The 144,179-nt window shown below is 40.5% G+C and overlaps 7 protein-coding genes across 9 annotated transcripts in view; 5 read left to right on the plus strand and 2 right to left on the minus strand.

The window, feature by feature from the left end:
• ogfod2 (2-oxoglutarate and iron-dependent oxygenase domain containing 2) overlaps window positions 1-4,111 on the minus strand; it is an 8,987-nt gene extending 4,876 nt beyond the window's left edge. The window contains exons 1-7 of the mRNA XM_072388563.1: window positions 3,913-4,111; window positions 3,732-3,788; window positions 3,136-3,246; window positions 2,944-3,043; window positions 2,013-2,137; window positions 1,314-1,571; window positions 906-1,139 (exon numbers count right to left, since the gene is read on the minus strand). Coding sequence (XP_072244664.1) covers window positions 906-1,139; window positions 1,314-1,571; window positions 2,013-2,137; window positions 2,944-3,043; window positions 3,136-3,246; window positions 3,732-3,788; window positions 3,913-4,047 — 1,020 coding nt within the window. The 5' untranslated portion in view covers window positions 4,048-4,111. The remainder of the gene's footprint in view (window positions 1-905; window positions 1,140-1,313; window positions 1,572-2,012; window positions 2,138-2,943; window positions 3,044-3,135; window positions 3,247-3,731; window positions 3,789-3,912) is intronic.
• A 3,674-nt stretch (window positions 4,112-7,785) lies between these two features.
• On the plus strand, window positions 7,786-11,695 carry LOC140309223 (gypsy retrotransposon integrase-like protein 1). The gene is made up of 8 exons (XM_072387048.1): window positions 7,786-8,120; window positions 8,965-9,158; window positions 9,243-9,354; window positions 9,454-9,592; window positions 9,676-9,730; window positions 9,808-10,065; window positions 10,141-10,257; window positions 10,772-11,695. The coding sequence occupies exons 1-8, from the start codon at window positions 7,952-7,954 to the stop codon at window positions 11,006-11,008; spliced, it is 1,281 nt and encodes a 426-aa protein (XP_072243149.1). The 5' UTR covers window positions 7,786-7,951; the 3' UTR covers window positions 11,009-11,695.
• Window positions 11,696-12,257: 562 nt separating this feature from the next.
• On the plus strand, window positions 12,258-22,242 carry abcb9 (ATP-binding cassette, sub-family B (MDR/TAP), member 9). The gene is made up of 11 exons (XM_072388564.1): window positions 12,258-13,506; window positions 14,807-14,921; window positions 15,295-15,425; window positions 15,509-15,714; window positions 16,025-16,222; window positions 16,315-16,443; window positions 16,537-16,725; window positions 17,021-17,194; window positions 18,057-18,216; window positions 18,314-18,450; window positions 20,220-22,242. The coding sequence occupies exons 1-11, from the start codon at window positions 12,867-12,869 to the stop codon at window positions 20,535-20,537; spliced, it is 2,397 nt and encodes a 798-aa protein (XP_072244665.1). The 5' UTR covers window positions 12,258-12,866; the 3' UTR covers window positions 20,538-22,242.
• Window positions 22,243-24,008: 1,766 nt separating this feature from the next.
• Window positions 24,009-38,875, plus strand: vps37ba (VPS37B subunit of ESCRT-I a). The gene is made up of 4 exons (XM_072388565.1): window positions 24,009-24,193; window positions 28,598-28,769; window positions 33,686-33,768; window positions 35,931-38,875. Exons 1-4 carry the CDS (start codon window positions 24,089-24,091, stop codon window positions 36,423-36,425), a joined length of 855 nt encoding a protein of 284 aa, XP_072244666.1. The 5' UTR covers window positions 24,009-24,088; the 3' UTR covers window positions 36,426-38,875.
• A 1,345-nt stretch (window positions 38,876-40,220) lies between these two features.
• ppp3cca (protein phosphatase 3, catalytic subunit, gamma isozyme, a) lies at window positions 40,221-70,852 on the plus strand. Of its 3 annotated transcripts, none has more exons than XM_072388567.1 (14): window positions 40,221-41,030; window positions 44,691-44,888; window positions 46,644-46,768; window positions 54,977-55,088; window positions 56,260-56,405; window positions 56,586-56,725; window positions 59,938-60,015; window positions 60,097-60,191; window positions 60,299-60,424; window positions 60,606-60,683; window positions 62,074-62,158; window positions 62,696-62,793; window positions 66,015-66,041; window positions 68,368-70,852. In XM_072388567.1, exons 1-14 carry the CDS (start codon window positions 40,967-40,969, stop codon window positions 68,517-68,519), a joined length of 1,524 nt encoding a protein of 507 aa, XP_072244668.1. In that variant the 5' UTR covers window positions 40,221-40,966; the 3' UTR covers window positions 68,520-70,852. The 3 variants fall into 3 exon arrangements, with proteins under 3 accessions (XP_072244668.1, XP_072244667.1, XP_072244669.1); XM_072388566.1 differs by having other exon boundaries at window positions 40,222-41,030; window positions 68,359-70,852; XM_072388568.1 differs by lacking the exon at window positions 66,015-66,041 and having other exon boundaries at window positions 40,223-41,030; window positions 68,359-70,852.
• Window positions 70,853-77,615: 6,763 nt separating this feature from the next.
• adam28 (ADAM metallopeptidase domain 28) lies at window positions 77,616-103,144 on the minus strand. The gene is made up of 22 exons (XM_072388569.1): window positions 103,020-103,144; window positions 92,062-92,150; window positions 91,906-91,982; window positions 91,384-91,462; window positions 91,080-91,156; window positions 89,844-90,027; window positions 89,673-89,735; window positions 89,243-89,314; window positions 88,900-89,069; window positions 87,337-87,418; window positions 86,567-86,700; window positions 85,381-85,558; window positions 82,858-82,947; window positions 81,068-81,263; window positions 80,851-80,956; window positions 80,575-80,731; window positions 80,378-80,458; window positions 80,103-80,196; window positions 79,920-80,025; window positions 79,746-79,839; window positions 79,570-79,665; window positions 77,616-78,158 (listed from the first exon to the last, which is right to left on the minus strand). Exons 1-22 carry the CDS (start codon window positions 103,093-103,095, stop codon window positions 78,126-78,128), a joined length of 2,334 nt encoding a protein of 777 aa, XP_072244670.1. The 5' UTR covers window positions 103,096-103,144; the 3' UTR covers window positions 77,616-78,125.
• Window positions 103,145-124,280: 21,136 nt separating this feature from the next.
• tcima (transcriptional and immune response regulator a) lies at window positions 124,281-125,301 on the plus strand. Its single transcript, XM_072388570.1, has one exon. The coding sequence runs from the start codon at window positions 124,425-124,427 to the stop codon at window positions 124,725-124,727; it is 303 nt and encodes a 100-aa protein (XP_072244671.1). The 5' UTR covers window positions 124,281-124,424; the 3' UTR covers window positions 124,728-125,301.
• The last annotated feature ends 18,878 nt before the right edge of the window (window positions 125,302-144,179 follow it).

The raw sequence follows: 144,179 nt of genomic DNA on the forward strand, positions 1-144,179 counted from the left end.
CGACACTACATGCAAACTGTAAGACAATAGCCAGAATTACACATACAGAGGATACTCATGAAATTGAATTAAACTTTCAATATTCCAAACAGCAACTAAGAGTTTTGTTTTTTCTCTCAGATGTAAACCACCTTAGAAAATAGAGATCATCCTAAACTCTACCTCTGATCCAGAATGTGGATTAAAAAACATTTTGTAAAAACAGTCAACAAAAATAAAAATTGCATCTTGTACTACAAAGCAGGATTAGGTGCAACTTTAGAGCCGTTTTATGTACCTGGTGAGCATCATCATGTTTCGTATTCTAGCGCCTGGATGACAGAAAATTAACTTTTACATTTACAATAAGCCCATTGCTTTTTATGTTTATTATTTATTTGGTGCTAAGAGCATTAAAAATGTTCTCGCTTGGCTAAAGAATACGCTTACAGCACATTTATTTATTCAAAAAACCCAACAACTATATCTGATATCTTTTTAATTTGCAGCAGCAGGTGCTGCTTTTCAGGATGCTAGAAAGGTGATTGTGATTGGTCATTTGATGCCAACTCTACTGGTTTTACATGTACACACACATGCCCAGAGTTGAAAGGCCTGGGTTAATTTACTGCCATGATAACCACTATCACAGCATCATTTCAACTGGATAAATAGATGATACCCTGGATATGTTGAACCTGCTTTGTAGTTCAGACCTCTAATGATTGAGATGATGGTGTGAATTCTGACTTTACTGATTGGATTAGACATCATCATAAAAAAAAACCAACATGCTTAATCATTCCAATTTGGAATAAAGTCAAAATGTACCATTAGAATTCATTTAATTTCATGGCCTCCTACAATCCCCCAGAGTCTGTCATAAAGCAGCTGCATGCCGTCACGTCAGCACACATGGCGCGTACCTCAGAGTATTTGGTGAACCCGTCAGCAAAGCCATCTCCCTCCACCAGCGAGGGCCTCCGGTTGCACATGGGGCACAGTTTGTTGCGTTCCTGAGAGGCTCGCATCCAGATGATGAGGTTCCAGCGCTGACCGCAGGAGATGGGCAAGGCCCCGTGCATGTGTTGGCCTCTGTGGAGGAGGCACTCAGTCACCCTGTGTTGAGCCTCCGTGCACTCAGTTTCACTTACAGGCACCTGCATGAGGAAAGACAACATACAGTGCTTTACAACATCACTGTCCTATCTTAATTAGATTACATGACAGCATGGTTGGAACAACTGCAATATTACTATCAATAATAAAGATATTAATTAGAAATAAGGGATGAAAAACTGTTTTAGATTTGAAGTATTCTAATATGGTCTCACCTGTCTCATATCACCAAAATAAAGGTTGCCCTCAGTAAACTCCTTCCCCAGGGAAACATTAAGAGTGACCTCTGCGTTATCATAGTGATAGTTCAGGTCCAGGTCTTCATTCATAGCATATTTGACCACAAAAGCCTTGTGACTGTCCAGACAGTGACCCCCACAGTCCGGGTACAGCAGGGAGGTGAGAGGGTGCAGGTACTGCTCACGCAGAGGTGTGATGAAGCCCTTGTCAAAGCCCAGCTCGTTGAGGAGGATCTGAAGGAGAAAATGAGAAGACTATCCCAAATGAAGCCCTCATGTTTAATTCCCTTAATGTCCCACCAATGTACACTGTTTAAGTCTGAATGCCTCATGACTTTTACGTTGATTAAAGTTTTTGCTTAGAGGGACTCTGTCATTAAACACCAAGTAATATATTTAAAGTTTATAATATATTAATGTTTTTAGATTTATTTAATGTTATATTTAAGGTATGTTCAATTTGTGACACATCCTGACATTCCAAGTATGTCTGTTAAAAGTCTATGCACATGGTTGCCTGGAACACACTTCTCATGTGATGGAGCGCCACTGTATGTCATGAGCAACGTGCCCACAGCAGGAAAAGGCTCCATGAGAAAGATGACATATGGCTGAACGAGTCGTCTTTAAACAGTGCCTTACGGGGTTTTTAGCCAGTAGAGAGTGATTCATTACCCCATAATGGTTCATGGTGTTGGGTCTTCCTTTAGGGGCTGATGATTGCTCAAAGTGCTCCAGCTCCTCCACCAGCTGCTCACAGAAGCTCTTTTCAAACACAGGGAAGCGATACACTCTTGGAGCTTCAACAGAAAGTGACAAATGTGTGCAACGTACAATTCTACAAAATGTAATATTTAACATTATAAATTTATCCCAAGACACTCATTCGTGTTTCAATATACTGATGTGTGTAAATGTTACACTGTCGGATAGGTGGTCTTTTTCATGATAATGTGCCGTATTCATGCAGACTTTGAGGTTTACTACTAGCGGATTCAAGCAGGAAAATAAGGAGTATACCTACAACCCATCATGAAATGCAAAATGCAACAATGAAAACTCAGGATTGTTGAGCAGCTACAATCCTGTATCAGACAAGAATAACTGGTCTCCTCAGTTCCCAGATGTTTAGTGACTGTGGTTAAAAGAAAAGGGGATGCTACACAGTCGGAAACATGGACCCTATTTTAGATGTGTTGTCGCCATCAGATGCGAGATGAGCAAATAATGTCATGAAATAGCATAATACCTCACATTCAACATTTGACATGCTTTCTGTGGTTTACTGTGAATGAAATACAAAGCTATGGAATTTGCAAATCTTTGCAATCTGCTTTTATTTACATTTTACACAGCTGCCCAACCTTTTTGAAACTGCATGTGTAGTTCTTACTTTTCTAAACCTCTGCAGGTCATACTGAAGAAACACACTTTATGCCAATTCCTCTGTGCCTGACATAGTTTAGCATTTTAACTTGGTCCAAACGCAGCAGTTTGCATTTAATGGTAAAAATGAAACAATTTGGTTTGACTCTGAAGTTTTCTCTGTCTATTATGACTTATTCCTACCACCAGTTTGAATGATTCCTTTTGACCTTCAGCTCACCTGCCTCTTCCTCCAACAATTCTAAGAGACCGTCTTCGCTGGCGTGACTGCTTCGACAGTACTCAACAATCTCCTTGAATTTTGGAGCGAGGAAGGACTCCTGAGGGGAGGTGGAGTGCAGGTGGAGTCTCAGCAAGGTGCTAATGTCACATTATTCATGACGCTATCAGCAGGGACTGATGCAGTGAATACCTGTAGGTGGTAGACGTGAGGATGGAGAGGCCGGTATGTGTGTTTGATTGCAGCAGCTCTCTCAGCTGATGTCACATCGAGCCGCCTTCGTCTATCCACTTCCTTGGAAATCTAAATGGAGCAGACTTACGATGCAGTTACAGTCAAATGGGGGTGAAAGTACAGATGTTTTAGGTGAGTCATCTTCAATTAAAATGTTCTCCAATCACCACAACTTGATTATTGTGTTATATAATAGCATGGGGTCCTCCTTGGGCATAGACCTGCTAACTAACTTTGGTGCCCCATTTGGTTAGAAAAGCGGATTTCTCTTCCTTAAATCTAATTACAAACTGATATATCAGTCTTGCCATACTACTAAACTAGTCTCCTCAATTTTACACTCACAGACGACTAAGAAACCAACAAATATTCACTTTCAGATGACTACTTAAGAGACAAATTACGTCACGATGGTTTTAATGTAATGTCTAACAGGAGTCCCGTCACAACAAGTGGACTGGGATCATCTACGTCATGATTACTCATTATGACGTGTTTACAACTGTTTAACAACAGCTGGCGCGCTCACGCTCACCCCAGACACTTTTGTTTACCTTCTTGAACACATCTTCAAACTGCTGCTCCGTGACGCAGCCAAGCCTCATTAGCAGCTGCGTGGCAATCATTAACACACACGTACACAAAAAAAAAGCAGCATTGTGAGTTTACACAGCGGACACGTAACTTCAAACGCTATTTGTGGTGTCGAAATGTTGCCCGCTCAGATGCACTCACTGCCTGGTAGTCCAGTCTGAACTGCTGCTCGGACACAAAGCGAACATGGAGCTTGTAGTCCTCCAAGAAAATATTATCAGTTGTGAAGCAGCTGCACATATAAAACTGAGCTGTTTCGTCTCCTTCGTTTGTCATGGCTAAGGAAGGAATTGCTTAGGTAAAATCCCCCCCCCCAAATAGAGCCACTAAGGCTGTCCCCTCTAACAACACAGGTTGCTTCCTGCAAGCGCAGTACTTCCGGTTGGGCATCCTCCAAACTAAAAGCCTCCTGAGCAGTCAAAAGAAAAAGAACAATAATCAAAGAACCGCTTTAAACCTTTTAAAATGTGAGATCACTGGAAGATTAAATGTGCAAGTTTGGATACCTGATTAATACGCAGCGGGAATGTTGGGAAAACAATATCAGTTTTGGTGAGACATGGCCGCAGGAACTACTCTAACCCCTCTTCACCCAGTTCTGAGACTATACAGGCAAGAACTGCAGATAAAAAGACAACAGGATAAGAAGAGAGATGCATTAATGGTGATCTGTGCGGATTTAAACTACAGCTTCTCTCTGTTTTAACTTTCCAGTCTGTCAACTTGTTTATATGTAAGCTTATGTTTTATTTAATTGCCAACGATTTACATTGCAGCATAACCTTGTACTCAACACGAAGAAACTGTTTAACATCATTAATAAATCTAAAGTCTAATGTTAGCCCACATGACATAGCTATGATTATAATCTTGCCAGTTCACTGTCCTCTAGGGGTCAGACCATGTAACTATATTTAGTGTGCACTGGAAAGTGTCATGCTTTAGTTAAGCCAATATTAAAAATAGTTTGTTACCCTCTAATGATCCCACTGAGACACTTTCAGTCTATCTGAAAATGTCTATCTTGAAATGTATTAATTTGAAATGACGAGTTTGCACCGCTCTCCAATGCTCAAACTTTGTCAGTACTAATTTTCAGTCCAGTCCTTGTGCCTGACTATTTTGTCAGAGGAGTGTGTTTTCTCCAAGCATGAAAAAAGACACCTTACACAAGGTGTTGTGCCAGTCAGTGTTGTGCCTCCACATAAAATGAATTAAAATCTATGACAATGTAGTGTTCTAGCTATGATATTAATTCTTAAGACATCGTTTAGAAATAGGGCACCACCTACCATTTACGCTGGCAGGAGCGTATGAAAATATTTATATTAAGAGTCGTTACTGAAGGTTAGAATTATCTCCGAATTGACCGGAATTACTTAAGAAACATGAAACATGGATCGATCACATATATATGGCCATTTATTTAACATGGGGGAAAGACAGTACTTATGATAAGGAGGACATAACACCAAAGATTCAAGAGCCCAAGGATAAGAGAGACATGGGACTTAATATTTCTAGAGCAGTCTCTGGCTAATTATAGGGATGAGTTTACTGCGTGAATGAAAACTTGGTTATTTTAACTCGGCCCTATTTATTACCAAACCACAGCCGATGCTCCGTAGCCAAGGTAGACAAGGGTGGACCTTACTTTGCGCAGAATCCAGAAAATTTGGCCGCCGTCTTCCCAGGAGTTTGGATCATCGGATAAGCAAGTCTACGAGCGGAAGCTAGTAGATTCTCTTTCTCCGACGGAATTGTGGCCGTTGTTGCAGCTCAGGATCCGTGGTGCGTGCGGTCCAGTCTCTGGTTCTGGTTCGGCTTGAAGGCACCTGATGCGGTATCTCGTCTCCTCTTCTCGCCGACGGGTGCGGGCAGGTGGCTGAGTGACTTTGAGCGGGGTCGAGTAAAAAAAAAACCCAACAAAAATTGGGTTTTCAAGTAAACTTGGTCAAAAGGGGGGATTATTGGTTGAGTCTGCCCCGTGCCACGTCTCAAAAAGGTAACAAAAATGAGAGAAGGGAAATAATCTAAGTAGAGGGTAAATAAGTGACAAAAAGGGAAAATGAGTCTAGAGTCTGAAAGTGTAAAATAAACGTAAAGACTAAATAAAAGAAGAATAAAATAAAACAAGACTGAAAATAAAACAAGACTAGACTAACAAAAAAGGAATAAAATGAGACTGCAAACAAGACTGAAGCTCAAACGGCGGCGCGCTTCGATTTTACTGGCGAGGGCGGAGTTTCGTCACTGGCACATCATTACATCCAATGAAGTGTCGGGTTGGCTTTTGGGCGTCACAGAGGGGCTTTGATTCTTAAATTAACTTTTATAAAAGAAAAGTCAATCTCTCTTATCCCGGCATCCCAAATCACATTCAAAGAATACATTAATACCGTACTCATCACACAGGCATTAAATATAAGCAATGTAAACTTTCATTCATTTTCATTCATGAATCAGTAGACATGTTCAACCAAGAGATGACGAAGGATTATAGTGAGTGACCAATAAAACTGAAAATGTATTATTCACACGGTTCATTGACTGCCGATTATTCCGTCGGTTGGACCTCCAGTTCCTTGTAACACACACACTTTTAATTGGCACTAATGCAGTTGTCACCATATTATAAACAGGAGAATAAAATACAGAATGATTTTAATCCCAAGATTCGCTGTCGCGGTCGGGTCCTACGGAGTAATATTAACTTTCCTGGTGTTTTACGTACAGCGTCGTGGAAAGTCTTAAAATTATGCTTGAGCTGTCCTTTTTCGTATTCCACAGTCAGTAGGTAATTATGAGGCCTATTGGTAACAGATTCATTAATCCATCTGAAACAGGCTCTGAAGTTTTTCCTTTATTTCCAACAAGAGTCTGTCTGTTGTCCAGATGGTGGATGTCACCTCTTAATTTACAGCTCTTTAGATAAGGATGGTAATGTTCTTTTTGGTATGTGCTTCAGTGACCTATCTGTACCAAAAGGTGAGGCTGTGTTTATCCAACTCAGCTCTGGCTGGCCGAGCAGATGTTAATCTGACTCCAGTTGGTGGAAAGGTGGAATGTCCTTGTTTAGAATGTTGTTTTCACTCCGTTTCTCATGATCGTAAATTAAGGGGTTTGATATTTTGAAACCACTCCTAACAGATCAAAGCAACAAGGGTTCCTTTGGGTTGGGTCCCTTTTCTGGTCATCATGATTACGCTATACAAATATCAAACACTAACTATCTACAGAAGATGAACAGTATCTGAAGGTGATGTCCTTAAGAAAGAGGAAAAAATCCAGCAAAGACCTGACACAAGACCTGAGAGATGCATCTGGACCTTCAGCTGATCCATCTACTGTTGGCCCAAGCCTCATCAGAAATGGTCTCCACGGAAGGGTGGCTGTCAAGAAGCCATTCTTAAGGAAGGGAAACAGGGAGAAAAGGCTGAGGTATGCCAAATGAATATCAGTGGCAATAGTTTTTATGGAGGGATAAATCCTCCCCAGAGCCCGGACCTCAACATTACTGAAGCAGTGTGGGATCATCTTGACAGAGAACGGAACAAAAGGCAGCCGACATCCAAAGAAGAGCTTTGGGATGTCCTTCAAGAAGCCTGGAGAACTATTCCTGAAAACTACTTAAATAAATTATAAGAAAGCTTGTCTAAGAGGGTTAAGGCTGTGTTGAAGAATAAAGATGGTCAGACCACATACTGACTTTCAAACTCGTTAGAAATTATCAAACAATTTCTGTTTTTTTTTTTTTGCAATAAAAAAAGAGATCTGAGCTGTAGAAGAATTTCAATGTGTGGAAAATATTTGACATACTTATCTGTCTGTTTATGGATATTTGTTTTATATTCTATCACAAGTGTAGAGTGTATTGATGTAGTTTTCACGGTTACCAGTAATGTCGCATAAGTATCTCATTTATATTTTGGACACATTTGCAGTACCCCATGTTGTCCAAAGGGGGCGTTGGTGTGAAATACTGGCTACAGACTACCTTCAGTCACTTGTAGAAGAAGTTAAAGAAGCCACACAGAGGCTTTGTATTTTTTTTTTATGTTGTAGCTCTTGTGTTTTTGTTGTTGTTGTTTTTAATCAGCAGAAGTCTACTCTGCTGCTGAATATGCCGAATAGCAGCTGGCACATTTACGTCGTTTGATGTGGACTTACGCCGTGGGAAATGTTGAACGTGGAGTCGTTGCAAGTGGCTGAGGAGGAGGTGGTTGAATCCAGCTCCAACAAACTCGGAGACATTTACACTTTTGTGGCTAAAGGCAGTTTTCCGCAGACTATTAATCCTTTACGAAAAAAGAATCTCAAAAGATACGCCCAGAAATTTATAATTGACGGTAAGCTTGCGTTCAAAACCTCTACCTACTAGTGGAAAAGTAAAGAGGATGTTCCAGTAACAGTGTGTTTGTACCACAAACTTCCATTCCCAAAACCTGAGTTAGTACCCTTCTTACCTGTAGACCAGTACCCTCAGTACCCTGAGGAAGGTAACGTAATGAAGCCCAAAGTTATGTTCAGTCAAGCAGTAAATACAACAGACAATTCCTATAGTTTTGAAGGCAACAGCGTGTAGTCGCCATCTCGGCACGTTCCCTTCATTCACATCTTCATTTATGTTGCACTTTTTCGAGAAAATTGCAACTCGCAATGCTTTACAAAACAAGAACAAAAGCAAGTAATAAAAACTTAGTTAAAGAAATTTTGAAGAAGGACCACTCTGATAAATCCAATTTACGGTAAATAACAGCAATAAAACAATACAAAAACTGTTAAAACAAACAAACAATATCGATATAAAAGAGACACAAATAATCATATTGAGTAGTGCATGAAAGTTAAGTGAGTTAAACAAAAGCTTTTCAAAAAACAGAGCGGTTATTGGTGTTTTGTACCCATGCTCGCAGTTTCTATAGGAGAAGCCTGAAAATTAAAAGCTCATCTCTACCAGGAAATTCTGGGAACTACGAATAAGCCAGCTGCTGCAGAGCAAAGAGTTCTTGTGTAGGTGTAGGTAGTATGAGATGGAGCAAAGCTGTTCGGTTCTTTATTTGTTGTGAGGAGGAGCTTAAATTGTATTCTAAATTGCACAGACAGTCAGTGTGAAGAGGCAAAAAAATGGGGGAAATGTGACCTCAGGATCTTATTTGTCCATCCTTCTAAATGTGTTCATATGTGTTCAAGAGGGCAAGCTGTACTATGTGGGACCCAAGAAAGACGAGAAGAGGGAAGTTGTGATTGAGGCCGCGAGGAAGAGGCAGATTTTTCTCGACTGCCATTTCAACGACATCGGCCATCATCTGGGCCAAAAGAAGACTGTCCACAGGATCCAGAGCAAGTACTACTGGCTGGGGATCATCAAGGATGTGGTGGACTGGGTACAAAAATCTTCACTTGTCTGCTGTTGTGTTAATGTCTCTGTGATATGCAGTAATAACGGCATTGTCTGCCGTCTGTTTCAGATTAAAGTGTGTGAGACGTGCCAGCACACAGAGAGGAGTAAAAACCTGGCGAGGACGGTTCGGCCCATCAAAGTGGACGCGCCTTGGGATATCATTGGGATTGACTTTATAGGTTTTTACCCCAGCTCGAATTTCATGGGATTTGGGATTATTTCTGCATGCTGAATTGTTTCTTGTACGTCTGACGGCTGTTTTCTCCTCTCTTCATCAGGACCTTTCCCCGAAACTCGGCAAGGCAACAAATGCGTCACACTTATTATTGATTACTTTAGTAAATGGCCGGAGGCTTTTCCAGTGCAAAAGACAGACGTTCTTTCGGTTGCAAGATGTATTTCTAAATGCATATACAGGTAAAAAGAGCCTGGAATATGTATTCAAGTTGGCTTTGGTCATTTTTCATATGTCAGCCTGAAATATGACTCCGCTCCATTAGGTTTGGTGCCCCTAAAACGATTGTGTGCACACAGGATTCGGACTTCTGCAAAGAGGTGAGCAGCAAATACCTTCAGTGATCCGAGTCTACAGATCAGGTGTGAGCGCTGTGATGATGGTGTGCTTGTTTTAGGTGACAAAGCTGCTGTGTGAGAGGTGGAGCATGGTGCAGAGGGTCTTTCCTGTGGATCAGCCACAGCTCAACCCACTCCATGACTGCACAAGCCCGCTGCTGAAGGAGGCCGTGGCGCAGATGGTAACGGAGAAGCAGATGGAATGGGACAACTTTCTGGACCCCGTGCTGTTTCTTTTCCGCACCTCAACTAACCCCACGACCAAATTCACCCCTTACTCGCTCATGTTTAACAGGAGGGTCAACTTACCGAACCAGGTAGACCCACAGGAGACACCTCTCTGTTAGTCTACATTTTGTTTCCTTTCCTAAATGTAATTCCTTTTCATGTAGACTTCACCAAACCCGCTGAATGATGATGACTCAGAGCAGGACTTGTACTCCACAAAGGAGAAGGCTTCTGCACATATGGCCATTATGCAGGAGCAACAGAACTCTGTTAAACAGCTGGTAATTCACTTGATCTTATTTTCCATAATTAAGATTTAAAACAGGTGATGGACTCCCATCTATACTTTAAGGGTTATTTCCCTCTTAAAGCATCAGTTTGGCACATCCATCATAAAACAATACTAAAACATTACTGAAAACATTTCATAAAACATCAGGCTTCTGTAGATTCAGCTCTCCACTGCAGTCACACATTTTAACACCTAAATTAAGTTATGTTTTATTTTTGGTCACTTGGGGGCAGCAGAACAATCTGAATTCACTAAGAGATAATCAATTTGTTGACTCAAAGTGTTTCAGCACCTTATTGTCCCACTTTAGTTTCCTAGCTACAGTATAAGTTGGAATAAACAGCTTGATTAGCTTCAGCTAACCTTTATTTAATATAAATATAACAAGAGTTTTAGAAATAAACAGCAGGAAATGTGAATTTATTTCACAGCTATACATAAATATATGTACAAATCAATTGTTCTTTTGCTTCGTCTCTGTCTTGTATGTGTTGTGCTTCCAGGTGATAGCTAATATGAACTCAGCCTACAAGCAGGAGAAGAAGAAAAATGCTAAGCGCAGGACGCTCGGCGTGGCCCCAGTTGAGTTTAAAATGACAGATCCCCTGTTTGTCGCGGGAGACTCGCCCTTGCCCAAAAAAGTGAAAGAGAGCCTGTATTTGTCTTTTCCTGTTAAGACGGTGCTGGACAAAGAGCAGAGCAGCTCAGAGGACGTAAAGGCTGAGTTGACCTATCACTGAAGGGTGAGAGGACACACTGCCCGACGTCTTGGACAGAAGGTTGATATGCAAACGTTGGGGAAACGAGTGTGTAATGATCGCTGCAATCCGCTAACACTCACATCACCTGAAGGAGCTATGGGTTGTAGACGAATCTCTCGCACATCAGAATCGCTGGGCTATAAGAGCTGCTGGAAGTTCTGGCCCATGTGCGTTGTTGAGCTTTCATCTTCTTGTTTCCCATGAAAATCATCTCATTAAGTCATTGTTCTCACTTTGATATCTTATAAAATGTTAAGATGCAACACACAGTACAGATGGCATTGTGCCATTTAGTTTCTTTGATGTCTGTTTTTAAATTATTTTTATGTTTTCCTTTTTATTTTAAATTGTAAATAACTGAATATTTAGAATAAACTTTATTGCAGCTTTAACTCTTAAGGAAGGAGTTGAAGTATATTATATTTCTACTCTACAGGAAAAAATATCAAATAGTATGTACTGTGGACTACATGTTTTTTAAAGGGTTTATTTTTGTACTGCTTTTTAAAATCTATTCTCTCTGTTGGGACTTGGCTACTTTTATTGTCCTTCTTTACAAATTTATGACAAACTCTTAAGAGAATTGACCATTTTATTGGCTTTGCTAATTTGTTATGGTGTTTCTACATCACAAGGACTTAACTAGATATCACAATTTATGAATACATATATATATATATTAAAGGGGTCAGTTACCGTCTGATTTTTAGCATTATTTTTGGTGTCTAGCTGCAGGCAGCTCCTGGACACCCCTTGCTGAAGCGGCTTCTGGAAGGAGCCAATCACAGCTAATTTCCGCAACAAATATTACGTCAGAGGAAGAGTATAAAATAAAAGAGATATCACTCTGTGTGTAAATTAAAATCGTTCTGTTTTAAAATACGCGAGTGTGAATGTGCGCAGACGCCCCCCAATGATCCAAGATTTGCCTCTTTTTAAAAAAAAATTTTAAAGGATATATTTTTATTACACATTTACTTCTCGTAAGGTAACTTAAAAACTCCTTAGTATAGGCTGTTATTCAAAAGACTACACATAAATCCAAATACGTGTCTGGATATGTAATTAGTGACTATGAAGTCAAATTTAAAAAAGAATAAATTAGGACAGTATCACAAGACTTTACTCTGGCATAAAACAGCTGTGAGAGCAAGAATATTCTTTAACTGATAGCTCTCATTTTATCGACGTCCTGCAGGTGACGTCAGTGCCCTCGCTTAGGCTTTGCTGTCGTAAACGATCATTGATGCCGGTGTACACCTGAGATGTCTAAGGTTTGCGTCAGTTTATGAAACCTAACTTGACTCGGGGTGAGGTGCGCATGTTGCCTCTCTCGTGTGATCTCTTGACCGTGTATTTGAATAAAAAAGGAAGAAGACTTAGCTTGCTAACACACCTGAGGACATCCGACGGGACGAAACAAACATTGAAGTATTTGTTAGTGACACTTCATAGCTCGCCGCGTACTGAAAGCTAATTGATTTACCAACTATGTAGTGAAAACTGTAAATGATCTGGACTTTTCCTGTAAACTTGACCAGACAATCATTCACAGCGAGGGGACATTTTTTTGGTTGTCCTAACTCTACTGATTAGCCAGAAGCTGCAAAAGACCGGAAGTAGAATCTTGAAAGTAAAAGCACGAAGAAATCATTTCTAAAATACCTATAAATATTTATTCTAAACTTTTTAAAATACTTGTATGATGATGAATGGTTGATTTTATTAGATTTTTAGTTGCCTAGTCTAGTTGCTGGTCACTTTTTTTTAAGCCGATCTTGGTCATTATCTGGGTCAGTAAAACACCGGAAGTGCTGATTTAATTCTGATTATCAACATGGGAACTAAAGTAACCGTGTGCTGCACTGTACTGTACACCCTGCTGGACAGTGTCATCACCACTGTGTTGTACATACATGGGTCCCACTTGACTATATTCATAAATGATGCCCTGGACTTTAACATCCTACAGTCTGCCTTGGACCTTTGGGGTACTATGTTGCTTCGAGCCATCCTCCTGCTGGGAGCATCCATAGGTGTGTCATGGAACAAGGAGGATGGTCCACCAAGAGTGGCTAAGGTCACCACTCTCGTTCTTCTCATCTGCATGATTAACATCACCTATGCCCTGGCTAAGATGTTGATGTTCACTGAGTTGGAGCCTCTGAACAACCAGCCGTGGATCCTGAGTCTCATATGTTGGACATGTGCCTCCTCCCTGGCCGTCACGCTGCTCTGGAGGCAGCTTGGGAAGGGGTCCAACTTGGTGGACAGTCTCAGCAGCAGCCGTAGTGGAGGAGGAAGGGTCTCTGAGGACGCAGAGAAGCTGGTGGAGACAGCTGGTGAGGAGGAGAAGGAGGACGGGAGGCAGGAGAAGTCCAGCTCCGGGGCTACACTGGGACGCCTGCTCACCTACTGCAGAAAGGATGCCGGGCTGCTTTCCGTAGCAGTCCTCTTCCTCTTCATCTCTGCAGTGTGTGAGTCTTCTTCAAAGTGTTTGGTCCTGTGTTACAAATGATAACCCGAATGAGTTATAGTTAATCCATGAATCAGTTACCCATTACCTTAGTCCAAATATGGATAGATTATGACACTGTTGACATCTGGCCACAAATCTATACAAACCCTACACATCCTAGATAGGAAGCCCTTTGTTGAAAGATTTTCTACCACGTCTTTATTTTAACTTAGGATCCCCTGGGGATAGTTGGGAAATGGGTAATAGGTGTAGCAATTCATTGAAACATTTGCAACCATAAATTAAAATACAGGATATAAAGCAAAGACAGATTTGTACCATTCTAAGGTGCCTGAAAGTCAATATTTGGTCGGAGCACCTTTATTCTTCAACACTACCTGAACCCTCTTAGACAAACTTTCTGTCATTTCTGTAAGTATATGTTTAGATATGCCAATCTTTCACCTAATAGCCCTCTGGGAATCACCTTGTCGGTGCAGAAATGCTCATCTTTGGCATTTTTCATAGATGCAACTAAAGAAAGGGGAGCAAATGATGTGTCTTTGTGACAGGCTGCTGGTAACAAAGTGCCTAAAGGCATTAACATTGTTCATTTGCTATATTATCTGTGTAGACACAACACTGGTTCATCCCTTTAGTTAGGTGTCTTTTTGTGCTTGAATAAGTGAAAGGTCAGTAAATGGCTTAATAAACAAACAAATGGTCGGGTACAAGGACTGGACTAAAAATGAGGGAAGAAGCAGTCTTCCAAAGACTTTGATTAAGCTCCTTGGTTAATTATAGAGTTGTGGAGAGCTCCAGCGCTCCATGATTCAAGGAAGACTTTTCATATCCAATATCATTTGAAACATATAGACAATAGTTTAGAATATGATGTTGAGTTTATGTGTATAAATGGAGTGCAGCTTTCCTTAATACACCTGTTCTTGTCCTGATAATTAAACATACAGTTGTCAGTTGTGTCATGTGCCTGTTATTGTAGTAAATGGTTAGAAACATCCTCCCTACAGGTACTGCTGCTGCCAGCTTTTTTCTTCCTTTTCCTAACAAATGTGTTTATCTGATTAGGTATTAATCATTTGTTTGATGAAATGCAGGGTACACAAACACAAAAATGAGCTGATTGGATCATTTTTTACATTACTTGTTGTCTTCGATTCTAAAACCCACAATACACTTTTCAGTTTAACAAAACCTCTTAAGTAAATCTTTTCATGATTTTTGTTTGTTTTTCCAGTTTGATTTAAATATAAATGTCAAAATTTACATTGTGTCCTGATTGATCCCTCCTTCTCCAGGTGAGGCCTTCATTCCGTATTTCTACGGGATGGCCATAGACAGCATCGTAGCTCACCAGAGCATGGAGTACTTTGCTAAACCTGTGATCACTCTGGCAGCGCTTGCCTTAGTCAGGTGAGCATCCCAGGTTGTCCTCTTATGGTAAAAGCAGTGTTGAAGGTGGATGATGTTCCTTGGCACGATGTCTCTGTGTTTTCATCGCTGTTAACTTTGGTGCATAGTCAAAAGAAAACTTAGCAGGAGCAGGATTAGTGGCTTTACGAGGTAATTACTTATCAGGGTATAGCCTTACTTTGCAATGTGAGTTATGTTGGTGATAAGAGGTCAGCACATGTAAAATCACTGCCTCCCAGCCAGACAGTTCTCTTACTGAAATAAAAAAAATGATGACCAAAAGAAGGACACTGACCTTCTCTTCTAAACACTTTGGTGCCAGCACCGCCCCTTTTACATAACTCTACATAACTTTACATACATTTTCTCTCAGCTCATTTGCCATGGGAGTGAGAGGAGGAGTGTTCACCCTCACGTTTGCAAGATTAAACCTTCGGCTTCGGAGCCATCTCTTCCGAACCCTGATGAAGCAGGAAATAGGCTTCTTTGATGAAAACCACACCGGTACTGTGGAAGCAGCTCATAATATTCACATCCCTCTGTCTCATATTCCTCTAACATTGTTACGCGTCCATATCGCACTGCAGGTGACATCATTTCGAGGCTTTCAGCCGACACCACCCAGGTGAGCGACCTCATCTCCCAGAATGTCAACGTGTTCCTTCGGAGCACCATCAAGGGTGCCGGCATCTTCATCTTCATGTTCGGGATGTCCTGGAAACTGACGCTGGTCACCATCATGGGATTCCCCTTCATCGGCCTCGTCTCTAAACTTTATGGCGAATACTACAAGGTAAAGTAGTTCTTTCTCTGTTTGGATTATTTATTTTAGAGATGTTTGAACGCCTCAAACAGCTGGCCTAAGGTCCAACATTGTACATCAGTTATTGTGTAGAGATCTGGGGCAACAGTCATGCTTATTCAAATCCACTATGTAGATGTTAGCATTGCAACAGATTATTTAACTACTCAGCAGGTCAAATATGATGAAATCGGATTGAAATTGTTGTTTTTTTTCCACATAAAATAAGTGATTTAGAAAATAATTAAATGGAGTGGAATTAAATCAAAGTAACATATTTATGGGTTCTTTTTTTCTCCAGAAACTTACCAAGGAGGTGCAAACAACACTTGCAGAGGCCAATAAAGTTGCAGAGGAAACCATCTCAGCCATGAGGACAGTAAGAAGTTTCGCCAATGAGAGCGGGGAGGCTGACTCCTACTGTGCCAAGCTCTTAGTCATGTTCCAGCTCAACAAAAAACAAGCCCTGGCCTACGCTTGCTACATGTGGTCCAGTAGTGTAGGTGCCCGCTGCTGCCTCTTGGAATACGTATTTACTCATGGCTGTGTATTTGGGTTGGAGCATCAGGAGTGTTTACATGTGTTTTCCAGATCTCAGAGCTTGCTCTTGAGGTTGCTATCCTCTACTACGGAGGCCACCTTGTGGTCACTGGTCAGATGAGCAGCAGTGCCTTGATTTCTTTTTTCATTTACATGCTGGAGCTGGGAGAATGTCTTGAGGTATTTCATCTGTTCTTTCATCAGTTGTCTGTGTGTGTGAGAGCGAGCAGGGTTGCCGAACACAGTAAATCCACATCCTGCCTGTTTTTACAGAACTTTGCATCAGTATACACGGGCCTCATGCAGGGAGTTGGAGCTGCTGAGAAGGTTTTCGAGTATCTGGACAGGAAACCCAAACACCCAGCTGAAGGGACAGAGGCTCCAGACACATGCATCGGGCTGGTTGAATTTAAAGACATTAGCTTTGCATACCCTACACGCCCCGAGACTGATATCCTGAAGGTATGCTCTGAGGGATATTTTTCCCACTCTGGGTTGATCAGTACTGTATGACTAGTCAGAAGGCTGAAACTTGTAACACCATTTGAATGTGTAAAAAAACATGTAAAGATAAAATTATCAATACAAATCAAATTTTTGGAAAGTACAAATCTATTGTTGAAGTCTGAAAATACAAGTGAGTCGCTGTTTTGTTGTCGATGCAGTGGCCTTGATCTCGTGTACAAGTTAATGGAGCTTTAAAACCAGATTTTTTGACTTTGATGAAAGACACCATCTGAGCTGGTTCCATCTGCAGGAGGTGTCATTTACACTCAAGCCCGGGGAGGTGACCGCTCTGGTGGGGCCTTCAGGCAGTGGGAAGAGCTCCTGTGTGAGTCTGCTGGAAAACTTCTACCTTCCTCAGCAAGGCCAAGTGCTGCTGGATGGAAAGGCTGTGAACATCCTCCAACATGACTATCTCCACTCCAAGGTGAGCTGAAATTTATTTTATATTTAAAACAGACTAAAACATAGAGTCAGGTGTGTTTTTACCACAGGCAAATCAGATTTGTTTTTACAGTAGACTGCGAGAGCCAGACATTATCTGTTCATTCATTGTTGTTTCCCATGGAGTTCTCCATAACTTTGTAATGGCTAATAAGAGCAAGATTCCACTCGGCACTGCTGCAGCTGGATTTGATGTCACTTGTGTCATAAAATAAAAACACTACATTTTGCACATGTCTAAATTGCTAAGATTCCAGTCTCAGGTGCATTTCAGACCACCCATAATTGAATCAGATTTGATTTTGTGTGGTAAGATTTTGTGTTTCGTTGCTGTTGTTTGCTGCACTTAAATCCTCACCCTGTCATTTCTCTCCATAGATGTTTAAAAAAAAATGGAATGAATACATTTTTGTCCAATTTTTTTTCTTTTTTCACTTCATAAAATACTTTTTAATGTCCTGAAGGTAGACATTAGTTTTTAACTAACATTGTTCATATGTTGGATCTCTATTTCTGGATTGACTCATTAAAACTTGATGCAGCATATGGGTATATCAGTCCCCATGTTTTAGCTCTTAAAGGTTAATGCGTTCTCTAATGAGTGTTTGTGGCCACATGGGTGTGGGGTATGAAAGATTGAGTCAAAATGAGCTGCAATTCTCATGTTACTTGTCATGAAAGAGCATGCCACCTGGTGTGACAGCACAGCTTACGGATGTGCTCTATGGACCACAATTAATCTCTGTGACACAGAGGAATATGAAACGCCATCTGGATACAAACAAAACACTGGATCATAGAATTAAGTTGTTTAAAGCCTTCCATGTGTTGTTTGGCGTCTGCAGGTGGCGCTGGTGGGCCAAGAACCTGTGTTGTTTGCCCGGACAGTGAAAGAAAACATCACTTACGGACTGACTGACGTCTCCATGGAGGCTGTGGTGCAGGCTGCCACTAAGGCTAATGCTCATGACTTTATCACCGCCCTCCCCAATGGTTATGACACAGGTAATTATTATTGCTGTTCTTTTTTTTTTTTTTAAGGTCTGGTACTCTATTGTATATTAATGGAAACAGAAGTTACTTGCATCTTTTGCCTCCTTAGGTGTTGGAGAAAAGGGCACACAGTTGTCTGGGGGACAGAAACAGAGGGTGGCCATTGCAAGAGCTCTCATCCGTAACCCACGTGTTCTCATCTTGGACGAGGCCACCAGTGCTCTGGATGCAGAAAGTGAGCACATTGTAAGTGAATTTTTTGTGTACCAAGCCAAGTGATATGTAGTGTCCAGGGGCCTCATGTACAAAGGGTGTGTACACACATAAAAGTGGCGTATGCACTTTTTCACGTCAAGAGCGAAATGACCGTGGAAATGTGCGGTGCCTCACGCCAACATCATGGCTGGCGTAAGCACTTTTCTACAGCTGTTGATTCTTTGGCAACACTTAGAGGTGATGTTCGGAAACTGTTATAATAAATAAATGTCAACACAATTTGTCCTCAGACTGAGTGATGTGCACATCTGAGACACATGAACAATTAACACTGATAAACAATTAACACACCCATGTGTCTGCAATTACACGAGTGGATATAAAAGCATGCGCAAAGTGATGCAGTGCATACCATTAAAAACAATGGCTGCTTTAGCGGTATTGCAAATGGTGCAATTCCAAGAAAGCGTGTGTTCAGAGACAGAGAGGATTTGCTGGCACATGATGACAATTGATTCATCAGCCACTTTTGAGGGCAATCCTCCTGGAACTGTGTGCAGAGCTGCGTCCAGCGTTGGAGCGCAACACAGAGGCCAGTCGACCCTGAGCTGAGCCATGCCAGCTGAGTGGGACAGAATTATCCGTATCTCAGCCAAGTATATCAAATTCCCACAAAGCAGTTGAACAGGCCAACATTAAAGTGCAATTTGCAGCGAGAGCCAGTTTTCCTTATGTAATCAGAGCTATTGACTGCACACACAGTGCTATAATAGTGCCATCACATGATGAATTTGTATATGTCAACAGGAAACATTTCATTCGATCAATGCACAGATCATATGTGATGCGCGAATGCAATTAACCAACATTGTGGTTCAACGCACGATTCATACATTCTGAGTAACAACATTGTTGGGAACAGACTACAAGGGTTGCTTCTTGGTGAGTAACTTTATTCGTGTAATTGTCCTAATGTTATTCCCCGTGACGTGCATTGAGCATGTGCGCCCCGATTTCTATCCCGTCTTCACAGGACATCATTACTAGTGGTTAAAGTTAGTAACTTTCTATTTTTTGCTGGTTACTACAGCTTAAGATATTTCTAACAAGCCTCTGATTGTCTCTGTGTTCAAATATTGATAACCCTGTGCATAAAGTGTGAAATGTCTTAATCAGCCTCACCTTTTCCCTGGCGTACTTCTGCACTCGGTTACTGTATGAACACGTTTGTTGTGAGTTACACAAAAACATAGGTATTTACCTTGGGGGTAATCAGAGTCACCCACATGTGCTCCCACCACCCCTTAGAGAGCAGTGTCACCCACAATTGTGCCGACTCTCTGTTCAAACAGGGCGGGCCCCTCTTCTCCTGTCCTCCGGCCTATTTTGGCCACACTTTGGCGGTGGGCAGCTTCTTCACATTCCCCTTCACATTCTTCACCTTATTATCGGACCACTTCTTTTTCACCTCTGCTTGTGCGCGCTTCTCAGACCCCACAGCATTGACAGGCTCGCACACGCTCTCCCACCCACTCCTCTTAAGTTTGCTGCTTATATCATAGGACAGTGTGCCAAAGAGCACATTTGTGCGCACCTCCACTTCAGAAAGTAGCGCCTCCATCTCGCTTTCCGTGACGCCATGTTTCAGTGGGAAATCCACGCAAGTCTTTGTACATGAGGCCCCAGGAGCTGTGAAATGCAATAATTTCAAGTGTGCAGTGTCGACCTCCAGTGGAGGATTTACTGTGTCTGAAAGGTGTTGATTTATCTCAGCGAGTTCTCCGCCATATCCACTGCAGGTTCAGCAGGCTCTGAACAGCATAATGCAGGAGCACACAGTTCTGGTGATCGCACATCGACTCAGCACAGTGGAGAAGGCAGACAACATCATTGTGATCGACAGGGGCCGTGTGACTGAACACGGCTCCCACAGTCAGCTGATGGCTAGCGGTGGGCTCTACTGCAAACTGGTGCACAGGCAGGTCCTGGGCATCGAGCCCGGGGCCGAGCTCCTCAACCTGTCTGAAAGCCTCCAGTGGAAGCCTGATGGAGGACACCAGCGGAGAAGAAAAGGCAGCAGCAGTGCCAGTGAGTCTGAGCTGAGTGTGCGCTACTGAGACTGGACTCCAGTGTCCAGACAATTTTTTTCTAACTTTGGTCTTGTACATTACCACAATTAATTTTAAGTGAAACAACTCAGAGGCAGCTTTAATTCAGTGGGTTGAACAAAAATGTTGCAAAAAATGTGAGAAACTAAAGAATTTTTTTAAACACAATCCCTTAATTTCAGAGGCTCAAAAGTAATTGGACATATTAGATAACTGAATATAAATGTTCATTGATAATACTTGGTTTAAAACCCTTTGTCTGAAGTCTTGAACTCATGGACATCACCAGATGTTGGTGGTTTCCTCCTTTTTAATGCTCTGCCAGGCCTTTACTGCAGTGGCCTTATGTTGCTGTTTGTTTGTGGGCCTTTCTGTCCGAAGTTGAATCTTCAACAAGTGAAATGCATGCTCAATTGGGTGAAGATCAGGTAACTGACATGGCCATCCATCCATCCATCCATCTTCTTAACCGCTGGTCGCGGTGGCAATATGGAGAGTAGAGAAACCCAGACATCCCTGTTCCCCGCTACTTCCTCCAGCTCATCCTGGGTGACCCCCGAACCGACCACCTCAACCAGCTCCTCTTAATGCAGAGGAGTAGCGACTCTACTGTGAGTCTCTCCTGGATGGATGAGTGCCTCACCCTATCAAGAAGTGTGAGACCCAATTTGTGGCTGATCTCACCATCCCTCCTGCTATCACTCGTGAATAAGACTCCAAGATATTTAAACTCCTCCACCAGGGCTAGGTTCTCTCCCCCTGCCTGGAGAGGGCATCCCATCCTTTTCCGTGAAAGGACCATGGACTTAGACTTGGAGGTGCTGATCCGCATACTAACTGCTTCACACTCAACTGCCAACTGTTCCAGTGCATGCTGGAGGCACTCATGTGATGGAGCCAAAAGGACATCATCTGCAAATATGTTTATGTTTATGCATTTAGCAGACGCTTTTATCCAAAGCGACTTACAAATGAAGATATAACAAGCTATATAAAAAGCTAACAATAAACTACATAGAAGGAACCCACTAGTCAGACTCTGTCAGAGGTGACAGAGTAGAGATAGAGTGCAGGCATAGAGGAAAGTACAGAAAGATTCAGGTTAATTGGTGTCTCTAAAATTGTCCTTAGGAGTGAGTGTGAGTGTGTGTGTGGTTGTTTGTCTCGTTTATCTCTGTGTGGCCGTGTGATGGACTAGCGACCTGTCCAGGGTGTACCCCGCCTCTCGCCCAATGACTGCTGGGATAGGCTCCAGCCCCCCCCCCCCCCCCCCCCCCCCCCCCCGCGACCCGGCCGACGGATTAAGCGGATATAGAAAATGGATGGATGGATGGATGGATGGATGGAATGTATGACCATGAATATCAAAAAGAGCAGGTTGAGCTACTGGAACAAAAGCTTGAATAAATGGACATTAGCAGAATAGACACTAGGTTACTGTTGATGCACTGATGTTTTTTTTTAACTCCAGCTCGATATTTATGATAACATTAAAGAGTTTCTTCAGGATTTGTGTTCATTTTTTGCTTTTATATTGTTCGCTCAGAGACAGTTGTCCAGTTTATACTTTTAGGTGTAAGCGGTAAAATAAGTACAAAGCAAAGACTAGATCTCTGACTCTCAGTGTACAGAGTAAATCAGTTAATAGCGTTACAGATGCATTATGTAATAAATACTGTAAATGTCTAAATATATGAAATGCTCACTGTACAAATGTGTGTGTGTGTGTCTTGTTTTATTCTGTATCACATTTAGACTCCTCTTTTGGATAATTGTTTCAGGTTGTAATTTCAACTCAAGGTGAAACAATTAGTTGATTTTATTGAATAGCAAAAATTCCAAACACTTTGTGGTTCCAGCTTCTCAAATGTCAGGATTAACCAATTTTCTCTGATTCACTGGGACTTTCTTCATCAAAACAAAAAACATGATGGCCTGTCCATTTCTTGTTACTGATACAAGAACCGTCAGATTACTCAATTATTAAAATAGAGAGTTGATTTAAACTCATGCTGGTTTACTCTAAAGATCAGACCCCCATTGTCATCCTCCCATTACCATCATGTGTGGCAGACACAAATGTACTTTGCAAATACTGAAAAAGCTATGAAAATGAAAAACAAAAACTGCTTGTCACATCCATCTGTGGTTGCCTCATCCAAAATATATGCAAAGACTCTATTCCACTCACTGCATAAGCCTCTCCTTGTGAGCAGTTAACTATGTAAACCTGCAGTTTGAGTATTTACAATCTACAGGGAGTTGGATTTACCGTACCTGTCTTAAACAGTAAAACCGAAGTCTTAAAATAAAGTGGTTGAAGGGTAAATTATTTTCTTTAAGTCACACAGTACTGTGAAAAAGTTCTGAGCTACCCCTCATTTCTTAATATATTGCCAGGAAACAGGAAATAGGTGCAGCACTTTACTGAAACAATGTAAATGCAGTATAAAAGGCAAAAACAGTCTGTAAAAGTCTATCAAGCTAGAAAGTCAATATTTGGTATGACTCACTACCTTTATTCTTCAGCACAGCCTGAACCCTGTTAGACAAGCTTTCTGTCATTTCTTTAATTAGTATTCAGGATTAGTTCTCCAGGCTTCTTGAAGGACATCCCAAAGCTCTTCTTTGGATGTTGGCTGCCTTTTGTTCTGTTCTCTGTCAACATGATCCCACACTGCTTCAGTAATGTTGAGGTCCGGGCTCCAAGTTCTTCACAGCCACCCTTCCATGGAGACCATTTCTGATGAGGCTTGGGCCAACAGTAGAACAGTGGATCAGCTGAAGGTCCAGATGCATCTCTCAGATCCTGTGTCAGGTCTTTGCTGGATTTTTTCCTCTTTCTTAAGGACATCGCTTTCAGATAATGTTAATCTGCTTTACATAATATTTTATGGCTGCCAATTCTTCCTTTTGTCCTCCACTTGTCCAGTTTCCTCAAATATTTCAAGGACACACTGCACACCATGGTAAGATATGCGACATTTTCAGCTATTAGCTCTGCAGAAATCACCTTCTTGGTGCAAAAATACCATCTTATCTATGTTTCTTTATATGTAGATGCACCAATAGAGATACAATTTAAAGGTTGTTGGTTATGTGTTGCCATAATACCATTAAGTTGGGTGCATTTTCTTTAGGCTTGAATGATTCGTAGAAATGATTAAGTACAAGGATTGAACTGAAATAAGAGAAAAAGCAGCCAATGTCCAAACAAAAAATACTATTGTTCAAGACCACTTTAAAAGACACCAATAAAGTCTGACCTTTTCTATTTCTTTCTACTCTGTGGCTCAAAACATTTTTACAGTCTTGCATATTCCTGTATTGGTTTCATGATCAGAGAAAAGTAAGGCTGTGCCAGTGCCAAACCTTGACCGTCGTCCAGAACCTCCAAAATGTGCTTTCAATCGATGAAAGCAATTATTCTGACACTACATGAAGGCATCACGGGGCCTGTATCCTGTCTACTTCCTGTAAGGGAAGCGCAGTCAGCTGTCACAATCTGAGAGGCGAGAAGAAGGAGCGCAGACGAGGAGAAACACGCAACAACAGCCAAAATGTCCAGTTTTTCCAACAAATTTAGCGCGTACACGATGACTCAACTCAACGAAATTTTGGAGGATGACGAAAAACTCTCAAAAATGGTGCATGAGATGGACGAGGTATGTTAATCCACTCGGTGTTGTTTAACGTTAGCTTCTCACTCCTTTTTCTCGGTCACTCTGGGTTTTTTTTCTTCAAGCCTTTGTTGTGCTTTCCCCAGCTCACACTCGGCACTCTTACGGAAATGGTTGCTAAGAATCACGGTTAATATTCAATCTTAAATATGTTGTGCCAACGGAACTTGTTTACCCGTAAATATGGATACTAATCGTTAACCTTGGGATGGAGCAGGGGCGAGCTTTGTTTAAGTTTTTAACAACCAAAGATTCTCAGTTTGACTGTTTCCCGAAACCACCTCATTACTCAGCCAACAGAATCTCCTCTATCCTGTAATGTTTCTGAACAGGAATACATTTTCATAGTCGGGACATTTTTAACAAAATTAATGTAGTATGAGGAATATCCCTGCTTATAAAGACACTGTTATGCCAGACTCCATTCACAATTACACCAATTTAAGACCGACTTATTTATAAGCACCGGAAGACCGTCACAGAGGAAAATTTAAGGTATCAGCCTAAATTGCTATCGTTAAATTGGACCTTTCGTCATCTCAGAACTGCTCAACATTTAAAAAACAACTATTTTGAATCACAACAAGTTCCCTTTTTTGTGTGGGTTCAAGCTAAATGCCTAATTCACTGTATTACCTCATAGAGTCAGAACATGACTAAGGTTTTGCCGCATGAGCCGCTTGGCAAAGTTACACAAGACTTGCTTCTTATTTAGCTCGCAACGGGACTCCTCGGCCTCCAAACGGCGCCAGGAGCCTGCATTTCCACATTAATGTGTATTTGGTTTGCAATGTATACACTAGCCTGCGCTCGTCGTTATAAACGGTTGATAAGCCTAATTTTTTTCCATACACGGAGGGATTGCCAGCCATAGCTCCTGCAAAGGTTTTACCAGATCTATATTTTGCTTATCAAGAGGGACTGCTTCAGATTGGCATTTTATACAGGATTTCTAGTTATTTCCCACGCTGTTGCTCCCTTTAAAATGCCAGTGTGCCCCCTAATCTACCTGATTGTTCCATCCCTGTTGCTGGTACAACTTTCTCACCATGCAGCTTTTCATTATTTTTGCCTAGCAGTGAAGTCTTAAAATCTTCAGAGAACACTTCAGGTCAAATTTTTTTTTCCTCCCCGGCTTTATCAAACACACTCTGTCAGGACACAGGAATTTGTCTTGTCTGTTGTCGTGGTGCAGAGGCTTTTTTTACTTCTTCCCTCCACAGCCTAATTTCAGCCCATTTTGTAAGAGCGGGGACTTGCAGTTGAAAACATGATAAAGGCCTCTATTCACAGACATGAGAAACTACAATGTAAGCTGTGTGTAAGTGCGCCACATCCACTGCTGCTTGTTATTATTAAAGCCATTGGAGAGAATGAAGTGCTGTTAGCTGGCCTTTTGTGTGTGTCACTTCTGTTATCTGATCTACACAGTGATTATCTCCATAGTTTCATTTTCCTCATCTCATAGGCTGCAAAGAGGGAGGTGCTCCTTCAGTGCAATGACACATCAGTTGTTGACTTAATTTGGTCATAAGATTATGGAATAGAGGGAGGAGAAGCAGCCAAGTAAATCTCTACCTGAGCCACAGGTTGAGCTGTCTGTGAAATAGTCCCTTTACAATACACTGGATGAGAACAAAGGTAGTGGGTGTCAAAAGTCATGGAGAGAAACCTGAGATTTCTGAGAAGTACAGGATCGAGTACAGCTGTAGAACACAAGCAGAAAGCCTCACCTCAGATTTATGCTTTATGTGAGCATTTATGCTCCAACACACCGGCAACAGCACGTGGTGCATTTTGAGTAATGCAAAAGGCGGCATCGTGAATTTGTTTAGAGTCGGTGCATCCTGGTTTTTGACGAAACTTTCAATGCTTATGTAGACGCTTCTTCTCTGTTTGAAGCCTTCAGTTGTCTTGAACACGGGCAGTTTAATTTGGGTGGATTCAGACTCCTAGTTAAGATGTCAGTGCTGATGGTCATTTTCATGCTTATTTTGTTGCTCTATATGCGTCTTTATTATTTTTAGAGAGAGCTGCTATCACCTCAGACATGCCAGTGTTAGCCAAGCAGCTAATTTTCATCTGTTTAACATTTTCCAGAAGGTAAACCAAGCTTAGTGGCTGATGTACGCAGTGTCCTTTTAAACTATAATGACAGCAGAGCCGAGCTGCTTCAGGCACTTGAGTTCAAAGCATATCAGTGCATGCAGTTTATCTCCATCTACTGTTGTCATTCATCTGGTACTGCATCACTGTAAGCTGATGTCACCAATATCAGTTTAGCTCCAAGATGAGCCTATATGGGATTGTCTGTACACAGTACAGTGTCACATGTGATTGGTTATTATTAAGCTTTCCAGGTTATGGTTCTTCAGCCAGTTGGCGCTTCAGACTTCATCACTATGTTCTCACTTGTGTAATAACGCTCATTGTCATGTGAAATAGCAAAAGACAACATGTTTTCATGTGGCTGTGTTTGTGGTTCGTTAAAAGGAAGGAAGGAAGGAAGGAATTATAACTGCCGTTCGAGAGTAAGTGTTGAAGTTGAAAATGTGCCCCAGTTCATCACAGGAAACTATCTAGTTGTGTGTTGTTACACCAGCTCTCTGAAACTGACATCTCTGGTCCATCTAGGCTAATGTTTAACCTACTTTTCTTGTAATTATTTCAGGTTTTATGGAGGGAAAGGAACAGAAGAAACAATTGTTTTTTTTGACAGAACAGGCTATGTGAAGACCTGCTCCTCTGTTGGGTGGTCACCAATCGCTAAATGAAAGCAGTTAACCTCAGGATTTGATGGTGCAAATTGGTAAAAAATATATTTGACTTCAAGTGGACCGCCAAACAACACTTTTAGAAACTCTCCTATACCGGTTACCTCCACTGGAATTTATTTTTACTCTCCAGTTTTCCTGCAACTCCTCTCCCAGTCCTGGTTGTGTTTGCACATATGACGTGTTGGTTGGATGTGTGAAATGAGTCAGTTTTTTTCTTTATTTAGTCGCCCGCTCTTCATGCTGTTGCTCTTCCCACTGCTCTTCATCATCTCAGTTCAGATTTGCTCCAAAGTGGCACCCGTCACTAGTTCCCACACACAGTCGCCTTTTTAAAGGGTTCTCGAGGGAGATGTGTGACGTTGTTGTGTGTCAGGGTTACCTTAGTTTAGGCGTTTGATGAGCATTATCAACGGGGGGGGGGTGGGGGGGGGGGGGGGGGGGGGGGGGGGTCAGTGGTCATTTAGTAGTGGCTAATGGAAGGGGCTATTGAGGTGGGAACTGTAGCATCCAACAGTTCTGCAGCAAAACAGGGACAGAAATCTGGTCGTCTATCAGACTATTTTCATTTTTACATCTAAAGTTCCTGCATCAAACCTCCATATTGCCATGCTGTATATGCATAGTGAATCTCCATTTCCACCTAAAGTCATAGCAAGCTGCCTCCCCTGCGTCTGGTTTCTCTGTATGTATACTGACACTCTGAAAGGGATTTTGTAGTGAATTGGAGCTACATAAATTAGATTAAACCCAGTATTCCAGACGCTGAGACAACCAATATGCTGCCTAAGCAGTGATCAGAGAGCTGAGGTGAACATGTGGATAGAAGTTGGTAACATACTCTCCAGGTGTTGATTAAACCCCTAAAACTTGTCACAATCACGCAGAAGTTTGTTTTCCATGGAAAAAAAAGAAGTACACTCAAAACTCGTGCTGATGCCTCACTGATATCTTGTCTACATTTAAGCTTCCTGAAGGGCTTGTTCTCTTTAGTTTTGCTGATTTCTTACTCAGTATGTTGGGTGCTTTACTAATAATCCAGCTGTTCCTTTTCCAGGAAGTGAAAGGTGGGAACCAGAGGTAATACAAAGCCAGTGAAAGGATTTGTTCTTTCCTTAATGGTTCCTAACTGTGCTCAATCACTGTAAAGCGATCCGTGGCAACAACAAGCAAGTTGTCATTTTGTAGTTTTTGGAACAGAAAAGTCATTTTGAAAAAGATTGAATTGTAAAATAGTTGCTTGTAAGTCAGTGTATTGGATTATTAATGTATGTACTTTATTGCTCAAGAGCAATACACAATAAACCCCTGATGTATACCACCACAGATTAGAAATAAATGATCTTATTAGACTTGAGTGTACCACGAAACATTAAAAAATTTCAAGTTCTCAGCTTTTAGCCCGTTTGTGATGGGGTCATGGTAGTTGGTGAAGTTGTTGCAGAGACGAGGTGCAGTTTGAACAGCTCATATGGATCCGGTTTGTTGGTGTGAAAACATACTGATACATGATTCAAAGTTGTCTACATTTTTCTTTTAGATAATGCTCGTGTCTGTTTGGACAGAGGAAATGTTATGATGAACATTACTGACATGCTTTCGTTTTCCTTTGTAGATGCAGGAGGTCCAGCAGAGCAAGGAGGAGACTCTCGTTAAAAACCGAATTCTGGCCGAGCAGAACCTGGCCCTGCAGCCCAGGCTGGAGCACAAGAAAGAGCAGCTCACCAAACACTACAGTTGTCTTCAGGAGAGCTTTGAGTCCTACCAGCTTCGCAAGTCCACCCTAGGTACAGCAGCAGCGTGGCTGCAGGATACTGAGAACCATCTTTTATTGATCCCTGGATCACGGCTTCTTGAATTTTTAATGTTACCCGACTCTTAAGAAATTTGAGCACACTTATCCATGATGTCACTGATAAAAGGGGGAAAACAGTCTTACCAATCACAGCCATGCTTTTGTATTGCAATGGACTGAGATATGAACACAATGTTTGATCCAGGTATTAATATACTACCTGATGAAGTACATTTGTGTGACCGTGAATGTTTAAGTCATGACGTATCAGTGTTTTTATGTGCAATCAGAAAACAGACAGTGAAGCTTAAATTAGATTATTTACCACAATGTTTTGTCTTAAGCACTTTTTGACTTAATAAACCTACAGGGAAACCCAGGTATTTAACAGCTTTGCTAAGATTTCAAATCAAAACAGGTCAGCAGCTTATAATGATGAGTCACTTTGTTCATCATGTCCATGATCAACATTTTTTTTTAATCTACAGTATAAATCATGAGCTCATCAGTCCAAAACCCAAAGCTATTCTTCATCACTGAAATCAAAAACTAAACTTTCAGTAACTGCATCAATTTGAGTATTTCTGTGTGTTGAGCTGCAGTTTTTTTCTTCTGAGTCAGACAAATGGGGCCAAATTGAAGACATCAGACTGAAGGAGGGTTTATTTATTCGATTTTTCCTCAAATTTCCTTAAATCTCACTGATTAATTGAAGGTAAGCAGCAGGTAGTCGGTGGAAATGAGGATTAGTTGCAGACAAGGTAAATTACTTTAAATGGTTATCTGTTTGATACAATGATTACTTTCTGAAATAATACCTACTTTTAGATTTTTATTTATTCAGTTTGATGAGATGTTAAATGTGGGTGGTTGCTGTTGGAGAGGGAACCTTTTCAAAATGCCAGTAATAATTATGGGAAGTTGGTGTGGTTTGCTTTTTTTGTTTCCTTATTGTATCGTTTCTCTACGTAACAACACGCTTAAGAGACCTGCCTGACCGGTTCCCTGATTTCAACTCAAAGACTGCAGCAGTGCCATTACCACAAGCCCTGTTTGTCATATTTACTGCAGCAGTAATGCACTCTGTTCTGCTTGAGAACATTCCAGATCTGATTTACATGTCTGCTGGATCATAAAGTGCTCACATGGAGCCTATATCCTTTACTGGCACAACATTTCTTAGTGTGTGAAGAAGACTGTGTGACGATACTTGTGACCTTGTTGATTCAGTGGTTGCCAAGCAGCTGTCTCGAAATAGCATGCCAGCTATTCACTTTTCTGCTATGCTGATAAAACTTTGACTTTGTCTCCTTCCCTAAGAGGCACGCTGCCTCTGGGACATCAGCAGGGCTGTCGAAGTCACTGCAGGATGACTTGTTTAACAGCAAAGTGAAGTTCTACAAGTGGCTTTTTTGAAATGTAGGTTACCCAGTGCCCCCCCCACCCCCCTCTGCTTTTCATACACAGGCCGTCCTAGTTGTGGATTTGCTGCTGAGCAGCTGGGGAAGGACGGTTACAGTCGCTGTTTGACCCAGATGAAAGGTTCAATACAGTAGCTTGTTGTTTGCATGCTGCTGGAGCATGAGGTCTGTCCTCTCCAGTCCTGTTGTCCAGGAAACGTGTGGCTTTGATATTACCCATCACCATCCAATTGAATCTTCAGGCCAAAATGACCACTCCTCTCCTTCCACCAGAACCATCTTGGCCTGCCTCTGAGGACAGTCTAACTTAGTGAACCATTGTGCTGCCAGGCAAGCTGCATGTAACAGCCACAGTGGGCGGGGGAGTGGTGGATAATGGGACTGGCAGGTGGGGATCTTGAAATTGTGGGGTAAAAGGAGAGAAAGGCTGGTGGGCAGGCCAAAAAATAGCCAAAGTTGATGTGTATTCATTCACTAAATGGCCATGTCATGATCTTCTCTGCTCACCCAGCGAATAGCAGCTTTGTGTGGAAGGAGTGCCACTGATATGCCTGAGAGGCTGCATTGTTGTTGGTGGGAGCTCGAGACTGTTCACCCTGGGAAAGCATTGAAGCAGTGCCAGTAAAACTGATGTACGGCATGTTTTTAAATGTAACCAACAACTGACAGAACTGTTGGACAACCAGTGAATTTAAGTATTCAAGATGATTTTCTTCCCTCATATTTCAAAGTTAACCACTACACATATTTATACAAGTTGGATTATTCAGTTTAAAGTTTGCTGTCAGGGCTGCTGGTTATACGTAAAGTTGATCAGGAAAGCTGAAGAGCTCCTCTGTGTTCTGAGTATATTTTCCATTACTGATGTTGATCTTATGGACTTTGACAAGCTAAGTCTTACTGTGCCAGCCAGTTTTACAGGCTTGTTAACAAGTGTCTCTGGCACCTGTGTACCCAAACAAACTCAAACTTTGTTTTATTACAAGATGAAAAAATGTGTTGATGCATTTTTACATTAACAAGCAAAATAATTAGACATTTCTGTAGGTTTATGGTCTTACCCACCATTTTCCCATTACAGGAAATAGACAGAGCTCTGTAATTACTCATTGGGTGTCACAGTTATTTATAAGGTTTGTCTGGAATTGCCTCCACTATCTGTCACAGTTTGCACAAGATAATTTTTTTCAGTGCTCTTTGATCTGCCCTTTGGCCTTTACTGATACAACTGCAGAGGTTGCCTTTTCTTTTGAGGTCCAGTATTTGGAATGTAGTGACATCTAAAGGCATAAGTTAAAAACGGCAACCAAGAGTTTTTTTGTTTGCCCTTTCTGGATTGCTGTTGAAACAATGAGGCAGTAAGGGTGAGGAGGACTTCCAGAAGCTTTAAAACAAAACTTTAAACAGTACTTGTTTTAATTTGGTTCTGAACTAAGAAGAGAGCAACTATTAGGTCTCAAATTTTCCTTTTCCTATGAGCCTAATCCACTACATCCAAGATTATGCTGCAACCTCACAGAGCTATATGAAACAAAAACTCCCAATACTTAACTGGGTCTGCTCAGTAGCACGCACGGCTGCAATCGGACGGATGGAGGATGTCTGAAGTGGAGCTGCTGGGGACTGGAGGAGAGTGTAGCTTGGCCATACCAATAAGTCAACACCTGACTTGGTTGGTCTCTCTTTCATCATTTCCTTTACCTTTCACTCATGGTTGTCAAATATTTACTCTTTTTACACACCTTTACTTAGAGGTTAGAGAGCAACAGAATAACTTAATATATCTTCACTGATATGATTTGAAGCCAGCAGTGTTAATGATCAGTGCTGCGGCTGATCACAACCCCTTTAGTGGCACCTTTTAAAGCACAGAAAGTCAATGAACAAATATACTGACGGATTTAAACTCTTCTCCCTCCAAGAGGTCTACTGTATATTCGAGATATTTCTCCTACAATGGACTGGCAACTGTCCAAGGTGTGCCCTGCCTGCCTCTTGCCTGATGGCAACTGGCAACACCCACCCAGCAACCCTGAATTGGATTAAACGGGTATAGAAAATTGATAGATTTTCGAGAGATTTTCCAGTCTGGCTTTAATCCTGCAATCTTTTAAGAAATCTTAAAAGCACTCTTATGACTCAGACCACCTACTTTCAACTGAAAAGAGTTGGCACAAGTGTCAGTGATCCCCTGACTTCTCCTGTTTTCCAGCAGGTTGACACATGTAATATTGAGTGAACCTTTTATCTCTATCAACTGTAATAACTTGACCATCCCACAATGTGTCATTTGAAGTTGTACATTAGAAAAGCCAACAAAACTGACATTCCCGTGAGCCTGAGCCCTACTTTCTTTTCATTCAGGTAGCCAAAATTAAACACTTACCTGTTAATCCAGTCTTGTGAACATGCAGTAAAAGACAAAGGTATAATTTAAGCATGTAGAGCAAACATGCCAGAGCCCAAAATATTCAACATCAATCATCAGGGCGTTAAGAGGAAAAATATTGCCACTAACTTTAAAAAGCAAGGCTTACTCGCAGTGTTCTCGATGTCCGGTGCAGAAATGCAACAGTCTACATCTTTTGTTCTTTTGCTTGACATGACAGAAAGTCCAGAATGCCATATCAGGTTAGACAAGAGTCTCCTCTGTAATTAGAGATCTGCCATCTTGTGTCCAGGCTTGTTGGAACTTTAGTAAGTTTCCAGGTCTGTGGAGATCAGTAAGTACTGCTGTGTCACTCGCCTCATTCTCAGGCTGCCACCGTATGCGTGCGTGCATGTGTGTGTGCATGTGTGTGTGGTGTCCCAGCTCAACTTGGTGTTGACTGAGCCCCGATTCAGAACACAAACAAGACTGGGTTTGCGAGTTCACAGCAAACAGGGAGGTGATATGGCCATTTGGATGTGTTTCTCCCAGGACCCCGATCAATGGATTTCCCACATTCTGCTTCAGCTTTGTGTGCTAGGGATGATTTTAAAAAAAAAAAAAAAAAAAAAAAAAAAAAAACCCTGTCATTGCCAACATGTTTTTCCCTCTATTCCTGCGTTATATCGGAATTTATCATATTTTGTTTTGAATGCATCAGTATTGCCTTTAGTTGTGTGTGTATGTGTGAGAAAACACTATTAATAAAAATCCTGTGACTTAAAAAGTGTTATTTGTGCAAAGTATGGGATCAGTTGTAATGTTACAGAGAGTATAACACAGGTTGTTACTGTGAGGAACACAAAAACAGGGTGCATAGTTTGTTTGCATTAGCAGTTTCACATTGGAGTTGCTGTGTAAATTTAATGTCATGAGTAGTTTTATATTGGTTAAACATTCACTATGTGTGTGACCAAGCGTGCTGCCTATAGCTATTTGTTTTATTTACTCACTAAATACTGAGTATGCAGCACCTGGGGCTGTCTTTTCTGTTAAGAGGACATGTCCTCTCGGTTCAGGTCCAGCAGAAGAATAACATTTGTCTTGTTTTTTTTACAGACCACAAGTCAGGAAACACCTCCCTGGACACGTTGCTGGCCCTGCTGCAGGCAGAGGGAGCCAAAATAGAGGAAGAGACCGAAGTAAGCATTCACGGATGACCTCATGGATCCTGAGTCAGTGATTCATATACCTGCTTTTCCAGTTCTTGTTGTCTTCTCACACAGAGGTTTCACTGTTTTCACTTCCAATAATTACCAGTCAGTGTTTTAAGCGAAAACACCCTAAAAAAAAACTTTGAACCCTTTTCCATTCTGGCACCACCATTCAAAATACAGTAAACAAATTCCCCACCCCCAGAACATATGGTTGATATATCCATGCAGCGATCTGAGAGGCTCTTTGCTATTTCCAGGGAAAACAAAAGCAAGAACACTCCTAGTGGTAGAAAGTTGTAACAGCAGGGCAGCTTCTTCCTCATTTTTAGTCCTCACATACTAACCAACCCTATTACAAAGCATATAAGCATGATTAATATGAAAAGCTAAATCCTGATGATTTACGTGTTATAAAAACAGCGTCACTGAGAACATGCAGCTCTCAACCGAGTCAGCTCACCTGTTGATGGCATTCATCTGAACTCACACATTATAATTAATGTTACATTATCTTTTTTGAATCAGGTGTGTTTTTCAGAAAGTGTATAGCTGCCACTGATAATGTTGTGTACTGTGATTCTTTTTTTTTTTCTGTTGCTACACCTTGGACTGTGAAGTCTTCCCATTGGTGTGAATGTTTGACATTTTACTGTGTTTGACAACATTGCAGCCTCACTCTGCTTGTTGTGCGTGTGTAAGATGTTGACCAATAACTATAACTCTCTTGGTATACCTACATGTGTATGTGACAAATGTTTGTCACCACAGTGTTGCAAAACATAATGCACAGTTACATCAGAATGAGACGGTTCCCATGAATTATGTTCCTCTGATGCTCCCACATGCAGCTGAAGTGCTACAGTTTCATAACCTGAGAAACAGTTTTAATGCTGCTTACAATAATTATCCGTGCTGTTTGTGACAGGCTGCTGGTAACAAAGACACACCATTTTTCCCCTTTTCTTTAGTTCCCTCTTTGAAAAATGCCAAAGATAACAATTTGACAGGCAAAAAATATTATTTTTGCAGCAACAAGATGATTCCCGAAGAGCTAGTAGCTAAAAACTTGGCATATCTGAGCATGGTGTACAGTGTGTCCTTAAAATATCTGAGGAAACTGGACAAGTAGAGGACAAAAGAAGAAGTGTCAGGCCTAAAAAACTATCTACAGCAGATGAACAGGATATGAAAGTGATGTACTTAAGAAAGAGGAAAAAATCCAGCAAAGACCTGACACAGGACCTGAGAGATGCATCTGGACCTTCAGATGATCCATCTACTGTTGGCCCAAGCCTCATCAGAAATGGTCTCCATGGAAGGGTGGCTGTCAAGAAGCCATTCTTAAGGAAGGGAAACAGGGAGAAAAGGCTGAGGTATGCCAAATGAATATCAGTGGCAATAGGTTTTATGGAGGGATGAATCCTCCCCAGAGCCCAGACCTTAACATTACTGAAGCAGTGTGGGATCATCTGACAGAGAACGGAACAAAAGGCAGCCGACATCCAAAGAAGAGCTTTGGGATGTCCTTCAAGAAGCCTGGAGAACTATTCCTGAAGACTACTTAAAGAAATGACAGAAAGCTTGTTTCAGAGGGTTCAGGCTGTGTTGAAGAATAAAGGTGCTCGTACTAAACATGGACTTTCAAGCTCCTTAGAATTCTTCAAGCTCTGTTTTTATGCTTTATATGCTGTATTTACATATATATTATATTTGTACATGTTTTCAATAAATTCCTGCACCTTTTTTCTATTTTTCTGCCATTATACAAAGAAACTAACAGTTGCTCAGAGTACTGGATAAAGATTGATTTGTAGATGTTTGATAAATTCCAAACCTCTCGTGTACATACAGTTTCTACTCCCACAAATGAACCGTCATGCTGTGTCACCTTCAGCTAAACCTATATTATTAATTCATATGTGAGAGGCATGTGTAATGATTTTTAACATTTTCCGTTAGAGAGTAAATAAAGCTGGAATAATCATTGGCTGAATCGTTTTAAAATGATGCACAGCAGTTTGTAAATGGTTTCATTTCAGTGTTTTACCATCCTCATGACTCATGATGGCTCTTAACGTGTTGAATCGGTCAGAACGAACTTCTCTCTTTGCTGTTTGAAGCTCATTAATCTTTTCTTCTGTCAACAGAACATGGCTGACTCTTTCCTGGATGGCGACATGACCCTGGATTCCTTTATCGATGCCTATCAGAGCAAGAGGAAGCTGGCCCACTTAAGACGAGTGAAGATCGAGAAACTGCAAGAGATGGTGCTGAACGGCCAGCGGCTCCCCCAGGCGTCGGTCCCTGCCTCCCGATCTCAGGACGTGTCGGCAGCGGCCTCCCTCCTCTCCGAGGCAGGCAGTAGCAGCTCTTCCCCTGTCGCCCAGCCCAGAAGGAAACCCCCGGCTCCTCCATCCCAGCCTCCCCCTACTCTAAATCCAGGTCCAGCTCTAACTGCTGCCCCCCAGCATCCTGCCTTCTATTCAGCATCACCATACCCACAAATTCCTCCTAGAACAGGGCAACCATTCCCCAACATCCCCTCGGGATACCCCAGCCACTACCTCTCTCAGTACCCCCCTGCTTTGCCTCAGAGGCCCCCACCCCGTATGGCCCCTCAACCTGGCTTCATCATGCAGTAAATAAAAAATAGATAAATAAATGCCATTCAGAGGACGTATGGTGTTTGTCGAAGACTTTTCACTACTGAAACTCCTCTGAGAACATTTTTACTATGTCATCTGCCTTCTTGGATTACGACCAATCACAAAACAAGAAAGCAGACCCATGCCGGCTGGTCTGGTCACTTTCAGCTGAAGCAGATCTCCAATAACCTCAGTGGAGTCACGCTCCCCTCTCAACTGCACCAACAATCCCAACAAAGGAAAAGAATTAAACGAGACTGGCCTCGTGTCTCGCTGAGCCGGAGTCCCTTTAGCGAGGTGGGCCGCCACAGGCTGCAGTGAGTGACACCAGCGTCAGCCTGTGGGTCACCGAGCTGGGACTTTTTATTTAATCAGCTCTTTGTGTGTCCAGTCAAAGCCCTCAGCCAGTCTCTCTGCTCCTTAAAAAATGTTCCTCAAACTCTTATGGAACACTAAAGTTATATATATGAAAAAAAAAAAAAAAAGAGGAGTTTGAAATAGTCATGCCAATCTGCAGCATAGTAATTTACTGGTAATGTATATGCAAGCGAGGAGAGACCCTAATTACTGTGCAGTTTTAATGAAAATATCTCCCAGAAAATATTCAGGCAGAAACTGCATCTATGCTGTGATTTTTCTTTTTCTTTTTTTAGTTTCTCTGGTCTTTTTTGATGATAATTCACAAGGTACATAAGAATATTTGAATTTCATCATCATCTATTGATATAATACTAACAGAGTTATGTTAATGATAGCAAAGGTAGACTGATTAACATGTTTAAAGAGGGCTTTTGTTGGTGTTTCTTCTTCAGTATGTGGATTTATCTACAGAGTCCAGGCTGGTTCTAAATGGCTGACTGGTCCATCTCAGGGCACGAGTCAAAAGGGAGCAGAGAGGACTAGCAGCTGAGCTGGTGTAACAAATAGGCCGGCAATTAATTGAAATGAAGGAATTATGTATAGCCATACAGTACACTCCAGTACACTCCAGATGTGCGTTTACCATGGGCTCCTGTTGTAATGCAACACTCCTTTTATGATATCCTTTGTCTTCAACTTCCTCCGTTGGAACTTTATGGGGAAATGATGCCAACAGTTCTTTGGATCTCATACGCACATGTATGGTTCTGTTCAGATTTCTGTCGCACTGAGCACCAAAGACTTCCAACATCAGTCCATGTTTAAGTTTTTAGTTTTAGTGTGAACATCGACCTTCATTCCCAACATATCCGTTTGTGACATTGAACCTCTTTTTGGAAACATGCAAGCCGAAAGTCTTCAGGAGGAACAACCTGGCTGTGGGAGGAACCTTTTTCCTGGTGCGATCTCAAATTGTTCCTCCTTTTTTTTTTTTTCATCTTCTTCTTCTTCTCCCGATTGCTGTGCACTGTTTAAGAGCCACCAGTGCCTACACTTGAAGTGACGTCGATCACTTTCTGCTGATTACTACATGTCTCTATGCTCAGCTGTAGATGTTAGAACTCCCCATAATTCCTTAGATTAAAAAAAAAAAAAAGACAGCAAATCTGGCTGCTTTAGTTTCCTCCTCCTCCTCCTGCTGCTCACTGTATGTTTGACCAGTAGGTTAAAGAAAAGCCTGTCTATCTGTCAGGCTGACAAGTTTCGTGTCTCAACAGTAGCAGAAAGACTACTTAACATATGCCAGAGAGACGGGAGACGCCCCCAGGCCATATGCCAAGTGGTGCTTGTTCTTCTCTTCCATTACCTGGGGTGAATCCACAGAAATTTTCATGTAACATCTTTATCTTGTTTTTAATCATTTAATTGGTAAAATAACAGGGCTCTGAAGTACTTTGTGTCCTACCTGTGATAATGTTCACCTCAAACACGTCAAACAGTTAAAACGACGAAGAAAAAAATAGATAAAAGCAGAAATGTTTAAATGAACCAGCATTTCTAACAACTAACAGTGGATATTTCTCATCTGCATGGCCATTGACCTCCCTTTGTTCTGATTGAAGACTCCTCTTAAATACTTTAATTTCAGGAGCTGCTTTTTGTTCAAACTGCTCCTCTGCATCTATGGTAAATACTTGTATAGCGCTTTTCTAGTCTAACTGACCACTCAAAGCGCTTCACTACATGCCGCTTTCACCCCACTCACACACATTCATACAGCACGTCTTAAGATACTTAACTACGTGCTTTTTCTAATCATTCATACACACATTCATACACATCCTGTGATACAATGGGAGGCAACGTGGGGTTCAGTGTCTTGCCCAAGGACGCTTCGACATGTAGCCCGGGAAGCCAGAGTCGAACCACCGACCTTACGATTGGTGGGCGACTGCTCTTCCTCCTGAGCTACAGCCGTATGGTTTTATATGTGGTTGGTGATAATTTCAGTGTAATGTTGTAGGTATTTCCTTATAATGAATGTTTAATGCTATTTTCAAGTTCAATAAAACTCAAAATTTTTTATACGTTTTCACTCAGGTTGATTTATTTTAGCTCTTCTTCAGGTGGCATGTGTTTGTTAGGTTGATTGAAGAAAAAGGTTCACCTTTTTGTACTTAAACTGGACCAGCAGCACCTGGTAAACACTTGTAAAGACTTCCACATCTTGTTGAGGCTTCTTCTGCAGCTTTATGACCTTCATTAATGTGCCTCTGCTCTGCCCTCTACTGGAGAATGTGTCAAATGTGCAAACAAAGGAACAAGTTCATGTACTTTTCCCTAAAAAATTACAAAAGAGAGCCACCTAGTGTTAAAGGTAGGGAAATTCTCATATTTTCAAATTATTTTAAAGATTTTTATGATTTATAATGAGCATTCAAGCCATTTTTTTATCTGTTGCACTGACGGGTTGCTTACTCAAGTGACACAACAGGTGGCTCTGGCTGCACATGCTGATTTGAACGGTAAAATAATCCACAATATAACTCAAAATATTAGCTTTTTCTCCCCTCATATTAGAGCTGTTGGATTGTTTTAACTGGGAACGAAGGAATATTCATTAATGTTTCATCCGTAGTTGGAATAAGAGCATTTCTTTCGAATAAATGATTACAAATTTTGGATATGTATATATATTTGTAAAGAAGTTGTTAGCAAAGTAAGCAGACAGATGGATGACACGCAGCAGAGGCCGGTGTTGTGCCAAAAAGTGACCGCTATAAATTTATTGTACGGCCGCGGGAGCGCGCGTAGCTTCTTTTTTTAAAGCCATTCCACTCGTTTTTGTTCGGTTTGTCAAAAAGACACAACACGAAAATATACGTCATAATCCGAAATAGATATATAAATGGCTAAATAAATACGCTTATATGATGTAAATGCTACTAAAATAAGTAACAAAACACTGTATGCTAGAATAACTGAATAGTATGTGGGGAAAAAATAAATGTTTCTGCTTTAATTTTAAACTGCATTCTTTAAATTTACGTTAATTTAGCTATTTGTTTATTTTGTCACTCAGTTTTAAATTTGGTCAATTATCTTTATTAAATTGTTTATCCTGTATTTATTTACATATTATATTCCCTTTACATTGTATTGCTTGAAATTATTTAGTTTAATTTGACTTCTTTATAGGTTTTTCTATGTGTAGATATGTTTACTTCTCTTGTTCCCCCAGTGCATTGTCTCCCGCTATTTATTTCCCTAACTCCATTTATTTCTATGATTTAGAAATAAAAAAAATGACCACGTATATCATTTTGTATTTATTTCGGATTATGAGTTTCAGTCCACCACAGCACCAAAGCGAACAGCAGATTCAAAGGAGGATTTCTGTCCTTGAACGCACCCCCAAAACCCACGTGTTACGTTTCCATAGTCACGTCACATCGCTTCCACCATGTTGTTGGAAATCTGCAGCTGGCTGCTCCTCCAGTCACTCACTCACTGTCAGATTAGAGTTTAATCCGAGGAGGAGGACACACTGTCAAGACGCTGCCCGCATCTTGGAAGGACTCGCCCAGTTTATGGACGCTAAATAAAAGCGATTCTCCGAGCTGCTGTCTCTTTTTTCTTCTTACAATCAACGACTGACACGTACAAGATGAGACTCCAGTCCTCCGTTTTTGCTTATGCTTGTCCGCCGACTTGCCTATACGTTAAGATGTTAGCTGGCTAACTAGCAGAAAAAGAGTAACTAAATCGGATTAGCTGCTAACGGCAGCCTCCCTCTGAGCAGTATCCAGGTATTGTTTGCTACACTTTATTACTATTGCACAGCAAGTGTTGTTTGTGTTCGTTTTATTTGTTATTTTTTGGATTTTTTTAATTATCACAAAAAAATACTACTTTGAATTTTAATTATTCGTTAGCATTAATGTTGCTGTAAGATAGCTTGGTTATTCGTTAGGGGAAAGACGACAAAGAGCTGGACTGCTAGCTTCTGTAACGGTTCGTTAGAAAAGAGCAAAAGTTGTGCCTCTGACCCCCGGCGCCGAAAGTCAAGACGGAGTTGACGACCAGGCTTGTGTGCTAGCTTGTCCTTAGGCTAGCTGGACCTGTACAAGGACTATTCCAGATTTGTACCCTGAAAACAGCCTCCGGCCGAAGCAAAGATGTCAGGAAAAGATAAAGAAAAAGACAAAGAGAAACAGTCCACCACGGAACGGCTGATAAAAGGTGAGACAATATTACTACATGTTCTATTGATACTTGTACAGCAATTGCCTCATTTAATTGATAGCTGCATTAAACCATTGAGTGAATTGCAAACCACCTGTAGTTTTTGGAAAAACTGTCTCTTTAAATGGTTTGTGGCAAAATATGATGTGATTACAGCGGTCAGATCAGGATCCATATACGATTAGCCTATACCGTGGGGATGCTCGGTGCATGTGGACCACCTAGAATCAGAGCATCTTTTAGGAGTGATTACCAAGACTGTAATGTTTCATCTTATAACAGGTAGCAAAGCTGACATGTCCTCATAACCAGTCCTCCTAATGTTCAGAAAGGCTGAAAAGTAACGCAACAGCAATCCAAATCCGATTCAGATCCGGAACAACACCAAAAGTTAAGCACTCCTAAAATGGCCCACGCTTGATGACAGGTAAAAAAAATTCATGCAAATCTGCCTCTAACTTTTCAGCAAAAACCAAACCATGTGACCTTTTTGCCCAGCCTAGGAATACTAGTTCTGTGGAGAAGAGATTGATTCCTTTGGTTGTGGCAGCTCATTGAACTAACAGGGCACCATTTGTCGTGTTAGGTCAATCAGAGCCAAGTCTGAAGCAACTCTCTCTCACACCCCACCCCTGCTACCACCTCTCCAGAACCAGTACTTAATGCCAGTGCAGCCCACATCCCTGTCTGTCTGCAAGGGCACTGGGAGAGTGTCTTGCCAGAGGACTGGAATGCTGAAGTGTGAGCCAGTAGGGAGAGACTGAGTTAATTGTGGAAAGAATCTCCCCAGTGATGTTCCCAACATGGCCAGTGTGTCAAGCGGGAATGAGACTGTTAAGGAGAAGAAGTCAGAACTGTAAAGTACTTGAAGGACAGCTTTGGTTTAGGGTGGTTGTCGTCAGCAGTTAACTATTTTCTTTTTCTGAGTATTGACTTACACGTGTTTACCCAGCGACGTGTTCACAATGCCTTTACCCTACAGTTTTTAGACGTGAAGGCTGGATCTTGTTTGCTATTTGTGATAAAGATTCTTGTAACTTTAAACAAATTGAACTGCGTGTCAAAGAAAAAAAATCAAAGAGAGACCAAAAGAGAATGTCTGCAACTACCAATCCCACGTGACTGACTGGCAGAGATGTTGAATAAACCCCAGGCCTGGCTATTTAGCTTTCGAGGGTAATGCATTCACTGATAATTAGAGCAATCTGAAGTGGACCTCATGATTCATCCAGCCACAGTCCACTCCATTCATCTCTACCCAGCCGCATCTTTGTAATTCAAGCCCCCTCTATTGTGCTGATTCTGAAACAATAGTGAACATATTCCAGACGCTGGCTCATATCACTGTCGAAAACATTATCCTCGGTGGGCAGGATGGTAGATGGTCGTGTCTTTGTTTCTTGAGTCGTTTGTAGTCATGCCAGACTGTGGGTGTTGATGCAGTGCAGCAGTGGCCCACAGCGTGTCTGCTGCACTGAAGAGTTCATCAAATATTAATGCTAATTAGGCCAGAAGTCGTTCTATGAGTGGTGGTTGGTTATTATTTTATTGTCAGCTCATTATTTGGAACAACACATTTTTCTGCACTGTTTTTGCTGTGCGTTGGAAAAAGAGTGGCTCCCCTCATTGCTGTCTGCACCATTGACTTTTCAGACTGTGCTCTGCTGAAAGAGATTTGTTTGCGTCTGATCCCACTTTCACCGTGCTTGCAAATCAACACAGACTTTATTACTTTTCTTATTGTTATTATTATTTGAGAGCAGGGGGGGTCATTCCTGTTGAGTTGGATCGAGTGTTCAGTTCTTTGGCATTGAGACCAGTTATTATGGTCCACTGTGGGTAATTACTGCCAGCCTTCTGGCAAATGCTCGTAAATTCGGTCAAAATGGCTCTGGTCTGAAATGTGTTATGGCTCATGATGGTTCTTATTCGGTCTTGGTTTTTTATAGAGCCTGCTTTGTTCAGACAGGTCCTTCGCATAGTGTGACAAGGCTTTTAAGTAAACAGCCCCTGAATCTGGAAGTCCTTGCTAATAGAGGCTTTACCTAAGCTGTTCTTAAGGCTCTACCTCAGCTTATAGCTCTCTTCATGGCCGTGCCTCGAAGGCCGCAGAGCATTTACTGTTTATTTATACCACACTGGTCAACACATGACATCTTGTCCTCAGCCAGGATAGCCAAGTTGGAGCTGCTACCTGCCTGCTAGCTGTAGCCTGAAATCAGTTGCTTATTACCATTTGTTTGCAGTCAGGCTCCACCTACAGTCCCATACCAGCTATTGCTGGTCCAAAAAGTCTGGACTGGACAGGCAATAAAACCATTGTGTGGATAACACCTGTTATGTCCAAACTCAAACACGAACCCGAGTGACAAATACATTCAACCCCTCCTGCACTCCTGCACTGCATAGCTGATTAGTGAGTACACCCACACTAAAAAATAATTTATGTCTCTTTCATATTGCACTTTGATTTGCTCTGTGTGGGTGTGACAACTCTCCCAGAATGCCTTTCTCTATTTTTTTCATAGTTGATGTTGGTATTGGTCATGTTGGTATGACGGGTGTCACATTTGACGGTAAAGCGTATCCTGACCTGTGAATGCAATCAGGAATTCTGAATCAGCACAAGTCTGTAACGTGCAAATGTTTTCACCTTCAAAGCTGCTGAAATGAGTTGTTTGTAAGTCTTTTTTCAATATTTCTGCTTTTAATTGTAATGCCTAAAAGCTAGTGCTGCAGACAAGTTATATACCAAAAGTAACTGGCAGCATAATTCACGAGCTGTCCGGGCTGTTATTGGGCTTATCAGCTGTAATCCCTTCACCTCTTTTTGGCCTGGCAGTGAGGCAGCTCGTATCACTTTCCACTATTCATTTGAGCGAGTGTTTTGATGTTTTTTTTTTTTTTAATTTTCTTTGACCAACTTATATCAAAAAGTACTGTGGGCCATTTTTTTACAAAGCATGTAATAGTAACCTTCATTTAATCTGTAATTGATGTAGACGGAGTAGGACGAAGCCGTAACTGCAGCATTGTCCCAGTGATGGATTTCCCGTGATAAACTGTTCCGTTTTTCTTATGGTTCGCTTAAAGGTGTTTTGATGGTGAAGCTCTCAGGTCCTGGCCTTGAAAGCACTGACCTTTGTGATGATGGTAAAAGGATTGTGTAGGTGGTGGAGCAGCTTACTGATGGAGAGGGAGGGAGTCGAGTGAGGTGTGGGGCCTCTAGCTCCCCACCCCCCCTTCGCATCTCTCACCTGGCAGGATCATGTAGGTGTATGCACATTCGATGGAGAATAAAAATCATAATTTCACCTCTTGTACTTGCAACATAAGAGCTGCGGAGGCTTTTTCTTGCTTCATATTTTTTTCTGGGATCATATCACCTGATGTTGATCTTTTCAGACTGAACAAGCCATCAGAGTGAGGTGATTGGCATGCTGGTTACAACTGGAAAGTTCAGTCTCGCCTAAATTGGGCAAGTTGGCCTCATTAAAAATATGATGAATAGCTGTTAGCACTTCCAGTTTGCATTTTGCCCATAAATATTCCAGACCATAACAATTAGTTGTAGCTTTGACGATGACCTCACAGCTTGAATACCTTTTCTCTGGGCTGTTTCTGATAATTCATTATTCTGCTTGTTTTTGTGAACAGCTGTGCCATACCCACCACAACATAAGCTGACAATAAAGGAGCTGTTTGAAGATGGGAAGCCCAACGCTGAGGTGCTCCGCAACCATCTGGTCAAAGAGGGCCGGGTGGAAGAGGATGTGGCTCTTAAGATCATCAACGATGGGGCCAACATCCTCCGCCAAGAGAAGTGCATGCTGGAAGTGGAAGCGCCTATAACTGGTAGGCTGGCAGATGGCAAAGGCTGTGTAACAGAGATGGTTATTTCTGCTGTAAAGTTGGGCTATTTAAGATAAAGTCTGTGATACTTGAACAGGTGGATGTTTAAGGAACTGCAGTGTGACAGTTTTCATGTGTCTGCCTGGTAGGTCGTTGCTTAGCAGATAGATGGAGCTGTGTCATACTTTGGTGAAGGTCGAACATGTCAATATTTTCAGGTCTGTTTTTGGGGCAACATCTCCTTAACCGGAGATCTGGGTTTCAGGCATTCTTGAATATTGGCCACCCAGCTGTACCGAGCCCTTAAAGAAGAATTTTTTTTTTTTTAGCTGCCGCATTGCTGTTATTGGGGGCTATCGGAGGGCTTATGGTGGCTTTCTACACATGCGTCTAGTGGGATGACTTCATCGCCGCGCGTCTCTGCAGCACAGCTCATTCACTCCAGTAAGGACGTCCATCGTACTCAAACTTGTCGTCCACATGCTCAAAATCTAATAAATATCCTGCCATGTTGCACAAAATTATCAGTAGCAAACTCTGTGTGAAGTTAGCGACTGTCACAGAGCACGGAGTAAATAAACTGTGCTGCAGTGGTGCGTGGCGATGAAGTCATCCCACTAGACGCGGGTGTAGAAAGCCCCCGATAGCCCACAATAACAACAACACAGCAGCTATGAACTAACAGAGCTATAGTACGCGTTCATTCATTCATTCATCTTAAAGTATTGGTGAAACAAAGACAGATAATGCCTTATTTAGAGGCTGCATTGTCTATGTTCACTCCCGTTATATGGATATACACGGATCTCGAGTAATGTAAATATCTTTCGAAGGATGCCGACTTTCACCAAGCGGTTAAAAAAAACGAGCTTCTCCTTTAAACAAGACAGCGAGTCCCTAAGTATTGGCACTGCTGCTCTGTAATTGACCTTGACATTTGAAACATAAGTGCACACATCACGTGTAAGATCAACTGTGCAGGATAGTTTAACAGAACCAAGGTGTCACGGAGAGTGTAAACAGCGAGTAAACGCAGCACCTGCTTCAGCCCTCTACCATTGCAGTGCTGTGTGGCGGCAGCTGGTACGCACTCACTCCTGTGTCAGATCAAAGGGCCTCACCGGCTGTCAGAGTCAACTCTGTCATCTCCGTTCTGAAAAACTATTTCTAAAAACTATCTGCTCCTTCTCAGCTGACCTTCGCATGGCTTCAGTCCAACACATCAAACTCCTGAACCTTGGGATCCTTCATCTCTCCAAAGTATATCATTCTTTCATGGGTTTTCTCATGACTCAGTTTAGGTCCAAACCGTTGTGAGAAGCTGTGTGCATGTGTTTCACAGCTGATTGGAATCGCTGCTATTTTAAAAAAAGCTGTGTTGTTATATTACCAACCTAACTGTAACACTGGGAAGAGTTCCTAATTTGGTTGATGTATAATTCATATATGTAGTATTAAGGTTGGTGTTATCACTGAATAAATTAGATATGTTTAAAGATGATCAATTACTAAAACTGTATTGTAAGTAGGAGATGGATACAACGGATAAACTGTACACTCAGTTTGGTGTCAAATTCTAACTGAAATGATATTGAATGTATAACATATTGAATGTTTTGAGCAGGAATGTTTAAGAAACATGGAGTTTTATCTGCATGACCGGCTGATTTTAGAAAGAAAGATGGCGCCGGATGCTGAACACCCAGAAGCAGTGGTTGTTACAGGAGAAAGTAAAACAGTGTGTTCGTATTTTGGCAGTATGTGGTGACGTCCACGGACAGTTCTTTGACCTTATGAAGTTGTTTGAAGTCGGGGGATCGCCCAGTAACACGCGGTACCTCTTCCTCGGTGACTACGTAGATCGAGGATACTTCAGTATTGAGGTAAGCTAGCATTACATTTTATTAGCTTAGTAGATATTCATTCCTCAAACTGGAAGCCATTGGGTTGTGATGTGACTGGGGCACATGACACAGTGACAGCCCAGGTGTGTGTGGACTGAATAAATTCAAAAAAGAAAAAAAATGGAATGCAGACTCAGTTGTTGTGAAAATGAATATGATGTTCGCATGTTGATACCAGGTGCTGGTGTATAAAGTGTAATGTGTGTAATATCTTACTACAAGCTGAGCTCTCGTCCTTGTGTTGTTGGCATGTTGAACATATGAATTAAGACACTCGACTTCAACTCAACTTAACAAATTAGTAATTAAAAATATACTGAATGGAGAATTTACTTCTATTGATTCTTAGGAAGTTTAAGATGTTTGCTTTATATTGATAACTGTCAGTAAAATTTTAAGTGCTGTGTCAGGGACGCATTGCAATGTTTCTGTAAAGAATACCGACCAAATTGGATCTGTTGTGTGAAATTTCGCTCCAGTGCGACCTCCTAAGAATAATCTGATCAGTTAAAAACAAGACAGAAAGATGCATTGTGGCTACTCAAAGTAGACTCCAAGTGGCTGGAAGGGTGTGGTTGTAGTGGGTTTGAATTCATGACAGTTACAGTGGTGGCTGTTTCGGTACATGTTTTGTGCGTAAAGAGGACAATTCTTTCTCTCCCAAAATTCTCTCTTTATTTTGCTTGTCAGCAAAAAGTGTAAACATACCAGTATGACTGGTATACTGATAATATAACACTTTTCTTTCAAGTTAACAGTTACTAAACACAACTTTCAAATGGTAAATTAAAAAATCTGACTTGGAGCCGGGAAATTCCGACATTGGTGTGCAACTTGAACGCACCATTAGTCGCAGCACACAAACGCTGCCCTTTCAATGCACGCTGGAATGTAAATTAGTCTAACTAATGGAACATTACTCAGCTGTTAGACTCAGTTAGCCAGTCGTCCCAACTGGACAGCCCACCGACCATTGGCAATCGCCGAGCGGGCCCTGGCCACCGGAAAATGTCCTTGTGCTCCCGATGGCTAGTCCACCACTGCTCTCAATTCTTCCGCTAGTGCTGACCGTGCCTCTTTGTTTTCTTTTTTCCGCTTCCGTGTGCGACAGGGGGTGCGTGGATGGAGGCACGACAGTGATCGGACATTAACTCGTGTCTCTAGGGGAGGGCTTTTCACCTGCCTGGACAGGCACACTCAGTGCGGTTACATGCGGGCAGTCGGATCGGATTAATGGCTAAATTACAATAAGATTGAGTTATTCAGTTCATGTAGACACCTTAATCTGACAAGAAATCGAATCGGATCGGGTTACTTGCGATCAAATTAATACCCCGAGATAACTCGATCCAAATGCCCACTGAACGTGCATGTAGATGACTGTGGATGGATCGAGCGTTCTGCGCATGCACGAGATTTTTTCCCATGATCGTCACCCGGAAGTCGAAGGAGACGATATTACTGTTGTTGTCGCCGCCGTCAGAAAGAAATAAACAACGCGATGGAGAAAGCACCGTTGTGCATCGTCTGTGCCATAACCAGCTCATCCCAAATGTAGAGGGACGTAGCTTCATTTGCCTCTTCGTTCGCCATCTTTCTCGAATGCCTGAGTTTTGTTGTTGTTGGTGGTGGTGAAGACGTGAACCGGAAGTGGCTCTATTAGCGATAGTTAAAATGGATACAGCGCTACCTATTGTACTGCGGTATTGCATGCTTTGTCCCAGTGATTCGATTCATTCACCGCCATATATCCAAGGATAATTACCCTTGCTCAGATAAGGAGCATAACCCAACTATAGCTATAATCAAGTTAATCTCATCATGTAAACCCACTGATTGACACCTGGGAAAAATCATAAGCAAAGCCTGAAAGCATAGTTTGGATGCCTGGTCGTACTTTAGAAGTACTTTCCTTAGTTATGAAAACTGTAAGCATGAGTGAAATTGTAGTGTTGAATTTATGTTAATAATGTGTGACAGCTAAAATCTTTTAGGGGCACACTTTTAGCTACTTTGCCTTTGTCTTTAATAAGCTTTTTCCTATTATCCCCTCAATTTATCACATCAGGAAGACATTTAACTTCCTATCAGGGAATCAGGATTACAAAGGCAGGTTACAGGTGCGATTCAACCATCCATCAAAATATCAGTGATAAACTTGGTTTGTGGTGTGGTTGCTAGCAGTTTCGCCTCACAGCAAGAAGGTTCCCGATTGGAACCCTGACTGGTTGCTGTCTGTGTAGAATTTAAAGGTCTGCAATGTCATCTGACAGACGTTTATGTTTATGTTTATGCATTTAGCAGACGCTTTTATCCAAAGCGACTTACAGGTAGGCAGTCAGGGTAAGGGGGTCTTGCCTAAGGACCCCAAATGGAGGTAGTACCTTTCATGCAGGAGATTTGAACCCATGTCTCCCACATGGAAGGTGGCAATACCACTACGCTATCCACCCACAGACGTCTGTGCAGTGAAATCAGCTGTACTTACACGTACCGTGTTCCCCCACTGAGAAAGTTCGAAGCGGCAGGATGTCTTGAATGTTGGCTCACACGGTTGTGGTGTCAGATATACCTGGTTCCATACCTCCATTTTGCTCTTGTGTATGTATACTGGGATGCATACTGGAAATGTCACTAAAGCTTCTCCACTTGCTGTGTCTGTGGTACATTTTTTATCAGTGAGTACATCCTGCTGTAAACACTGCGTCAGATTGAACACAGATGAACTAAGTACTCAGTAACAGAACACACCCTTTATGATTATGTAATATGCAGTCAAGCAGTGATCCTAATTTAGGTAAAAATGTCATCCATAGGAGCGTGTTATCTTACCTGTGACAGGAATTGGTTTTACATGAAATAGATGAGGGACGAAAAGGAGTTTAAGATGACAAAGAGCTTGCTGTTATTAAATGTGATTATTATCTGTTGTTCACCAAGTTCAAGATGAAATAAAGATTCTGAAGATGATACTTTTCTGACATTTTATAGACTTAAACCCTGGTAATTTCACCCATCTGTAATAGCATTTAACATGCTGTCATTCAGCTATTGGACACTTTCTTTTAATCTCCCTTATGGCTTCATTGAGACGTAACATAAAGTGAGGTTATAATTCCAAACTTTTATTATTATTTTTTATTGAGTAAGAGGTTTTCTTACATCAGTACATCATGCGGGCAAATGATATTAACCCTGATTGAGCTGTGCGAAACATACTGACTGTTTTGTCAGGAGAGGACGCTGACTGGCTCCTCAACAAAGAGATCTTCATATCACATATAATTAGAAATGCAGTTTCAACAGTGAAGAAAGTATTTTTCACTTTACCCGGGGTTGATGTCTCTACCTCTGCCTCTTTGCTAACTGCTGTGTGTTTGTGTGTGCGTACACGCACTGCTGTGTGTTTGTGTGTGCGTACACGCACCGCTGTGTGTTTGTGTGTGCGTACACGCACCGCTGTGTGTTTGTGTGTGCGTACACGCACCGCTGTGTTTGTGTGTGCGTACACGCACTGCTGTCTGTTTGTGTGTGCGTACACACACTGCTGTGTGTTTTGTGTGTGCGTACACACACTGCTGTGTGTTTGTGTGTGCGTATAGTTTTAGACAGAACGGTTTGGTAGAAAGTTTAAACAGCTCTGTGATTAATTTTATTTAATGACGCACTCGATCGGTTTCCTCTGTAAAGCATTTCCTCTGTTGCATGTATTCAGATGTTAAGTAAAAGCACCCCCATGTTTATTCAAACATGAAGCTGACACATTAAGCTGCTGTTTTAATGGAAAGGTGTACACGTCTGAAAGGGGTTTACACATTTAATACATTAACGGAGGAAGCAGATAGCGGAACAGTAATAAAAAAATCATTAGCTGACACTGGCAGCCTTTGATTGGTCACACTCTGGACGTGTGGGTGATTCTCACGAAACTGTCCTAACCTTTGCAAAAACAAATTTAGGTCAATTTTGCTACTTTTTTCTCTTATTAGTATTAAGCAGGGTCTCAATTTACTGGCTCAATTAAAATTAGTGATCAATACACGTTCTTTAATACATTTTCGGAATGTTTTATTGAGTCGTTGACCAAATAAATTCATTACCGTAACACATTTTCAATTGATGATAACTGAATATGTATGAAAGGTAGACCTTTTATTTTTTTCCATGCATGTTCTGTTAATAGTTCAGAATAGTCACATAGTGTAAACATTCAGAAATGTTTTTATTGATACAGTAATTTTAGTTATTATGTTCATTACCGTAACAAAATTGCATTTTTTTTTTACACTAAATCTTTCCTGTAGTGTAAATTTCACAAGTAATTAAAAAATGTCAATTCAGTAATCTGAAAAGACTTGACAAATAGTTTCTGTACAAAAATAAAATTTGAAGGTATCACTCATTCCCATCCAAATATTTACATATACAGCAAGTGTTACAGTAATGAAAAGCTGTTACGGTAATGAAAAGTTCTGTTACGGTAATGACCTCAAACGGCATTCATACATAGAAGCCATGTTTTTAGTATTCACAAAGTAGGCTATATGGTCTTTTTCACTGTTTATCATGCAAGGCTACATTAGAATTACTGAATGATTAGATTGTCTTAGGTAATGAGAAATTAAGCTCGACTTTACAATAAAACAATGAATCAAGAGCAATTCATAAGGTTTAGTGTAACCACAATCAATACGAATAAGAATCAATACAAAACAATAATCAAATACAATAATCAAACAATCAATAACTTTTCAACCCTCCTTTATACATGTTTTGTCCAAATCTCTAACCCTAACCCTTATACAACATTATAGAATACCGCTGGTCTTGACACAAGTATATTTCTAATATTGTAACATTTTACCGGGGGCTCACACCAAAAGCGTCGTGAGCGGCTGTGGTTGCCCGCCGCTTCTGCTTCTTCTTCTGCCAGAAGCGGTCAGAGAAGCCGGAAGCGGCCAAAGGGGCGTGGCTTATATGTATAGCAACTAGCAGATAATAAGACATCCATACATTGGTTCCCTCTTTCACCATGGATCGTACTCTGGGCAGCCTTCTTAGTGTTTCTTTGTGTTTGCGCTCTGCCGTTTTCCGCTTTTTTTCCACCTTCGGAATCCAGATCTCTATTTACTGGTCAATCTACGTTCCCATCCTCACCTATGGTCACGAGCTGTGGGTAGAGACCAAAAGAACGAGATCGCGAATACAAGCAGCCGAAATGGGTTTCCTCCGCAGAGTGTCTGGGCTCTCCCTTAGAGATAGGGTGAGAAGCTCAGTCATCCGGGAGGGGCTCGGAGTAGAACCGCTGCTCCTCTGCATTGAGAGGATGAGGTGGCTCGGGCATCTGGTTAGGATGCCTCCTGGACGCCTCCCTGGTGAGGTGACCCAGGACACGTTGGAGAGACTATGTCTCTCGGCTGGCCTGGGAACGCCTCGGGCTCCCCCCGGAAGAGCTGGAGGAAGTGGCCGGGGACAGAGACTTCTGGGTTTCTCCGTTAAAGCTGCTGCCCCCGCGACCCGACCCCCGGATAAGCGGTAGATGATGGATGGATGGAATTGCTAATATATCTGTAAACAGTTAATTAATGCTTAATAATGTACTAACTAATGTTAATTAAGGGACCCTGTAATTTTTTTATGAATTTTTAAAGGAAAAAAAATTTTATTAGCTAAAATGGCTACAGCTAGCTAGGTAGTTAGTAGATATGAGAATGAATGCTGCTACAGTACAGTATAACCCCTAGATAACGAACCACACAATTTGTAGCCCTGATTATACATACATAATTCATTACCGTAACACTTCATTTCATTACCGTAACAGCCTTGCATATGTTACGGTAATGAATGCAGAGCATTACGGTAATGAATGGCAGTTCCATGTTGATAGCATTAATTAGCATAGCTAGCATGACTGGGGAGAAATATTTTCACTAACAGTTTGGCTCTATATGTTACTTTTCCCAGAATATAAAATAATTGTCTACAAAACTATTTTAAATATACCCTGTTACGGTAATGAACAGTAGTAGTGTGCCAAAGGGTGTATATAATTACAATTTTTAAAATATCTACTGGAAGAACTTGAAAGATGATCTTACCTAGTAGCCATTTTGAAACTTCTCTTCCACACAAGGCATCATGGGATAAAAAAAAACAATTTATTGGAACACAGGGATTTTAATGGAGCCAAATATCATTGTTACGGAATTGTTCATGCTCCGGACACATGTATTTTGCCCAGAAAATAATTATTCACAAATACTTGGCCCAAAATGATAACACTGCTAGTTAAAGGGTATAAACCCAACCATTTTTTCTATTTATATGTATATTAAATTATGGGGATGTATTGTGATAATTTTGGGTTTAAGATCAAAAATAAAAGCCCGGGCACGTTACGGTAATGAATTTTAAGGTTGAAATGTTGTCATAAAATATAGAGTAATCCATCAAATGCAATGACAACAGTAGTCCTAAAATTAGTACATACCATAGTTTTATATATATAATACAAAAGTTTGATTGTTTTAGTCGTTTAGGCTATCAAATCCTTACAGACACGTCAAAATGCAATTTCGTGAGAATCACCCGTGTATGAAATGTCTCACTCTATCTACATCTCTGAGGAAGCCCGGTTTACAGCTGTAAAGTCACCACATCACAAAAGCAAAAAGACAAAAGTTCCTGCTTACTAATTGCATTGACTTGTAGGCTTGAAAAATGTCCTAATTTTAACAGCCACACACAGCTCACTTCAGTAACACGTGCAGTAAGACAGATATAGGAAAGCGAATATCAGGATGTGGTTACCTTGGTAACATAAAGTGTCACCACTGCTTCTTAATGTAATGCATCACCACTGCACAATTTACCATAGTTTAAATTCAGTACATGTGAGCACTCTGTTTCATTCTGTGTGTTCTTCTTTATCTCCTGAGGAAATCCTCTTTGATCCATGAGAGTGTGTTTGTGGACCAACTCTTCTAGCTTCAGCCCCATCCCTACACTCGTACGCTCGAATCTACTGTGTGCGTGTGTGGGAAGAGGTTTGAGGAGAAGGTAGCCAGCGTTCGTGTTTGCCTCACAAAGCTTTATTCCCTTTCTTTTGTCTTCCTCCCCCACTTCAGGCCCAGACACAGAGTGGCTAAAAGAGAGCACAGGGCTCTCATTAAAACTCATGTCAGCCTGCAGCCACTCCAAGCCGTAGCCCTTCCTTCGCCTCCACACTGTAGAGATCAAGCCGCAGCGGCGGCTCCCCCAACACGTTTACCTGAACTTCCCAGCTCAATATTCTTCTCTTTAATGGAAGCGAATAAGACGTGCCCCCCAACTCCTTTTTATTAACGTTGTCAGATACATGAGTACACACCTGCTGGCTCTTGTTACCTTGGCATCTAGTTCCAGCGACTTAATAGCAGGCCTGGTTGGTGCATGTTAAAAGAGTGGCCTGAGAGTGGCAGCTATTTATTCGTGCCTTGTCTGAGCACAGAGGCGAAAGCAAGTTCATTTGGATTGTAAATGTTTGTCTGCTCTCTTTTTGTTTTCCTTTTAGATTAGATCCTCTATTGTGATCAGATGAAAACACGATGAAAAAAAACCCAAATCCATCTTTTTCATGGAAAGTTGATTGAACATGTGTAGTTTAGAGTCCATAAGAATTAAGGAATATGGGATTATATTATTCAAAAGTTGACCTCAAAATTGTAATTGGGGTCTTTCTATTAAATGCAGTCAACACTCAGACGGTGTTGGATGGCACTGCCTGTCGGGGTCAGACACAAATATCAGGGTTCCTCTGGTTCGATACAAGTGAGGGAGAAAAGCAAAATATTTCATGAAATTTACACGCTAATGCTGCTGCTTGGCTGATCATGTCAGACCCTGCACAGTTTTAATAAGATGAGAATGAATTTTTATTCAAATCTTTTGTTGACAAGTGTGTGTGGGAGTAAGTTGTTTTTTTATGGAACTGGAATCATTTGAAGTCTCTTATGATGGTGTAAAAAGTGCAGCCTTGAAGCGAGTTGTGCTGACCGATGCAACACTTCTTGCACATGTTGGTGTGTTTTAAGCTCTCAAAGCTTAAATGGAAGATATTTAAGCTTCACTGTTGTATATTGTTATGCACTAAAGGTCGTAATTATATCGGACTTTCCCGCCTTTTTCTCTGCCTGTGTCTCCCAGTGTGTTCTCTACCTCTGGTCGCTTAAGATCAACCACCCCACCACACTCTTCCTCCTGCGTGGGAACCATGAGTGCCGGCACCTCACAGAGTACTTCACCTTCAAACAGGAATGTAAGTGCAGCCCTTCAGAGCGGCTTGTATCACACCAAGTCTGAGTCCAACTGAGTTTGGTTTTTTTGCGTCATTGACTATTCTTTTCACCTTTGCATACCACTAGCCCAAATGAGGGAGAAATGTAGGCACCTTAAGCTGATTTGTGTGATAACCAATGACTGAGCCCCCTTTAAATATGCTCGTCTTGAAATGCGTGTAAATTCGGGAGGCGTCATCAGCATGAAAATCTTCACTTGTGTGATTTTTTTTTTTCTTGTGTTAATACAACTTCCTCAGAGGGGTTTACTGGCTAAAATGCAGACAGCCAGGCTTCAGCATTCAAGTCTAAAAAGCTTATTAGTAGGATATTTAGAAATATTTGTCCTAGTGACGGATATTAAAAGATTAGTTCTAAAGCTGAACATTAAAATCAGTGTAGCACCACTCCAGTTATACTAATTGTTGTTGCTCCCCAGAAGCAAGACATAGTCGTCTCCCACACTTGATAAAAGAGATTTACTAAATCCCTAAACCTTTTCTCAGACAGACTTGCTAGGAGAGGTTACACAGCTGTGAATGAACGGTGGGATTGCTGTGACAGAGCATTAATTTGCAAACGGTGTCACTACTGCTGCAAGAACAGAAAAAAGCTCATTAAAGGGAAAAAGACGGGGGAAAAAACAGTGATAATGAGTTGCAGCACACACCAAATCACCACCAAAAATGACATATATTTAATTTGATTTCTAAGGTTGGGTGATGAGTGTTTGCTTTGTTCTGTAAAACAGAAGATCAGTCGATCCCTTAGCTCTGACACTTACTTTCTCAGCCTGCACAGACTGTATTAGATCTCTTATCCAGTGCTTCACTTGTCTTCTTAAGAAGGATTGGGATGAGTTAGTTTTGTAATGAATTGTCCTATTTTTAACATAATATGAAAGCAGTGGTCGGCCTCTAAATTTAAATGTCCACACGCTAAATTCTAAGCGTGTTCATTTCAATCACAAAGCTCAGATTTGATTTAATGTATGACCTGTGTACAGCGCTGACATCCTGATGTCCGGCCTTATAAATAGTCGACTTCCTCCTGACCTAATCTGACCTGCAACTGAAAACAATCATGAGTCCTGCTGGTAGAGGAGCTGTGCTGAGCCTTGTTTTGTGTATGTCAACATGTTTTTTGCTGTAGGTAAAATTAAATACTCTGAACGGGTGTATGACGCCTGTATGGAAGCCTTTGACTGCCTGCCCCTCGCTGCTCTGCTTAACCAACAGTTCCTGTGTGTACATGGGGGACTCTCACCAGAAATCAACTGCTTAGATGATATAAGGAAAGTAAGTTATCCATCACTGACATGTTGTAGCCCTAACAAAACAATACACTAACATTTCATTTTCCTCAAACCTGCATTTGTAAAATGCATTTTGCTTCTGTTACAGTGGTTTCCTGTGTTTGAGAAATCAGTCTGAATCACGCAGTGCCTCTACCAAGTGTCTGTGTTTTGTCCTCCACAGTTAGACAGGTTTAAAGAGCCTCCAGCATTTGGGCCCATGTGCGACCTGATTTGGGCTGACCCTGGTGAGGACTACGGCAGCGAAAAGACATCTGAACACTTCAACCATAACTCTGTCAGAGGCTGCTCTTACTTTTTCAGGTATTTCATAAAACCACAGGCTCTACAGTCCAACTCTTAGCTCTTATTTAACCAAACTGCTCGCTGCTTTTTGTAAACTAATCTCCCAAAAACTACAAAATAATTCCAAATGATAGCCAGATACAGAATAGGCTGCAATGCACAGGTCAGAAGTCACAGTGTCACCGTTTTCTAGTCGAAACAACTTACTGAGGCACTTTGAAAAATAGCCTTTTTAAGACAGATTTAAAAATAATTAAAAATGTTAGAAATAAATTAACCAATTCAATGTGGCTTTACAAAATAAGTTACCAGGTGCAAGCAGTTTGTTCCACATATTCAATTAAAATGGGTCATGAATGGTCCCTTTTTGACAAACCACTACAGCTTATTCACAATGGAAATAAAACAGAATGTTTGCACGGGCAAGCATCTCTACATCTTAATATCTGTCTATATGTGTATATACAGTGCCTGGTCAAAAAAACTCGCCACCTACAAAAAAAGGTCACACACTCTAATAAAATGATATAATATTTCGTTGGACCGCCTTCAGCTTTGATTACGGCACTCATTCGGTGTGGCGTTGTTTCGATAAGCTTCTGCAATGTCACAAGATTTATTTCCATCCAGTGTTGCATTAATTTTTCACCAAGCTCTTTTATTGATGATGGGAGAGTCGGACCACTGAGCAAAGCCTTCTCCAGCACATCCCAAAGATTCTCAATGGGGTTCAGGTCTGGACTCTGTGGTGGTCAATCCATGCTCCCCGAACCACTCTTTCACAATTTGAGCCCGATGAATCCTGGCATTGTCATCTTGGAATATGCCCATGCCATCAGGGAAGAAATTCCATCCATTGATGGAGTAATCTGGTCATTCAGGTAGTCAGCTGACCTCATTCTTTGGGCACAAAATGCTGTTGAACCTCGACCTGACCAACTGCAGCAACTCTAGATCACAGCATTGCCCCCACAGGCTTGTACAGTAGGCACAAGACATGATGGGTGCTACCTGTCTTCTTACCCCGATGCGCCCATCACTCTGGAACAGAGTAAATCTGGACTCATCAGACCACATGACCACATGACCTTCTTCCATTGCTTCAGAGTCATTGCTAGCAAATTTCCAATTAGCCTCACAGATTAGTGGTTTTCGTAGGGCTACATAGCTGTTCAGTCCCAATCCCTTGAGTTCCCTTCACATTGTGCGTGATGAAATGCTTTTACTTTCACTATTAGACATAGCCCTGAGTTCTACTGTTTTTTTTCTGCGATTTCACCAAACGTTTAAGTGATCGCCGATCACGATCGGTTAGGATTTTTTTCCGACCACATTTCTCCCTCAAAGATGATGGTTCCCCACGATCCTTCCAGTTTTTAATTATGCGTTGGACAGTTCTTAACCCAATTTTAGTAGTTTCTGCAATCTCCTGAGATGTTTTCTCTACTTGATGCATGCCAATGATTTGACCCTTCTCAAACAGACTAACATCATTTCCATGACCACGGGATGTGTCTTTCAACATGGTTGTCTAAGAAATGAGAAGCTACTCATTGCATTAGTTGGGGTTAAATAACTTGTTGCAAGCTGAAACATAATCGCCCGTGCAGTAATTGTCTAACAAGAAGCTTTTACCCATTTGCTTAGTTAAATCCATGTGCTGGCTGTCATTTTATTCAGTCATGCCCCCTAATTTTGTGGGTTTTTCTCCAGAGTCTTACTTAAAATTCATGAAAACTCCAAGACCAAGTCTCCACCAGAGTGAAGAGCATCTCATGCCAGGGGCTGGGCTATTCAAACAAACCAACTTAACGTAAATTCCAGACTATAGAGTGCGCCTGAATATAAGCTGCACCCTCTAATTTTAAAAAGAAAATCCATTTTGTACTTGTATAGGCCGCACCGGATTATGAACCGCGGTGTCCATATTGTCGTATGAGATATTTACACAGAAAGATGTTACACGTGAGGATTCATAAACTTTTAATTAAATGTGTAAGGTAACATGAACAAATACATACTGCTTTTTTCTCAAACAGTGCCTGTAACACGGCTGGTTTAAAAAATAAAAAAAAAGACAGTAGCCTACCAGGAAAAGTCATTGAGTGTCCGAGGGGACAAACAGCAGAGACAAACTGTGATCTGTGAATAAGCCGTCTCCCTGCGCTGCTGTCCTCTGCAGAAACTCACAATACACCAGAGAAATGTTTAAAGTGCATGAATTTATTACATAATAAATCCATCCACTTTATATAATGACGTGGATTTACGCAGCTCTGCAGTGGCTCTCTGGCCATAGAAAATCAAACCAGTTCTTTATAGAACCAACTCAGATTTGCATCCATCACCAGATCTGAACTAGCTCTAGACCCTTTGATTAAAAAGAGGTCATTGTGAATTTGAGTAAAATATCTCATTTTGTTCAGATGCTTGAATGAGATGCTGCTGTTTGACAAAATACTTGCAACAGCTTGCTGTTTTATGTTCAGTGTTAATGAGCAAATGTTAACATGTTAAACATGTTAGTTTTTAGCTCATAGCACCACTGTGCCCATATAGCGCTTTTCGGAATCAGTCTTAACTTTAGTTTTTCTCACAGTAACTTCCAGCTGGAATGACTGCATGTCTAACTAAACTAATGAACCTTTCATTAGCTGCTTGACCCATTTGGAATAAAGGGTAAAACAGTCACATTCAACAGAAATAACACAAGATACTTCAAATGATGAAATATTTTGCTAATAAACTGATATTTTTCAAACTAAACTGCAGGAGTAGCTCAGAGATGCACTGAGTTGCAGCTACATGCATAAAGTATTAGGAGATAGCCTAATATTGATGCAGGACTTGGTTTCTTTTGTTTAGTAAATTAATGATTAGTTTGAAAGGACTAGGACTTAATTTGGAAAATCATTCCAGTGAAAAATAATTTTGTGAGCTTTTCTGATAGATCCTCATCCAACTGAGTTTGGCTGCTTCTCTTTAGTCTTTAACCTCTGGAGAGGCCAACAAAGCACATAAACACCAGTCCATTCTTAGGATTCTCAGCACCTTTTAACGTCCATTTTAACTGGCCAGAAAGAACTTGTGAAAGTATTTCTTTAAGCCAGCAACAGCCAGTTGGTAATTGGTCTTAAGTGGCCTCATGCTGTTCCTTCTGCTGGTTTAAATTTGGGATAAGCTTTAACCTCCACTCAGTGTTGTAACTAGTCTACCCTCTCTGTTTGCAGTTACTCAGCAGTCTGCGACTTTTTGGTAAATAATAACTTGCTGTCCGTAATAAGAGCCCATGAAGCACAGGATGCAGGGTAGGTGTCGTGTTACAAATTATTTTAAGCATATTACTAAATAGAAAATGTTTAATCAGGCTTGTCTTTGTGGCTATACAGGTATCGGATGTACAGAAAAAGCCAGACCACAGGCTTCCCATCATTAATCACAATCTTTTCAGCCCCAAATTACTTAGATGTCTACAACAATAAAGGTTTGTCTCTTTTTTTTTTCTTCTTCTTCTTCTCCTCTCTTTTGTTGCATTTTCGTGCATTCATAAGATTCGGTCCTTGAATCCCATCTCGCCTCTGTCAATCCTAGCTGCTGTGTTAAAATACGAGAACAATGTGATGAACATCCGGCAGTTCAACTGCTCCCCACACCCTTACTGGTTGCCCAACTTCATGGACGTCTTCACGTGGTCTTTGCCTTTTGTTGGAGAGAAAGGTGTGTTGCTTTTTAATGGGAGAAATGTGGATGGTTTTATCTTAGTCCAGTTAAACCTTATGAAATGAAAAAGGTTTGTATGATTGTGTATGTGTGTTTCATGGAATTGTCACACCACTGCTGCCTCAAATAGAAGTTTGGCCCCAGCCTTAATTTTTAATGTGTCTTCTCTCCCACACAGTGACAGAGATGCTGGTGAATGTACTGAACATTTGCTCTGACGATGAGCTCATGTCAGAAGGAGACGATCAGTACGAAGGTAATTTTGAGACATTTAAATCCTTCTGCTCTTGGTTGGACTGCACACAGTGCAGGTCTGTGATAATGTTATTAGTCAGTCAGCGAAGACTAAACTTGTTGGGGCTCTCACGCTATCAGAAAGTCTGTTGTTTAAACCTGCACTGGTGTTTTAACATGGATGCATGTGATATTTTGACTGATGGAATGATAGTTATGGCAGCCAACTTAGAAAATGGCATTTTACAGCTTGGCTCTTTTTATCATTCACTGTAAGTCGCACCACATAACTGATACTAAGCTTTATACTACCTCATCGTAGAGCAGGCCAAGCCGGTAGCATACGGTGACACTCAGTGGGTTTACATGATGAGATTAACTCGATTATAGCTATAGTTGGGTTATGCTTCTTATCTGAGCAAGGGTAATTATCCTTTGTTACATGGCGGTGAATGAATCGAATCATTCTCCAGCATTCTCCATCGTGTTGTTTGTTTGTTTCTGACGACGGCGACAACAACAATAATATCGTCTCCTTTGACTATTGGGTGACGATTAATCTGATTCGATTGCCTGCATGTAGCCGCACTGACTGAATCACTGCAGTGCACTCAGTTTGGTCACCTGCTGGTGGAAACGATATAGTCTATCGACACACTTCCTGGTTCAATTAAGTCGTTTTAAAGTCCAGTGCACAGTTTACAACATAAATCATTAATTTCTCATTTGTGCACACAAATCACATACTATGTGCACGACTAATCAAAACAATACCATGTTTATGAACCACCAGTTTACTCAGCCATCTTTCTTCTCCCCATGGATCACAGTTGAGCGCTGTAGGGCTCGCTGTTATGAGGACTTCCAAGAGATATTCTGAATTAGAAAGCTGATGCTTTCCTCACTTGCAAGTCTCTTTGGATAAAAGCTACATCAGTGTAATGTAATAAACGCACAAAGGGAAGTTGTCTTGTCTCTGCGTTGCTGAGGTACTGTGCAATAGAAAACGCAGTGGCATCTATTGGAACTTTTGCCTTAACAAGCTGGTGTAAACTACGGTCAGCAGCACCTTCAGCAGAAACAAATAAGAACAGTCACTTTTTCAAAATCTTGTTTGTTTGTTTGATTTCATCTTACCTCCCTAATGCCTGTTTCTGTTTAAATATTTAACATGAAATTGAACATGTATTCTGATGGGGAAAACACTCTTATTTACGTGTAGTAAATGTAATTTGATGATGGTTGCTCATCTGTGCACATCTTTATAAACAGAATCACCTCTGGTTCTTTTGTGAACCACTTTCAATTTCTGATTTCCCAGAAGTCTTTAATACAATTTTTTGAATAATTGTCAAGAACATCAGTAGCACATCCGTCTTGTGTGTCTTGACCTTGTGAACAACTGTTTCCAGGTGGCACATCAGCGATGCGTAAGGAGGTGATCAGGAACAAGATCCGTGCTGTGGGGAAAATGGCCCGGGTCTTCTCAGTTCTCAGGTCTGAACTCAAAAAGGTCCTAAACATGCATATAAGGATCAGAATGAGCTCTGAGCGTAATTTGAGTGCATAACGAAGTGAAGCAACGTACCTGGCGCGTATGGTGATTCCTCTTGATCAGACTTTGTTTCATTCTAATCTTTAAAACATTCACATCTCAAATAAAAAGCTGTAAAATGTTCACTTTTAGCACATTTTGAAAAGTTATTGCAGTTGTTAACCATGGACAAGATAATTGGGTTGACACAAATCCAAACACTGATTACAAATCTTTGAAAGTATCCCTTCAGCTGCTAAAATTGACACAAGTTGTAGTTGTTGGCGATCCACTTACAGAACCAGGCCACACGATGGCAGTTTGCTTGTGGGTGCGTAGAGCTGCCGGTCCATGATTCTGTTGAGCAGTGTGTGAGGGAGGTTGATTATCCCCTGATGATCCAGCTCATGACCTCATAAACATCAGGTGTCTGCAGCCCTCTGTGCTGAAAGGTAATCTGTTTGTGTGCTGTGTGCGCCTGTGTTTTGTCTGCTGATTAGGGAGGAAAGCGAGAGCGTGTTAACACTCAAAGGGCTGACCCCAACTGGAACCCTTCCAGTGGGAGTGTTGTCGGGGGGAAAGCAGACCTTAGAGAATGGTAAGTGTCTTTTCTATTTTCTAAACCTTGCTTTTCATTGTTTAACTTTAATAGATACAAGGGATATTAACAATAGAAAAATAGATTAAGACTACAAGGACCATGTCTGGATAGAGATAAAGCAAAATGTGACAGTATGTATATAAACAATGAGTATATCAGCAGTATGACTTTAAACAGTATATATACACAGCATATATCGCTGGTGCAGGTGCAGGAAGTGAATGGGTGCAAGTTGAGGGGTGGTGGGAGGGGTCTACTGGGAGCAGAGCTGATTGTACGGTCTGACCACAGCAGGAACAAAGGACTTGTGATACTTCTCCTTCACACACTTAAGGTGAAGGAGTCAATCACAGAAGGAGCTGGTCAGTGATTTCAGAGAGAATGTGACATACAGAGAGAGAAAGTGACAAACAGAGGATTTGACCTCTTCGGTTCCAGTGAAATGTGTCATCAGTCATGTGAAAGTCTTATACATATTAGTAGAATTGGACGATACCCACAGTACCCCGCGGTGCCAAATCGTTACGGTTCCTACTACACTAGAAATTCTACATGACGGTACTACCGTGGATTACTATACTAACGGTGCCAGTTTCCGCTACACAGCCTCCCAGCTTCTCACCGCTTGCTACTCCCTTGTAAACAAACCCACACGGCAACCACTGCAACCGAACTGCACAGCTGCTGAATGATTGGCTGTTTGCCTGTTACTGGTGGCCTCCGGGATATGATAGGCTGTTTCCACACGCTGGGTCCCATCTGTTTGCTGACTAGCTCTGACAGCTAGAACGAACTCCATGTAGACAGCTCCACTTCGATAGAAATTTGCTTCAAAACTAAATTTCTGTCTCGCCCAGACGCGTGCTCAGCGGTCACAAACACGAGACAACACACACACACACACACACACACAAACACACACCATGGCAGCACCGGCCCGAGCAGCGAGTCTGCTGCAGCGTGCTAGTGACACCACCAAAAACAAACTCCAAAAGCCACATTTGGAACTATTTTGGGTTTAAACAAGGCACAGACAGTAAAGCAATAGACTATGGCCGTCCACTGAGCAGGCGCTGCCACCAAGCTATAGGAGCCAATGGAGGCAACACATCCAACCTCATAAAACACCTGCAGTGTCGTCACCCAGATTTATATGTCGAATACCAGGTTAGTATTCCCTGTTTATTTTCCAATTGGCTAATTTTAGGCTATATGCTCCGTGTACAGGCTGAAGAATGAAGAGTTAAAAGATGTTAAAGCACCTAGAAAATACATAAAAATATAGTTTTCACAGGGAATCAGTTCCTGTTTATTGTATTTTGTCCTCTATGTTTTATTATGTTGGCGAAGAAGCATTTTTGTCAAATACATTTTTTAAAAGACAGTGGATTTGTTATCCTAAGTCGATTATTTATATTAGTATTATGTTTATCATGCACATAACAACACATGTAAGTAATAAGTATGTATAACTTGTACATTGCAGTTCATAAAAATAATAATAATAAAAAAAATGCTGCAGTATCGCGACAATACCTGGAACTGTGATACTTTGTCTGGTATAGTATCGTGGTTACTTATTTTCGTATCGTGATAACTCTACATATTCATTAGTTTTATAATGTTATATGTTTCCTCATCTCTTTCAAGTTAGTCCTATTACTGTCACAAGTACCACACAGATGCCTCCATCATCTTTGGGTAACAAATGATTATCAGGTCTATCGGTGGTGGCGAAGCTAAGGTTTTCCATCCCAACATGCAGTTTATGAAGACTAGCTTCCCCTCTAGTATCTTTGAAGGGTTCCAGATCAATGACGGCATGCTCACCACAGGAAGCACTGGCTAGACTTTGAGTCGAGCCAAGTGACCCCCCTCCTCGCAGTAAAAAGTTTTTGGGTTGGCTGGGTGTGGAGGTCAGCCTGTCAACTGGAAGTAGCTACAGCCCCTTTGATCTAAAGGCCAACACCGGGCCTTGCCCGCCAGAGGACATGCTGGGAGCCTCGTTTTGCCACGCTGGAGGCTTACAGGCGCTGCAGAGCAATCGAAGGAGAAACCACATGTTTTGACCTTTCGGAAAATGTCATTGTCCATGTCAGCTCCACTAGCCACAGCTTTTAGATCAGTCAGGCCAGTTCAAACAAAGGGTGGGCAAGTAATTGTGTATTTTTGTTCATTCCCTCTTGAATTGTGCTCTCAGCCATGGCTTTGTTTTTTCAAACTGGCTGGCAAACTGCTGCTTTATTATAGTACATCACTTTGAACACTTCAACATCTGGTTTTTATCCAGATATGTTGCAAATTCAGACAGAATATTCAGGAAATCAACAAAATAAAACTCAGATATGCACCTCTCCATCCACTACTGTTTTGTTCTTACTAGAAGCAGTTTAGTCGAGGTAGGTTGTTGTTGGAGGAAGTGCCAGTCAAACTTCAAACATAGGGAAACAAACTGTGGATAAGTCAGGCTGATGCAACGTCTGATGATGGAAGTTCTGTATTTCCATCACCCGGTTTTCATCCATTGAAAATCTGTATGAAAGCAGCTGGATCAATGAGGAAACAAAAAAAAACAGCCATGGCTACAATTCATTATCAGCAAGCCAATGTCTTAACATGGTTCTTCTTCATCTTGAATGCTAACGAACAAAATTTCCTCAGAAAGAAATAAAATCCAAAATGAGGTTGTTTGTGCCCATATAGACATTGAACTTGACCAAATAATCTGCATGACTGCAGAGTAAATAAAAAATTAAATGGCTGTTCAGCTAATTAAGGATGGAAAGAAATATTAATCATATGTATGTTCACAAGGGCTTGTCTAATTGAACATTTGACTGTGCAAGCGTGTTGCCCTCCCTGGTCATCGTTTCACATCTCGCCCCAGACTTAGACTGTTAGCGCTCAGCCAAATCTCCCCTCAGCTCTCTTCACATAAGTCTTCTTGACCCTTTAACACTAACACCATCTTAAATCTCTGAGAGGCATCTTCACTCTAACCTTCCTGTCCAGTCACTAACATGTTTTAATGATGTTTTACAGCTGGTGTGAATTTTACCTCCATGTGACTGTGCCATGGGTGTTGGCCTATATTCTGCCATCTGTTTGTCCTATTATCACATAGAGCTTTATAGTTTGAGTTTATTGTTGGATTTACTGTCTCTGCCTGCCTTTGATGACTCCTTTTTCCCCTCCTTCTCCAACTCCTGTTAACATAGCTACCATTGAGGCAGCTAAAGCACAAGGTACGCATTGGCTATGTGGCACAAATCTTATGTGTGTTTTGTGTGTGGTATTCACCCTCTAAGCACAACCCTTTTCTTTTCTTGTTTTTTTGTCTCCCACTCTTTTATGATCACTGATTATCCTGTTATTGTACATTATTTTATTGAGTATTGCTCTTGCACTCCCAGTGTCTGTTGATCGCACCAGTTTTGTGATCTTTCAATCTATAGAACTTTTAATTACAGAACAGGTAAGCAATAAAAGGAACGATAATATGAAAATTATGACAAAAAAATAGTTGCAGCAGTTATGAGATGACCTGTAAAAAAGAAATATTTAGATAAACTTATTGATAGTAATGTTTTTTCCAGGGTAGTTGAGGAGTTTTGTCTCTGTACATGAGAAACGTAAAGCTTGTGCTGCAGAAGGGATTTATAGTTTTGTAGAATGAGTTTATGTTCTGGCTTGTCTCTTTTTGACATGAAATCCCTGTCTATGATCACATTGGCTTTTCTGGTCAAGTGTGGCTCCCCACACAAAGAAAAGCCTGCTAAGACCTGGCTAAGATAAGATCAGGGACATCCCTGCCTGGGATATTTTCAGAAACTAATCCTGTTACACCATTTGGCTGTTGCTACACTGTCTACCCCTTCTGGTCGATGGTGATAGCCCAACAAGCTTAGTCCATGAATAACACCGATAACGTCGACAGTCTGGTTGACCACTAAAAACACAAGTACAAGTCAGTCACCTATTTGCACACAGTGCTTTTTTACACTTTACACAGAGCTTTAAGATCATTATTTGAACTAAATAATCATTGGTTTATTATTTGCTGTTATTTACTGTAATTTGTTTTATTCTGAAAACTAAACATATCACCATTATTTTTAAGTATTAAATGAGCCGTTATTCCTTTTTTTTTGCTCATTAAAATAGTTTAGCTAATATCTACCTAAATATAATGATTACGTTGTTTATCTTTTTTTTTAGATAATTAGTTTAACTACATAACATTACTACAAGTTTATTATTTACTGTCATTTATTGAACTAATACTATAAGCTAAACATTTGACAAATATTATATATTAAACAAGCTCTTAATTCTTTTTTTTTGCTAAAGCTAATTGTTTAGCTAACGCTAGAAATATAGTTGTTAATCCATTTCTGTTAGATAATTATTTTAACTAGATAACATTGCTACAAGTTTATTATTTACTGTAATAAAACCATAAGCTAAACATATGACAAATATTATCTATTAAAGGAGCTGTTAATTTGTTGGGTTTTTTTTGGTTTTTTTTTTGCTAATGCTACTTGTTTAGCTAACTTTACCAAACATTTTTTCTAGAGATTTTAATATTTATCTATTTCTTTTAGATAATTATTTTAACTACATAACATTACTACCAGTTTATTATTTAATGTAATTTGTTTAATTATTACTGCTATTTTTATGGATTAAATGCAGCTACTTGTTCGCTAACGCTTAACGATTTATTAGCAAACACCTACTTAACCATTACTTTTCGGTAATAATTGGGTTGTTTTATTACTGCTATTAACTCGTCAAGTCAACTCAGTAACTATTACATGTTGTTTATTATTTAAGCTGTTAAGTATAAGCTAAACATAATTATAATTTTTATTTTTTCATGAATTGAAGTGTTAATCTATTGCTTTTTGACTGCATGAGCACCTACTTCACCATTACATATTGACAGTAGTGCCGATACTTAAGCGTAAGCAATGTATTTTTTCTGCCAAACAAATTGGTTTAGTTACTCCACAATAGTCAAATGGCAACTTTCACAAGTGCAGAAGTAGCCATTGATGAATCACTGACTTAAAGTTCTCATTGTAATAGATATCTGGTTGTGCAAGAGTCGTCTTGAGGTTTTGGTTTCTAAACAATCCACCTTCAAATCACTTAGTTAACATGATAGTTAAAATGTGTGAAAAGTGTCTCAACAGTTCCTTACAAGTTTGCTTTTCATTTGCACATATTCTCTCTCTGGTTTCCTTGGCTGTTTCGGGACATCACCGTAAGTCTACAAAACATGAAGTATTTATTGTTGTAGCTTGTCCTACTGGTGTTTGAACTCTAGGAGTCATTTTTTATCTGTGCATGTGTTGTGTTCACAGATCATCTATACTGTGCTAGGCTGAAACTGTGAAATTCTTTAAAGAATCCATTTTGATAGAGGCTGTTAGAAAAATCAAAAGCTTTTTTAATGTGATTTACAGCTAATTTTTGCTTTGAAGTAGGGATTATTCATGGCTTTCCACCCTCTGATGTTTTTTTTTCTTCTTTTGTTTCTCATCTGCTCTTTAGCTATTCAAGGCTTCTCTCCCACGAGGAAGATTCGCAACTTTGAGGAGGCGCGAGGTTTGGACAGGATAAACGAGCGGATGCCACCACGTAAAGATGGCCAGCACCCAGACGGCATGACGATCAACACAAACGCTCCCAACAAGAACGGCACTGATGGATAAGCAACAAAGACACCACCCTCGCATCTTCACATTTCCCACACCACCTGACTCCCAGCCCCCAACCATGCTCTCTCTCGATCCATCTATCTATCTGTCTGTCTGTCGTGTCTTCTCTGCTGAACCTGCCTGTCTAGCTTCTGCCCCCCCACTGTTGGGCAGGAAACAGACACATCAGTGGATAAGAACAAAAGGTGGCTGCAGTGCTGGGAAAACACTCCCCAGCTGTTCAAAAGAAAAAAGAAAAAAAAAAGACATACTGAATGATACGACTGTCCGGGAAACAATCAAATCTTATTTATTAAAGATTGAAAATATTAGATATTGTTTAATAGTAACGAATTATCGATCTGAGGCTACATTTTTTCAAATGTATGCTGACACTGAACTTATGTCAAAATGATTTTAAAAAAGTTGAATTTTATAAATTAAGATAGAAAAAGTCCTCGTTATCTAAGAGTTTTAGTCACTTTTTTTAATTGCTGTTCTTCATGTGTTCTATATAGGAAAATTACAAATACAACAGCCTGTTGTTGAGGATCTACATGATCTGCGGTGTTTGCTTACTGAAAGATAAATTCTATATGTTTTGGAGGAGTTTGAAAAATAAGGGAAGCAAAGTATCAGATTGATGCTAAATATTACAAATTAAGATTTTATACTTAAAGTTGAAATTCAAAGAAGACTTAAGATTTTTATTGAAACATTTGAAGCCCCATAGATGTTGAATAGATTTTTGTTCAGTATTTAGTTCACTCTAAACAGACAACGTGATGTATTATAATTTTTGAACGACACGGTTAAAGTGAAGGATTAATGCTTCGTGTGCAATCATAGTTGCTGTTTGTTCTATGGTGGGTATGACTTGTGTTTACTTGGTGGCAGCTAGGATGTTCTCACTCCTTGAAACCAAAAACTAGGACAAAACAAAAAAGGAAGGGGTATATGTAGGTATACAACATGTCATATTTCTATCAGCGTAAAACAGAGCTGCCAGTATTGTCAGCATATCCTGGTTGGAAGCTTTTCTTTTTCCTCCTCCAGCACTGGTTAAGCCAACCAGTCCAGGTTTGAGGACTTGGAATGAAAATGAAGGCACGAGAAAAGCAACTGAGGCAAAAAGGACAAGAGGACAGGCTTGCTGATTGTGTCACGGAGTAGTGAAACTGCCGGCCATGCTGTCCACAAACCAGATTGATGTTCATTATTATGTAAAAAATTTCAGTGATTTAACAGAATTATGGCAGTTTGGTTTGATGTTTTATTTAAAAACAAACAAAAAAAAACTTTCTGGGCTCTCTTTTGTTTCAGTATTTCCACTGTTGAGGATGCAGAATACAAATTCTTTTTTTTCTTGTATAACAAATAAGGGAAACGTTTGACTGAAATGACAGCACTTTGATGACGCTGCACCCGGACACAATGGACTGAGTCATTCCGCTCAGCGGGGATGATGCTATAAAAGGTACCACCTCCACGCTCACAGCTATCTGTCGAGGCCTAACCTGCACCGTAATCATCTCAACCATGGCTGAGTCGCAGATGCATTATTTTTACAACTCCTGATTAGACCGATGGTGGTTCATTAACACCTGCTGAGATTGTAGGTGTGTATTTATTTTTCCATATTCAGTGATCCAGCTGTCTTCTGGTTTTAACACTTTCAACCCTTTAAGGCCCACTGTAGCTAAAGCATCTAAAATTCACTTTACTGGTGCATTGACACACCTGACTGTAATTTTGTTGTATTTTTGTCAACAAAGGAGGGGGATATGAGCTTTAAGATTTGTTGTTCTCCTGTAAATGCACCCCCCCCCCCCCCTTTTTTTTTTTTTTTTTTTTTTTTTTTTTTTTTTTAAAGAAGAATTTTGAAATAATCGAGTCAGTTGTGCCCATGTGCCACGCCACACTGGCCACACATGTCAAGGCCTGTATTTGTGCAAGTGTGTAGATGGTGAACAGTCAAGCCAGGAGATTTGCAGTTGCATAATTAGAAATTAAATTTCAGTAATCTTCAAATGTCCAAAGTATTGTTGTTAGCAGTTGGGTTCAGTAAACTTCTGAAAACGCACCCTGAAGATGAAGTATTCCAGTTTACATTCATAACTGTGATGTTGAAATTTGTTTTGAAGGTAAGGCTTTATTGGGTGAACCGTTCCCCGTGTCACTTCTTCTACATATCTTGAAGAATGTTAAAAATGTTAATCTTAACAAACCGTATAGTAGCTGTAATAAAGGTGAAAGCCTGTTCTGTATTTGTCATGCGAGGCCATGAAATCTTTTGAGTAGATGTATCACTTGGAGAAAAGAAATAAACATTCAACTACAGTGTTTTATTTGACTTGTCTTGTTGATGTTGATGCATTTAAAGCTGCTTCTGAAATTTGAATCTCCAAACATTGTGGGGAAGCATTTTTAATGCATCTCCATATTGTAAAGGGGTCTCCACTCTCAGTAGTGTGCATGAATTCAGACACTTAGCAAAGTTTTCAGCTCATAGCTCTTTTGGAATCACCTACTATTTTATTAGTTAACTAAAGAAATGGTAACAAAGTGCCTAAAGATCCAATTTAAATAGTTTATTTTCTGTGTTGTCTGTTATGTGTATACTCAACACTGGTTCATCCCTTGAGTTAAGTATCTGATTCTCACGAAATTGCATTTTGTCGTGTCTGTAAGGATTTGATAGCCTAAACGACTAAAACAATCAAACTTTTGTATTATATATAAAACTATGGTATGTACTAATTGTAGGACTACTGTTGTCATTGCATTTGATGGATTACTCTATATTTTATGACAACATTTCAACCTTAAAATTCATTACCGTAACGTGTCCGGGCTTTTATTTTTGATCTTAAACCCAAAATTATCACAATACATCTCCATAATTTAATATACATATAAATAGATTTATACCCTTTAACTAGCAGTGTTATAATTTTGGGCCAAGTATTTGTGAATAATTATTTTCTGGGCAAAATACATGTGTCCGGAGCATGAACAATTCATTTCCATAACAATGATATTTGGCTCCATTAAAATCCCTGTGTTCCAATAAATTGTTTTTTTTTATCCCATGATGCCTTGTGTGGAAGAGAAGTTTCAAAATGGCTACTAGGTAAGATCATCTTTCAAGTTCTTCCAGTAGATATTTTAAAAATTGTAATTATATACACCCTTTGGCACACTACTACTGTTCATTACCGTAACAGGGTATATTTAAAATAGTTTTGTAGATAATTATTTTATATTCTGGGAAAAGTAACATATAGAGCCAAACTGTTAGTGAAAATATTTCTGCCCAGTCATGCTACCTATGCTAAATAATGCTATCAACTTGGAACTGCCATTCATTACCGTAACGCTCTGCATTCATTGTTGGCTGTAGCCATTTTAGCTAATACATTTTTTTTTCCTTTAAAAATTCATAAAAAATTACAGGGTCTCTTAATTGACATTAGTTAGTACATTATGAAGCATTAATTAACTGTTTACAGATATATTAGCAATTCCATCCATCCATCATCTACCGCTTATCCGGGGGTCGGGTCGCGGGGGCAGCAGCTTTAACGGAGAAACCCAGAAGTCTCTGTCCCCGGCCACTTCCTCCAGCTCTTCCGGGGGGAGCCCGAGGCGTTCCCAGGCCAGCCGAGAGACATAGTCTCTTCAACGTGTCCTGGGTCACCTCACCAGGGAGGCGTCCAGGAGGCATCCTAACCAGATGCCCGAGCCACCTCATCTGACTCCTCTCAATGCAGAGGAGCAGCGGTTCTACTCCGAGCCCCTCCCGGATGACTGAGCTTCTCACCCTATCTCTAAGGGAGAGCCCAGACACCCTGCAGAGGAAACCCATTTCGGCTGCTTGTATTCGCGATCTCGTTCTTTTGGTCTCTAGCTCGTGACCATAGGTGAGGATGGGAACGTAGATTGACCAGTAAATAGAGATCTGGATTCCGAAGGTGGAAAAAAAGCGGAAAACGACAGAGCGCAAACACAAAGAAACACTAAGAAGGCTGCCCAGAGTACGATCCATGGTGAAAGAGGGAACCAATGTATGGATGTCTTATTATCTGCTAGTTGCTATACATATAAGCCACGCCCCTTTGGCCGCTTCCGGCTTCTCTGACCGCTTCTGGCAGAAGAAGAAGCAGAAGCGGCGGGCGACCACAGCCGCTCACGACGCTTTTGGTGTGAGCCCCCGGTAAAGTGTTACCATATTATAAATATACTTGTGTCAAGACCAGCGGTATTCTATAATGTTGTATAAGGGTTAGAGATTTGGACAAAACATGTATAAAGGAGGGTTGAAAAGTTATTGATTGTTTGATTATTTTATTGTATTGTATTGATTCTTATTCGTATTGATTGTGGTTACACTAAACCTTATGAATTGCTCTTGATTCATTGTTTTATTGTAAAGTCGAGCTTAATTTCTCATTACCTAAGACAATCTAATCATTCAGTAATTCTAATGTAGCCTTGCATGATAAACAGTGAAAAAGACCATATAGCGTACTTTGTGAATACTAAAAACATGGCTTCTATGTATGAATGCCGTTTGAGGTCATTACCGTAACAGAACTTTTCATTACCGTAACAGCTTTTCATTACTGTAACACTTGCTGTATATGTAAATATTTGGATGGAAATGAGTGATACCTTCAAATTTTATTTTTGTACAGAAACTATTTGTCAAGTCTTTTCAGATTACTGAATTGACATTTTTTAATTACTTGTGAAATTTACACTACAGGAAAGATTTAGTGTAAAAAAAAAAATGCAATTTTGTTACGGTAATGAACATAATAACTAAAATTACTGTATCAATAAAAACATTTCTGAATGTTTACACTATGTGACTATTCTGAACTATTAACAGAACATGCATGGAAAAAATAAAAGGTCTACCTTTCATACATATTCAGTTATCATCAATTGAAAATGTGTTACGGTAATTAATTTATTTGGTCAACGACTCAATAAAACATTCCGAAAATGTATTAAAGAACGTGTATTGATCACTAATTTTAATTGAGCCAGTAAATTGAGACCCTGCTTAATACTAATAAGAGAAAAAAATAGCAAAATTGACCTAAATTTGTTTTTGCAAAGTTTAGGACAGTTTCGTGAGAATCACTCAATTTGTTTCTTTCTTATGCCTGAATGATTCAAAATTTAAAATTTGTTCCAACAGGAAAGTATATACCTTTAGAATCTTTAGTGGCCTACACAAAAAATTTAGTATCTCTGAAAATGGTCCGGTACAAGGACTGCACTTGGTCTAGTGTCAGAAGAAACACAGTACTGTAAATGGACATGAGTTCATAGTCCAAATCCCACAGTCTTGGGATACTCCTTTTCCACCAGTTCACACAGATCCCAGGCACCTTAATGACATGTCTGTGAAATTATTGAGCGCTGAGGCAGTCGATTTTCCTGCTGCTGCGGTGGCAGCTGCTGCTCACTCCCCCCTGAAATTAAATGTTGAAAGCGAAAAATTTACTTTTTATTTTTACAATCTTCCTTCAGAGAATGCATGCAAACTTTAGTTTGTTAGTTATTAATCTGTAAAGTTTATTTTTGTTTCAAACGTTGCTATGGTGGTTACTAAGGACGCTACTATCGCTGTAGCTTCTGTAAACGTCACGTTAATCACCATAGGCTACTTTTTTGTTTGTTTGTTTTAATTTGCTTTTGTTCCGGCTTTGCTGCTGAAACATGCTATAAATAAATATATACGCAGGCAACGGAGAAATAAGTTTGTTTTGGATGAACAACAGCGCACTGCCCACTGACATCTCCTGCATCGAATCAGAGCGCCGAGGCCAATGGAGAGAGCCGGAATTATTATATTTACAATTATTATATTTTCATACATCTGTGAAGATGTATTCACAGACAGCTAATATATAAACAAACAAAATAAACAACAGGTTTTATTTGTCATTCTTATGCATCACATAAAAACAAAATTGGGTTTCACACATCCACCGTTTGGAGATCAGTGCAGTTAATTTAAAAAATAAACATGGATAAATAAATCAAAACAGATGGAACAAAAGATAATAAAAATTATCATTGAATAGGTGCTCTAACAAACAAACAGCTCTCGACACCACACACTCATAGCAGTTTGGACAGGGTGGAGCGAATTAAATGAGACCAAGGCTGGCTGAATTTACTGCAAGATCAAAATGTTAAGAAACACTGCAAGTGTACGGAAATCCCTTCATCATCTTCACATCATCGCTAATAAACAACATTTGTAAAGCTATGTACCGGTATTGGCACTACAATATACTGAAGTCTTGGTCATTTAGGACCATCCTGTCAGCCTGGGGAAATGGATACAGTAGGTATAATTGGCCATATTAGGTAATTAGAAATATGAAAGTCACTGTAAACTATGGGGAAAATAGGGTCTAAACTGGTTCAAATTTAAAAATCTGACATTGTATAAAGTAAATTTTTATATACTTTGAAAGTATATTTTGAACACATGTGGCCACGAACCCCTTAAAACACGTTAGAATTATTTCATACAGCTTGGTGTTAATAAGGGTCTGAGAAAGTGCACCTCAAAGGGCCTTGCCTTAATGGAGCAAGATGAAAATTAAACTTTGGTGTAGGACAAAAATGAAGACATCATTGGAAGGGTCTTGACTTAGGGAGTAACATGTCAGTATGAAAATTGTTGGCTGCTCCTGCTCCTCCGAGGTGACCTTTGAACCTTGAACCTGAGACACTTTTGAAGGCTTACAGGGCAGCAACAAAATGGGAAACAGACCAGTTGTAAACAGTTTTGGAAAGCTCTTGACCTATACTACCATTACCTCCCACAGGTAACACCTGTAGGGGGCGCCACTAAGTAGGGTCAAAACCCAGAAAAAACGTGATTTCATCCCTTTAACTATAAGCAAGATCAAATCTGACCAAACAGATGTGCTTCGCAACCCCAAAACCTATAATAAGTCTAAACGTTTCCTGGCCACAATTTCACATATTAGAGGAAACACATTCGAACTAGAAAACATATGTCGCTGCCCGCCACTGTGTACGGCAATTTAGTACAAATTGTAGTTTTTATATATCGTACTTCCGGGTTAGGGTCGCGAAATTAGGGTTTAAAAAACACATATCTGCGCATTCTTCAACTAAAAAAGTATAACCCTAACATGTACGTTTATGTCGTGAGAAAAGCTATGTTATGAAAACATAAAAATATGCTAATTTAGACATGATTCCTGCCACTCTGTTTCACCAACAGAAAGGGGCGTGTTCAATAGCTGAAACGAATGGAAGCCATTTTTCACTGCAGAGAACTGCGCATGTGCACTGTTCGATTGTGTCATTGAATTTTCGTAGAATAATACACAAAAATCTGAACATAACTTTTTGTACGTTTTCATACGAACCCTTTCATGAGAATACCTTTCTGCCCACACACCGTTGCAACCATATATGTTTGAGAGTCAGACCTGAGAATGTATATATTCTAATATAAAACAACCTTCTGTATAAATCCTTTATTTCAGCAGAGCAGTATCTGAACGTGTCGCCCAGACTGGAGGGACAAGAGAGTGAGTGGCCGCAGCAGCGCACGCAAAATGGAGGGGGGGGGTTATACGCACCTCAAATTCAAATATATTAGTGTAGAAGAGCTGGAAAAGTGATTTTTGCATAATATGTCCCCTTTAAGACCCACCATCACCTGTGAGTAAACATGAAAACTACACAACTACTTTCCCTTTAAAGTGCTGTATACCAACCTGCACAGTTAAGCACAGTTTATACTTCTCCGTCATTTCGACGTAGCTACGACATCGACTTGGACCCCTACGCAGTAGCCTGACGTGCACCTCCAAAAAACTACGCATAGATAAGGGCTGTGATTGGTCCGCTCAGAACGTAATTTCCAGCAGTTGCATTTTCCGGTCTTAATGGCTGTATATGGCGAAGAAGCTCGTCAAATCGGCTCATTGACATTCGAACATATTGAAAGTGCATTTGTTCATCCAGGTTGTAAATTCACCCGTTCAGCCTCGACCGGTTTAGTGGTCGTACAGACCACCTCAGCGAATGTCTTCTCTGTCGCCTGTGCTTCAACATTAGCAATATAAGCATTTTTTCTTCACATTGATGAGCTCCAACTGCAAATACAGCTGCTCCACCTCGGTTGCCATTGTTTACTGTTGTTAACTGTGACCGGAAGAAAAAGCAAGGATTCGGCTATAACCCCTGAAACCACACAAACACACAGCCACACACCCCTACCAGCATGGTGAATTGCAGAGCAACGTATTCCCTCGGCGCAGAACGTCGAATGCTCAATGAAGACGTCACATCGACACCGTCGACGTTATGGAGGAGTATAAACTAAGCATTAGCCGACAGCCTTTTACAGATCAGGTGGCTGATAATGACAGCTGGTACCTGACCTGCGCAGGACTCTTCATTTACACTTGCTGGCTAAATAAAATTCAAATACAAAATCGAAGCGTTACGCAGACCATCTCCAAACGATGGAACCTTCATTCACACCTGTACTGCGAGCACCAAAGGCTCACGTTGAAGCCAAATGTGAATAGCGCTGTGTTGGCATCTTCTTCATAATTTTAAAATAATGATGCAGTTTTGGGATGTATAAGTTTATTCCATAAATGATTTTACAGTTGTATGAATATATTCTCTTGAATGAAGCACTTGGCACAAAACAAAAACAGGATTTTTGATGTTTGGAGCAATAACAGCAAAATCACGCTGCTTGTAGTATCATCGCTGTTTGATATTTATGATTTTGGTTAGCATCATTTCCATGCTGCATGCTGAAAAGTGAAGCCTACTATTGAGCTGTTTTTGTTCAGACAGGAAACTCAACAATAGCAGCAGTATGGCAAGTCTGTGCTGTATAAAAAATGATTTACATCATGAACCAAATCAGTAATAACTTCCATCCTACACATGTGGACGTTTCAGTCTAATCTAAAGCCTTGATGATTGTGTTTTCAGTTAAAAACAATTATCTTAAAACTTGCAGCAGGCACTAATACCCATCTTACAAATTGTATAAAGTTTAATTTGATTTTAAAAAAGAGTTGGTGAAAAGATTGTAGCCAAACAAATCTTAAAAAGCTGTTGCTCATGAATACAAAAAAACATAAATATAAAAATCTCCAACTTATTTCACAGTATTTTCAACGAAGATGACTAAGAGGGTCATTTCAGTCCATCATGTTGCAGTCAAACGCACCACAGGGCCAAAAATGTTCTACCATCCAAAAAAAAATAAAACATATGGCTCACATTGACAGCCTGAGCTGCTTCTGTGTGAACTCAGAGAAGCCCTGTGGTGTAAAAAAGTGCTTTAAAAAACAACAAGTGAATCCCTGTGATGAAGTCTGGAGTGAATGGCACAGTAGTAACAGAGTCCAATTCGTCCTTACCACACTTAAAAAACTGTTGCTGCTTAAGTGCTGCAGCAAAAAAGATTCAAATAAAACCTACAGCGGTACGTCATGACTCTGCCTCCGAGGATCGTCAGCAGCTTCTTGGTGAAGACAGAAGGCGAGAGTCCCATGGTTTATTAAAGGTTGACACTGTTACACATCACACCTTTGGTGGAGGCACTGGTCTCAAAGCCTAGTGGACAAAAAAAAAGATGCAATAATTGGGTCAATAACTGTAATTTAACTAGACTTGTTAGCGCTACAGGGAACATAGAGAAGTATAAGTTTTATTCAACAAAGAAACTTTAAACTCCTTGCTTTGATTTTACTTTTAAGAATTTTCCTGAACTATCTGGCAGCTGTGAGGAATAATAAGCAGCAATCTGATGCACTTGATGATTAAAGAGACCAAAATGTGTTTATACAGTTGAAAGAAACATGACAGACTTTTCTGCTGTTTGGGTAAATTTGTTGTTTGCAAATGTCTTTGCTATTTATGAAGTCATAATACAACCTGTTTCCAAAAGAAGTGGACACGAGTAGATAAAATGTATATCATCTAAACACCTTATTTAACTGAAAGTACAACCCCAATTCCAAGAAGATACTGCAATGCTGTGTAAAAGCAGTCAGCAGTCTTGTATTTTAAATGTTTTCAGTTGATGCAGGCAGGTCAGTCCAGCACGTGGACTCTGCTAACATGAAGCCATGCTGTTGTAATAGATGCAGTATGTGGGTTAACATTGTCTTGCTGAAATATACAAGGCCTTCCCTGGATTTTTTTTTTGATAGGAGCATATTTGGCTCTAAAACTTGTGTATGAAACCTGTTTTAGCATTCATGTTGCCTTTTTAAATGTGCAAGTTGTTAAGTCCAGAGGAACTCATATACACCCATCCCATCAGAGATCAGGGTTTTGAACTGAGCTGATAAGAAGCTGGATGGTTCCCCCTTCTGTAGTCTGGGGATGCAACATCTGTGATTTCCAAAAAGAATTTTGAATTTCAATTGATCTGACCACAGAACATTTTCTACTTTACCTCAGTCCATTTTAAATGAGTTTTGGTCCACAGAAGACGGCAGTGTTTCTGGGTCATGTTCACATATGGCTTCTTCTCTGCATGATAGAGCTTTAACCTGTATTTCTGGATGGCACGGTGATCTGTGTTTACAGAGTGTTGCTGGCAGTCTTTCACAGAATGGAAACCACTTTCAACTTTACTTCTAAAAGCCTCATACTCTCTGAGAGGCTCCTTAATTTTCCAGTCCTGGTACTGAACGCTCACCAAGCATCATGCTCACTCAGTTATTTGTAGGATGTTCCACCTGGTGTTTTCATAACATTACTAAACTTCTCCAGTCTTCTGTCCCTCCACTTTTATGCAATGTGCTGCAGCCACCAAATTCAATACAACAATATACTTACAAAGAAAAATTATTGAACATTGTCTTGAGAATTTTTTTTTCCATGTTGTGGAAAAAACCACAATGGAAAATTTGTTTTCTGTTAGTTCTGACTGCAGATTAGTTCTGACTTTTCATGATTGACAGGGTTTTGTTAGCTGTGCGTAACAGATCAGCTGATCCTTACAGGTATTAATTACCTGACGTGCAGCTATGTAGTTCTGACTCGGAGGTTTGGGTCTGTTCCCTGCTGGAGGTGGTGGAGGTGGAGCTCCTTTGGGCTTCGGTCTTGCTGCCTGAAATTTCAGCCAGAGTTAGACTGTGTGTTGAACGGATGACATACTCCAGTTTGGCTCAGTATATTGCAGTATGTTACCTGTCTGCCGGCGGAGGGCTTGCTGATCACTGGCTTATTGTTGATATAAGAAGTGGAGCTGTTCACGGCTGGCTGTTTTCTCTGTGTCAGTGTACTGTAACAAAAAAACAGATTCAACTCTTGCAAAAATGCTGCATCCACACCAAGACCTCTGTTATGGTGAAGATAACTTACATTGGTAATATGGGACTTTGTCGTTTCTTCCACATGAACCCCACCACACCAAAAACTATCCCTAGGACCAATAGAATAACCGCCACAGAGATGGCGACAGCTGCTCCTGAAGGAATGGAATATAAATTAGTTTGGATCTGAATTCACTGCTTGTGCTACAGAATACCTGATGATGGATCTTACCAGTAGAAATAGAATTGAAAGCTTCATCCTGTGAATCACAGTTAGGAGGCAACCAGCCAGGCTCACACTGACACTCATTTCTGTGATTGCACACCTGGAGAAATTTGAGATGTTAGCAGCTGTTGGGTTTGAACATAAAATGGTGCATATATGATACTAAATTACGTCCAAAAAGCCAACATCTCTTGGTTAACACTTGACTTATATGAGGATTGGCCGATTCTTTCTCCGTTAGATCATTTTAATGTAATCAACTGATGGACTCAAGTACTCACAGCATGACCCGTGCATTTTACAGAGCAGTTTACGTTTCTGTAAGCCCTCTCAAGATCCATGCACTCATTCTGGCTGCACACCTTGAAAAACACATTTAAGACTATGATGTACACTGTGGAATCACCTCTGAAGGTCAGGTTACAGTGTTGGAGGATGGAAAAAAGAAGAAAAATACATTTTTAAAGAGAAAAAGTACCTTTCCATCTCTACATTTAGTCCCTGTGTCCACCTGACCGTAGTCTGCATTGTGATCATCAAAGAAAGCTGCCTTGCATTCCCCGATAGCGACCATGCGGCCGTAGTTTGGGTTGGCATTACCACCGTGGCAGAACAGCTTCCCACACAAAAGATCTCTGCACAGGAAAAACAGGGTTTGTGTTTACTTTTACTTCTGTTATCATGTTCCAGGCTAACATGACTCCACCCACTGTCCATGATCACAGAGCAACTGGCAGGCTCTGCAGAGACTCACTGCTGCTGGCAGGGGATGAACTGGTCTTTAGAGAGACGTTTACAGAAGCCAAAGTTGCTTCCTCTGGTGTTCTGGTTGTAGCAGGACTGACGGGCTTCTATGGCACCTGAGAGAATGACATCGGATCACATCAAATCACATCACAGCCAGTCACATGTTTTCCAACGGTAGAATAAGTAGTTAGTTAGGTCATAATGTTTATAAGCTGGACACCTACTTCCTCCATAAAGTTTGACACACTGGTATGACCTCTGTGGACACTGGCCGTTGTAGCAGTATCCCTGACCTCCGTCACATGGGAGCCCGTTCACAGCAAACACGTCCTCAGAACAGGTGGTGCTCTTCCCATTGCAGTATTCTGCCAGATCACAGTCGTTCTGCTTCCTGCGGCACTCTCTTGTGTGAGGCGAGATCTGTATGGAGCATGTCCCATCATATTACATATGATTCCATCCACCATTTTTCTAGATATGTAAAGTATTTAATGCTTAACAAGGACACAGATATGTGAAGCACTGCAAAACTTATTTTATTGTGTTATTGTAACAAAATGGACAAATACACATGGGCTTTTTTATATTTATCACTTCAGGCATTTCATTATTATCATTATTATTATTTTAGACCTCTTTAAACACTTTTTTTTTTTAATGCTTGAATGACTCGTGTTAGGCTCAACTTCACTTTACAGTCTCTTCCAATATTCTCTTCAAACACGATGTTAGAGCCATATAGAAATGACATTTATTTTATATGGTGCTTCATTAAAATAATTTTGTAGTTCTAATTCATATATAATTTGTTATTATTTGTGACATTTGGTTACATTTTTTATTGTCTCATATTTGTATTATTTATGTTTCTGATAGTTAAAATAGTTATCTAGGCTCCTTTAGTTGTTCTGCTGTCGTAAAGTGTTGTTAATTGTGGTAAAAAGAGCAGTTTTACTACCTGAAGGCCACATGCTCAGAACCAGTGCCTGACTGATTGAACAGGATGAGGAGCAGCAGTTTTCTGACTGTGATCGTGACCGTAATTGTAAATGTTGGTGGACGTGACGATCATTTATTTTTGTAATTTTCGACCTTTGTGGGGTAAATGTTCTCATGTCATTTTTGCACTCTTTCTCACCATTTTTATTGGATATAACAACAAGGCAGAAACGTCTCGTCCTGCAAGAGTGTCAAAGGAAGGAAAGGTTTGTTTTTTGGGTGATGTTGCCATCACACACTACACACTGTAACATAAACTTTCCTCTCTATAAATTTCCTCCATCACTGTGTGGTATCACTGTGTGGTACCCTGCATCCCCCACACCAAGAACAGACTGGAGCGCAACGTTCACGGGCCTAGAACAGGAGCCTGTGTGTGTTCTGCATAATGGCAGATCCCGGCAGAGGGCCAGGAGGATAGTGGGGGACCCATCTCACCCAGCTCACTCCCTGTTCACTCCCCTCCCATCAGGTCGCAGGTTCAGGTCCATCAGAACCAAAACCACCAGGCACTTGAACAGTTTTTTCCCCCAGGCCACCACCCTCTTAAATAAGGACATATCAGCCCCCCAGCCCCACCACTTCCACAGACACTTAAAGATCATTTAATTATAACATTCATTCCTGCCATCCTGTACATACTCCTGGTCAACTAGCTGTATTTCATTCTGAAAATTCCATTAATTCAAATAGTACATATTGTATTTACCATATTTTTATTGTTATTTCTAATTTGTTATATTATTGCTCTGTGGCACTGTTACCACTTCAAATTCCGGTGTACATTGTACATTTGGTGAAATAAAGTGATTTCTGATTCTGATTCTGATTTCTGATACTGCAGGTCAAACCAAACACTCTTTTTGAGTGTAGGAATTTGACGGTATCAGCCAAAAGTATATGTACTATCTCAAAGGTCCAATAGAGGGCGGTAGCTGAATAAAGAATTAGACCTTTGAGGGTTCCAGAGTAGAAACAAAGAGCTGGACACATTGATTAATTCATTTTGACTTACCTTACAGTTCTCACAGCACTCGCCTGCAGCACACTGTGCACCCTCTACCATCTTGCAGGTGGTTGCATTGCAGCATGGGTTGGTGCACTCCTATGAAGACAACATTTAGGAGATCTCAGCAGGTTGTTGTTAGTCATATCCCCCTTCTGTTATCCTAAGTAAAATACCTCCATTCTTGTGTCATCTAATGTAACTATGAATAGTCACAATTATTCATCCATCCATGATCTGTGCCCATTTTGTCCCACTCAGTGTTTCTGTGATTTAGAGGACATCAGTCTTCAACAGCAGCACATACTTGGTGCACATAAGAGCTATGTTAAAAACCCACAAAGCCAGTGCCGAAAAGGGTGAAACGAGGCATAACCCTACATTATTCAACTGTTGGTCACAACTGAAAGCCAGACCTGTCTGTCTCAGGTAAATGGTAATGGACTTGTACTTGTATAGCGCTTTTCTAGTCTAACTGACCACTCAAAGCGCTTCACTACATGCCGCATTAACCCCACTCACACACATTCATATAGCACGTCTTAAGATACTTAACTACGTGCTTTTTCTAATCATTCATACACACATTCATACCCCAGTGATACACATTCATACCCCAGTGATACACTGGGGTATGAATGGGGAGGCAACGTGGGGTTCAGTGTCTTGCCCAAGGACGCTTCGACAGGTCTACACACGATTAGGATTGGAATGTTATTCTCGATGAAAATGACTAGTTGTTTAACTGCTGTGTTCATCCATACAGTTCATGTTAACATGCAGTCACAGAAGTCATCAGGAGTCTTAAAAAGCTTTGTGGAAATAACCAAAAATGAATGTTTGTACTGTGTGCATGTTCACTGTTAATAAAGATATACAGAGGTGTAACTTACTAGAAATGATCAGATACATTCATTTACAAAGTTTACATTCTCTACTTTAACAATGGTGCAAAAACTAACTAACTTTATACAAAAAAATGTGTTGTACAGAATGAAGAAAGACTTGGATACAAACAACTCTTATACAACAAAGCTATGTGTCAAGATTGTCTGTGAGTACACTGTTTGTAAGAGGCAGGAAATGCACATGCTGGAGCATGTCGGGCAGATTAAATCTAATAGATATGACAAAGGGAAACAAGAAGTTGTGTTTTAGTCTCCAAGAACAATGACAGTGAGGGGATCTAAAGCATGCACAGACAGTATTTAAAATCATGGGTATCAGTACTGCTACATTGTATGATTAGAAATGTTTTTATAGACCTCTTCTGGCTTAAAGATGGTTTAAAATCAGGAAGCAACTTTACATGGTTCACATATGTTTTCAATAAGAGAATTTAAAGCAACGCTAGGGTGTGCCTCTTACTCATTTTGAAGTATGTTGACTTCTGTTGTACAAATTCCTGGGCCTGAAACTGCCCCAGAGCACCTGTAGCTGAGATAACAGTTCACAGGTTTGGTTTCCAGCTTTTGATGATGTCGCTGTGGTAACAGATTCATGCGTATGGTTGTTCATTTGTAGGGCTCAAAATGAAATTTGTTTTTATGACAAAGGTGTTACATCCCACAACTGTAGGGGGAGCCAAAGAGCAAAATAACTGCCAAACTATATATAAGTATGAATTGGAGCTTATTACCAATAAGATTTTTTTTTTGTTTGTTTCTAAAGAGAGAAAGAAAAACAAGTTCAGAAGTTCAAGTGAATCCCCTCTGCTGTTGAAACACTTCTTTCTGAATGACTGAAGTTGGATAAGGAGTGGATTAGGTCATGGATTTACAATGAAAGCCTTCTTCTAAAAGGACTTTTTGACTGCTAGCCAGCAGTCCTGCCTTAGTAAACCCAATGATTTGTACGGCACTTTCAAATAAAGCACCCAGGAAAGGTGTACCTGGCCTACTGCCTCCACAAAACACTGCAAACTGCAGTGGCGTGAATATTTGTTATTTTTGCAACTGAACAATATGGTGTTTAGAGCCATGGTGGATTACTACACCTGACCTGAAACACTTGCCTGGTTTGGATGACTGATAATAGTTAAAGTTATGTTCAGATGGTGACCTGGCTGTGTGTGGTGGCATGAGCATTCAGGCCCAGTAAACTTGCTGGAATCTGTGCAGAAGCCAGTTGATTCTTGCTTGTTTTGATTATATCTTACAGAACTTCACATATTTTGATGCTTGTAAGAGTAACTCTAATGGAATAGAGGTATAATCCTTTACACTTTCAGGTATATATTTATCTCTTTCTAGTTAGTGTACCATAGCTCCCTTAAGCTAACATGCTGTAGAAAATGTTATCGCCACTGTGAAAACGTTATATTTATTAGGTTAGGTTAGGTTATTCAAGGCCATTTTAATCTGAGGAGAGTAGCTCTGAAGGCCTCAGTGTAAAATACATTCAGTAAGGCTTACTGTTGATTAAGGAAAATTGAGACCTGTGCTGAAATTGTGAAAAGAAAAGCTCCCAGTCATCAAATGAGTTGCTTCAGAGAGAAAAGCATCAGTGTTAAAACTGTTTGATTGTATTTACCTCCACAGTGCCACAGTCACACTGCTCTCCTTCCTCCATAAACCCGTTGCCACAGACTGCAGAAGTCACAATGTTCTTGTAGTTGGGTTTGTCCAGCAGGCAGCCGGGACTGCGGTTTATCAGGTACCTCTCATAGTTGTTGTTGCTGCAGCTACTGAAGGTGCGAGGAACATTCCAGCTGAAGAAAAACAACACACATCACTAAGCCTCTCAAACAAATCCCATCAGTAGAGAAACTGTCTTTTCTTAAAGCACAAGAAAAGCAGCAGTCATGTGACGTCAGGTTTTCTTTTCTTTTAGAAAAGGCACCAAGACGAAATGGGAATCTGTTTTGAAGAGAATTAACTCTGACTTTATTGTTACCAGTAGGACAGTATAAGCTGCTTTGCTTTGCTAGTTGTAATTCAATAGAAGAAACATGTGTCTTAACAGGATACAAATGTCACAGTGGTAAAAAAAAAAAAAAAAAAAAAAAAACTGTGGTAGACATCCACAAGAAGAAAATGGATATACCTGAGAATATCTGGGATATTATATAATTTCTGAGAAGATGCTGGTCAGACACATACGTTTATTGTTTGCTGGCTTAGACTCGAAACAGCTGGCGAGTCACATCATTTAATTATTTGTCAGGTTAGATGGGATTTGCAAAAGTGTTTCCATGCCCCCAAATGCTCATCAAGCCTTCTCAGCAACAAGTAAAATCACATATTTAAACTTTTTTATGCATTAGTGGAAGTGTTTTTTTCCAGTTCCTCTTTTATTATTCACATCTTCTAAATGTTAAAAACATGAATGGGAACCAGGTATATATGTTTGGTTTTAATGCAGGAGGTTTTACTGTAAACAATGTTTTGGACAGCATTCTGGGCAATTGAGCCTGCTGTGGGTGAAGAATGTGGGTGATTTTTCCCCATCTATGATTATTGAGCATATTTAACAAACTCCAGTCAATGGTCCGATATATCAGTGAATCTATACCAGTTTAAACTGTCAAACATTCTAATAAGAAAGTATCCAAGTTAAAAAGTAGCAGTTGCTTATTTTTCTACTTAAGTCACATTCATTCAGCTAAGATTCATTACAATTTTCCCTCCATTGTCACCTCCATTTCAAACACATTCACAGTTGAAGAACCAAAGATAAATAACTGACTTTATGAAGGGTTTATAATATATTTTCTTACCTGAGGGCAGCAGCCATAATGCAGCTATCTCCAGAACAAACACAACCACTGGAGTCATCATGATTCATACCCAGGTTATGGCCCATTTCATGGGCCAGTGTAGCTCCCACTGCAATGGCACGGTCATTGTGATCCTACAGTGAGATGTAACAAGTTATCAGTTAAGCAAGCCTAGGTTTATTGATTTATCATTCTGTTTTGCCTCATGAATGTCTGACAACAGTAGGGTAGAGGCTTTTTTTTTGTCTCACTGACTCTCCCTGCAATCCCATGACAATGTTTGGAGGTTGAGATCTTGTCTCCTAGCAATACCTCTTTTAATTTTGCATAGAAAAACACGGTGTACAGCTTGGCCCAACTTGATTAAGTTATACTGGCAATATCAATAGTAGCTTGCTAACATTTAGCTGATGGTGGCTACCATGCATTGCTTTGGCTTCTTAGTTTAGCAGCAACTTGGTCACAAAGTATCAGCCAAATTCTTATTTTTGGCCTGATGATGGTGATAAAGAAAAATATATGGCTCTCTAAGGTAATCTAAGGGCAGTATGACTGTAAGTTCATCCAAATGTGTAGAAACAGTTTATTCAAAACCTCACATTCAAAACAAGATCAGTCATGGGATTGCTCAAGTCTGTAGGTAACCACTGGCAACCAAGAGTTTCTGTTCAAATTAGTGCTCCAGTCAATGGGTAGATTGTTAAATATTTCACTGCTCAGCTGAAATCAATGGACCATCAACATAATGATTCATCCTTTGGCTACCTCACCTGTACTACCCCGACTGAGTGGCCAGAACAGAGTGTCCCGATGAAAGCAAGACCAACAGTTGATCCATCAAAGTCAATTCCACTGAAAGACACGATGAGACACACTTTAAATCCATTCATTGATCAAAATGATGCAGTATATATGCGTTTTTTTTTTTAAAGAAGAACATCTCTGCGTCTTACGGAACAGATGGCCATTTTTTGCTACAGTATGCCACGATTTAGGTTTGATTCATGTCTTGTCTCGTCATTTCCTGTTTTATTTTGAAATATTAACTTCCCTCTCGTTTCAGGTACCTTGCTCTTCCTCCTGTGTCAAGCGTCTGATTGTCTTCCCTGATTCCCAAAGTGTTTCCACCTGTTCCCCTTGGCTCCTCTTGTGCTCAAATAGTCTGTGTCTCCCTTGTCTTGTGCCAGTGTGTTGTTTCTTTTCATGAGCCTCACTCTAGTGTCTTGTCCACAGAATCCTTGAGCCTGCAGTGAGCGATCCTCCAGCAGAGCAGTAGCCTTTGTTTTTGTAATTTATTCCATAGCTTTAGTTTATGCTTTAGTTTCACAGCCTGGTTTTGTTCCTCTGTTTTTGGAAATTTTTATTTGTAATCTTTTCATAGTCGCCTCCGTTAGAGGAGCGTTTTGTTTATTGTTAAATTTTAATAGTTCCTCCACTAGTGGAGCAATTTTGTGTTTTGTTTTAGAAATCTTTTGTGCCGCCATTAAAGGTGTGTTTCAACTTTATTGTTAAGATAATTTTTCACAGTGTTTAAGTCCACCTCAGTGAGAGAGCGTGAGTTTATTTTGTTATCTTTCATAGCCTTTCTGTTTTCTCTCCCAGAATGGAGAGAGATTTTGATTTGGATAACTTTCATAGCTGCACCCTCCTCAGCCATAGTTATAGAGGAGAGTGCTCAGGAGTTTCACAGCCTCTTGGTTTGCTCTGCTTGGAGATCCTCCACCTGCTGTTTATTATCAATAAACATTCTTGCCTTTGAAAAAGACCCTGCATCTGTGTCCCGTCTCCTGAGGCCCTGACACAGTAGTGCTAGGGATTTTAACAAAAGTCACAATTTCCGAGTAGTTAGAAGATGCCTTCTGGTAGAGCTTCATTTTCATTTTCAACACAGGTTTGTTCGGCTTATCAAAGCACACATCCACACTAGTTGATCATGATGATTCTAATGATAAAAGCCATTGTTTAAAGCATGTTTTTGTGTCTACTTGGACTGTCAACATACAGTTTTCTCTGTACTATCCACAATTTTGAGGTATAAGAGTGCATTTTGTAATTATTGGATCTAGTCCCGGAGCCAGTTGCGGTGGAGTTACACAATCATTATGTGGAAACCTAAAACCTCCACAACATTAAGATCTGATGTGAAAAAGGGATTTTAAATGAAACAAACCATGACGGCTTGAGACACATAAGGCTTGACTTTGAGAGTCACGACCAGAGTCTAAGAGAAAATCTTTCTTTGCACCCTGTATAGAAGACACTTTTTAATTCGATATATATAACCTAACATGATGTGAGAGCTTGTGGGTTATACTTATAGAGGTTATTCAGACCTGATGAGATGTGCGTTGTCATGTTTTTTCCTCTTCATTAAGTCAGAGTTCCTCCACCTCATGAAAGCATCCAAGTTGGCCCCGGCTGGAGAGGTCACAGAGATCAGGTCCCTTTTAGACCAGATCTCCAGACCCACCAGAGCAATGAAGGTTCTCAGGGGTTTGTATGCCTGTGGTAAATTACCGGAAAGAAAGTAAGGGAAAGGTAACGACCACACCCACTCAACAAAAGAAAGAGCAATATACAGAAAAATTGATTAATGTAAAAAGTTTGGCCCAAAAAGCTGGTTTTTATTTTTTGTGCTGTGGAATTTTCCCAGTAAAGACAAAAGCACTGACTCACCATATTGACAAAGTTGACGATTTCAAAAATCCTCTTTCTCAGCACTGCCTCGTCTCTTTTCATCTTCACGTACTGAAACAACATTGTCCACGTCAGAGAAAAGTCACATCCTGTTTCTCACCAGTAGATTCATTACTAATTACAAATCAAATGCCTTTCGCAGATTTGGCTCAGGTGGAACACTTGTCCACAAATATGTCTGCTGGTAAATATGTAAGTGTCACATTTTAAACATTTTAATCAACCATAATGTTCTAATCAGTGACTGTGTGACACTGACTATATAGAATAAGAAACTCTGTATGAATGTCTGTGTGAACGGAAATACTTTGCAGTTGTTACGCAATTATGAAAAGGAAATTATCCACAGGATGTTAAAACATACTGTGTTCTGACACTGACTATGAAAAGGTAATTTTTTTAATCTTACCACACGATTATCAGCAACAAGGACAAGCTCAATGTATTTCTGTTGCTGGACAATGGAAATACCCTGGAGGACAAAACCACAACGCAAACTTTATTAATTTCATTCCACATTTTAATCTCAGGTTGCTGATAACCTTAAAGGTGCAGGGATTTGAGACAGTAATGCCCTTGCCGCTGATCTGGAACGGCTAAGGCTCGTTGGAGGTTCAAAGTCATCACTCCAGCTTGTGTTGGTCACGCCACACACCGCAGGCGAGAAGTTCTTGTCATTAAAAGTCATCACTGCGTGATCCCCCTGGTCGTCACCAGAGAGAGGCTCAATCAGGTATCTCTGGGCAGATGTTCTGAAGTAACCCCTAAAACAAAGATAATTTGAGTTGTAAACACAATCAGAGGTTTTTCTTTCTTTTGAGAGCAGATAGGCTAATTGTAACACAGAAAACCCTTCGGTTGCAAGCTAGCACTGCAAACTCTACTCAGCTTTACAAAAAGCTTTAGCATCCTTTAGCATTTCTGTTTTAGTTATGTACTTGTAACTTCACTGATTTAGCATAAATCATCAGCAGGTGGCTGTTGTTAACTAATGGCAAGTACTGTTGATTAGTTATTTCCCACTTCAACAAATATTTAGTAGCCACAGAAAACATTTTGACAACTGTCTGGCACAAAAATGAGCAATTAGCCATTCATTTGGTAACAATTACTGTAGATTTGTGTGGGTTCTGGACAGCAAAACAGAACTGAAAGGGATGTGAATTCATATTGCTTCATACTTGTCAAATCTGTACACATGCTCCCCTTTGAACAGATTTGTACACATTTGCAGCATCAGCTTCAAAAGTGCTCAGCGTAAGGTTTTTCCACTCTTGGTTTCTAACATTCATATCAACAACTTCAGGTAATACTTCATGGTAACCTAATCCTCAAAGCAAACTGGAAAACTGGTTCTCTGGCTTCATCTTTTGTGGTTTAATGTAAACAGTGAGGTCAGTGGAAGGGTATCCTCATTAATTCTGTTCGTTATGTCAATGGGCATCAAGAGAAATGCTTACAATAAGGGAGTTCCTTGTTTTTGGATATTTTAAGTGGACAATAGTGGCCTTTAAGGTTGTTAGGTATTAATGGACAGCATGGGGCTGGGTGTCTTGCCTTCCTCTTAATCCAATGTAATTTTCCAAAGAAAATCAATGTATATAATGATTGACATTATTATGCCTATTATAAGGCCAGTGATTTCTCTTATTCAATTCAACCATGGAACCTTTTAGCCAATAATATCCAAGCCAGACTCAAAGCTAGTAATAATGCACATGGCTGACAAACAGCATGTTTTACATACTAGTCAATAAGTCATGCTTCTCCAGCTATTCAGCAATCCAGAGGAAGAAAGTAGATTGTGAGAGCTCACCTGAGTCCATCACAAGTACTGATGCTAACAGATGATTCATTGTCATTTATGATCTTTCCATGGTAGTAGCAGTGATCCTGGCAGGAACAAGAAAGTGATTATTGGGTTTTAAAGTTAGAAATTTTGAATGATCTTTTAAAATGTCGTCAGTTTTTACTATTATTCATTTGCTTATTGCTCAAGAATTTGTTCTAATGCCACATATGTCAATATTTAATTCAGAAAGCCCAGCTTCCTATAATTTGCAGTGAGTCACATGAGATTCATGTAGAACTGAAACTCGCCTATGAATGCAAACACTTACAATGTCATCTGGAAATGTGGTGACTCGAGTTCCATCTTCTTTGTAATAAGTTTCAGTGTAGTCTTTGGTGAGTAATTCGCTGATAATGGAAAAATTAGAAAGATGTGAATGTGTTTGACATTTGATTCAAATCCCCTTTTTTTTTGAGACATTGATTATTACATCAAATTAAAGTCAACATTTATTTTCACATGTGACTCTGTGGTGGTAAAAGGTCTTTAAACTGAGAGTCAGAAATTTTATGAAAACAAAACAAAAGAAAAACAAACGGAAAAAAAAAAAGTAAAATCAGGATGTTGCAGTGAAACACAGCTTTAAAGACCTACTAGACATATGATAAGACCTTTCAGACATTAGGACTGAATAAAACTACAACAGTTTAGAGCCTCAGAGCAGAGTTAACTTGAAATGGTCAAGTGATCATTGTTAAAGAAAATCACATACACTGTATTAACATGACAGCTGGTCATAGCACCATAAAGAGTTAGTCTGTGATCTGCCTTTAGGGAAGTGAAAACATACTTATTTTTTTCAAGTTGCATTTCGATGTCCATTCCTGCTACAGTCATTCCATATTTAATCGTTGCTGGTCTGAGGTGCTGGAAGAAGTGGAAGATTCTGTTTTTGGTTTGTTCTTATCCGAGCATAACTTTTCAGAATTTGCAACAGAAAATGTACCTCTGCATTTCTTTTTCTCACTGTGTGAAGTCTGACAGGTCGAACCACCTCATAGCCCATCTCCTCTTCAAACTCAGAACTGTGGCTTTCTGTGGACACACAACAATCATAATATGTGATAAGAAGGAAACACCTCTTGGTGGGGTATAGAGTATCTTTCAATTGTAGTTATGAACAAAAAAACTGAAGGAAGCTTTTGTAGTCATGGTTACAAGAGGAAATGTGACTGTGGTTTAAGATTTTCATGGCTGAAAGGAACGTCAATGGAAAAACAAGAAACTGCAGTTTCTTACGAATATCGAAAGTACACAATTGTTGACTCAACCATAGTCTCTGGCCTGCAACCCAGGAGATCTGGATGTAAAAGCTGTAACATTGTCAATCACTTTTGTTGGTGCTTGAATACATTATACTGTAAATGTAGTCATAGGTTTGCATTGCAGTGGCGTCAGTTTAGTTCACAACACAAAAAGGTGAAAGTGGGATCAGTCTTCTAATTTCACTTGTTTTTTTTTTGTTTTTGTTTTTTTTTTAACAAAAATAGAAACAAAAACCAGACAACCAGCTGCTACACCTGTAAAAAAACAAAACAGACAACAATCCATGGCCTCTCAGGGGAATCCAGCCTTAGGGCCACCAGGAGCACCTTAAAGCAGCAGAACAATTAATTAATCCTCTTGGCCCCTCCCGCCCCGAGCAGCAACCAGGAAGCAGGGGTGTGGGAAGAAGACCCCTCCCCTCACCCTTCTAGCTCTTCAATATTTTCTAATAGTGAGCAATTAAAATTGAGGGGCAGCCAAACCTGTAGAACTGGGAGCGCGGCCCTCTGGGCAGCCTACATACCCAAAGAGCCCCGCCCACCAGATGCCACTCAGTGTAACCACCCCCCAAGACCTAATGTGTGTGTGTGAGTGTATTTGATAAGTAGTAATGTCTAAGGTGTAATTAAAACAGGGGCGGGGAACTGCAGAGTGCAACCAAAGGGGACCACCTACGTGGCCCCATCCACTACACCCCACCGAGCACACACGCCCCCAAAACCCTTCATGTGTGAGTGTGTGCTGTGTACAGGAGCCAGAAGGGAGAGGGGTATGGGGATATACACCGGGGGAGCTACTCTATAGGCATCCCCGCTACCTGGGAGCCAACACAGGGCAGGAGGGGCTGATGTCCACCAGGCTCGGGGCCTGCAGCGACCATATTCCGGGAGGTACTGTACCCCCAGAAGGTACCCATCCCCCCACCGCACGCCCCAACACCCTGAAAAAAAAACAACCATCTGCGGACACCTTGGAGGTCCCAGAGCAACAAGCCCGGCACCAGGACCTGCACCAACCCACCCATACTGTGGTGCGTCCAGGGCAACCCAGCCCCCCCAGGCGCAGGCAGGGCCCCCCCCCCGGGCGCAAGGCAGCGCCCAGCCACCAGGGCACAGGCCCAGCACCACCACCCACGCCAGAGCGGCCGGCCACCCGGCATAGAGCCAGCAGCCACCACCCCAAGGCCCCTAAGGGACCCCGCCCCACACCGCAAGACAGCCCCATCCGCAAGCCCCCAAAACTGCCCTCCAAGCCCGACACACAGTCCCCCCCAGCAATGACCAACCCGGTCCCCACGACCCGAGAGACCACCAGACGCCCGAAGCCACACAGCCCCCCCCCCAGCACACACCCAACCGCCCAGAGCGACGGGACAGCAACCCACCACCACCACTATGTGATAAAGCTAATCAGAGGGGACCAGAGAGAATGAAATTCAGCCAATTGATGTTTTGAGGAGGCAGACATTGTTTCCATGCTAATATAATCTAAAAGAAAATTTCTAAACTGGTTAATACACAGATTGTTCTTCGCTTTCCAGTTCATGAGAATAGTTTTCTTTGCGATACATAACACTGTGAGAACCATGTGTGCTGAGTTAATTTCCATGTTGATGTTGTCTAAGTCACCCAGTATGCACAGTGTGGGGCATGCAGGGATGCTACACTTTAGCCATGTTGATAGGTCCTCACAGACTTCAAGCCAGAACTTCTGGACAGGCGCACAAAACCACAAAGCGTGTGCATAATCATCAGGTGTGTTATCTGTGCAATGTGAGCAGATGTTTGAGTGTGTTAGACCCATCCTGAACATCCTTTGTCCTGTATAGTGTGTTCTATGAAGGATTTTGTATTGTATGAGCTGTAAATTAGGATTCCGAGTCATTCTGAAGGTGTTCAAACATATTTGTGTCCAGAAGCTATGACTAGATCTGATGGATAAATCTGCCTCCCATTTTGAGGATGGTAGAGTCATTGTGTCATCTATCTTAGACAATAATTTATATATTTTTGATAGTAGTTTTGGGGTGCCGATGCTTAGAAATTCTGCTACCCTAATCGGGAGTTGTAAGTCTGGTTGGTGGAGGATATATTTCTTTGTTATTATAGACTTAAGTTGTTGATATTCTAGGAATTTATTGCTGCCTATCTCGTGTTGTGATATGAGCTCATCAAATGAAATAAAATTTCCATTTTGGATTATATGTTCCAGATGTTTGATTCCTTTGATCTTCCACAGAGTAAAGTTTAGCATTTTTTTGTTTTGCAGTATGTCAGGATTGTTCCAGATGGGTGTAAGCTTACATGGGACAATTGAAGACTTTGTTATTTTAAGAAATTCCCACCAGGCTGTCAGAGAGGTGCTGATGTTAATGCTTTTGAAACATTTGTGATTTTTTTTTACGTTTTGACCAATAAGTGGCAGGTCAGAGATTTCCAGATTATCACACAATGCTTGTTCTATATTTATCCATGGTTCATCTATTGGGCTAGGTTTAAACCATTTTGATATATACTGTAACCTATTGGCTAAGGAATAGTGCTGAAAATTAGGTAAATCTAATCCACCACAGTCCTTGGTCTTCTGTAGGATTTTTAAACTAATACGTGGTGGTTTGTTTTTCCACAGAAATTTGGAGATGCATGAATCTAGTGACTTAAACAAAGTAGCAGATGGTTTTATGGGGATCATTGAGAACAAATAATTAACTTTTGGTAGTATCATCATTTTAATGGTTGTAACTCTCCCCATAAGTGATATAGGTAAGGACTTCCAACGAGAAAGATCATCCTCTACTGTCTTTAATAATTGCATATAATTTAGCTTTGTTAGCTCTGAGAGCCTGGAGGAAATGTTTATGCCTAAATATCTAATATTTCCTGACTGTAAAGTGATCGCAGGTATATTCTGGACTCTACAGTTAATGGGCAGAACTGTGGTCTTAGACCAATTGATAGAGTAGTCAGAAAGTGCTGAGAATTTATTTATGAGTGTGATCGTGTGAGTGAGAGACGTTTGAGAGTCCTGAAGGAAAAGTAAAACATCATCAGCCTAAAGACTTATTTTATGCTCAATATTTTGGGGTTGGATGCCTTTAATATTTCTATCTTGTCTGATAGCAGCTGCTAAAGGTTCGATGAAAATAGCAAAAAGTGAGGGAGAAAGTGGGCAACCCTGTCTTGTACCTCTCTGCAGACTGAAGCTTGGAGAGGTTTGATCATTTGTCCTGACACACGCATTTGGGGAGCTATATAATATCCTTATCCAGTTGATGAAGTGTGACCCAAACCCAAATTCGTTTAATGCTGCGAATAAAAATTTCCAGTTCACTCAATCAAATGCTTTTTCTGCATCTAGAGAGACTATTGTGGTTTCCAGGTTTCTGATGGTAGAATAGTCTATGAGATTAATTAGCCTGTGAGTGTTAGTGGATGAGTGTCTACCCTTTATAAAACCTGTCTGGTCAGGATGTATTATAAGTGGTTATTTTTTCCATTCTTTTGGCAAGGGCTTTACAAATTATTTTGAGGTCTGCATTTATTAGAGATATTGGGTGGTAGCTGGATGGAAGTATGGGGTCTTTTCCTGGTTTCTGTAGCAAGATAATGTTAGCAGAGTTCATGTGTGGGGATAATCTGCCATTCTGCTTAACTTGTAATACCATTTTGTGAAATGCAGGTGCCAAAACAGTCCAAAATTCTTTGTAGAACTCTGCTGTAAAATCATCTGGTCCCGGGGCTTTGTTACTAGGCATATGTTGAAGGGCTTCATGGAGTTCTCCTATTGAAAGAGGTGAATCCAGAGTCATTGCCTGTTCGGTTTGTAATTTTGGAAGGTTGATATTACTAAGAAACTGATCTATGTTACTGTCTGATGGATCATTTTGTGATGAATATAAGGTTTTATAGAAGTCCCTAAAAGCATTGTTGATTACATCGGGGTCATGGGTGACATTTCCTTTTGAGTCTTTAACAGAAGTGATTGTTGTTTTCTCTTTGTTTCTCTTTAGTTGGTTAGCTAGGAACCTTCCAGATTTATTGCCGTGCTCAAAGTTCTCCAAGCGAAGTCTTTGTATCAGAAACTGTGTTTGTTTATCAATAATTTTGTTTAATTCAAGTTTAGCTTTTCTTAGTTCATTCAGTATGTGTTCCTCTTTGGAGGTACTGTAGACAATTTCTAATGATTTAATCCTGAGTTCTAAATCTGATATCCTTGAACTTTCCCTCTTTTTCTTATTTGATGAAAAAGAGATTATTTTGCCTCTCATAACTGCTTTTCCGGCTTCCCAGAGAGTACAAGCTGACATTCCTGGCAGGTCATTATTTTCTAAATATACAGACCATTCCCTTTTGAAATAATTAATCAAATCAGGATCTTTTAGTAATGATGTATTAAATCTCCAATTCCTAGCTGGTGGTGTAACTCTGTTATTCTTCAGTGTGATAGAAACTGGAGCGGGATCACTGATAGTGATGGGGTGGATTTTGGTGTCTGAAATATCCCTCATCAAGGAACTGCTAACTAAGAAATAATCTATTCTTGAATATGAGTGGTGTACCGGTGAGAAGAAGGTGTATTCTCTAAGAGTGGGGTGGTGGGAGCGCCAAGCATCACAAAGACCAAAATCTTTCATATACTGTTTAACAATATTCGTGGACTGCCAGTTCCGCTGACTTCCTGAAGTACTGAGTCTGTCTACTCCTGAGTCTAACACCATGTTAAAATCCCCTCCTATGATGAGTGTGCTATCTGAGTGATCAGAGAGTGAAGTGAAAAAGGAGTGAAAAAATGAGGGGTCATCCACATTTGGACCATATATATTTGCAATGCATAAATTCATATTTTGAATAGATAAATTAACTATTAGAAATCTACCTTCTGGATCTATAACTGTGTTGTTTACGGTGAAATTTACTCTTCTATTTATCAGAATTGCTACACCTCTTTGTCTGGAGTTGTAACAGGCTGAGTACACATGAGGAAACTGTGCTGTGGTGAGAACATCAGCTGCAGTCTTTGATAAATGAATCTCCTGTAATAAAACAATGTTCGCCTGTAAATCCTTCAATTTATTGGAGATTTTTAATCTCTTCTCCCTGGACCCAGCTCCATGCACATTCCATGAGATAAACCTCAGCGTGGACATGCTCAGACTAACACAGTGAGTGCTGGATGCTTGCTAAAAGCATCCCGTGCGTGTGTGTGCATATATGCTTCCATGAACATGCCATTGTTGGTGATTCAGTTGTCAGTATGAGCTTGCTACAATATGTACTTGCTCTGTCGATGCTGTGTGGAACTTGATTATGTGCTCTGCTCAAAACTATATGTGCGCCGTGCTTGTTAACATTACTTATTAAAGTGGAAACGCAGCGGGTTGGGGAAGAAAGACAGAATAGAAAAACAGTGCAAAAGAGTGGAAGTGTGAGATAGAAAAAACAAAAACATACCCAAATAAACAAATATGAACTGCATATATCCTGTGCTGGTGAGACTGACAGTGAGCTATATATTTTGCCTTGATAGATAACTGTGAATTGGATAGATTATTTCATCTTGCTTATATGTCATCTACAGTGAAATGATTCATACAAGTTAACTAATACAGATCACCTGGAGTTTAGAAGAGCCAAGGAGTGGTTTCCTGGTCGCGGTACAGCTGCCCGTTGATGAATAACTTATCCACCGCGATGACAGCTCGGGAGCCGCCTTCCATGAATTTTCTCCGGATGGGGAACAGAACCCTGCGTCTTTCCAGGATTTCTTTGGGAAACTGGTCGTTGACGCTGAAGTCCGTTCCTCTCAGCTCCCTGCCGCGGCCCCTCACCTGGACCTTCTGTTGGAAATGCTCGAACTTGGCCACAATCGGTCTCGGTCGGCGGGCATCAGGTCTCTTCCCTCCCAGGCGGTGGACTCGGTGAAAAGTAATGTTTTTCACTACATCTACTGGAAGTTTCAGTTGATTTTGGATAAAGTTTTTCACTGCGAGTTCAGGATCCTCGTCTGCCTGCTCCGGGATTCCAGAAAACACCAGATTGTCCCTCATACTACGAGCCTGGAGATCAATAATTGATTCTTTCATCCTCTTGTTCTCATCAGAGATCCGGCTCATTCCTTCGGTGAGTGATTTCACCGATCCTCTGAGGGCTGTGTTTTCTGCAGCCAGCGTCTGCACCTGTTGCTGGCTGAACTCCAACGACTCCCGTAATGCCTGGAACTCTCTGTGTAGAATTTCTAACAGAGACATACGGGCGTCGAAGCTGGATAATTTGTTATCGATCGATGTTAAAATGTCCGTCGAATCATCACCAGCTGGAGATGTCGCTCCGGGTCACTCTTCATTACGACTTCTCTTTGAGGTTGAAGCCTTGCTGCTAGCAGATGGGGTTTGGTTAGTTTTCCCCATGACGATCCTGTCAAAACACTCGTCGATGAAATCCGTGAGGCTCTCCAGGCTTTCTTCACTGTACTCCAGTGTTTTGTTTTTGTTTCACCCGATAATATATTTATTTAAACAGTAGTTATTGGCGTAATTATAATCTTACTATATTGTTTGCTCTATTTGAGGCGCGCCTTGTTTGAATCTGCCGATAGTCTCACACAATTTCGCGACACTACAGCATCACTCTCTCCTCCTTCACTTGGTTACCAATAAATATTTATCATTTTTGAGGTTTTTAGGTGCATCTTCACATAGAAAATATTTATTTGTTGCTGTATTAAGATTTCAATATATATTTATTAATTTTGCACCAATTCACAACTAATTTCACCTCAAGGCCTGATCATTATTTTAATGAGTAAATTACACTCCGATAAAAAGCTGCAGCAGTGTAAAAATCCTCAATATAGTGTCAGCTAAAACAGCTCTGAAACCTTTGAGGTTTGAGCTGTTTCCAGATGCCACTAATTTGCTTTTCTGGTGACCCTGTTATGAGCAGTGGTTGGTTTGGCTCACCAATCAGGACTCTGAGACATTGGCTTGGTGTTATGGTGTCTGTTGTCCCCTCTTTCCTGTCCTCTCATCCCCCAACTGATCGAGGCAGATGGCCGCCCTCCCTGAGTTTGGTTCTGTTGGAAGTTTCTTCCTGTTGAAAGGGAGTTTTTTCTTTCCACCGTCGCCTCGTCCACGCGCAGGCCAGGAGATCAGATCGAACAGTTTTGGTGCAATTTGTTGTTTTCCTTAGCTTGGCAACTTTTTTTAATAAAGTTGTCTTTATATGAATTAGACTAATTATAACTGGATTATGATTGTATTACAATGAACTGGATTCTAGTTAGGCTGAATCTTTAAAATGCCTTGGGATGACATTTGCTGTGATTTGGTCAAATAAAACTGAACTGAATTTAATTTTCTGATTTCCTAAACATAGACCATGCTGACCGTTGTCTACTGTACTGCTCAGAAGTCCTTCGCAATCCAACCACAAAGAAAGGGGAAAAAACCCAACTCAAAGTCTTAAAGTCTTGAAACAGCTGGCTCTGTTAAAGGGAACATAATGACAGCAAGGGAAGGTGCAAAAGATGTGTGCCCTCTAAGGGCTTGTCCTCACTGAACAACTACCAGACCATATCAAACCTGCCATTCCTAGGCAAAGTCCTAGAAAAAGTTGTAGACCAACAGCTTATTGACTTTCTCCTGTCTAACAATGCTTTTGATACTTTCCAATCAGGCTTTAGGCCCCACCACAGCACTGAGACAGCTCTGATCAAGGTGACAAACAATATCTGTCTGAACACAGATGCAGGCAAAGTCTCAGTCTTAGTTCTGCTGGACCTGATTGCTGCCTTTGACCATGACCATGCGATCTTGACCATGCGATCTTATTACAGAATCTCTGGTAGGGCTTTAAAATGGTTCAAGTCCTATCTCGAGGACAGGAAATATTTTGTTGAAATTGGTAATTGTGTCTCAGACCAAATGGCTATGACCTGTGGGGTTCTCCAGGGGTCAATCTGTACATGCTTCCATTAGGATAATACGCAGCTATAATGTGTCCTACCACAACTATGCAAATGACACTCAGATCTACGTGTCACTGACGGCAGGAAAACACGGGCCTGTAGATACATTGTATCACTGCATCGAGCAGATCAGTGTGTGGATGCAAAACAATTTTCAGTTAAACTAAGACATAACTGAAATCATTGTCACCTTGAGACTCTCTCTCTAAAACCTAATATCCAGGTTAGATATCTAGGGGTAATATTGGACTCAGACCGGAACTTTAACAGCCACATTAAATCAATAACATCAGCAGCTTTTAACATCTATAAAACATTGCCAGAATCAAAGGAATAGTGTCTAAACCAGACTTAGAAAGACTAATCCATGCGTTTGTCTCCAGCAGATTAGATTACTGTAATAGCTTTCTCACTGGGCTCTCTAAACGAGCTGTAAGATAGCTGCATTAAACCTTTACTTTAAAAAAAAGCTACTCTTGATTCAGAAGTGTTAGCTATAGTTGACCTATATCCAATCTCCTTTTTTTGTCGAAAGTACTTGAAAAAATAGTTGCAGGTCAACGTTGTGATCATTTACATAGGAATAATCTGTTTGAAGAGTTTCAATCAGGATTCAGAGTGCATCACAGCACAGAAACAGCACTGGTGAAAGTTACCAATGATCTCCGCTTAGCCTCTGATAGCGGACTTGTGTCTGTGCTTGTCCTGTTGGATCTCAGTGCTGCATTTGATACGATCGATCGCAGCATTTTGTTACAGAGACTTGAACATGTTATTGGTTGTTATGTTGTTATTCAATGTCATGCTGAGCAACACTGTCTGTACATATAAACAAATTGCGCCCGTTTTCTGGTTTTGATATTGCACAAACTACTGATTTGGTTCTTAAGTTTTCGCAAAAGAAGAGTCAGTTCATCTGACGTGCTCTATGCTCCTCTCTTGTGTTTCGATGCGTTGTTAATGTAGAGGTTATCGCCACCTACTAACGATTATTTTACTGTTTATGGGAATTTCGGTGGTCTTGTCTGGATGGAGAATTTTTGTCAAACAGTGGAAAAATGTCCGTTATTCACAGTAGTGTAGTTAAGACCTTTGAGCTGAGCTGCTATCCCAGGGTCTGCATACTGAATGTTTCTACATGGATCCCACATATTGAGGTGTAGTTTAGCTACAGTCCCTGGTGTATGCAGAACTTTATTCCAGAAACAGAAAAACAACGATGACAGCTACATTTCCAGTGATGACTTACAGCTTATTGTGCTGTCTAGCAAAATTACTGAAGCTATATAGGACCTGGATACTTGATATAGTAGAAAAAAAAGATTAGAATAGACCAAGGTTCTCATGCCTCAACACATCAGGGAAGATTAGTACAATGTTTCAGCACTATTTGCAAGCACTCTGACTTCTCTGACTTTCACTCAAGGTACCTGTCCAGTAATTAATGAATCTCCTTTTGTCTGTGTTTAGTGATCTCTGACACATAAATATTAAGTGTATACAATATCAACACAGCGCCTGGAAGCCTGACATTGAAACTTATCAGTAAAAGCCCCCTTTCATAACTGTATGAGCAGGAAAGTCTGTCACTGTCTCACAAAAGGGTTTGTGATGTTTTTCTTCTCACAAGACTGAGCAAATTATACATACATTGTGCTTGTTTTTGTTTTCAATTGATTTTTTTTATCAACTGACTCCTACTTTGTCAATAAAGGAGACCGTCACTTCTAACAATTAACTGATAACTTGTACTTCCCTGCATTTTATCGAATTGATGCAAGAATAGAAGTTAAACAGTTAAACACAAAGAGTTTTCTGTTAATGATGATACAACATTACAGCTACTCAGGTTAACATGACATTTCTGTGTAGTCATATTATCAATAAACAGAATATGAAATGAACTGTCTTAAAAGTAGTTTAGATTGTGTTTGCCTTGATAGCAATGCCAGTTCATAGTTGTAACTAGTGTATGAAACCTGTCAATGACAACTCTTTATCATACAGTCTTATATCTACAAACCAGTTTTGTTTTATGACATCCCCCACACAATCGCTATTGGATGCTGTCATCTTAAAATATAAAAAAAGGATTTTGCCAAACACGGTACTTCCCAATCAGGTATATCTCCCATGAAGAGCATGACTAATTTACTCTGAGTCACATTTACCTGACGGCCAGGTACACAGTGGCACCTATGTGGGTGTTGGTTCTGTTATGATCCAAAGTCCACCTCCTACCGCGTGCTTTCATTGTATTTGGTATAATTCTTCTCATTTTATTTGGCTTATTAAATGTGGTTATAGCCAAATGAGAGGAGTAAGGTATCAGTATTATTAAACAGGATATTACGCCCACGCCAGCCAGGTTATATACAGATATTACTCTGCTTGAGCAATTACATTGCATAAATGCTTTAGGCTCGCTAGTGAGCTCGTCCAAAGGTCGATCATCCATGTTTTATAACAGAAAAAGATACAATCCATTGAAGTAAACTGCTTTAATTATTACAAGAACACCCACAATCTTTTTACTCAATATTAATTATTATCACGCCTCCTCCAGTGCTTTAAAGAACAACTAGATGCTCAGTAACACAAACCTGCAATTTCAAGTCTTTAGTTATTAATTAGCCCCTGTGCTGATGGAGGTAATAGTATCCAATGACTCACCTGAAAGCTTGAGCGAGGCATTTAGAATAAGGATCCACAACATGAGTTTTGATGCCATTGTCCAAGTTGCCGACATATACTATAACAAAGCAGATCGGTACTCTGATCAGGCTTTATGCCTTCTACCTGCACGTTGTGTTGCTGTTCTTGGGAAGCCAAGCCTTCGGCGTCCCTCCTGGACCTATCACAGTCACTTCCTCATAGACAACAACCTTATGCCACACTCCTAGACCGGCCTGAGCACGCCCCTGACACTGAAAGAATTCAGGAAGAATACAGAGTTTTGTGTTGTGTGTTGTGGTTAGAGCTCAACTGCATATCAACAGCCAGTCTTTCAGTTCCGAAATTAGTTTTGTAAACACAGTTTTAAATATTTTCAAATATTCAAAGCCATTTTGCTTAATGCAACATATTTAGTTTCTTATTTTTTGCTGTTTTTATATATAAACTTTAAGTTAGACTCATCATAGATTGTGACTGACTCAATAAAAGTACTTACGCCACATAGGAATTTCTGCAAACATTATTTGTAACATTGCTGTCACCGGAATCATAAAGTGTCATGATGTTTGCCAAATATAGACACTTGAAATTAACTCCATCTGCAGCAGTTTAGGCGCTTCCTCTCTTGCCTCTCTGACCCTCACCCACTGAAAACATGCTTGGAGTCAGAGCAGAGACAAAGTATCTGAAGACAATAAGGCCAATGTGCATGCTCCCTTTCTGGATGCCCAGGACAATTCAGGACACAGTGTTAGTGTCTGCAGCTCTATAAAAGGAGCAAAACTGTGTGGTAGTGTCATAAAGATGCAGCTTTTGTTCTTCAGTACAACAGAACAGTGACTCAACTCTGAATCTGAGGGAGGCTAAATTTGTGTGTGAAAAAAGTCTGTGAAAGAAAGGAAAATACAACAATTGAACCATATATCTTTGCAGTGTCAAGAGAATGATCAGAGCACAAACTGCACTGAGATAGCCCACACGGGTCAACAGACAAAGGAAAGAAGTCCATTAACAGAACCTCTACAGAAGTGACCTGATTACTGAACACTAACTGGTTGAATGGAGGGACCATAAATGTCTGGACTTGTTTATGCCAAATAGAAACCTGCATGATCGGTATAAATCCTGCTCATAAACATTTAATCTTGCAATTTCGTGATGCTCTTTCTTTTCACGGCACTCTGCTTCAAGAGGACATGACCTAACTGAACAATTGCTTCACTGTAACTGTGGTGACCACTCTGCGCAGACAATGAATGTCAAAATCCCCTGTTCTCTGCATGAAAAAAATCTAAATCTTTAACATGAAGTCAAAGAATGAGTAAATTATCACCCAACTCTGACATCATTAAAAACCTATCCATTTTAATATGATATGCTATTTATACTTGAGATTTAAACATTTACGTGTAAAAATGATGCATAGATAACACAACATTAGGTAAGTTTTTAATCTTAAACTATGTGCCTCTGACTCATTTTGAAGCACACCAACTTTAGTTATGCACATTCTTGGACCTGGAACTACCCTGGTGTGCCTGTGGGCTGTGATACTGCTCTTTGGAACTTTGGTTTCCATCCCAGTATGACACCATTTAGCTTTATGGTACCACATTATGCACCAGCAGCAAGATAGAAATACATGGTGGTCTGGGGCTTAGCACCGTCACCTCACAGCAAGAGGGTTCCAGGTTCAAGTCCCAGCTGGGGCCTTTCTGTGTGGAGTTTGCATTTTCTCCCTGAATGCGTGGGTTCTCTCCGGGTACTTCGGCTTCCTCCCAGCCTCCAAAAACATGCATGTCAGGTTGATTAGTGACCCTAGACTGACCATAGGAGTGAGCGTGAGCGTGGATGGGTGTTTATATCTGTTAGTCCCTGTGATGGACTCCAGCTCCCCTGCAGCCCTAAATTAGATTAAGCGGATATAGAAAATGGATTCAGGTATGGGTGTGTCAGATGCAGCTATGGGAGTGAGTGAGAATTGAGGAAGAACAGATAAAGAGTTATGCAAAGGTATGGGACATGAATAAACATCAGACTGGATTTTATTGCTGTAGAGCAACAAAAGGATGACAGACAGATTCAGGGTTAGCTTAATTGTTGCTATGATATAAGTAATGATAATAAGTAGTAACTGATTAGCTCTCTTGTTGTATTGTGTTTGCTTTGCTTGGCTCTGTCATTGAAGTCGCTGACATTTGGGTTTAAATTCATGAAAAGAACACAATCATGTTCATTTTTCCCTTGGCTATGTGCAGGCAGTAAATCAAAGCTTGAAGCTGTGGTTTATTCCTACAACAGAACAGTTTTTATACTCCAGACATTACATCCTTCACACTTCTTGTGGGGATTTTCTTCCCATCTGCCACAGGTATCATAGCAGGCTCCAACAGATCTGGTAATCTCAGAGATGCTCAGAAATCTATCCCTGTAGGAACTATCTTAGCCATTACTACAACTTCACTTTATAAGTTTATTTAAGTTCTGTGGTCCTGTTTGGGTCTTGTATTGATGGTGTAGTTCTGAGGGACAAGTTCGAAGTTGCTGTTCAAAAGAATCAAGTTTAATTAGTTGGCATGACTAATTAGAAAATCACCACATTAAATCTTACATTATATATATGTTATATACGTTAATATGTATTATTTTTTGAGATTGAAACTTAAGTTAGAACCTTATTGTTATCATTTTTGTCTCAGTTGTGTTTCAGACCAACAAGGACTTTCAAGTTAAATCTTTCATCAGCTTTAGCAAATTTTACACCAAAGTCTTAGAAGTTTTCAGCCTTTCAAAATGTTCTCTGCTATCTTGCAATAGATGGAACTATAATTAATTTGTTCAGTTGTTGTTTCTGGCTTCGCCACACACACACATAACGATTGCATAATTCTATCATTAAAGGCTAACTCATTTCCTGGAACAGTTTAGCTTACCTTGTTCTTCAACAGTTGCTCAACCAGAAGTACTAATCTTGTTGTTTGTAGCCGTTTTTGGTCACGGATTAAGACCTGATAGTGAGTGTTTGTGGGGAAAAAAATAGTGTGTGGGGGATTGATAATCTGTTGTTCCTATGCTATCACTCAATTCCAGGGTGTGCCTCACAGGTGTATTTTGATTAGACAGCAATGAAGCTCTATGGCACATGAGAATGAGAAATATCAGGCTTTACATACAAACAGCGCTTGTGCCAATTGAGACAATATTCCCTCTGAGGGAACTGTATATGCATGCAGGCACACATTTGAAAGAAACCAGGACACGGTATACAACAGACAGGAGCCTGGATCTGGCAAAATGTATATATATGTAAGCGGCATCCATTTTAAAAGACTGCAATATATATGGTCCATGAGTTTTTGTAAAGGCCCACAAATTCCCTAAAAGTCAGGTGACAAAGAGTTCTCATGTCATTACTTGCTTGTCTTTGAGGCATTTACTGGCTGCTGGTTCTTGGATGCAAGTTGGAGATGCTTGAATAAAGTATCTTTCTAAAAAGGGCAGTAGCTTTGGGACCTGAGGAGGTCCTCGTTCTTAATGGCAGCAGCCCATACCAGTATTCCTCCCCCATCCTACTTGCTCCTGACTTGAAGTTGTTCCCTGTGGCCATTAGCGATCCAGCACAAGTTCATCAATCTATTCCTGGATATTCGCTCTCATTTCATCTGTTCATAACAGCTTTGGAATATCTGTCTTCAGGTATTTCTTAATCAGATGTTCTCATATTGTCAGCCCTATTCTCTGAGCAGCCTGTACCTGGACCTCAGGTACAGTATGTGGTAACTGATGACAGAGAAAGAATTCTTTGTAATTCTTATTGGACCTTCTCTTCTACATGTAACTCTTAGCCTGCTGACTGGTTATTGTGGGGTTATTGTGCTATGTTCATGTCTCAGTAGTTAGCTCTCTTTGTCAAAAAGTTCAAAGTTTGTTTATTCATTTATTTAGGCAGATTTTATCTGAAGTAATGAAACTGTGCCATAATTATGCACAAACTGATGTAGATTTTTTTCATATGCCACATCTTTCTCATCCATCCATCCATTCATTTTCTATACTGTTTCCTCAGGGTCGAGGGGGGACTGGAGCCTGTCCCAGTTGTCATTGGATGAGAAACAGGGTACATCCCGGATAGGTCGGCAGTCTGTCACAGACATATGGGAGCCATACAATCTAATTCAAATTCACATCCAAACTCCAATAAAAGAAAAAAATGCGACCTCTAGTGGTGGTGAAAGGATAAAGATGGCGTCCATGACAGAGATGGTCGCATTGTAAAAATTCTGGAATGGTGCAGCACCAGAGGCAGCCTGTTGAAGTAACTCCAGACACATTTAGTCTTTATTTGCATCTTCTTTAGATTTTCTTATGGGCTTTTTTTTTTGTTAAATCCTGTGTTGGTTTGGATCCCAGGCTGCTGGTAATTCTGGCATTTTTTTTTTACATCTGTTATGATGCATAACATAGCAACAAGTAAGATGTTTGCACATGGGAGCAACTAATAAAGCTTTCCAAAGCCCAAGTAATGACTGGAGTATGATCCTCAATGAGAACATTGGAGAGGAGCAAGATAGACAGACAAGAGGAGGAAGTTTAAACAATTTCTTCCTTGACTGAGAGATACAATAAACAAGCTTGGAGCCCTGATAAGAATGTAGCAGAAGTATCAGGAGTGACATGGCTGCAGGAACAACTGCAACACCTCCCTACTTAGCTGTAACCCTTTATGAAGAGACAGAGAGGTAACAGTAAAGACGGAGGATTACAGTACATGTGAACAACAGATGGTGTAATTCTGAACATGTCACTGATAAGAAGTGTCTCTGCACTGCATATGATGAGCTGTTAGCCATGAGTTTCTATCCATGTTGGCAAGAGTGAGAGTTCACCTGTGTTACCTGCCGAAGCTGTGTGTGGATTGAGCAGATAATTTGCTGCAAGTTTAAAAAGCAACACCCCCAACCCACTGATGGTGAACTCTAAAGATTTCTACTACACCTTTCTCTCTGTAACACTTAAACTTTTTACATGTTTGTCAGCTACTTTTTTACTTATTTTATCTATCTATTGCATCATATTTTTGCACGTCTTTAATAAAGTATTATTGAATTAAATTGAATTGTAAAAAGAATGTATTTTAGCACTAACCGGTTGCTGTTATTGTCTAAACCAAATCAAGCATTTTAGTAAAGTGTTGCTGAGTTACTGACAGACCGTACGTTGGTCTTGACCTCACATCACACAGTGACTGATGGCACTTCGCCTAACTGCGCTATTCAACTCCACACCTCAAAGCTTTGTCTTAACGAGGAGATACTTGAGAATTCACCTAAGATATAAAAATACTCACGAGTCATATTTTTCACCTTGGGGGCCTGTACTTGACATCAGGACTGAATTAAATGGTATGAAGAAACAACCTGTCTGTCTGCTTCAGTTGGTGGACTTGCTGCATAGTGGATGTTGCTAGTTCGAATGCCATCTAGAGCCTTTCTGTGTGGAGTTTGCATGTTCTCACCTGTGCCTGCCTTGAGTTTCAAGCCAGACCCTGCACTTTGCATTACACGTTCCAATATTACGAGCACAATCTATAATACAATTATGCACAATATAATACAATTAAAAAGTATCTTTCTTCCCTTGCTGTAGTCAGTTATTCCAAGTAAAACTGCATTCCCAAGAAAGGATAAGACTAACTCAAAAAGGAAGAAATTTTATGCAGACCATACTTTTTAATACTGCTCATTGATATCATGAGGTTGGAGACCATTGACAGAATTACCACATAAGAATGAAAATAAAATTAGTGTAGCTTTTAGATAACAGAAGAGTTTTAAAGAAATAATTCAATAAATGTAAGGTAAATGATAATGAAAGTGAATGTAAAATTTCACTGCGGCTGACTGTAATGGGTCAAGTTTAAATTAAAGTAGGCAAGGCAAGGCAAGTTTATTTGTAGAGCACAATTCGTAAACAAGGCAAGTCAAAGTGCTTTATAGCTACATAAAATCATAAGAAGGCAAATAAAATCATTAAAACATGAAAATAATCATTAATGAATTAAATTAAATTAAAAGCAAAGAGTGTAGATAAAATACTTTTATATGCACAGCCAAAAATAACTGGGCACCAGCAGGAGACCCTTCCCTGAGGTTCTCAGAGTCCGAGTTGGTTCATATGGCTCTAACATGTCAGAGATGTACTTTGGTGCTAGACCATGAAGGGACTTGTACACGCAGAGCGGTTTTAAAGTCTATTCTTTGAGCGACAGGAGGCCAGTGCAGAGACCTGAGTACCTGATCGATGCAGTGACACAATATATCTACAGGCCCGTGTTCTCCTGCCGTCAGTGACACTTAGATCTGAGTGTCATCTGCATAGTTGTGGTAGGACACATTATAGCTGCGTATTAGTTGGCCTAATGGCAGCATGTACAGATTGAATGATAGGGGTCCCAGAATTGACCCCTGGGGAAACCCACGGGTCATAGCCATTTGGTCTGAGACACAGTTACCAATTTCAACAAAATACTTCCTGCGCTCAAGATAGGACTTCCCACCCAGTCTTCTAACCTCTGTAATAAGATCGCATGGTCAACTGTGTCAAAGTCAGCAATCAGGTCCAGCAGAACTAAGACTGAGACTTTGCCTGCATCTATGTTCAGGTAGATATTGTTTGTCACCTTGATCAGAGCTGTCTCAGTGCTGTGGTGGGGCCTAAAGCCTGATTGGAAAGTGTCAAAAGCATTGTTAGACAGGAAAAAGTCAGTAAGCTGTTGGTTTACAACTTTTTCTGGGACTTTGCCTAAGAATGGCAGGTTTGATATGGGCCGGTAGTTGTTCAGTACTGTGGCATCATGACTACTCTTCTTTAGAAGAGGCTTAATGACAGCAGTTTTTAAGGCCTTTGGAAATGTTCCAGTCTGGAGTGAGATGTTAACTAGATGAGCAATTTGTGGTAACAAACTGCTCAACACAGACTTTAGAAATCTATTGGGTAATTCATCAAGGCAGCACGTTGATGAACTCAGACTTCAGATGATCTCTTTGACTGTTTTGTCAGTAACAGGTGTGAAATTTGTCAGCTCTAGGTGCCTAGCTGGCTGCAGAGTAGTTATTTGTGTTGTGGAAATCATTGCATTTTTAATGCCTTGAACTTTGTCATTAAAGAATATTGCAAACTCATTGCACTTAGATGTAGAAATGAGTTCTAAAGGCAGTGAAACTGGAGAGTTTGTTAATCTTTTTACTGTAGCAAACAGGACACAAGAGTTGTTACTGTAGTTTTTGATGATTTCAGAAAAATAACTCTCCCTCGTTCCAAGCAAAGTCTGGTTGAACACATAGCTTTTCTTTGTAAATCTCATAATGAACCTGGAGCTTTGACTTGCGCCTTTTCCATTCGACTCTCCGGCACTCCCTTTTCTGTGCCCTGACCGACTCCTCTCTTCTCCATGGTGCCCTTTGCCTACTTTTAACCTTGACAGGAGCAATGGTATCCAAAACATTTAAAAGACTTGATGTGTAAGAGTTCAACAGATCATCAACATTAGAACATTCTCAAACCTAATCATTTCCATAAACTGTGTCCCTGTTCTGTCATTTATTCTTCCCTGAACAACTGCAGACCCAACTGCTGGTTTGGGTGTAACAGACTGGTGAAAGAAAAATGATCAGATAAAGCAACATCGACGATATCCACATTTGAAATAAAAACACCCTTTGAAATGAGCACATCAAGAGTGTGCCCTCTGCTGTGGGTGGGCTCAGTTACAAGCTGAGTTATTTAGATTGCTTATCTTGGGCTACATCCACATGCACATTCAAGTCCGCTGTTATGACTAAACGGTAAAAAGCAGTGCACACAATTGAAAGTAATTCAGTAAAATCATCAATAAAACAATTTTATGGTGGTTGTTTTATCTCCACTTTGAATGACACATACTCAAATTATGAAAAAAAACAAATGACAATTTGTAGGTGGGTATATTGAACCTGAATTTGGCACAAACACCCCCACCCCTCTGGTTTTCTCATGTATCAGACACAAAATTGGAGTGAGGTGGGCTAGACTCAATCAGGACTGCATTAGCTATGTTTTTGTCGAGCCATGTCTCAGTTAAAAATATAAAATCAAGATTGTGAGAGGAAATAAAACTATTAATTAAGAGTGATTTGTTTCTTAAAGATATGACATTGAGTACTACATGTTTGAAATTAGCTAAAGTTGAACTGTTTCTTGCAGGGGATATGGGATAAGATTTCTCTGATTGGACAGTCTGTCTGTCCTTCTTTTCAATCCATCCCTGGACCTCTGGTTGAGATGGTGTTTACCAACACAGAGGACCTTAGCGTCCTAGACAACAGCATTGACGCTGTTGGAAATAACAGCTGTGGGCACCGATGGTGGGGACCAAGCTGGGGGGGCTTTGGTGGGTGGAGTAGGCTGAGGAGGGAGAGGGGCTCGATGCTTCTTTGAGGATAGAATTCTTGATCTTGCCATGTTTGGCGTGAGAGGAACCATTTTAATCCCTGATTTCACCAAGCTTTCAAGGTTATCAGGAAGTCTCATGGGTGACAATGGAGAAGAGAATGATAGCAAAACATCTCTGGAGGGTGTAGATGCAGCATGTGGGTCCCAGGCTTGTGGTCAGGGCTGTGGTGAAGGTGATGGAGGAGCTGCTGAATCCTGTGTTCGGGATGCTGGTGGTGCTGCTGTGGCTGCAGTGGTTGAATCCTTTGCTGGGTCCTTAGGTGGTGAAGCAGGAGCTCTTCTTTCACTCTTCTTCTCTCTCTGCGGCAGAACAGGACCCAGTCCTCGCCCTGGCCCATTCTGATGCCTCAGAACATGGAGGAGATTATCTGTCAGTCGTCTCACTCCACCTCTGTTCAGGTGTGGGCCTTTTCCTTTAAACAGATCATCTCTTTGCCAGAAAAGATTAAAGTTCTCAATGAAATGCAGTCCTCTGGACTCACAGACTTTTGACAACCATGTGTTCAACTGAAGCAGCCGGCTGAATTTGTTTATCCTCCTGTCGATGTTTGGGAGAGGTCTACTAATGAACGTTGGTATCGCTACTTTATCAAGACTCTCAAATAGTTTCTTAATGTCTTTTTCTAAGATTTCAGACTGATTCTCTTGTTAACTTTATTCCTGGTGATGTTACATATCCTCCATTGATATCAACTGTTTCATGAAGTCCCATTTCAGTTTCTAAGGCAAAAATCCTTCCTTGTAGCGCATAAATTTCTTGTTGATATATTCGACAGCTTTCACAGGGCATGTTGAAAGGATTGTAGTCGCTGGCTCGTCAGATAAATTGTAAAAAGAATAAAAATAATTTAGAAAAAGTCTTGGTTCACTTAAAAGAAAATGAATACAAGTAAAATGATTTAAAAGTGAATAAAGCAATAAGCAGCAGGAGGAAGCAGAGACACTTCTGCACTCTTCAGAAGCATTAGAATCCAGTACAGTGTTAAAGGCTTTTTTCTTTGGGATTGTCTTTTATTTGACATTGATAAAGAGATTAGTCATTTTCCCTGACTCAAAGTTAGTGCCCACCTATGAATGATCCAAAATGTAATCTTTTTATGAGTCCAACATCACCAGCAGAGGGCAGCCTCTTCATTTAATATACACTTTGGTGCAAAGAGTCTGACCTGGCTGCAGGGGGCTCTAACACACCGTGATATCGATCACAACAAGTCTGCCATGAAAAGTCAAGTTTACTTGAATACGATTTCTCCATCAACTTGACTATGATTACAAACTGTTCATCTGCTCTCCAGACTAGGATTTTTTAAAATTGTTGTGCACAGTATTTTCTGTATGCCTGACTGCCAGTTGCTGGCCTACTGGATTTGTCCTGCTGCTGAACTGTGAGGGAACAATTGTATGAAAAGGCCTTTTGTGGAATAATGGGACTTTATTGATTCTAAACACACACAATACAATAACCAGGCTGCTGATGGGATCCTGACAGGGATCCACTCTGCCTCTCAGACCTTAATGATCACAGATGAACCCGGGTGCAGAATTTTTCCATTTTCCTTCGGGCAAAGATCCATATCTCATCAGTGAGTGTGGCACGCGGGTTCAGATCTATTGTCACACTTGACAGGTGGTCAATCAGTGTATATAAATTCAGTTGTGAAATTATTGCTGTTTTTAAAAGGTCAACAACCTCCAGTGACTGTTTCACACCTTCATTTGTGCTTCAGAGGGAGAGTTTTGAAAGGGATGCCTATAAAGATCATGCATAATAATTACAGACCAGATCCCAGCTGAGAAAGGACCCAGTTGTTGTTGATGAACCCATTCAGAAGTTCAAGGCATCGAACTCATATATTTGTGCTGGCAGCCAAATGCATTCCTGTATGTAGAGCATTAAAAGCTCTTCATACCACATACCGTGAACTGAACACAGCTTTTAATGCTGTATGTCTGCGCTATGTATGTGAGTACAGATTGACTGAAGATGTTTACTGTATGTAAAATAGTTTCCTGTAAATAAGAATGGGAAAAAAAACATATATTTTGTTTTGAAGTTCTTCACTTGACCGCAAGTACAAAATACACATGTATACCAAAGTAATCGAAAATAAAAGTACACATTATGCAGGACTGTCCATCTTGGCAATAATAGCATTATTAATTTTATATGACTGAAGCACCATTACTGATATTATCATTATCATTGTTATTCTTGATAATGTGTACATTTTTGTTTCAGTACAGTGACTCTAGATGATCAAGGAGAAAATAAATAAATAAAAAGAATAACACATTTTAGACAAGAGAATGGTTTATACATACCATCACCAGTACTGGTAATATAATTTGCAATATAATAGAATTTCATTTAAGTTTCTGTGTGTCTCTGATAGGAGGGTCCCAACCAGTAACCTGATTACTCTGTAAGGTTGTGACTCACAAAGGTTTAGAAGGTTTATCAGTTTCTTTAGAACTAATGGAGAGATTTATTACCCACATAGCGGGATTTAATAATTGCAACCTTTTCTCAGGTGTGGACCAACATAGACTGATGTTGAATGACAACTGTCTCATTCTTGTTATTTATGTGGGAAGAAATTTAAACATCATCATTCTTACTTGTCTACACGCTTCTTTAGATACATATTTTTTGTAAAACCTTAGGCTTGTTGTAATCAGCCACAATACCTACAACCTCCAGTGTGGGTAAGCAGCATGTTTAATCTCTAATATAATCTTTAATCTTCAGTTAATGCCTTGCATAACTTTGTAGAACTCTAACCTCATGACATATAACCAAGTGGAAACAAATTTACATAAAAAACTTAAAAAGTGAAATTAAAATAAATGTGGAAGTTTTCTTAAAGTGCGCCAGGTGCAGGCTCCAAAACCTCTTCTTGTTAACAGTTCAAAAAGTGTCAAATTCTCTTATATATAAAATACCGTCTATATCCATTCCTTCTGATTCATGTTTCGGTGGTCCTTTCTCAGTAATTAAGCCTCAAGAGTGTTATGTTTGGAGTTGTCACTGACTTGGCTAGTATTTACAGAGGAAATCTGATGCCATCCAACTTCCACTGTACACCTCAATACCAAACCATCAGAATAAACCAACTAACTACCAAACTACCAAACCAAAACTACAAAACAAAGGATTGCACCTTTGCAAGCCAAAACATGTGATGATCTCGTGCAGAATATAAGGGAGGACACCTGTTAAAAACATCATGTATGGAACAACACACATACACTGCATGAGTGTGTTTGTCTTCTCTTGTTATTTTTTGCCCAGACATGCTCAACTGCAAATCATTCTATCTCTACTACAAGCAGTCCTTCAACTCTTAGGTTCTAAAGTTTCTGAAAGGCTTTATGTCCTCAAGCTATCCTCGGCTTGATCAGTATTCACACTGCCACAGCTGTACAGTAACACTGTCAAAACAAGCACAGAGAATATGTGAGGCTGTCGTCATCCAGTCTTGCTATTGGCTGGAGAGGCTTTGTTGACAGCTTGAACATGAGGCTGCGTTAGCTCCACACATGGCTGGTTATTTTTCCTGCCACGTGCTAATACTCAAACTGGAACAGGGGGATGTCCTTTCTGCAGCAAAAACACTAACTTACACTAAGCGGTGCTTTAGCAGAATATCAAATTATGTACCTTATAACTCCATTAGTACCTCAGTATGTTTACACAGTTGATTTCTGATGCTGTCGAGATGGAATGACTTTTGACCTAATTCTTTTATCTCTCCCTCGGCTTTCACTCTCTCTCAGTTTTTCTTCTCTTTGCTGCTGTTTTTGTTAAATATGTCATGATGCATCTCACGTGAAGTCTCGAGGTCAGAGCTCGGATATGAAATTAACTTTGTGTTTTCCCTGCTGATGTTTGTACTCACAGTAGCTTTCCCTATTATCTGCCTTGGATATGGATACAGGAGACCCCGTAGCGGTGAACTCAGCCTACTACAGGACTGATCTGTTGTACCACAGACCGGTTTAAACCAGCCTGAAGTTGAAACTCGCTGTGGCTCTCAGTTCCATATGCAACCCTCCACACTAAGCACTTTTAAACCTCTCTGAGCTCACAGAATTTCCTTAAAAAAAGCAACTGATTGACCTTCCCTTTGTCCCTCTAGTTTCAGCACTTATTTATTTGACGTTCTGTACTTTCTCTGTTGACTTTTTATTGGAAATATCTACAGCTGTTGAGCTGTTGTTGTTTTAAAGTCTGGCAACTGAAAGGAAGAGTCTCTTGAAGCTTCAACCAGTACAACTACACAAGCCTAATATGTAATGATGGCAAAAAAGAGGTATTTCATTTTGCATAAATTATGTTTTACTTCTGTGTCAGCAGACATCTAATAGTGTATCTGAAAAATGTCTGAGTCTGTGCACCACACCTACAAATTTGAAAAAGGATGACTCATTTTAATGATTCCCAGATGTCTGCATTAGTATAAAGAGATGGTTCGTCAAGTGCTAGGGAGAACTACTATTTTTGTTTAACAGAGAATTACTGAATGCCACTCTTCTTTAACCTATGCACTACTTTTCTAAATGGCAAAAATGGTAAATAGTCACCACTTAAAAACTCACAGAGTTTGCACTGCTTCCCAATTGCAGAGTACTGTGTGAAAGTCTTGCATCACCACTTGTTTCTTTTTATATTGCCAGAAGAACATGAAATAGGAGCAGTGATTTATCAAAACATGTGAAGGCATTAATAAAAATACAGTATATAAGAAAAAAAGAGAGTTTGGGTTATTCTAACCTGAAAGTCAACATTTGGTCTGAGCAACTTTATTCTTCAATACAGCCTGAACCCTCTGAGACAAGCTTTCTGTCATTTCTTTAAGTAGTCTTCAGGAATAGTTCTCCAGGCTTCTTGAAGGACATCCTGAAGCTCTTCATTGGATATTGACTGCCGTCCGGGCTCTGGGGAGGATTCATCCCTCCATAAGACCTGTTGCCACTGATTTTCAGTCCACTTCTTGTGTCATTTGGCATAGCTCATCCTTTTCTCCCTGTTTCCCTTCCTTAAGAATGGCTTCTAGACAGCCACCCTACCATGGAGACCATTTCTGATGAGGCTTCAATGAACAGTAGATGGACGAAATGAAGGGTGAGACGCATCTCTTAGGTCCTGTTGCTGGATAGTTTTTTTTAGGCCTGCCACTTCTTCTTTAATCCCCCGTTTGTCCAGTTTCCTCAAATTCTTTTTAAGGGGACCGTGCTCACTGTGCTAAAATATGCCTTGTTTTGAGCTAATATGTTATGATGTGAGTTTAAAGGTGAAAGGACACAAAGGCAAGTCTTTAATACATTATTAGAAGAAACAAAACTTTAAGCGTTGCAGGGCAGTTAATCCAACCAGACAAGAAACAAAGGAGAAAAAAAAAAGAAGCAGGATGATAAACACACATGCATTCATGATCTGGAAAGGAAAAAAGAAAACCAAGCAGTTTATATACAGGCATTTAAATAGACATAATAAAACCAAACCTAATCTAACTGTAAGATATTACCAGAACAGGACATCAAAGAAACCAAACAAAATCAAAACTGAAACTCAACAAAACAAAACCCCCAACTTATGACATACCAGTTCTTTTGGAAATCACCTTGTATTTGCAAAAAATATCTTTCACATCTTTCATAACCCTAAGAAATTATGTAAAACAACTACCCGACCACCTGCACATTCTTGTAAATTATAAAATGGATTGCTTTTATATAGCACTTTTTTAGTCACGTTGACCATTCAGAGGGCTTTTAACAAACCACATAAAGCCATTCACATAGACATTTATCATAGAAGACTTTTTGTGTATAGGTACAGATTTTTTTTAGCTTATGTAGAGCTTTGCAGCATGGTTCAAACTCTATGCTAAAAGCAAGAGTGCTCTGTACCCCAAAATATCAAACTGTTGCTTTAAATAACACTTGTGTGTGTAAATTATTGTTAAAAAAGTACTAATTGTTGCACTTTCTAAATTTATATATTTGCTCGCGTTATCAGAATGCATAACCCCACAAACTCACACACATAATTGTGACACTTCCTATCAGAGAGTGTATCCTCTCAGATTTATCAAGTCTCTTGCTGCTGATTACTTGTTCATCAGTTCAGACTTGCATGTGCTTCCCTACAGTCTCCCTGATATGACCTTGCATGACCTCCCACCGTGGTGAACAATAGGTCTGCTGTCCACCGATTCCAGCACTTTCCTTTACCTGGCACTGAACCAAGGACCATCAGTTCAAATGGTTTTCTGCTTTGCTTAATAATACAGGGTCAGTGCATTTGACCATCTCACATCCGTCAATTTATGCACTGCAGAGATGGAGACGCAGACGGTGAGAGCACACTGGGAGCTTAGATGCTTCCACTAGTGCTTATTGGCAGAATAAGGTACAATTTGAACTGATATGTTGGTCGTCTCTGTTGCAATATCTAACTTTGTAAGAACACAGTCTTAGTCAAAGCATATAACGACCACCCACGAACACTGTAACCTGTCCAGTTTCAGGAGGTGAGTACCATGACACTCACATATTTCCCTCTGTGACTGTTACTGTACAGAACATCAGTATAGCTGGTTGACTGCACTGAGTCACTGCTTGTTTGGCAGTGTAGTGTTATGGTGATTCAGCTAAAGTTTCCTTGTCACGCAACCCACTCACACTTTTGTTGTCCCCTACTGTATCACCATGGAGACAGTAAAGCATCTGAGCCACTGCTAAGCATTTAGTATATACAGGGTTGCCTCTTGCAGATGAGAAGCGCTCTTTACTGTACCACCTTTCTCTGCAGTCTCAGCAAAGTATAATTAGAGGTCGTAACAGTGTATGTGGGCACAAGTTTTTAAAGCTGTTTTGTTCTTCATTCTGACTTTAGAGCTTTGAGCTCTGCTCAGACAACAACAACTAATGTGTTTATGTGAGTCATTAAATTAAAGCTCATATATTGAAACACTTTGAATCACAAAAACTTTGTGAAATTTTGTACAAAAGATGATTAGATATTTAATTCACACTGATGTTCCAAAGACATAATATACCCTGGGAAACGGCTCATAAGAATTAATGCTACTGTGTGCTATGGATGTATCAAGAGTAGTATGAGTAGATATACTATCCATCAGCCCTTAAGGAGTAAAGAGGCTGTACCAGTGCCCCAACCTTCAAGAACTATCCTATAGACCAATGACCTCAATTTGATCCGCCTGATCCAGTCCAGTGGGGCCCGACCATATAGGTATGGTTCAGCATCCTGGTTGGGGAGCAACATGAGGACAGATGAACAGTAGGTTTGGCCTTAGACTCCTGTGGTGCAGCAAACCATGAACGAGTGGCAGCCGGATTGAACCAGTTCAGCGCAACAGTGCCTTGCATCGCCTGGGTGTCGATGCAGGCTCTACGCTTAGTCACTTAATCTGCATGCACCACCCGGTTGTTCAGTGGGGGTGAGGTGGGCAGTGGGGTGGGGAGCAAAAGAAAGAGGAAACATGAACTCAGCTTTGCATGCAGCTGTTTACTGCCTGCTCTGCTTTGGCTCTGATGCTCGCAATTAATTTGAAACCTTTGTGGGGATTTCAGCACATTTAAACATGGTTTTCATATTAAGTGCATTCTGCTCATTTGAAATGAGACAGTAGAGTTTGTATGTGTTCTAATTTCACAGTGGTCAGAAAAGTGGATAGAACTTTTAACCTGCTGTTCCCATCTTTTATTTGGCATCATAGGCATTTTTTAAATTGTATTTCCTTTCACAATGTAACCATTAACACCCACAGTGCCAGTTAAATTTGTTTTAATAAGTATATCTACTTACCCTCTTCGTCATACCATTTTGAAATCTTGCAGAACCTGCCGTACCTCTGTAGCTGCACAAGGGGCAGAATGACTTCACTGTCCCTGTAACACACACACACGTCCCGTTGAGACTCCCACTCTCCCCAAATGTCCTTCCCTTCCTATGCTAATGTTACATAAGCAGCCATTTACCAAACAGACATTTTGAATGTTTGCTGCCAGCGACAGATTCCAGTAAAATCCCTCTGTCATATATAAATACAGGCCTGAATAAAACATTTATTCTGCTACTTCAACCACAAAGCCCACTGGGGTTCATTATTCATCATTACCACCAGTGCATGTGTCCCAACGTCATTCAGATGCCATGAGTCAAATTAATTCAGTTTACCGCCACTGAGGTCGGAAACAGCTGCTAGTTTCTATTTCTGGAACATCAGTGGAAATAATGGATATTCTTCTCATTGAGTAAATCAGAAAAATATTTATCAGTCTGTGTTTTCTTTTCTTTTCTTTTTTTTTATAAAGAAGGTATCATGATAAACATCGGGCTCAAAAACTCAAATACTGTGCGCCATCTCCAAATAAAACAGTTTCTTACTTCATGAATTTGATGTTGATGAAATGGTTTAAGATATTTGAGACATTTTGTCCAGATTACACAGAAAGAACAGCAAACAGGACACGAGGCAATGACATGAGAAACACAAACACCCCAAATCACAGAGTATCTCTGAATTACAGATGATTTAGAAGGTACAAACACTGTTGTGCTATTGCTTTACATCACATACTGTTTGACAGTGTATCAGTGTTTATCGAGCATGGCGTCATCCAAGAATATGTGAAGTGAATTGGAAGACAAATTGAACCTTTACACACTACGCCTTTTTGCAAAAGAACAAGGATCATAAAAGACTTTTAAAAGGTTACAGATTATTCTGCCACCTTTACAGGAATAATTTGTCTTTTGAACATGAGAGGACTTATTCCCCTCTGACATCTGTCTCTTAAATAAAAAGGACATAGCCTGCTGCTAGTTAGTTTGGTTTAGCATGCAATTTGTTTAAACTACAGTGGTGTGAACATTGTAAAAGAAGCTATGTAGGTTAAATCAAATGAAAAATAGAATGTACTGAGAGATACAGTCCAAAATTACGGAAAATTAAAGCTCATGTCATGTCTAAACAAGCATTCCGTCAATTCTTTTAGTTGAAAATAGCTTGAAAAAAGTCTCATATTTTGAATTACACCCTTTTCTTCAGCTCTGATGCTCTCATGGTCACTGCGTATCCATCATTTGTCAAATCTGGAGCTTGGATCAAAAACCATAAATGCACCTTTTGTCCCTATGTTTTGTCCTTGTCACGTCTGTTAGTTTTGTCAAGTTTTTGGTTAGTCTTTAGTTTTTTGCCATGTTTTCCTTAGTTTTCCTTGCCCTGCCGTCAGGTTCATTCACTTCACCTGTGCTTTTCCCCTCAACTGCACTCCACCACCAATCACCCTCCTCTGTATTTAGTTTCCAGGTTTCTCCATGCACTTTGCCAGATCCTCACCGTCACTGAAGTTCTCTTCTCACTGCACGACACGGCATTCAATAGTTTAGCTGCACTTTTTGTTGTATTTTGAAATAAATCAAGTTTTTCTTTTGAAACATCTGCATCCGGGTCCTACCTTCACCACGCAACACCCACCCAACGTGACAGTCCCTATGATTTGTCTCTAATATATTTGTCCCTATGTCCCTCTCATTAAACAGAGGTGAAAGCAAGTGCTAAGCCAAACTGGCATAGTTTTGATCTCATACACAATGAAGATTTGATGAGAACGCAGTATAAATAATGCCACAGCTTTATGTTTAATGATGACACTTGCTGTGTTACACCAACAGTAGAGAAGAGGTTAATCATTTTGCCCTTGATGGTCCCAGTAACAGAAACAGGCCATATCTGTCATCAAAAGTCTGCAGAGCGCAGCCCACTGACAGACGAGATATCTTACTACTGCTACAACAGAAATGGAAGCTGCTCCATTTTCACCACATCATATCTAGTGGAGTTTGAATCGATTCTTTTCAAAACAGGCTCATGTTCATCAGTATGTACAAATATTCTTTATCACAAGGCTGTCATGTACAGGTGCGTTAAAAAATAAATAATGAAATTTGACCTGCCATAATAACATGACTGTTGAAACCAACTGCATTCATGATAACATTACCGTGATATAAATAGAAAAGCCTTAACATTTTTTGTGTCCTTTTTTAAAAAATAAAAAAATCAATTCAAGGTATAAGGTCAATCTAGACCACATCATGATATGATCATACAGATATGATATGTCATTCTTTCACTGTCACGGTTATTGTCAAGACCAAAATATCATGATAGACCTCATTTAAATTTTGTTAGAAGATGGAAACAGGCATTTACCCTCATTTCTGTTGAAACCTAACTAGTGTAAATGTAAATTCTGTTTTAAGTAGATTTAACTTCACCTTATAAACATTAGAGAGTGTAAAACTACCATCTCAGATAAAGACTATTGGCTCTATAATCAGTGTGGGGCATCACATTTACACAGGCTGTTAAACAATTCATGTCTCACTACCTGCTGCATTATGTCGTCTTCTGTGGTGTCTCAAACTGCCAAAACACATGGAATCAGTTTGGAGCATTTGCTTTTATTGATGACTAACTGCACTAACTAGCTCTCTTGTTACTCAAGTAATCTAATGACGGGCTGACAAGTAATTTCCAGGGTGCTTTGAGAGACGTGTACAATACATTGACATTTTATCACGGCAATACGTGCGACCATAAACAAAGATGCCGACGAGGAAAACACCCAGAAAGATAACACTGAACATTGACCCTGTTACTTAATCAAGAGGACGTAAACTTCGGACGTTCTGCAAATGTCAACGTGCAAAGTCTTATCTGTGACCTGTCCGCTATTTTAGGGACATTTCGGAGAATGTTTATACAATTAGAGCCAAATGTTAAACAAGAGATACATGAGGGAGTGAAAGGTCTCTGTGGAGAGACAGCTGACAGACCCTGTCTCCTCAGTGAAATCTAGCGTCTCTTGTTATCAAGTTTGAATGCTTATGTGGAGCATGAAAGCAGGGTCAGTAGCTCAAGGCTCCACTTTCCATCCGCTGAAGACTTGGGAGCAACTTTGCGGTCATAAATATGTCATTTCATTTTTTTTTCTTAACGCTGGAGCGGAAAACACGGCAACATTTTCTGTCTCCAGTTGAAAATGACATGCCAGCTCGAGACAAGACAGGTATCCTGTAACGACACATTGTTCAGACAGATCTGGCAAACAAAGCTGCCAGTGAGGATCTGGCTATTGTTTCCCGTCAGACCCAGTTTATTGTTCGACTTAGCACAGAGTCATTGCCACATGCCGGGCATACCGTGCTGGGGCTTCATTCTGCAGCAAAAAGAATGCCCTTCCTCTGTCTTTTTCCAAATAAGGCATCAAACCTGTGATAGCTCACTTTTGTGCGTTTAAATGAAAGGAAAGCAGGAGAGTTACACCAGCATAAGTCTGAAGCTTTCTGTTGTGTATGAACAGGGTCTAAAGTAGGGGAACGCCTTTCAGCCTTATCAGAGCAGGTCAGCCAGCTTACATGGGCCACGGTTCAACTCCAGTTGTAAACAAACTTCAAGAAGCTTTTCTTGTGAAGTCTAATATGTAAACCAAGTATATTTAGCACACCGCTGACTGGAAAAGGAAGATTTAATCTTCTGTAGCAATTTTGGGAACGGTAAACAGTGATTTTTGCTATAAAAATGAGGTTGAGGTTGTTTGTAAACAGCTTCTTTCATAGACCCACAATGTAGTAGGTGCATGACAGCACAGGATGCAGTGAACACAGTTTTATAAGATGGAGTAACAAACAGCAAGAAACAACTGATTCAAATTAGCTGAGACATTGTGTTTCCACTTAAACCCATGAGCTGTATCACATTAAGCCCATATCATTAAGTACCACACATCACCATCCACTGTAATTACAATGTTGCATGTCTTCTGTTTGTTGATTACTCACCAGCTTTTCATATTCTAAAGGGAAATATGTATTTCTATCTATTTTTCTATCTAATAGCTCTATTTGCTGAGCTACATGATTTATTGCTAAAATCCGGGTACTACACACTCCAGGACAGCCTCAGATTTTTTCAGCTAATGTTGATGATTTCAGCTCATCATCATGTTATGGCTCATTGGTGTGCTCATTAAGTGGTCCTTTAGTAGATATTTTTTATTGTTTTTCCAACTGATAGATCATTTGTAAAGGTTGCTTGGATTTGTGAGATTCATTTGTCTTTTATGCTCTGGGATGTACTAAGTGTGCACTGTTAAAATATTCTATATAAGTTAGTGTTATGACACTGGTATTGTGATATACAACATTTACAATAATTCTTCTGAATGTGGTGCTTAGATTAACCTGCACGGTGTTCAACAAATACAGTTTAGAGTAAAAAGAAAAAAAACTGCTTTATACGTGAATGCTTCTGGGAATATAACATATTCCTCTTTATGCTACACGTTTAAAGTGTCATAATAAATACATGCTTTTAAACTGATTTTGGAATGCTGGCTTTAGGCTGAGTTTCTGTAATATGTTATTACCTCACAAAGTCATGTAGATACAAGTGTGGTGGAATTTGTCAGTTAATATAGAATGTGCGGCTTATTGTGCTATATAATAACTCCATGGGCGTATTGTGCTCTATAATAACTCCATGGGCGATTTACTTTAAACGAGCCATCAGATGTTTTGCACAGTGTTTTTCATCATTCAGAGCCCTGAGTGTTTGTGGAGCTGAAGCGAATACTCCAGCATCGTGCGCACTGAGAGGCGGCGCTTCTGTCTTCAGTCCTGCTGATGTCACCCGGCAGAGCACAACCCACATCAGCTCTATAAATGCCAACAGCCTATTTTGTCCAGCACTCAGTCAGTAACCGAAGACCTGATATCGCCCCGGCTGAACAGCTCGCTCCGAGCGACTTATCCACACCGAGTTGGAGGGCCATCGTCGGGGCAGTGAAACACAAAGAGAAAGAAGAGTCAGAATGTCTTCATACGTGTCCTCTGAGTCCCGTCGCGTCAGCCCGTCTGTCCACGGCATCAAGTTTGACACGGCGCACCGCAAGAAAGCCGTGGCTAACATTTTCGAGAATGTCAACCAGGACGCACTGATGAGACTGTTCCAGAAAACAGGCGACATGAAAGCGGAGGAGAGGGTGAGAAGCATATTCTCCTACACGCAGGACCCGGACGAGACGGCCCGAGCCCTGATGGCTCTGAAGCAGCGAAAGAAGGACAAGTTCCTCCAGATCACAGGCATGGTCCGGCAGCTGCTCAAACTGCGCTGAGCGTGTTGTAGCAGTCTCCCACCGTCTGTGTCTGAATGTCGGCTCATGTGTGAGCCGAATCAGAAAACATTCCCAATGTGACTGGGGTACCGCCGCTGGTGCGACTCACCTAACTTCTGGAGAGAAGTGTCAGGTGCTGAGCAGAAAGTGCATCGGGCCGCCTGGAGGGCCACAAGCGATAGCTGTGGCCTCGAGGGCGGAGGTGACAGCGGAGAGTCCTGCCCGGAGCAAATGGAGCCAGATTAAGGGACTGGGAATACGAAGTGAAAACATGTATAACTCCAGACTTGAATTCATGAATGCATTCCTCTGGATGGGCGACTGTGAAGCAGCACCATGCACAGGTGCGCATCACTGTGTTGATGCTGGTGCACAGCTGTAATATGAGACTTTATGGTGCTGAACAACTTGCCCACATGCCTTGCCTCTGAACTTCACTTTGTTGTATGAACACTACTCATTAGTGGCCACTAATGTGTTATTGTCACCAAAATGTCATATCACAGTATTTTACATTTGTGAATTGTTCCAATGACTGTCATTTTTTAATAAATTATGCCCTATATATATTTAAGTGGAACTCTTGTCTGTCTTTATTAGACGCATCACTCAAACAATTTTCATTTATATTAATCTGATGCATCATCATCAACGTCCAGGTCACATTTTCACATCTTTCTGTTCAGTTGTGTAGTCCGTATTACTGGCAGCTGAAGTAGACTGCAGGAGTAAATTAAAAGGAATCACAGAGGGGCTGACCTTTACAATTTAAGGATTAGAGAGATGCTAAAAGATAGACTGTGAAAAAATTATTCACAGAAATGAAGAGATCACTGTTTTAGTTCTATTCATTGGGTAATTAATTTTACTTTACAGAAACAGCTGAGTCAAGGAAAGTTAAATGCTCCAATATTTTTTTCTCAAAGTGACATAAAACAAATCTTAGGTATCTGGCATCCAACAGCATGACCTACTGTAAGTGTTAGTCCTTTTTAGGGAAATCCCTTAAATCAAACAATTATGAATCACCATGCATTCAGGAAGCTGACCTCATGTCTTTGACAATAATTGCAGATGGATGCAACACAGAACTGTAGCAGCTTGTGTATTGATGATTCATGTTGTCATGAATTGGGTTTATTTCTCAAAATAAAATAAAAACAAAGAGTCACATTTCTGCCGTAGTGAGCTTCAGTCTGAGGCACAAAGGGGATAGAGTTATTCATGAGAGGATGTGGTTAATCTTTATTGGGTTTCCCCCAGAGCTCCGTACGTTATGCCTCATCAGACCGGCATAAACCAGTTTGGCTCAGGCTGGCCACAGAGGGTGGAGTGGTGGAGTGTTTGCACTGGAGTCTATTTAATAATCGTCCCTGCTCTCGAGATAAGTGCCCGTTTAAGTAGCATTATAGAGCTTAGTCGTGGGGAGGCTTTGCTTCTAAAACATCTGATTCTTTACCCCGACCAAAGTATAAATAACTCCTCCATTATAGCAAACCAGCTACTACATTTACACCCCATTACAAAATGTTTTTGGTTTATTTTGTATCAGCGTGAGGGTGAGTAAGCAGGCTTAGCTGTAGACACTCAGTAGAATGGATGTCTGTTAATCTGCTTGCTTTGATAGTCCCTGTACCGGCTCAAACCAGTTTGCAGTTGCTGTGCATGACAACATCTGATTGAAGGCGTATCTCTGCATGTGCAGAGATATGGGAAGCTCAAATATCAGTTGCCCAAAGGTGTGGAACTCTCAGGTGTGACTGGTGAAATTATTCTGTTGCAATACAGAAACAAATTACTCACCACACACAGAGAGCTGCCTTCTCTTGAATAGTTCATTTTAATAGTTTATGCTATATAAGGGCAATAAGTATTTTCTGTAGACGATACATAAAACCTAATCAAGTCTAAATATTTGATAGGATAAAAATTTGTTTAAAGCCAAGGCTAACTGCTCAGATCAATATGTTTAATGACTGTTTGCAGATTTAATGGTGCACAAAAAGAAAATATGCTGATAACTTTTATTCAGGTGCTTATATAAGAGTATATTTAAGTAATGAGTTATTTGAAAACAGCAACAGTCTAAAGTGTGTTATTTTTTATATTTAAATGTTTTTATTCATAACTATTCTCCCAGAAATTAATTTGTTGCTCTCAGATTGTGGTCATTGTAGATGCTTTGCTTCAAACTTACTGTTCAGGTTTACTGCATCATTTTTGGATGCAGCAGGGTGTCATTTTCTTTAAGTGTAATACCCACAGTGCACCTCATTGCTTAGCAGCTAGCAGCAGTCACATATCAGCTAGTGTACACAGACACGCACTTAGTAGCTTACAGATTCTTCCCTCAGGAACTGTTATCTGTCTGCAATGGTGCTTCACTGTCAAACTACAATTATCTTAGGAGAGTAAATAAAATAAGTACAAAGGTTTAATAAGTAAACTTGACAGTGAATTTTCCTTTTAGATTGACCCAGACAACCTGTCTACCCCATTTCCAAAATTCATACTAAACTAAGCTAAGCTAAGGTGCTTCATTAGCTTAAACTATAGAGAATGTGGAGATGCCCGTTATATGCCGGCATGTTACAAACATCTTCTCCCATTTTTTTTCTGTTAAAGTACATTGTTATTTGGTTAGATTTCATGGAGAAGAGAGGAGATGGAGAAAGATGGTCCTTGCAAGGAGTAATTACTTTGCACCACTCAATGTAAATTCTGCTTTTTAAAAGGATGGTATTGTGTGGAATTCTGATTTATCTAATACTTTATCTATCCATCCATCCATTTTCTATACCCACTTAATTCATCTGTCGGGTCGCGGGGGCTGGAGCCTATCCCAGCTGTCTTCGGGCAAAAGGCGGGGTACACCCATGACAGGTTGCCAGTCCATCACAGGGCCACACAGAGACAAACGAGAGAAACAACCACACACACACGCTCACACTCACCCCTAAGGACAATTTTAGAGACACCAATTAACCTAACATGCATGTTTTTGGACGGTGGGAGGAAGCCGGAGTACCCGGAGAGAACCCACCATACACGGCGACAACATGCAAACTCCACACAGAAAGGCCCCTGCTGGCGACTTCCTGTGAGGCGACTGTGCTAACAACCACACCACCGAGCAGCCCGTACTTCATTTAATACATACAAATAGATTCAGCGATGTGTTTATTATATGAAGTCATGTGTAGTGGATTTCATGAGTCATTATATTGATAAAAATGTGTTTTAATATTGGAACTCATTAACAATGTGATTACTTTACCTGCAGTGGACATGTTTCACAGTTGGTTGTGAGGATTAGAAATACACTGAGATATGATTTTAGTGGCTAATCCCACAGTTTGAGGGTAGAATCTTTATTTACAATATAGCATCCAAACAAACCAATACATTAAGCCCACTTTGCATTCTCTATAATGAAAAAACTTGGGAGTTGTTTCAATCTTTTTTATCTGGCTCTGTATGACCAAAAATAAAAAAGATGAAAATAAAAAAATTGATGATTAGAGATTTTTTTTTTTAGAATGCTTAATAAATGAGAAAATAAGCATCTAATTTTGAATGTTTTTCCAGCAGAGGTTACCAGCTTTATCACAGCTAGTTTGTTGGTCCGTCTATTTTTGCCCTTTTATCTTGCTGCTGTCCCTTTTGTTTGGTTCGTGTATCTCTCACCAGGCAGCTTTTTTTATTGGCTCCCTTTCCCCTTTTAAGGCTATCGAATTGTTTGAGAAAAGAAAGATAAATATTCAAGGTAGTGGTCCTGGCCATCTTTGCCTTATTGGCAGCAGTGTGCAGCATTGGACGCTAGCCTGTCCTCTCCCACCCTCTTCCTGCCTTTCATCAGCCTTAGAAACAGCGATTGCTTTGATGTCAATAGACACTGTGGCAGACAGCCTTCAAGCCAGGATGACAGTAACCACAGGGAGAGGGAGAGGAAGTTACAACCAGGAGGTGTAAGAGGAATAGGGTCAGGAATACAATGAAATGACAGATATGAGAATATAACAAAAGGTGGACAAAATATGATTTTTATCAAAAAATGTATGAGTGGAGCTCCTTTTAAATTGCATTTATGCCTCAAAGAAACGACGACTTCTTCAATATGTTTATTTTCTCTTTCTTCTGACAAAGATGAAAGTTAAAGACAGAATGTGAGGGTATATGTCAATAAAAGGTACCAGTTGATGATTTGAAATTAACAAAAACAAGCAGTTATTGTAGACTCTCCTTGTTTGGGCAACCAAGACTAGATACGGCCTGTTCCTTTATATTGCACTTTAGCGGCTTTCCTGTAAAGACAGCCAAAGAGTTAAATAGAGAAAGAGAATAAAGGAAGTGAAGCAGAAAGGTGCTAGATTACAGGGAGTGGCAGGCAACTCAGTTCCAGAGCAGACCGGTTCAAACCAAGGTCTGTGATGAGGAACTAAGCATGGGCTGTCCACAGACGTAGGGATTAGTCAGCGTTCAGTCAGAGGATCCTACCAAGAAATCATCTGCCTTCAGTGTAAGTTGCAATGTTGTTTGATCAAATGGTGTGGGCGGTGACACTTGGCTCTCTCACTCTCACATTAACAAAAGAAGTCTATATTTAGCTTGTTTTTAATCATAAATTCAGTCAAGCCATTGGATATTTCCTGAGAGAGAACTCAGAGAGGGATCCAGAATCCAGACAGTCACTGACAAAGATGGTGCTATCTCCATTTATTAGTCACTGGAAACCCAATTTTAATTTGCATTACTCATTTTGAGAAGCTGTTTTAAACAGCCCCAAGCCACCCACCACTAACTGAAAAAATGTCTTTGGAAATATGCACACAGTATTTCGATTTGTTAACTCACTGTAAAATGTCTATAATTCTTCACAACAATGTTTAATAAGTTTTGGGAGTCCTCAAAATACATTTTCATCCTATGATACAAAATCAAACTGGGTTTGATATTAAAATGCAAGAAAGATTGCCATTTGAGAAATCTTTCATAAAAAAATGAACAACTTGAACAGATTACAATGAATTTGTACAAATGGCCATGATGTTCAAAGGTTTATGGCACTTGTTTATGGTGAAACTTTAACTTCAGAACTCACTTGTGATGTAAAAGTTTATCTTAACATTCATTGGATGGGATGCAATAAACATTTTTTGCTACACAAACACTGATCTCTAATGAACGAGAAGCTTTCCTCTAGCTATCAGGATAAAAGTTATAGCGTTGAATACAGTGCTTGTTTAAAGTTTTCTTAAATCCAAACAAGTAAACATGCAGAACTCATCCCACATTAAAATATATATATGGCTATTTAGCCAGCTATGAAGCTATTTATATTAACTGTGAGTCTCCGAAACCTAGCAATGTGATGCTAAAAACATTAGCATTGTAGCGAAGTTGGAGTTTTTGAAAAAGAAAAGGTCTTTCTTGCTTTACGAATGAGTTCACATAAAGAGGTTGTAGACTGTTAATGGACTCATGCTGGTTTATGTAATAAACATACTTCATGTTTAATTTCTCGGTGGTTGTTTTTTGTTGTAGTCTTACCTGGGAGACCATTGTGCAATTCCTTTCAAAGATCTCCAAGACTATTGTTTTTTTAGTTTCTCTCCAATCCAAAATAGAAATGTTTTGGCTACAAAATAGGTAGATTAAGGCACAGCATGACTTTTCAAAGGTTGGATAAGATCATGATTTGGCAGTCTTCGTAATCTAAAAACTGTGCAGTGAAATAGATTTACATTTATTTACTTGGTTTAACTGAGTTCTATGCTCCTCTGAAATGCCTTCTGGGTATAATTCAGTGAGGCTTTCCAGTATATACTGCCTGATGAGTGGTCGTCTTTTGATACTCTAAAATAAAATACCAGTCATTTAGACTTCTTGTTGTAACCATGTGAACTTTTCATTTGCTTCAGCATACTCACATGATTATGTTTAATTATCAGTTGCAAGTTGCCAGTGCTCAATCCAGGCATGACATTGACATTCAAACTGAGCCTGCTGTGAATGACTGTTTGGCTCATCCCAGCTCTAAACTCTGTTTGACATAGCTGAGTCAGCTTTAACAGAGTACTTCTGATAGCTGGATCCAAAGAAGGCAGGTCAGGGTGAAGCAAAGTCAGAGAGTTTTGGTGATGTAAGATTTCTCCAGGAAGAGGGTCATACGTATGTGAGGGGGGAATGCAGGAAAAAGACGGGACACTCTCTGGTTGAGTTTTCTTGAAGCGCCAGTCTGTCTGACTCAGTGCTCTACCCATATACCCATGTACTTTGCAGCACCATGAAGAAGATTGTGATGACAATGTACGAGAACCAGCCAATATGAAAAACACATTCCTCACCATTAAAAAAGGATTCCTGGAATTTATTGCAAAATCTGGTTGTCACTGCAACGTTTGTTCCAAGGGAGCAAAGCACCTTTGTTGATTTTGGATGAGTAATTGCAGTGTGTGCGCTTGCTTTGAAGGCAATGCGTTATTTGCTTTGGAGTAACATTAACACCCCTGTACACGTTGCATCAGTAGTTTATGTAAAAGGTGACCCCTGCCTTGTGGATGGCACCACCACGAGTGCCCATGTGGACTCTGTGACGCGTCACCTGCATCCCATAGGAAACCCTTAAATCAACACAGTGGCTTGGGATTACACTCTGGCTTGCAACAGCTATCCTTCCTGTGACTGTGGCAGCTTGTTGATTTGACAAACATGAGATGGATGGTGGGGATGACCACAGTGTGGTGCACAGAGAATATGATCATATATGGCAAAACTGCTTTTGTTCTAGGGAAACGATTTCCATGTGGTGTGTTTGACATTGTTTTCTTTCATTTTACTTGATTGTATTGAGGTAAAAACAAATTTACAGTTATAAAAAGGTCCAAATCACATTCTTCAGAGTTTCAGCGCTGTTGATTTCCCAATATGTCCAGATAAAACTTTTGGGCTTCCGCCCACTCACAGTGACAAATCAGTGCTTACATCTGGCAGTACACACTACTCTGGCAGCACTGTAACCAAACTGCATCTGACACATTTCTCAAAGTGCTGTCAAATTCTGCAAGTCTGTTTAATGGCCAGACAGGCTTTGGAGTCAAGGTGAGAAGTAAACAAAGTGTCCTAAAACTAAAAAAGAATTGTAATGATCCAAAACTGTAAAGCATAAAGGAGTGACAGTAACAGTTCTGTGAGACTGTAATTAGGTAGAATGTTGCTTTGAATTAAATGCTACTGTTAACTTATTGAAATACTAGTGACACTGATAAAAAAATTTAATTAAAAAAGTGCAACTAAATAGAAAAACAGGGACATTATGCACCCAAAGTGCTTGTTCATGCAGACAAGGTCATCTCTCTTAACCTATTTGCCACTAAGTCCCCCCTACTTTTGCTTATTCTCACAAAGTACAGCTGAGTCTTATTGCAGTGTCATTAATTTCCATTCGGTGCAAAACAAAGGGATCGAAAAAAATGGTCTCTTAATGTAAGTACTTTACGATTAGAATATTAATGTTTCATGAAACTCTAACCAAGAACTGTTAACATAAGATAATCTAGTCTGGCCTGAAGTTGACCATCTATATTGCGCTACTGCTGATATTGCCAAAGAAACAATGGGACACTGTTAAACATGCTTGGTTGGCAGCATTTGAAAGCTCTTTGTGCTTGTAACCCAGAGCATTTAGCAAATGCAAGCTCTTTTTCTTTCGAGTGAAAACACGTTTCCACTGAAAACCATCAGTAAAGAATAGTCTTTCGGAAATTGTGCTCACTTGGCTTTGGATTTTGTTTTTCTCTCATTCATTTGACATGAAACCTGATTATGAAACAAAAGAGCTGACACCTGATAGTGGTCCCTTAAGATGATGTCCAGCTCCTCGTTGCAAGCATTACTTGAAGTTGAAATACGTAACAGAAACCAGTTTTAGCTGGAATTAATCTGTCCATCTTGGGAAATTAGTGCTGTGTAAGCAGAGAGGAGGCAAACCAGACGGCTGAATCTTCCCATAGATGTTCTGACCTTTTTTAACCTCTGCCTCTGTAACTATCCACCTGACAGGACGGTCTGTTCTTTGAGTTTGTGTGAGATGACTCCCTGGAGTTACAGCACAGTCTTGTCCGGGGCTTGGTCAGGATGGGGGCCACTATTGTTTGCCTGTATCAGTGTGCACTTGCATGTTGTGTAAGAATCTGAGAGTGTGTGTTTTAAACAGCTCTGGAGAAAGCCCTTTCCTGTGCTGGAGGCTCCTTGTAGGGCCAGGGCGGCTGGCGGCTCTGCAGACACGCTGTCTCGTTTCAGTTCCACCACAAGGCCCTACCATTGTTCTGCCCCTCACTCCCTTTGTTCTGTCCAGTCTGCCAATCCCCCAGCTCGCCCTCCAACACCTCCACCCTCTCCTCCTGTCATTTGCTCTGCAGGTGCAGCTGATCTGTGGGCCACAGAAAAAGGAAGTGCAGGCCTAGAAACAATAGCTGTCCTCAGCTCCTGTTTATATACAATTTCTTAGTTATATCTTTGCATTTGACAGCCTATTTTGGGGCTTTAAGATCAGTGTGTGCAGTCTGTAAGCAAAATTCCCTGTGTCAGCATACAAATACAGTTATGTTCAGTCTGTTGTTGATGGGATTCCCCTTTGCCCTGGGTTTAAGGTACATGTTATCTCATAGCAGTGCTTCATGTTTATTACCCACAACAGATATACAACAGTATATTGATTGGTTTGATAATGTCTGTGCCTGTATTGTGACAATAGATGATATCTCTCTCCCACAAAACTTTATAATTCAGTAGCATCACCTTATCATAGATGTGGAAGAGTTACAACTGCAAGTCACTGTACATATAAGGGGGAAATCCAGGGAAACACCATGTAGGAAGTACAATAAGTGTACATGATGATGTAATGAAAGAGTGATATTGTGGGGCAGGGACGATGTTATCTCTCGTTTCAATGATAGCATCCTTATGACTGTTCTGAGAGTGCTTACAGGATAGGGCCATTGAATCCTGATGGTATGATACAGATCAAGGTGCTTGGTAAGTGTGGCAGACTGATAACATGTATTAGGACAGCAAGTGCATATCCTGGGAGCAATTCTGGAGGCTTTCTCAGACAGAATGGACTCTGGACCTGGAATAACCAATAGTAGAAAGTGACATTATTCCAGTGCGTTCACATGTCAAACATCAACAGCACACAAATCAGCAAGTCAGTGACCTCCTTAGATAATGCCTTTGACACTAAAATTTGGTGTTGAATACTGCTATTGTACTACTACAACTACCAGTAGCCTACTGTAATTTGCAGTGCAAAAAAAACCCCCAAACAATTAAAGTCTTCCTTTTTTTTAAATGTTCTAAACCATTTAATCCCATGACAACTATGAAACTACAAGAATGAGTGAAAAGCCTGGAAAAAGAAAAAGTAATATGGTTTAAAATAAAAACATTAAATAACTTTTAATCAAACCACTATGAAATTGGTGATGTTAGAGTTGTTATACATTATGGGTAAAATGGGTCCTTTTTCGATTAGCTTTTAGCTTCAAAGACTTCAAAAATACTAAAATATCCTTGGATATTTATTCAAGGATAAATTTATATACATATATATATATTTATTCAAGGATAGATTTATATATGTATATATATATATATATACATATATAATTACTCTTGCTTGCTATGCGTCTGCCTTATCGGCAGTAAGTCTGTGTAGCTCTCAATTTTGTTCATCGTTTATATAATTATATGTCATTTTTAGTTTTTATCTAAACTTTTTTTTAGTGATTTTTAGTGATCTGAGGCCTGTACCACAAAGCAGGATTGCCGGCGGCTTAGCGAGGTAACTTCAGGGTTAACCTTGACTTTCCGGTACCACGAAGCTGGATTCATTCTTAGCGAGCTAGGTTATCATGGTAACTTACTCTGAACGGCAAACCTGCTCCGGGTCAAGGTAGCTTTCAGGAGTGATCTGAATCCAATAAAAGGCTCCACCCACCGGCCAATCAGCTGTTCGGGAAACAAAGGCGTGCCCGTTTCTTTGAAGACCCGATTGAAATCGGAGCGCAAATTGCAAGGAGAGCGTTAAAACGGGAACGCATCATCCTGGACCGATCTGATCCCTTACATGTTTGTTGTAAAAGGTGTAAATGAGAAGATTCAAGCTTTATCTATCCCGAGGGCAACTGCTGTGCAACAGTTATGAACAAGAGGAAAATTACTAAATTAAATTAAATTAAATAAAAATAAAATAAAGCAAACATAAAATAACATAAGTAACTGAATACAATATGTACAATGTGCAAAGGGAAAATGTTACACTGAAGCTGCACGCGTGGGGGATTATTGGCAAATCGCCAGAGGTTTTAAAAAAAAAAAACTAGTATGGAGGATGTACTGTTGCTGTGAAATGGCACATTGATTATGTATATCCCTTTCTGCCTGGTAGAGCAGAGAGTCTGAGAGAAACAGAGAGTGAAACAGAAATGTGAGTTGAGTCATCACAGGACGTTTAATTATTTAAGTAGAAAAGACATTGAGGTGTTTCTGTACATTTAGGGCTGCATGGTGTTTGAGGGCTTTCACTTTTGTTTTAAAGAAGAGTATATTTTCGCCATTTGTCCCCGCTAAGTTCTGACACAGCTCAAAATCAGGATGATTTCACTCAGACTAACAACTTGATGTATTAATATGATGTAATTGTGACATCAGTTTCCAGCTTTATTGTAGCTCATATGTTATGGAATGAAAAAGTCCAATTTACCAAATGAAATGGTGTTTTTGTGTTTAGTTTTTATCTGCGCCCAAGTTCTTTTTACTCCAGAGGGGTTACATCTGGGGGAATGAGACTAATTGTCATACATGCGATTCATATGCAGCACAGTGATTGGGATGCATGGCTGTGTTAAATGTATACCGACATGTGTAACTTATGCATTTACGCAATCAACAATCCGTTGCCACACGATTTGGCGTCTCTGATGCTGCCACTGTGTTTGATTTTTCTGTAAGGTTTTGTTTTTTCATCCTCGTATTTCTTTATTTCTTTACCCCCATCTCTATAATTGATAGCAACATCACTCCTGTCGCCATCCCTCTGCTACAACCTATGTGTCTAACTATACAGGAGGTTGTAGCTGGGCTCAGGGGACTTCAGTCAGGGAGCGCTGCAGGCCCAGATGAAGTCTTTCTAAGGCTTCTGAGGGACTGTGCTGGTCAACTAACAGTCCCTCTTCATAGGCTCTTCAATATGAGCCTTCAAATGGAAAAAGATGTGTTTCTGGAACACTGGAATGCAGTATTGGGGCTCCGCAGGGTAGTGTTTTGGCTGCTTTTCTTTTCACCCTGTGCACATCAGACTTCAGGTACAACTCAGAGTCCTGCCACATACAGAAATATTCTGATGATACGGCTGTTGTGGCATGTGTGCGCGGTGGACAGGAGAAGGAGTACAGGGACCTTGTGGAGTCCTTCTATGGCTGGACCAAAAAGAACTGTTTGCTCCTTAACACTACCAAGACCAAAGAGCTGGTGGTGGACTTCAGGAGGTGTAAAACTCCATACCAGTCAGTCTACATTGATGAAGGGGAGGTAGAGACTGTTCAGACCTGCAAATACCTAGGAGTGGTGCTTGATAATAAACTGGAGTGATCTGCCAACATAGAAACAGTGTACCAGAGGGGCCAGAGTCGTCTCTTCTTCCCGAAACGGCTCAGGTCCTTCCATGTCTGCAATGATATGATATGCATTTTTTTTTATCACACTATCATTGAGAGTGCACTCTTCTATGCTGTTGTCTGCTGGGGGAGTTGCACTACAGACAAAAACTGTAGGCGCCTTGACAAACTGGTGAAAAAGGCCAGTTCTGTTGTAGGCAGAAGGCTGGACTCTTTCAGTGCTGTGGTGGAGCAACAGATGGGGAGGAAATTATATTCTGTTTTGGAGAATAATAAACATCCTCTCCACAGCATCCTGGCAGGACAGAGGAGCAGCTGCAGTGAGAGGCTCATATCACTGTGCTGTAGGACTGAGAGGTTCAGGAGGTCCTTTGTTCCCACAGCCATAAGGCTTTTTGACAGTGACTGCTGACATGTTCTTCTCAAATTTATTTATTTATTGATTATTATTATTATCATTATTATTATTATTATTATTATTACTAGTAGTAGAAGTATTGTTGTTGTTGTCTAATATACAATCATTATTACAATATAACAATATTTTTCCCTATTATAATATTTATAATTTTTTTATAATTTTTTTTAGCTACTTGACAAATTTGAATTTCCCTCACTGGGGGATCAATAAAGTATTTTTCTATTCTATTCTATTCTATTCTATTCTATTCTATTCTTCTTGAACACCTTGTTTCCACACAAATTCAAAACATGAATAATAAAATAAGCAAGCTTGGGTGGTGTACAGCTCAACTGCTTAAGCAGGTGTCCCATGTACAGAGGCTGTAGTTCCTCAATGCAACTGGCCTGTGTTTGAGTCCTGGCCTGGGGCCCTTTGCTGGATGGGTTCCCCCACTCTCCCTGTCCCCTTTCCTGTCTATCTACTTTCAATTAAAGACCACTAGCTCTCAAAAAGACCTTTAAAATAATGTGGAGGCTTTAATTATTTAGATTTTTGTAACAGTCTTACCATGTATTCTGACTTTTTTCCAAAAAGTCTTTTGCTCAGAAGTCCGTGAATTTGTATTTTTCATGCCTACTTACCATACCTTCCTCCCTCTGAGTGTTTGTTGTCGAATAAACACTTGTTAGGCGTAGAAAGTGCACTTCATCACGTAGGTACTTCAGAGTGCTAAAGAATCAAAGCTTAACCTGTATATGTGTAGCAGAAAGAGAAAGGAAAACAAGAAATGCACAATGTTTGAGCCTTCTTCAAAACTGTAACATTTGTGCTGTATACCAATATAGCTGAGTCACACTCTCTCATCAGACTGGTTTGCCAATAAAAGAGAAGGTATACAAAAATCATGGTCAAGCTGTAAAACATGAACATGAAGAATGTGGGTGGAATTCAAGGTAAACACAAGAAATTGTGCTAAAAAAAAAATGGACCAGACTTCCCCTATAATCCTTATATAGACCAGTGAACAGTGCTGACCAACATATCATTGGGGTCATCAGGTGGGAACCTCCTTTCATCAGTGTTTCATGTAGTTGGGCCCACGACACAGGCTGGACAGTGATTGCTGGCGTCCCAGAGTCACTCCCCTAATTCCAGCCATCACTACTCCTCACACCACACCAATAATCTTTTCATCCACAACCACAAGTTACCCCAGTCTCTCACCAACTGCACACCAGTCATAGCGGGGTGGGGATACAAACTCTGGTTCCGGTAGGGGGTAGAAATAAAAGAGGTAAACATAAATAGGAATGGGATTCAAACCCTGATTTGGGTAGGGGGTAATGAAAGTATAGAGAGTGCCAGAGATGGAGGCAGGACAAGACACACTAGCAGATTCAGCAGACAAACTCACCTAAACAGTCCTACAATCACTAACAATGCCAACAAAAACAAGGTCATACAGCCCAACTCACCTAAAATGGCCGTCTGGTTTCAAAAGGCTCACATGGGCCACACCTTCCACTTAAATATATCCTGGATTTCTTGTTTCTTCCAAGAGTCTGTTTACCCTAAGCGCTCCCCCTGCTAGGTCCCCAGCTACTATTGCTACTTCTGATCCAAATCCAATGACTGAACTTTACTGCCTCATCTGACACTTCCTTCGCTATTTTCCTCACACTCTGTCCGTTTACACCCAACTCCCTCAACAATGAGACAGACTTTGCAAGACTATGCTTCTGCTACTAATTCCTCCCAAGGAACAGTCAGCTCTATGAAATAGACTATTCTACTCCTAGACCTCAAGACTATGTCAGGCCTAAGATTTGTAGAGGCTATTTACTGGGGAACAACAAGCTTTCCTCCTAAATCTACCTGCATCTCCCAATCACAAGTGTCCTCTAAGCTGCCTTGCCTCCTTATTCTCGTATTAACTTTCTACCCCTCTTGAACAAACTAAATTGCCACTCTCTTCACTTTATAATAGTTATATTGATTGGATAGTAAATAGTATATATTTTTTGCAAACCTTTGTTAATCCAAAAAGGGAAATGGTACTACATAAACTAACCGTTTACCAGAAAAGCCGTCTTTGTTGACATCTCTGCCATTGTTGTTAGACAAATTCTTTTGTTCACACCACATCCAGATTAACTGAGCACAACAATAGCTGCCTCCAACACACAAACCTGCTCACCATCAAGTAGCATAGAAAGGATCTTGATAAGACAAAAGGAGACAGATAAAGCTCAATTGCTCTGATCCATGTTTGAGCAAACGTCAGGCACTACGCTGCTGAGAGGGCGGATATGAAGCTCCTCTGCGACAATCAGGCTTTGGTCAGGGCTGGGTTTATGTCTGTTGTCTACAATAGCAGATAATGTGTTGAACAGCTGCTGTGGTCATTTCATTAGGTTGTCCAACACAACAGGCGTTCAAGTGATTTTCAAGTGAACATTACACTCGCATGTGCATTATTTTCCTTTCCAAGTCATCTCTGAATAAAGATAATGCATCTTCTGTGCAATATCTGACTTTAATGTCACACATTTGGCAGATATCTTTTACAGATAGAATATCTCTCTCTCTGTGGCCTAAAAATCAACCTTTCATTCTAACGATGATGGTTTACAAGCCTGTTACGGTCATTAAATCTGACAGCGTCTGATTGCAGGAGACTTTTAGCAATTAGTGTGTAATTTAGTATTAACCCTAACTCTAACGCTACCCTAACTCTAATGTTTTAGAAACCTCAAAAGGATAAACCCAGAACACTTGACAGCAGACTTTCAGCACCTTTCCACACACATCTCATCACCCGACGAAGCAGGGGAATATTACAACAGCCACTTCAGTAGACTCCTGGACCACCATCCCCTGCTAAATCCAGAGCAGTCACTTTTTGCCGCTCAGCGCCCTGGTTTACAGATAGGCTTCGGAGGATGAAGACAGCAAGGCGGGTCCTTGAGCAGTGCTACAAAACCTCTGGTTTCATTGTTCATAAACAAATCTACTGGGAGCATCAACAACAGTATTCAAAGTCCCTAAAAGAGGCAAGGTCACAGTTTTACACCAATGCAATCAGAAACAGCCCAGGAAATTCCAAACAGCTTTTCTCCTCCATCAACCATCTTCTCAACCACAACCTCCACTTACTGGCACTACAGCAGAACAATGCAATCTTTTCATGGACTTTTTCACCTCCAAGATTGCACTCATTTGCTCTTCTCTTTCTGGTCCCCTCACCCAAAACCGTTTCCCCAACATCTGCATTCCCCCAACCCCTGAGCTCCTTTCCCCTGGTCTCTTCAGAAGAGGTACAAAATATCATCAACAAGATGAAACCCACCACCTGCGCCCTGGATCCCCTCCCAACCTCCCTGGTAAAAACCTGCATTATCACTGTCCTAAGTCCCCTGATCACCTCTGTTATAAACCATTCTCTCCAAACTGGCCACGTCTCCTCCATTTTGAAGACAGCCATTATCAGACCACTTCTCAAAAAACACACCCTTGACCCAGAGAACCTCTCAAACTACAGGCCCATCTACAATCTCCCCTTCATATCTAAAATACTTGAGAAAGCAGTGGCTAGCCATCTTCAGAACCATCTAAAACTCAATAACATCTGTGAAAAATTCCAGTCTGGTTTCCGCCACGCCCACAGCACAAATGACCTCCTGATGTCATCAGACTCCGGCTCCCTCTCCCTCCTCATTCTCCTGGACCTATCTGCTGAATATGACACTGTCGACTATGCCATCTTATTAAACCGACTCCACGCCACCACTGGACTCACTGACACTGAGTTGGTTCCATTCATATCTCACAAACCGGACAGAATACATTTCCATGGGCAACTCCACTTCAAACCCCCACACAGTCACCTGCGTTATTCCTCAGGGGTCAGTTCTTGGTCCCATCCTCTTCATCCTCTATCTCACTCCCCTTGGTCAGGTCATCAGCCATCATGGTCTTTCATTTCACTGCTACGCCGACGACACACAGCTCTATGTCAATGCCACTGCTGCAGCCCCACCCTCATCATCGCCATCCTCCCTGTCTCAACTCACCATCTGTTTGGAGGCGATAAAGGCATGGATGGGGTACAACTTCCTCCAACTAAACAGCTCTAAAACCAAAGCCATCCTGGTTGGCATTCCTCACCAAACCAAATCATCACCAATAACCGGCATCACCTTTTCTGGCTCCAATATCCCTCTCTCATCATCAGTCACACATCTTGGCGTAAAAATGGACCCCCATCTCACCTTAATTCCCATATCAACTATCTCTGCAAGACCTCCTTTTATCACCTCCGAAACATCTCCAAACTCCATCCCATTCTCTCCCTCTCAGATGCTGAAAAGCTCGTCCATGCCTTGATCTCCTCCAGACTAGACTATTGTAATGCACTTCTCATTGGGATCCCTCGTAAGAGCCTTCAGAGGTTCCAACACATCCAAATCTCTGCAGCTAGGATCCTGATGAGAGTTCACAAATATGAGAACACCACCCCAATCCTCCACATACTCCACTGGCTTCCTGTCTCCACCAGGATTGAGTACAAAGTTTCCCTCCTCACACACCAATGCCTCTATGGACATGCCCTCCATACCTCAAAGAACTCCTACATCTACAAAAAATAACCTGTTTCTCTCGCTCCACTCTCTTAAATTTCCTCCACCCACCCAGAACCAAGCTCAGGACCATGGGAGATAGAGCTGTCTGTGCTGCTGCCCCATGCCTGTGGAATGCCCTCCCTGACACCCTGAGCACACCACAACCCACGGACTCTTTTAAAAGGGGCCCAAAGACCTTTCTTTTTAGCAAAACATATGGTCCCCCCTCTTAGATGTCTGCCAAATTCTTTTTACTTTTATACTGAACTGCTTACTTGTTTTTATTTTCTTTTTTAAACTGTAGCCCTTTGAGATCTTGCAATGTTAAGGGCACTAGAGATAAAATGTATTATTATTATTATTCATGCAACAATTAAGAATAAGTCTACAGCTATTTTAGTGGTGCCTTGAGTTAGTAATTATACACAAACGGAGGTTTAAGCATTTGCATCAGCATGTTAGCAATCACAATGATAACGCTCACTTGTTGGTGTTGGGCATATAGAATCTTTGCTAGATCTACAGTCTTAGACTAGCTTGTTAGCATACTTACATTAGTGTGTAAGGACTCAAAAAGTTGGGCACAGTGTTGCCTCAGAGTCTAATTGAGTTATTTTAAGTGAATGGAAATAATTTATGTATTTATGTTTCTGATTTTGACTTAAAGTGTGTCTTAATGTTTTTCATCATTAAAAAACTTGAATCAGTCTCCATCAGTTCATGTTAAATTGGTTGTGGGCCAAAATATGACACATAAACACACCACTGATATATTGGCTGATATACTGACGTGTCTCCGTTGACTCTTGACAGACACGTGTCTGTTCTATAGTTATTTAATGAGTCACTGTATTAATCTGTGTATATTACTGGCCATGTGCTGGGCAGGTGGAATAGGGCTTTTGCTGAACAATAAAAAAACTGCCACAACAGGGAAGTTAGATGCTGATGGTATTTTAAATATGCTACAGGAAGTTGCAGTCCAGATGTTTCACTCTTGATCCAGTGTATATATCCTAAATGCCAGTCCTGGCTGTCACTCTTAATTAGTTGTTCCTTGTTGTGTTTACTTGGAATAAAAACTATCTGATTTCTTTTTGTCCTCTGCTGCTGAGAACTTTAAAATGGCTTAACCATTTGGTTTGTGCAGCACTGCTCAATCAACACGACCTCTCTTTACTCTGCTTAGATGTAAATTGTGTCCTCCCTCGTCTGTTCTGTTCCTCAGTCTCTGCTAAGATGTGAGAGCCTGTATCTATCATGGCCTGTAATCAGCATCACTTTGATAATCAGAGCGAGAGGGAGGCAGACTATGAGGGTGGCTGAAGAGCTTTTAATCTTGCTACTCATGTCAGCTCAGTGCAGCAGTGACGATAAAGGCTTAGGCAAACCAGTGAAGCCACGTGATGATAGTATGACTTTTACAGACAGGAGTTCATTGTGAGGGGACCTTAATGGGGTCGGCTATGCTGAGCTCATAAATTACACTACCCTGAGAGCCTGCTAAAGGATTGAGTCTAAAACTTTTCTTTAAATCTTTAAAATACTTTATGCATTAGATATCCACAATAACTCTCTCTCTAGTTGCCAATGACACATTCAATGGCCTTCCAGGGTCTTTGACCATGATTCTTTGTCTTTCTCCAAGTCACCTTCTGTCCTCTTCTCCCATAGGCACCAGTTCATCCTGTGAGTCCATCTTCCTGATATATTAATGGACAGCTCTGGCAATCTTCACCCCTCCTCTTTTCATTGTTCATGTGCCTCAGGATGCCGGGCTTTGGGTGGAACTCCCCTTCCACTGTGAAGAATTTCTGCCCCTTGACATCATTTGGATCCATCTCTTCCTATGGCAGGCTGGGTATCTGATGGCAGTTTAGGCATACGCATAGATGGCTTAGATCTCATTCCTACAACAAAGCTGGCTTTTGATCACCTACCTTACTCTTTGGAGGTTGTCTAACTGCAGTCATTCTTATGCACCATTGCACCAATGATGCATGGAGAATGACCCCATGACCTGTGACACACTCTGGTACTTCTAGCTCCCCTGTATGTCTGCTGCCTGCCTTCTGACAACTCAGTCATTTTCACCATACAAGCCCATTTTCTTCAGCCTTACTTTAGGTCCCGAGATGGATCAGCTACTCGACTCCATGTATTATTGGTAAGATGATTGTCTATACTTCTAAATCTGTATCCATATTCACTCTTTATGTGGATGCAGCTGTTCTGCAGGTCATGACCCTCAAAGCCATATATACATAACACATGTTTAGCTTAACATATTTTAAGCTATGCTAAGGCACAGATGCTATCAATTATGTAAAAAAGGGAAAAATTCAGTGAGGTTAATATAAAGGTCTTGAGTTGTGTGCTTATACTTCACATTCAATCCAGACAAATTTAATCTTAGTATTTATGCTTTTTGCATGAATTGGAATATTTGTGAGTTTTCTTTACTTCAAAGACACACTGTACATATGCATGTACTTGACCTAACCACAATTTGTCTTTTTTTGTGTCTATAATTGAGCTTGTCACTTTTCATGCTGGTAAAAAAGTGAGCTGAGGACAGGGGAGGCATTCAAAAAGTGATTCAAATCTACAGTGTCTGCATGTGCTCAGACCAGGCTGTCAGCCCTGAAACCGGTTTCAAACCTGCTGAGATTAACTCTGCTGGTTAAATCAGAGAGAACCGGAGAGAGCAGCAGAGCACACCACTGCTTTATCCAGCCAGGCTGGC

The sequence above is a fragment of the Leuresthes tenuis genome, unplaced genomic scaffold (assembly GCF_036924035.1).
Source record: "Leuresthes tenuis unplaced genomic scaffold, fLeuTen1.0.hap1 SCAF_6, whole genome shotgun sequence".
NCBI lineage: Eukaryota > Metazoa > Chordata > Actinopteri > Atheriniformes > Atherinopsidae > Leuresthes > Leuresthes tenuis.

Excerpts from the sequence above, each read along its gene's own strand:
- vps37ba (XM_072388565.1), top strand. The coding sequence starts at position 24,089 with ATGTCCAGTTTTTCCAACAAATTTAGCGCGTACACGATGACTCAACTC. Across the intron at positions 28,770-33,685 it reads GCTTCGCAAGTCCACCCTAG|ACCACAAGTCAGGAAACACC; the intron begins GTACAGCAGCAG and ends TTTTTTTTACAG. Across the intron at positions 33,769-35,930 it reads AAATAGAGGAAGAGACCGAA|AACATGGCTGACTCTTTCCT; the intron begins GTAAGCATTCAC and ends TTCTGTCAACAG.
- ppp3cca (XM_072388566.1), top strand. The coding sequence starts at position 40,967 with ATGTCAGGAAAAGATAAAGAAAAAGACAAAGAGAAACAGTCCACCACG. Across the intron at positions 46,769-54,976 it reads GAGGATACTTCAGTATTGAG|TGTGTTCTCTACCTCTGGTC; the intron begins GTAAGCTAGCAT and ends TGTGTCTCCCAG. Across the intron at positions 56,726-59,937 it reads GGCTGCTCTTACTTTTTCAG|TTACTCAGCAGTCTGCGACT; the intron begins GTATTTCATAAA and ends CTCTGTTTGCAG.
- adam28 (XM_072388569.1), bottom strand. The coding sequence starts at position 103,095 with ATGTCGGCAACTTGGACAATGGCATCAAAACTCATGTTGTGGATCCTT. Across the intron at positions 89,070-89,242 it reads TCGTCAACTTTGTCAATATG|GCATACAAACCCCTGAGAAC; the intron begins GTGAGTCAGTGC and ends AATTTACCACAG. Across the intron at positions 85,559-86,566 it reads ATTATGGCTGCTGCCCTCAG|CTGGAATGTTCCTCGCACCT; the intron begins GTAAGAAAATAT and ends GTTTTTCTTCAG.
- LOC140309223 (XM_072387048.1), top strand. The coding sequence starts at position 7,952 with ATGTTGAACGTGGAGTCGTTGCAAGTGGCTGAGGAGGAGGTGGTTGAA. Across the intron at positions 8,121-8,964 it reads CCAGAAATTTATAATTGACG|AGGGCAAGCTGTACTATGTG; the intron begins GTAAGCTTGCGT and ends TATGTGTTCAAG. Across the intron at positions 10,066-10,140 it reads GGGTCAACTTACCGAACCAG|ACTTCACCAAACCCGCTGAA; the intron begins GTAGACCCACAG and ends CTTTTCATGTAG.
- tcima (XM_072388570.1), top strand. The coding sequence starts at position 124,425 with ATGTCTTCATACGTGTCCTCTGAGTCCCGTCGCGTCAGCCCGTCTGTC.
- abcb9 (XM_072388564.1), top strand. The coding sequence starts at position 12,867 with ATGGGAACTAAAGTAACCGTGTGCTGCACTGTACTGTACACCCTGCTG. Across the intron at positions 16,444-16,536 it reads AGCTGGGAGAATGTCTTGAG|AACTTTGCATCAGTATACAC; the intron begins GTATTTCATCTG and ends CTGTTTTTACAG. Across the intron at positions 18,451-20,219 it reads ATGCAGAAAGTGAGCACATT|GTTCAGCAGGCTCTGAACAG; the intron begins GTAAGTGAATTT and ends TATCCACTGCAG.